Raw genomic sequence first — 124,893 nt, forward strand, 5'->3', positions numbered from 1 at the left:
GTTCTTAGTCATTCCTTACTTTACACTCCCTTAAAACTCAATGGGTAAAATCCTGGCCCGGAATGGGAGTTTTGCCATTGACTTTAATGATGCCAGGGTTACACTCAACAAAAGTTCTGCCAGATAGTATGAGTTAGTAGGTGCTCAGATTCGATAGTGATGAGGGTTATATAAGTAGCTTTGGCGAGGTCATTCCTCTCTCTGCATCTCTTCATTGGCTCTCCCTTCTCTATTGTATTAGACTTAAGCTACTTGTTTTCATTTTCAAGGCCCTTCATGATCCATCCCCACCGGACCTATCATCTCACTCACCATGTAAAGGATGACTTTTGTTTCTGATCAGCCTTTGACAAAAGCTTCCATCACCACGTTAAATTTCTAAACAAACATCTTCATGCTTTCTCCTATGCTGCCCCCCATGTTTGGGAGGAGCTCCCTGCAAACACAGTCACTAACTCATTATCCTCCTTCAAAACATTCCTCAACATTAGTCTAGTCTGTGATGTTTATCAAAAGCTTGACAGCAGTTAGGCTACCTGTGCAGAGATCACTGCCGATCATGCTGACCAATATTGTCCCCTTATTTCCCTGTTCCCCTCTGTCAGTCTGTCTCAATTCACTGGTTGTCTCCTGTCTTATAGCTAGACTGGAAGCTCTCTGGGGCAGGGACCATCTTTTTGTTCTGTGTTTGCACAGCACCTAGCGGAATGGCATCCTGTTGCACAAGTAGGGTTCCTTGGCGTTGTGGGAACACAAATAAATACAGTATTTCAGGACTTGCCCTGTAAATAATAGCCAAGGGAAATACCAGTGACAAGATAGAAACAGGTGAGGTTTGTGATGTTTCAGACAAGATGTGAAATGAGAATGAGCGCAGAGGGGCAGAGAGACGAACAGAGGCTTGGGGTTAGGAGCAGCAGAGGAGAAGTTTCTGGCGCCAGCAGGTCCAGACTGTCAGCAGTAAGAGGAAGGAGGCCAGTGCTGGATGTGGTGAATGTGCAGAGAAAGGAATAAAGAGAAAGCAAACATGGTATCAATCGGCTACATTCCCCTTGGAACAAAAGGGGGAAATGTCTTAATTGAGGAATAGATCTTTTCCTCTGTGCAGGTCCCATCAGGAAATAGGCATTATCCCCACTCATCAATAAGACAATATAACCCAATATAGAGGTCTGCAGATTTGGCTCCTTCATTGCACCCTTATTACTCACTGGAGTAACTCTACCAGAAAACAATGCATTTAATGACTCTCTGCATTGCTCTGCTATAGGTGTGAAACCAGTTGCTAAGTGTCAACAACTGAGTTTTGCATATTTATTTACACAGCCAAAAAACACTCTGCTGTGTTAAGTCAACATTCCTGCTATGTTTGTTCTTTAAAATAACAAGTAATAAGGTCTCTGTGCATAACCAAATCTTTCCAGTATTTTTTTAAGAGATGAAATCACAGAGCCACATCATTGCAAGATTAGTGCCAGCCATCTGTTTATCAGAATTTGGGCTCTGATTAACTTCAGAGCATTAGATTTTTAGAGCAATCTATCTATCTATCTATCTATCTATCTATCTATAAAGCGACTTACAATTTAAACAATCAAGTCACAAGCCTAGAGGGAAGAACAACATTGTCTCAAAATGACGAACCTAATTCACCACTGTTTCTCCAGTTTTATACTGATGTAACTCCTTTGATGTAAATGGAGTTACACATGAATAAACCTGGAATAGGGAAATGGTGAACTGGACCCTATAATGGTTCTTCAGTGCCTTTCACCTTCTGTAGTCATGTATACCAGTGCATGGTGAGTGTAAAAGGTCAGAAAGAGAGCGTTGCACTCACTTGGCACAGGAGCAAGGCAATAAAAAAAAATCAGGTCTATAGTTTCCACAGCATTTAAAATAAACATTTTCCACTAACTCTGGTTGCTAGTGTGATTATTTACCATAACTCACTTCAATTAAATTGCTAGCTTAGGGGAGCTGTAATGAAAGCCAGTAAAAAGATAAAAACAAATACCAGTATAAATTAAGTGTTATTTGGAATATCATAACTATAAACATAAAATTTAGACCTGCGCACTGCCTGTCTCCTAAATCGTATCAAAATATTTAATTAAAAATAGTTTTACTACTTTTTATTCATATTAGCCAGTCCAGCTATGGGAGATCTCTATGGTTTGATCTCTAAACTAACTACATTTGATATCAAATTTATTGGGAAACAATAAGTTTTTGGAATGTAACTTCTCATTAAAAGGAGAAGTAATTCAATTTATATTACTGCACTTATGCTAGAAATGCACAGTAGATGGTGCTAGTACTCAAAGCAGGGTGTGGTAATGGTATTATTTTGCCAGTAAGGGAAATGATAGGGAAGAGGGTTTTTAAATTTTATTTTTTTTAAGGAATATGATCAGTTTGAAAATTTGGATCTGTATCTGGATTCTGAACATCCCAAAATAAAGGGCTGTTCAGATCCAGGGTTCTGATTTGACAAACTTTTGCAGTGGATCCAGTTTTGAATTTCAAAATTCCTCAGCATTCTTTTCTTCCTAATCAGAGAGAGTGAGCCCGGTGAGGAAATCTGTGCCTGCATGTGTTGGGTCTAAACTTTTGGTGAACTTTGGGGAGCCAAAACACACCCAGACTGGCCGTCTCTGCATAATCCTTTCTGAACCCTTTATCGAACAAAGCACTGACCTGCAAACTACTCATGACACCCCCTTTCTCAAGTAGCCATTAGCCTTTATCTCTATGCATTTACTTGTTAAACTTGCTTTTCCTGTAAAATCTTGATTGATTATGCATGACCATTATCTTTTGTTAATCACTTTGTTTACTTCTGTGTATAAATATTGATGCTCACCCCTAATAAAGGCGCCACACTTATTCTAAAGCTTTTGGGATAGTGTGAGCCCGTTGATCAACGCATTGGTGTCTGGTCTCTGACAGAATTGTGTGCCCATACCAACTCCGCACGAACTCGGGTGCTGGAGAGGTGAGTGAGGACTTGCTTTATTACCTAACAATTTGGGGGCTCGTCCGGGATTCCTTCTGGTGCGGTACCTCTGTCCAGTGGTCAGACCACTCATATCTGAATTGGCAAGGCGCCACAGGAGATTTCTCCCAGCCAATTCAATATGGAGGGGTCGTGTATTGGACAGCAGGGTAAACGCCAGTTGGAGGGCTCCTGTCAGACACCATGGGTCAAGGGACTAGCGTGCCTCTTGAGAGTCCGTTGGGGATTGTAAATAAGTTATGGAACGAAGGGAAACTCCCAGTACAGACAGGAATGTCTAGGAAGAAATTGTACACACTATGTGTAAGGAATTGGACTGGGTATACCGCGGTATTGGCCGACCCGGAGATGAGGTGGCCTTCGTATGGCTCTTTCGAACAGGCTGCCTTAAGAGGAGTAAAGAGCCAGATCGAAAAAGACCATCCGGGACAGTTATGTTACTGGTTTTGTTGGGACACAGCAGCAGAGCTGTGGAAATCTTTAAAAATTATGGCAGTCAGGTACTCTCCCGAGAGTGAACCCCCTCCAGGTTATTTCGATGAAGGGTGTAGACCACGGCGTGTTTTGACTCGTCAGCTGGTCCCCTCTGCACCTGCCCCTATTCCTCCGCAGGGGGACTCTCTCCTTGTAGCAGAGGGGAATCTGCAGGATATCAGATTGGAATTTCTGCAGAAGGATGAGGAAGAAATGGAGGGGCAAACCTCGGGAGGAGTAGTTACTAGGCTAATGTCCAAGCAGGTACGGCAGGGTGCATGCCCCCCCCCGAGGATAGCCCAGAGGATGTCTCCGTCAAATCTCTTGCGAGTAATAAATGTATAGTTAGAGAGATGCCTTTACAGGTGCACGATCAACCTTATATGGGCAATGATGGACGGTTACAACATGCTAATATTGTGGAATATAAAGGATGGCTAGAATGGGACTTGAAAGAGTGGGGACAGTTGTCAGGGTCTTTTGGGGAAAATCCCCGAAAGATCATAGAACTTCTAGAAAGATTGTTTTTAAGTTATAATCCTACTTATACGGATGTGGATCAGTTGTTAAGTAGAGTTTTGACCGGAGAGGAACGTAGTAGATTGTGGATGGCAGAAAGGACATGGGGAGATAGCAATGCAGTTAATCTTACTTGGATGGATAGGCGGGATCTGGCCGCTGGCTGGAATCCCCTAGACTGGACTCAGCCAAGGCTGACTCAGCTGCGAGCAGATCGAGAGCGATTGTTAGAGAGACTCAAGGAAATGGCTCGCCGCTCGCCTAATCAGGCTAAGTTCATGCAGATTCGGCAGGAATCTGATGAGCCGCCCAGAAAGTTCTGGTCGAGGCTATTGGAGGGGGCCCGAATGTTCACTCAGATGGATCCTGAGAGAGAAGCAGACCACCCTACTCTTATTTCATTTTTTGTGAATCAGTCGGTGCCCCCTGTAAGGGATTACTTCTTAAAGTTTCGCCCTGGTTGGGGAGGTGAGTCAGTCACTTCAGTGTTGGAGGTAGCTGATTTTGCCTGGGAGAAAGAAAGGGAAAGTAGTAAAAAGAAAGAGAAAAAGGAAGAATATAAGCTGATGGCTTTAGCTTTTCACGGCGGTGTTCGAGGCAAAGGCCGTGGCCGTGGCAGGGGATTCCAGGGTGCTCGGGGAAGAGGGTCCTGGCGACCCCAGCCATCAGGAAATTGTTTTCAGTGCGGACAGCCTGGTCACTTTAAACGTGAATGCCCCTGGGGACGCCCAGAGGGTCTGGTTGCATCCGCAGATGCTTACACAAGTGAGGAATACACCCCTGCACCACCAGCTCAGCCCATTCCCCAGGCCTGGATCAACTACGGGAAACAGCAGCAGCCGCAGCAAGCTCAGCCTCCTCAATGACGGTACCCCGGGGGCGAAGGCAAACAATGTGATGGTCTTATTTCCTTAATGTCTTTAGCCGGCTCCTTTCTCACTTTCTCCCCTCCCAGCAAAGAGCCTCGTTTAACCCTTTCAGTCCAGGGACTGCCTGTCTCTTTCCTCATTGATACTGGGGCTACTTTCTCTCTTTTAAATCATGCCCCCTCTCCCTGGCTATCCTCTGAGGTTAAAACTGCGACTGGAGTGGAGGGCAACCCACAGTCTCTGGAACTCACTTTGCCTTTGAATGTTGTTTATGCTGATAAATGTTTTCCTCACCGTTTTCTTTTTTCCCCAGCTTGTCCGATCCCTTTGATGGGCCGGGATTTACTCTGTAAGCTTGAGGCTACTTTAACCTGCACTCCTGAAGGGGTAGGATTATTGATGACAGTGTTAGGAGATTCGGCCCCTACTCAGGGTAATTGGGAAACACCCCCCTCTCTCTCCCCTGACCTCACTGACTTGCCTTCAACCCTCTGGGGAATTTCTGACACTGATGTTGGCCTGCTCCTTTCGGCAGAACCCGTAAGGATTCAGGTGAAGCCTTCCTTAACCCCCCCGTCAGTCCCTCAATACCCCCTGTCGCTGGAAGCCCGGGAGGGCATCCGCCCCATTATCGAGGGATTCATTGCACAAAAGCTAGTCCGCCCTCAGCGCACTCCCTGTAACACCCCTATACTGCCTGTCAAAAAGCCTCCTAAAAAGGACGGAGACCCTGTTCGTTGGCGCTTTGTACAGGATCTACGAGTTGTTAATCAGTATGTGGTCCCTCTTCATGCAGTAGTTCCTGACCCAGCTACTATCATCAGCCAAATCCCCTGGGATGCTGAGTGGTTCACTGTTATTGACTTAAAATCAGCTTTTTTCAGCATTCCTGTGCACCCAGACTCTCAGTATCTCTTTGGTTTCACCTGGGAGGGACAAAGTTATGTCTGGCAACGACTTCCTCAAGGCTACAGAGACAGCCCCACGATTTTCAGCCAGTGCCTCCGCCACGACTTGGAAGGTTTCACCAGTCCGCAGGGATCCACATTGGTCCTATACGTAGATGACATCCTATTAGGTAATCGCGAAGAAGCTGCCCTCCGCATCAATGGTAAGGCACTTTTATTATACCTACACACCAGAGGCCACAAGGTAGACCCTAAAAAGATTCAGTGGGTCTCACAGAAGGTCCGATATCTGGGCTTCCTGTTAACCCCAGAGGGAAGACAGATGGACCCAGCCCGCATAAAGACTATTCAAAACTGCCCTCTACCGAACACCAAGAAACAACTTCGAGGTTTCTTAGGATTAATTGGCTTCTGTCGCCCCTGGTTGCCATCCTGCGGGGAGTTAAGCAAACCGCTCCACCGACTCACTGCTAACCTTGCTCCTGACCCTTTGCAGTGGTCCCCGGACACTATTGAAGCCTTTCAGTTACTCAAGGACAGTGTGGCCTCCTCCATGTCTCTCCGCCTCCCCAATTACAGCAAACCCTTTCACCTTTTTGTCCACGAGAGGGGTGGAATTGCTAGTGGTGTCCTTACCCAGCTGAGCGGGCCCCACCATTTCCCGCTTGCTTTTTACTCTCAGCAAATCGACCCTGTCGCTCAGGGAACCCCATTCTGCACCCGGACTCTGGCAGCAGCTGCCCTGCTGATCACAAAGGCAAAGAGCCTAACCCTGGGTCATTTTACCACGGTTTGGACCTCTCATGCCTTGTCAGCCCTTCTGCGTAGGGACACAACCCAAGTCTTTTCGGCCCATCATCAGCAACAGCTAGAGGCCGAACTCTTAGAAGACACTAACCTAATTTTTGAAAGGTGTGGACCCCTTAATCCAGCTACCTTGCTTCCTGACCTGCCAGTCCTCCAGGATCAGCACGACTGTGTGGAAGTAGTTTCCAGCATCTTACAGATAAGGGACAACCTGTTTGACGTGCCACTGGACAATCCCGATTGCATCCTCTTCTCGGACGGAAGCTCCTTCTATGTTGATGGCAAGCGTTTCACAGGTTATGCTGTCACCTCTGAATGGGACATTCAAGAGGCCGCCTCACTGCCAGGCAACTGGGGAGCCCAAGCCGCTGAACTCTATGCCCTGGCCCGAGCTTGCCAGTTGGCCGCTGGTAAGACCGTTACCATTTTTACTGATAGCAAATATGCTTTTGGAGTTGTGCATTGTCATATCCACCTCTGGAAGTTTCGAGGTTTCCAGACAGCTGCCGGTAAACCCATTCAGCACCTCCCCCTCATCCACAAGCTTTTGGACGCCCTCCAAAAACCCTCTGTCCTGGCTGTAGTTCACTGCCGGGCCCATACTAAAGATAGTAGCCCCGTTACCCGTGGGAATGCCCTGGCTGACGCCTCCGCCAAGAAGGCTGCCACCTTACCTTTAGCCATGCCCACATTGGCTATTGCAACCTCCTCCTTTACTCCACCGCACCCCGTACCAGTACCCACTGCTGAACTACAATCGTGGGAGAGCCTCGGGGCCACTCTGGTCAAAGGGACCTGGCTTATGCCAGATGGCCGAGCCTGCCTCCCTCACTCCACATACCCCGTGGCAGTTCGCTGGCACCATGATAAAGGGGGTCACTACGGCACGCACGCCCTCGTGGACACTATCGCTCGCTTTTGGTATGCTCCAGGCATTCAACCCTATTGCCTATCAATAGTGAAAGCATGCAGCACATGTCAGCGTAATGGACCTGCTCCGCCTCTTAACAAAATTAAGGGTGGAAGACCTCCGCCTGCTGCTCCATTTCAACATCTTCAAATTGACTTTGCAGATATGCCAAAGGCTTTTGGGAAAAAGCACCTCCTTGTTTTGGTTTGCCCTCTGACTTCCTGGGTCGAAGCTTTTCCTACTGCTAATTGTACTGCTGCCACAGTGGCGAAGATTCTCCTTAGAGACATTGTACCCCGTTTTGGCATCCCTCTTGTGCTCGACTCAGATCGTGGACCTCACTTTACTGGTCATGTCCTTGGCCGTTTAGAACAAGGACTGGGCATTTCACACTCCTTTCATACACCCTACCACCCCCAGTCTAGCGGGAAAGTTGAGCGTATGAATAGGGAACTTAAGTTTACATTGGCTAAATACTGTCAGGAAACAGGATTAAAGTGGCCTCAGGTACTTCCCTTGGTCCTGTTTCACCTTCGTACTCGCCCAACCCGCGCATTGGGATTATCCCCCTTTGAACTGCTCTATGGACACCCCCCTTTCAAAGGCGGGGCGCTACCACGTGCTGATGTTTCACTATTGGGAGGGGATCATATGACCGCGTGTCAGTTTCTCTCCCTACAGGCTCGCCTCCGTACCCTTTGGAAAGCCTCGCAGTTTTCCCAGACCGTGCCGCTGGAGGAACAAATCCACCCGTTCCAACCAGGGGACTTCGTCTGGGCCAAAAAGTTCGTTCGTGACGACACCCTCCAGCCAAGGTTTACTGGACCCCACCAGGTTCTTTTGACAACCCAGACTGCAGTGTTCCTGGAAGGACGCAAATCTTGGATCTACCACTCCCACGTCAAGCCAGCCGTAGTGGACCACAGTGACGGACCAGCAGCTCTTGTCACCACTGAGGACACTGCCTTCGACCAGTGGACCAGCTTACCTCTCTCAGACATTAGACTTAAATTGACTCGAAAAAAATGAGAGGACCCTTTATTCTGACAACTGTATGTTTTTTTTATGCTTTTTTAGTTTATTTTCTGCTTATGAAGATAATGCTTTTATTAGATATTCCCACGAGGTTAAAACTCGTATTTTAGGAAATAGAAGTGATTGCTGGGTATGTACTCCATTTCCAGTAAATGCAGCACAGGGACTCCCCTTCACACCCATTCCCCTAACCACTGCTAATATGACTTGGATGCCACCAACTAGAATAAAAAATCCAGTCCAACCCAATCTTACATGGGACAAAACAGGAGTGCCAATTAACAAATATCTCAGGGTAACCAATCAAACAGGATCACTGTGTTTTGTTAAAGAAAAAGGGTCAACTTTTGTGGGAACAAGTAAATGCAACATATATTTTAATGGCACCGCCTTTAGTAAAAATCTTGGCTTCAAGCCTTGCGCATCCCACTTATCCCATATGTGGATCCCTCACCCCGATCCAACCTTTTCAACTTTTTCATGGAGGGGCAGGTTTTCAGAGTCAGTTTTTAAAAAGCCCTGCTCAGATCTCGAGGGTGTCCAACTAATTGTTAAAGGATACACAATTGCCTTCTACAACTGCTCAAGCAGTACTACACTGCCCTTTGAGGACAACACTACCAAATTGTGCCTCTGCAGTTCACACAACGACCCCTCTGCGTTACCAGGGGAACAGTGGTACAACGGGTGGTGGGTTACCTCCTACTTTGAGAAATGGAATACCCAAAACGCATTATATGGAACATACTGGGCGTGCGGGCCCAAGGCTTATTATTTTCTCTCCCCTGATTGGGCAGGGTCATGTTATTTGGCATGGCTAGCACCGCCTTCTCGCATCTCCCTCACTCCCCCTCATTTTCCCCACGTTCGTAACATCCGTGAAACTGACAGAGATATTAATCTCCGTGATGGTTTGTCCTGGCAGCGGTGGGCTGGTCACACTAGCTTAAAGGGTGCTATCATCCGTCTACAGGGACTATTAGAATCTTTGACCAATGAAACTGCAACCCTATTTGAAAATCAGGCCGGGGAAATGTCCCAGCTGCGCCAGTTAGCTTTGCAAAACAGAATGGCTTTAGATATGATGTTAGCAGCCCAGGGAGGAACTTGCGCCCTCATAAATGAAGAATGCTGTGTTTTTGTAAATGACACCTACTCTGACACTTTTCAACGTACCAAACACCTAAGGGAAATGGCTAAAAACTACTCCTCTGGCCAGCCACCTTATGATTGGTGGGGAGCCTTATGGAATTGGCTGCCCGGACTTGGGTGGGTTAAAAACCTCTTGGTGGGTGTTGTTGGGGCCATAGTAGTCCTTATAATACTGTGTTGCTGTATTCAGTGTGTCCCCTCCCTCATAAACTCATGTAAGTCAGTTTATTCTTTTCCCACTTCAGCTAAAAGCCTTACTCTCTTCGAACTGGCCCAGGCTGAAATTGCCAAGCGGCCCTTGAGATCTTGAAATAGGGTGTAGCTTTTTGATTAATAGTTATCTCAAAGCTACAAATGGAGGAATGTTGGGTCTAAACTTTTGGTGAACTTTGGGGAGCCAAAACACACCCAGACTGGCCGTCTCTGCATAATCCTTTCTGAACCCTTTATCGAACAAAGCACTGACCTGCAAACTACTCATGACACCCCCTTTCTCAAGTAGCCATTAGCCTTTATCTCTATGCATTTACTTGTTAAACTTGCTTTTCCTGTAAAATCTTGATTGATTATGCATGACCATTATCTTTTGTTAATCACTTTGTTTACTTCTGTGTATAAATATTGATGCTCACCCCTAATAAAGGCGCCACACTTATTCTAAAGCTTTTGGGATAGTGTGAGCCCGTTGATCAACGCATTGGTGTCTGGTCTCTGACAGAATTGTGTGCCCATACCAACTCCGCACGAACTCGGGTGCTGGAGAGGTGAGTGAGGACTTGCTTTATTACCTAACAATTGCTTTCTTTCTTTCTTTCTTTCTTTCTTTCTTCATATTTTTACAGTAAAGAGTGACATTTTATAGACTGGAGTCTGCTCATAATTTTCACTAATGTTTTTCCCAACCATATCAATGAATATCAGTTAGAAGAGGAGGAAATTTAATCAAGCAAAACAACTGAGTAAATCTATGATCTGTAAGTTTTATGGACCATTCAGTGTCCATGGGAGTTGGTGGAAATGTTATAAATGACATTACTGCACATTGGATTGTCACCTATATGATTGTCCCAGAAGCCATGCACATGAGAAAATGGAGGAACTCCAAAGTTGTTTGGATCATGAGGATGGTGAATGTTTTCTATCATCCCTCTGAAGGATATCATAGCTTTATGAACCAGCCTGACAATTGTGTCCTTTTTCTAGTATTAAAGCATTTAGGATATATATGGTTTTTCATATTGATTTTCTTTAATTGGATTTAATTGCTTCCATCTTTTGTATTTTAAAGTTTAAAACACTGTATGCAGGTTTGGTTCTATATCAAGATGAAGTGCTGAGATCCCCACTCTTCTGTTCCTCACACTCTCTCCCTTAACGAGCACTCAAATGCCAGCTCCAAGAAGCGGGAGATAGGATGGCAATAGGAGCCGGGAACACTTCTGCTCCTCTTGGAACAGTCTGATAGCACCTTCTAAACTCTAGTACCATGTTGTAGTGTAGCCCAGTGGCCTAGTTTGTCCACAGGGGATTCTTAAATATTCACTGCTTTGCATTATATTCTGCTGTTATGATGTTCAGTAGTAATGCGTATAGGCCTGTATCCTGTAAGACATTAGCTTCAGCAAGTTAGCATCAGGCTTAAGGCCTGTGAACTCTGAACAGATAAACTTAGAACACACAAATGACCAACAGAAACCCCAAGTATCGGGGAACTGAAAATAGAGTGTTTAAGGGGGAATTCTGGCCACAGGAACATGATCCAACCACAAGAGTGCTGTGGCAACGTATTGATGTATATAACAGGTACATTAGCTGCATCCGCAGATACCTAACCACAAAAAGGCCATGGTAATGAATTGATGTATATGATAATAAGTTGGGATAATTGATATCCTTACCTATAGTAAGACGCTCCAACATTAGTAAGATGAGGAATAAGGAAAAGGGGAAATATTCCTACTGAATGTGCATCAAACATAGTGGTGTCAGCATAACATAAAAGTTTCATCCCAGCCTAGGGGCAGTCGGAGGAGATATAATCCTTGAAGTGTGCCAAAATGATGGCCACCAGTGATGAGGAGGAATGTGATGGTGATGAGGAAGATGATGGCGGCTAACATTTCAGGTTGTTCTGTGAGGGATTGTTATGGTCTGAGTTCCTATAGTCTGAGTGTTGCAACAGTGCACATCAGGGTTCCCAACTATATAATAATTTGTATTGTACTGGGCCTGATCTCAGGAAAAGAAGCTGACAACCCTCAAAGTAATAACTGGGGATTCTTAAATCTATCTATTGATCTGTCTATCTATTTAAATAGATAGATATAGATATATTGTGACAAAGTTCCTCCTTTATCTTGGTGGGTCCTGCGCTTATTGGCGGATTTGCACACCTCAGTGATCTTCCCCTCTGGTGGAACCCACAGTCTGGGTCAACTCCTCCTGTGTCTGATCAGGAGTTGTGAGGTTTTGGGGGAACCCGGACCCGCCCTCTACTCCAGGTTCCAGCCCAGGGCCCTGTGTATTGCAGCTGTCTATAGTGCCTCCTGTAACAGCTGCATGACAGCTACAACTCCCTGGGCTACTTCCCCATGGCCTCCTCCAAACACCTTCTTTATCCTCACCACAGGACCTTCCTCCTGGTGTCTGATAATGCTTGATTGTCTGATAATTCCTCAATCCTCCAGTAGCATACCCTCTCAGGGCTCGTCCAGACTGGGGGGGGGGGAATCGATCTTAGATACGCAACTTCAGCTACGTGAATAACGTAGCTGAAGTCGAATATCTAAGATCGGATTAATCACCCGTCCAGACGGTGCGGGATCGATGTCCGCAGCTCTCCGTGTCGATTCCAGAACTCCGTTCGGGTTGATGGAGTTCCAGAATCGATATAAGCGCGCTCGGGGATTGATATATCATGTCTAGATTAGACGCGATATATCGATCCCCGAGCAATCGATTTTAACCCGCCGATATGGCGGGTAATCTGGACGTACCCTCAGTCTCAGCTCCTTGCGCCTCTTGCTCCCAGCTCCTCATACATGCTTCCTCTCCTCTGGTTCCTCCCCGTCTGACTGGAGTGAGCTCCTTTTTAAACCCAGGTGCCCTGATTAGCCTGCCTTGATTGGCTGCAGGTGTTCTAATCAATGTAGCTATCTCCACTGCCTTCTAGAAAGATCTTATTTGGCCCCAGGTGCCTTGATTAACCTGGAGCAACTGCCATTTGGTTACATGGTACTAGGGATTTGTTTAGCCTGGGGCTAACATACCTGTTCCTCAGTACTTTACTGTAGCCATCTGGCCTTGCCCCATCACATATCCCCCCCCACCCCCGCTCAACACCATAGGGTTGGGCAACTTGGGACACCAGGCAGTGTGCTCTTGAAAGACCATCAGCGTTGCCATGGTGGTATCCAGCCCTGTGCCATATGTGGAACTGGAATGGTTGGAGGGATAAGAACCACCTGGTGACTCTTGCATTCTTTTCCTTATTTCTCTGCATCCACTGGAGGGGTGCATGGTCCGTCACAAGAGTAAATCACCAGCCTAAGAGGTAATAACGCAGTGTCTCCATGGCCCTTTTGACAGCAAGGCATTCTGTCTCAACTACTGCATACTTCTGTTCTCTTGGGAGCAGCTTTCTGCTTAGGTAGAGGATCAGGTGTTCTTCTCCAATCATTTGTGACAGAACCGCCTCCAACCCCACCTCATAAGCATCTTTCTGTAAAATAAATTCCTTGGTAAAGTCCAGGGCTATGAGTATGGAGTCATTACAGAGGCTGTCCAAAGGTCTAAAAATGCCCCCTCTGCTGCGTTGGTCCACTTCACCATGTCTGGACCTCAGGCCTTCACCAAGTCTGTTAGAGGACTTGCCCTACTGGCGAAGTGGGGAATAAAACGTCTGTAGTAGCCTACAACGCCTAGGAATGCATGGACCTGCTTCTTTCGGGTAGACTGGGGCCAGTTTTGAATCGCCTCTAGCTTATTAGTTTGGGGCTTCACTATATCCCTTCCTACAATATATCCCAGGTACCTAGCCTCTGCTAGTCCTTTGGCACATTTAGGAGGATTAGCGGTGAGGTCAGCCTGCCTTAAGGTGCTTAGTACTGCCTCAACTTTCTCCAAGTGGGTTCCCCAGTCTGGCGTATGGATGATGACATCATCTAGGTATGCAGCTGCATAACTAGTATGGGGGTGCAGCAGCTTATCCATGAGGAGCTGGAATGTGGCTGGGGCCCCATGTAACCCAAAAGGGAGGACAGTGTACTGGAATAGCCCGTCTGGGGTGGAGAACGCTGTCTTTTTTTTAGTTTGTTTGGTCAAGGGAATCTGCCAATACCCTTTTGTCAGATCCAGTGTAGTCAAGAATCAGGCACTACCCAGTTGTTCAACCAGTTCATCGATGCATGGTATGGGGTATGCATCAAATTGGGATACTTCATTCAGTCGGCGAAAGTCATTACAGAATCTCGTGGTACCATCAGGTTTGGGCACTGGAACGAATGGACTGCACCACTGTGTCATAACATTTCTTCCCAGATCTGGACCTTAGCGTCCAAAATATGGGTGTTAGCATGAAAACCTCCAAGCTTAGTTACCAGCTTGGACCTGGTACTTGCTGCCACCAGCTAGGAATTATACAGTGCCTAGCTCACTGTGGTCTCCCCAAAACCTTCCCTGGAGGACCCCCAGACTCAGATGCCTTGAGTCTTACAACAAAGAGAAATAACCCCCTCCCCTTGTTTCCTTGTTACTTCCTCCCAGGCTCCCCTCCCTGGACGACCCTAGGAGATTCCCTGCTTCCAGTCCTGGAAACACAAGTACCAACAGATCTAATCTCTCTTCCCCCTCACCCAGAGGGTATGCAAAGTCAGGCTCAGTAAATCTAACACAAAGAGATTTTCCCCCTGACTTCTTCCTCCCACCAATTCCCTGGTGAGCTGCAGACTCAATTCCCTGGAGTCCCCACTAAAGAAAAACTCCAACAGGTCTTAAAAAGAAAGCTTTATATAAAAAGAAAGAAAAAGGACATTAAAAATAGTCTCTGTTAAGGTGACAATATACAGGATCAATTGCTTAAAAGAAAAAATGAATAAACAGCCTTATCCAAAAAGAATACAATTTAAAACATTCCATCAACTACACACATGTAAATAAAAAAGAAAACAATATAAACCTATTGTCTTACTATCCTTGTACTTACAACTTGGAAACAGAAGATTAGAAAGCCAGGAGATAGAAAGATCACTCTCAGAGACGAGAAAAGGAACAGACCAAGAACAAAGGACTCACACCCAAAACTTCCCTCCACCCAGATTTGAAAAAGTCTTGTTTCCTGATTGGTCCTCTGGTCAGGTGTTTGGTTCCCTGTGTTAACCCTTTACAGGTAAAAGAACATTAACCCTTAGCTATCTGTTTATGACACACTGACTGTAGGATTCTTCAATAATGCCTAATTCTAACATTTTCTTTACTTTGGCATTGATTTCTTCTCTTTTGGGTGCTGGGATTCGGTAGGGTCTCAGTGTTAGCTTGGCTCCGGGGATCGTGCGGATATGGTGATAGGTCTCAGTCGTCCGCCCTGGGTTTGTAGAGAACACATCTCGATTGCGATTAGTTATGTCGGCTGCCTTGAGTTTATGGATTGACGTCAAGTCGGGTGATATCTTCACTTGCTCATGTAAGTTATCCTCCTGGGGAAGGGTCTCCTGGGTGACTAAGCATGCCTCTTGATCATGCCAAGGTTTTAGAAGATTGATGTGGTAAATTTGCTCCGGTTTCCTGCGGCTTGACTGCCGCACCTTATAGTTTACCTCTCCCATGGCTTCAATCACTTCATAGGGTCCCTGCCACTGGGCCAACAGCTTGCTTTCTGCTGTGGGCACCAGGACCATTACTCGATCCCCTGGCTGGAACTGTTGAAGCTTTGCTTGGTGGTTATAATGGGTCCGTTGGGTCTCCCGTGCTTTCTCCAAGTGTTCCCGTACAATGGGTGTAACTCGGGCTATCCGATCCCACATCTGTAGTACATGCTCAACTATGTTCTTTCCGGGATTTGGCTCCTCTTCCCAGGCTTCTCTGGCTATATCCAATATGACTTGGGAGTGGTGCCCATATAGTAGTTCGAATGGAGAGAAACCTGTGGAGGCTTGTGGAACTTCCCGGATGGTGAACATGAGGTAAGGCAATAGGGTATCCCAGTCTTTCCCATCCCAGCTCACCACTTTCCTGATCATGGCCTTGAGGGTCCTATTGAAACTTTCTACAAGACCGTCTGTTTGTGGGTGGTATACAGAGGTCCATAGGGCTTGTACATGGAGCAATGAACAAAGATCTTTCATCAACTTGGATACGAAAGGTGTCCCTTGATGAGTCAGTATCTCCTTGGGTAGCCCAACCTGGGAAAAGATCTGCAGTAGCTCCTTAGCTATTGTCTTGGAAGCTGTATTGCATAGGAGGATGGCTTCCAGGTATCGGGTTGCATAGTCTAATACAACCAGCACATGTTGGTGGCCCCGAGCTGTCTTCTCTAGGGGCCCAATCAGATCCATGGCTATGCTTTCAAATGGTACCTCTATTATTGGAAGAGGTATCAAAGGGGCCCGTAAGTGTGGGCGAGGGCTATGTACCTGACACTCTGGACAAGAGGTGCAGTATCGCCTGACATCTTCATGTACTCCTGGCCAGAAGAACCTCCGCAGGATCCTGGCCTGGGTTTGCTCTGCCCCTAAGTGTCCTCCAAACAGGTGACTGTGGGCGAGGCTCAATATGGCTTTTTGATGTTTTCGTGGCACCAGAAGTTGATGTATCTCCTGCTTCTGCATTTACACCACATGGTACAGGAGATCTTTCTTCACTATAAAGTAGGTCCTGGACCCCGGGCCTTCCCCTCCACTGGTATCCCATCTATCTCAGCCACCTTTTTCCTGACATTATCATATCTAGGGTCCTCTGCTTGGTCCCGTCCGAAAGTCTCTCTCCCAGGACTAACCTGTCTGAGCTCCCAGGGGCCGGCTTCTGCTTCCTCCAAAGGCTCGTCGCCATCATGGCTGGGGCCAGCCTCCGGCTCACCTTCTGTGTTGGTAGTTTCTCTGATGGCTGTTCGTGTCCATCTGCCCACTAGCGTGGTCTTCTGGCCCTGTGTCAGGATCCGGGTTCCTAAAGCCTTCGCCGCCTTCCTTTCTTTTTTTGTCTTCCGGGCCTTTGGGGGGGGGTGGGAACAGATTCTGAGAAAACTCAGAAAACATTGGAGGTTGACATTCCCCCAGTAATGAGTCACTGCCAATGGGGCCCCACCTCCCTCCAGCCTCTCCGGGGGGAGTAACTTATCAAACCCTGGATAGTCCTTCTCAATAACTACAGGATATGGGAGTTTAGGAACTACGCCCACTGTCACCTTAATGGGGTTCCCCTGAACCTCTATCTCCACTGGGATGGGGGGATAATGGCTCATGGCCTCATGCACACACGTCACTGCTACGCGTTTGGCTTGCAGCAGCTGGCTACGTTTTACCAGCTTACTCGATATAAGGGTGATAGCACTCCCCGAGTCCACAAGTGCTGTAGTCTCTGCTCCATTTATCTTCACCGGCCTGGTGTAGTTATGCGGGGCTAATGCGACTCCCGCAAGGTGGATAAGGGCGCATGAGACCTCCCAATCCCCCAAGTTGCATTGCATAGGCTCCTCGGAGCTGGGACACTGTGCTGCTATGTGTCCCCACTCCGCACATGCATAACATCTATAATTGTTTCTAATTATTCTCCTATCATGTGGGCTAGGGGGTTTAGTCCCAGGGTTCCCCCCACTCAGGCCAATCCCTTCCTTCTGGAGTCTCTGCTGGTTTTCAGCCCCCCTCTTCCTCCACCTAGAACTCCTCAGGGGTTTGGCTGTCCCACCTTCCAGGGCTGGGGTTGGGTATTTGCTACGAAAGGGGCTTTCCTTGGGTAGTTGGGTCAATTCCCTGGCTGTCATGTGTCTTTCTACCAGCGCGATCATCTCGTCATAGGTGGACGGATCGTTCTGGCCTACCCATTTGCGGAGATCTGGTGGCAGTGCCCTCATGTACCGGTCGATGACCAGAACCTCTAGTATCTCTTCCGGACTCCGGGACTCTGTTTGCAAACACTTTCGTGGGAGATGGATGAGGTCATACAATTGGGACCGCGGGGTTTTGTCTTCCTGGTACTCCACTCATGATACCGCTGGGCCCGCACTCCGGTTGTTACTCCAGATCTGGCCAGGATCTCTTCTTTCAGCTGGGAGTAGTCTGCTGCAATCTCTTCAGGCAGATCATGGTAGGCCTTCTGGGCCTCCCCACACAGGAATGGGGCAAGGATGCCAGACCACTGATCTCGAGGCCAGGCCTCCCGTAGGGTTGTCCTCTCAAAGGCCAGAAGGTATGCCTCTACATCATCCTCCCGTGTCATTTTCTGCAGCCAATGGCTAGCCCGTATGAGCCGCGTCCCATCATGGCCATGGTTCAGCTCTGTAAGGGTCTTTACCTAGTTTACCAGTTCCCGCAACATAGCTTGGTCTTGAGCAGCTTGGTCCATCAGAAGGCGATTAGTCTCTTGCTGCAGCCACACTGCTTCTTGCTGGGCGGCTGCCTGGACATGGGTAGCCTCCTGCTGGGCCACCATGGCTTGTATCAGTGCCCGCACTACGTCATCCATTTTGCCCCAGGCCCCCTGAATCCTCTGGGCGGCCCTGCTTTTGTCCACTGATTAATCCTGCTTCCATCCTGCTGCTGCTATTGGGACAAGAAATCTACTGCATTCAACTCATGACTCTGCAAAGATTAACTTGAGTGTTTCTCTAACAGCTTTTTCACTACAGTTGCAGGTCTACTAGTCCAGATTTGAATGCAATATTTAATTCGATTTCAACCCATCCATTCAGTGAGGGACTGTCACCTTCATGCACCACTGCCAAAATAACTAGATCAAAGTGGAGAAGAAGAATATACCTGCACTGTATCTCCAGAGCTGGGCAGAGAAAGGGAATCCTCTTTCACAAAGTATTGCAAAAATTGTGAAATTTGGTTTGTTGTAGAATGAAAACCCAAAATTCTGCATGAAAGGGAACGGAGTCCAGATCCAGAGCAGATCCTGAATGCTATGGGAGCCTAGGCTGTGAGAAGACAGGACATTGAAGTTTAGGCTCCATTGTTCCCAGAGCTTCTAGTATTCTGGCACCTTGGTAAACTGCCCCGCAAGCCTTGGAGGAGCCCTGGCAGAGCCAGGGAGCTTTGGAGCCACAGCTCCCAGGCTTCCAGCTCCCTCCCAACTCACCTGGTGGCCTGAAGGGGATCCAAGAGACTATAAGCATCAGCAGAGTCATGAACCTCGGAGCTTGGGAGCCACAGTTTCCACTTCCCATCAGCCCATCAGGAAAGCTTCGGAGTAGCTTGAATGCCAAAGCCCCAGGGCTTCAGGCTCTCAGCTCCCTGTCAGTCCACCAGACAAGCTGCTGAGGAACCAGATAGGCAAACTGGTGAGAAACCAGTTAGGTTTCAGATGGAATCCTGCCTGTGTTCCATCACAGCTTTGTCAAATTGGAACCGTGTCCACGAAACATTTTGCTTTAAATGAATCAGTATTTTAAAAAAGAAAGAAAGAAACAAACAAACATTCAGTTGGAGCATCTCCAACCACCTGTAGTCTTAATTAAGTAAACAAAGGTGAATGTGATTGAGGCTAATTGGAAGAGTTTAATCCACTTGCATCCTGATCCTGCACAACTTTGCCTTCTCTCTCTATCTGCTGCAACGGTTTGATAAAAGCACTTCTAATGTTCCAGCTCCTTTTTAACTGTTTGTACCTTGCAGAGGAGCCTGGTTCCCACTTCCTGTTCCTGTTACCACACCTTGCTCCCGCTTCCTCACCCTAACACCAGCTACTGACTCCAGTGTGTGGCTTGTGACTCTGGCTTTGACCCATGACCACGACCCTGATCTGGGCTCCAACCACTAGGTCAGATTGCCAATGCTATGGGCTCTGACAGATTGTGAGTGGCTGCTCTTCTGTCTGGAGGGTTCCCTCATGACAGGTACCAGTCCTCCTCAATGTTAGGTCACTGAGTCTGTTAGGAATGTTAAGCCACACACCAGCCAAAACATAATGCAGTGTGATGAACAGCGGGAGAGCCCTGCAGCTTTTGAGATATAGGATGCTATCTGCAGGTTTACTATTATGACTATGGGTTGATGCTGCTCTATTCCTTATAAGGCTGTTTGACATTTCCCCCAATTTACTACTGCTGTAGATAAAGCTTGTATTTAGAAAAAATAGGATGTAGACTTTCCGAAGGAAAAGTGATGATGCTTGATGTCTAAGTTGAAAAGTTCATTTGCCAAGTACAGGGTGGACATAGTACATGAAGGAACAGCTAAAAACAATGAGAATAGCTTTCTGTCAACATCCCATTCTGGCTTACTTCAATTCCCACAGGAGCAAGTCTTTAGAACCTGTCAAATCCCACAGTGCCTTACAGCACAGGAACTGAAGCAAGAGTGGAAATACCACAAATTCTCATGTGATGAGTAGAGCTCCCCATTTTAACCTTTCCCTCCTATACCCCACTAACATGAGAGCAAATAAACAACAGATTAAAGCACAACTTTTCCCATGGTGCTCCTGAGGCAGCAAGCTCCTCTATTCCAATTCAGGGAGCATGTTCCAGCAGGCTGACCTTTGAGCAGCATTTAAGCAGGCATTGACAAACTATGGTCAGGACTTACAGATGGAAAACACTTGTATGCAAGAGCCCTCAGAGGGCAAATAAGCCTGATGGGCCCACTTACTCATGGGATGGACGAGTCAAATAAAAAATATGCCTGGAAAGGGAGCTGTGTTCAGCACAACTGTTTCCAAAGAGTTACTGGAAAACACCCGGATGTTCAGTACACATGTATGTGCAATGTAGTCATGCTATGTAGTCAGAGGGAGAATTCCATGTCTTAACAAGTTAGGAACTGGGTGAGAACTTGCTGCATAAAGAGTCTGTTCTTCTTTGCCTTTTTTTCTCTGGAGGAGTTGTTGAGATGATGACTGTAATCCCCACCCAAGGGACTGCATGTGCTTCACGGACAATGAGCTGCCCTGGGTGTCCTGTGCTGTAGGGATCTTTACTACTACCCCGTGTAGAACCACTGCCAGTGGGGGTTGTCTACTTCATGTCCTGCTTCATGGACTTTTGGAGTCAGATGCTGAGCTCCACTGCAGCTGCTTTGTGCATAATAGTTGTCAGATGGATCTGGTCTGCTGAACATTACATCTGACTAGGAGAATCCTTAGGTACCATTCAGTCGACTGAATGATTTCTATGCCACCCTCCTTCCCGGATCCCAGTGCAGGGAAAGAGTGTGGCTTCAGGAAAAGTCGAAATGTCCCTACCTCCTGGTGATACCCCACTGTCATTACAGTCCCTTGAGGAAATGGGCAGACAGCTGTAAGCATGGGTAATCTTACACCAGGGAGCAGTCTAGGTCTTGGCCATTCCCAAGATTTGTGGGCTGAAAGTGTGACTAAAGCAGGCTTCACATGCTCGCTGCTCATCTTGCACCAAGCCAGAGCAAAGTATCTAGGCCGCAACGTAGAGCCCTTGTTTGCTCAGTCCAGCTATTCTGAACAGACAACACAGAGTTCCACATTAGGTACTACCAGAAAAGCAGTAGATCAATTGACATACTGATCAATGCCTGTGTGATCCTGAACTATTCATAGCTATAAGCTGGATAGGCCCCATCCACACAGCTGTTGCATACAGGGGCAGTAGTAAAGCCTGTCACTGTTTGGTGACTATGAGAATAGGAATATAATGGTACTGATACCATAGTAATACCTATAACCCTTATGGTGCAGCATCCTGCTAGCTGTCCATAGATCTTGCTGACACTTTCCATAGAAAGTCAAGTATTTTCCTGCAAAGGACTCTGGGAGAAATGGAGGATTATGTCCTCTCTCCTTCCTCCATACTCAACGGAGGAACTTTATAAGAGCTAAGTATTTCCTCTTGAATGGGACTGTTGCCCTCAAATGTTCTTTCTCCAGCATCAGAAAGGGAAAGAAAAAAAAGTTCTCTTTTCTCTCCTGAATGGAATTAGTGCAGCTCTGAGGCCCCTTAGACCCACAGGGAAAAGGAAAGGAGTTCCTGTCCACATGTGCAGGAAGCTTCATCCACAGATTAACAAAAATAGATGGGAAAAAAGCTCTTAATCCTCCTCACATTCTCTCTCCAAGAAATTTCAAATAAACTTGCCCCTCACAATTGGTGAAAATAGTGAATAGGTTCAAACATGAAGTGACATCTAGGAATCTGTCAAACCCTGGATTAGTTTAGAAACCAAAGTGACTTCTTTAAAATATCTCAGTGAGTGAAGTGTTACTAAAAATTGTCTGATGGAGAGCACTGGAAGCTAAAGCCACAGAACTGAAATAAGCCCATGTGATGCTCACCAATATGCTTCCTCCCTCAGCTGCAGGAATTGCATTTATGGATGAGACCATTGTTGTTTCCATGCCCATCTAGTATATGTCCTTCCATTCAGGGTGCCAAATAGTCCACTTGTGGCAGCGGTTTTGAGACATAGACACATCTCTAATAGAACTTGGACTGGCACAGCCAATTGATTTCACGGAGGGCACCAAACAAACAGCCATGAGCTGGTAACAAATTTGTGTCACTATCAATTTGGGTGGTAGTAGAATAGTTTCATCTTTCTCTCCTTCTGCATTAAATTCAGGCTCCTCAGCCACATATTCAAGACCTCACACAACTTTCCCCTACTACACATTTGTGGTTCCATTTCATGTTACCTTTCTTCTCACCTGCCATGCTGGTTCTCTTCTAACTGTGCCTTGTGCTACATTCTCCCACTCTCAACTGTGCCTCCTTATACTCCCACCTGTACTTGCCAAGCCTCTTTAAATCCAACAAAGCCCCAGCAATAAGAGCACTGCCCCCTTTCACATCGGACCTGGGCTAGTCCCTCAGGACAGGTTATAGCAGTCTGAAGGCTGCTCTAATCTGTGCCAATAGCCAATGGTGTCAAGTCTATTCCTCTGAGCTTTTGTGGAGGGTTGGAGGTGCAATATGTGTGTGGGCAGGTAAGTGATGCACTGACTGTAGAGCATAATGGCTATTTACAAAACTATATACATTAGTTGTAAATATGGCTAAAATCCCATCTCCAATCCTCTCAACCCAACTCAAAAGTTTTCTTACTGGGATCTTTGTGATGGTCTTTTTCTTGTCCTTTCATTTTTATTTCTAATTCTTTTGGTACTTTCATTTTAGAAATTGGTGATATCCTACAACATTGGGCAGTCACTGATACATGATTGTTTTGTGCCTCCATCAATGAGATCTCCTGCAGTAGGTTAATTCATTAAAATAGTTATGTTTGCTATGGAAATAATGACCAACATAAGAATTTCCAAAGACGGTCACAACTGGTCCATATAGTTCAGATCCTGTCTTGGAGAGTGGCCAGTTCTAGATACGTCAGAAGAAAGTGCAAGACTCTCTATATCGAACAATTGTGGAATAGCCTATCCATGGGGGAAACATTTTCCTAATTCCTGGCAGCTAGCAGCTATTTTATAATGTGGCAAGATACCTTCTTGATCTCATCAGCCTCAGCTGTTTTTAGCCTTAGTGAAAGGGGCTTGGGTAAAACAGTCCTTCTAGGATCACAGGGGCAGTCTGTTCCTTCTCCAGTCTTTTCAGCTTAGCCGTGTTTTGTCTTTCGTGAGTAAAAAACCTCACTTCTTCAGGTGCATAGAGTGAAAATCACAGATGTAAGCATTATATGTGTCATTATATAATGCCTGTCAATTCTGGGGATATTCCCACTTGGCTGGGCTGGTTGCTTTCGGGGGGTGGCAACCCTAGAGTGACCACATGAGCTTCTCTGTCTTGCCAAGGTTTCAACAGGTTTATTTGATTGATCTGTTCTAGCTTCTGGCGACCAGGCTGTCGGACCTTATAGTTGACCTCTCCAATGGCTTCTATTATCTCATATGGCCCCTGCCACCTGGCCAGGAGCTTGCTCTCTGCTGTGAGTACGAGCACCATTACCCGATCTCCCACCTGGAATTTTCAGATCATCGCTTGGCGATTGTAGTATGTCTGTTGGGCCCCTTGTGCCCTCTCCATGTGTTCCCACACTATGGGGGTAAGGTACGCTATCCTGTCTTTCATCTGCAACACATGCTCAATGATGTTTTTTTCCTGGGTTCGGCTGTTCTTCTCAACCGTCTTTGGCAATGTCCAGTATGCCATGGGAGTGGCGACCATATAACAGCTCAAATAGGGAAAACCCAATTGAAGTCTGAGGAACCTCCCTTATGGCAAATATTAGGTACGGCAGCAGGGCGTACCAGTTCTTCCTGTCCCGGCTCACCACCTTTCGTATCACGTTCTTTAATGTTCTATTAAAGTGTTTGATGAAGCTATTGGTCTGCTGATGATAGACTGACGCCCTTATGGTCTGTATATGGAGCATTGCACATAAATCTTTCATTAATTTAGACACAAAGGGGATTCCTTGATCCATCAGGATCTCTTTGAGTATCTCCACTCTAGAAAAAAAATGGATTAATTCCTTAGTTATAGTCTTGGACATAGTGTTCTGTAGGGATACGGCCTTGGGGTATTGGATGGGATAATCTAGCACAACCAGTATGTGCTGATGGCCCTGGTCTGATTTCTCCAGTGGCCCTACTAGGTCCATAGCTATTTGCTCGAATGGGACTTCAATAATCGGCAGAGGTACCAAAAGGACCCTTAAGTGTGGTTGGGGGCCATGTAATTGGCATTCAGGACAGGAGGCACAATATTGTTGCACTGCCGCATAAATTCTGGGCCAAAAAACTTCTGCAGAATTTGATCGAGGGTTTTATCTACCCCTAGATGCCCCCCGAACAGATGGCCGTGGGCTAGATCTATCATGCCCCTTTGATGCTTCTGCAGTACCAAGAGCTGTTCCACAACTTGCTCTTGGACCCGGACTACTCTGTATAGCAGATCCCTCTTTATCATATAATATAGCCCTGGGCCCTTGGCTCTCCCTTCCACAGGGACCCCATTCACCTCAACTACTTCTTTGCCAATATTGTTATATAGCAGATCATTGGCCTGATCCTGCCCAAAATTCTCCAGTGAAGGTCCAATTTGCCCAAACTCAGGGGGATCTATTTCAGGCTCCCTCTCGGGGAGAGTCCCTGGGGAACTGGGTCCAGCTGTGGGTTCATCGACTGCCTGCATTGTCCCCTTATCAGTTGGGTCAACTCTTTCCCCTACTAGTGTAGACTTCTGGTTCTGGGCCAAGATTCTCCTTCCCCTCCTTTTATCTGCCCTCCTTTCTCACTGAGTCTTCCTGAGCTTCCCAGAGGAGAGAACAAATCCTGGGCAAATTCATGGAAGATTAGGTGGTGGAGGTGATAGCTATCAGGGTCATCCCATTGCTCTGGGGGTAATTACCTTTCTCTGACTCCTCTCCGGGGAGTAGACTGCCAAAACCTGGGAAGTCTCGTCCTATGAGGACTGGATAGGGGAGATTTGGGACTACTCCCACCATCATCTTAGTGAGGTTTCCCAGGACTTCTACTTTTACTGGGATGGTCAGGTAGTAATTGACATCCCCATGTACATAGGATATTCCTGTGCACTTGGCCTGAGATTGTTGGTCTTGCCCAACCAGCTTTCCTGAGACTAGAGTCACTGAGTCCACGAACATGGTGGTCTCTATACCATTCATTTTAAATGGTCTAGTATACCTATGAGGGACCATTGCAACCTCTACTAGATTTATTAGGTTGCATTGTCCTCCTATATCTCCCAGGTCGCATTGCATGGGTTCTTCTAGGTTTGGGCACTGGGCAACTATATGCCCTATTTCCCCACATGCCTAACATCTGTACTGTGCTTGGGGCAGCCCCCTATTTCTTGGGCTCTTAGGCCTTACCCCCAGAGTCTTTCTCCCCCAGTCTCCAAGTCTCTCTGTGATCTCCAGTTGCTCTTCAGCCTCCTTCCTCCCCTCCATAGTTCTGCCTGGGGCTACGGCAACCCAGGCCTTTGGCACAGAGACTTGCCCCCTATTCTGGCGCCTTCCTTCCCCAGTGGTCTGAGAAGGTCCTTGGGCTGCTAGGTGTCTCCCTCTACGAGGGCAACTAGCTCATCATAGGAGTAGGAATCATTTTGACTGACCTATCCTCGTATGTCCGGTTGTAGCTCTCTCATGTGCCTGTCCAAAACTATGATTTCCATAGGTTTCTCTAGGCTGTTGGTCTTGGGGTGCAGCCACTTCTGGGCTAGGTGGGTCAAACAACTAGGACCGCGGGACTTTGTTGTCCCGGTATTTCCACTCATGGAATCACTGGACCCTTATGGCTATCGTCACGCCAGACCTTGTCAGGATCTCCACTTTCAGCTGGGGATAATCTGTAACTGCTTCTGTTGTTATGTCAGAATATGCCTTCTGGGCCTCCCCACACAGAAAAGGAGCAAGGATAGTTGCCCACTGGCCTTGGTGCCAGGCCTCCCACAGGGTCGTTCTCTTGAACGTGAGGAGATATGCCTATACTTCATTGTCCATCGTCATCTTCTGTAAGTAGTTGCTTGCCCGCAGCGGCTGGGTCCCATGGGGGCCGTGCGTTAGGGTGGTCAGGACCTTTAGCTGGTTCACAACCTCATGCAGGGTGGCTTGATCCTGGGCCACTTGGCTCATCAGTAATTGATTTGTCTCCTGCTGTATTCACACTGACTCCTGCTGGGTAACCATCTGAAACCTGGTGGCCTCTTGCTGGGCCACAGTGGCCTGCACCAATGCCTTCACTACCTCCTCCACTTTTTTTCTCCTTCTTCTTCTTGTTGGAGGTGATCTACCCTGCCCCGAGATGGTTTGCCACAAAGTCTTGCTCACACATCCCACCTCTGACACCATGTGTGGCAAGGTACCTTCTCAGTCCCACCAGCCACAGCTCTTTTTAGCCTTGGTGAGGCGGGCTTTGGTAAAACAGTCCTTCTAGGATGCACAGGGGCAGTCCATTCCCTCTCAGCCAGTCTTTTGGGCTTCTTTTTCTTCCCTTATGGGAGGGAATGCAGCCTCCCCTCCTGGTGAGGCTCACTGTCTTGCTGCTCCTAGCCTACATTTAACATAACTGGTTATTACACGATTGCAAGGACTATAACTTTGAGTCAAATGCCTGCTTATTCTGTAGACGCTAAGGGGCTGACTCTCCTCTCATTTATGATGGCTTTGTGTCAGTGTAATTCCATTTGATTTCATGTCTGTCTGGCCCTTTAAACTGTGCTCATCACCTGTAGTTGCCTGAGCATCTATTTTGCACCGTGAGTTCATCTCCAATTAAACAGCGAGGCTGCAAGCTCTTCAGAGCAGAGACCAAGTGTTCTTGTTTGTCCTGTAAACACCTTGTATGCCCTTGAGTGCTGTAAAAATAAGGAACATTACCCATTGCTGAAGTGGGGGTTGCAAGTTGCTCTTAGTGCTCCTTAATCCTGGGGCTAGTATGCGGTGGCCTAATCCCTCAGGACAGGTTATAACCATCTTTGCCCATAGCCAGTGTCCTCAAAGAGTTGTTATAGCTGCCAGGAATCACCGGGGAGGTGAGGGGAAAGGGCGCCCCAGGCCATGACTGCCTTTTCCCTGGTTACATTCTATGTGCTAGCAAGAGGGAGAGTAGTTCCTTAAATGCTGCTACATCTCTAAGTCACCCAAGGATCACCGTCTGCAGACAAGATCTGCTGGACACCAGATCTACTGGGCTAAGGACCACTTTGTGCTAGTGGCTCAGAGAAGGAGCATTTAAGTTGAAAAGCCTAGTCATGTCTCTAAGGATTTGTTACTCATAGGCCATATCTAGACTAGGCAAGAGGTTGTGTTCAAAATGGGCTAACTAAACCCAACCTAAACTTTACTTTTCCTAGTGCAGATATAAAATAACACTTTAGCTTGATTTTAGCAGGTTGTATTATAGCATATATTAAACAGATTTTTTTTAAAGTAATGTAATAGGGAAAGGGAAAGAGCTTGTATTCTAGAGGAAACGACGTTTCCCTTTCAGAGTTACATTAAGTTTTTGGTTAATAGAAAAAGCCCCCTCTTTTTGATTAATATTGTCTGTTTATTGTAAAGGCCTATGGGAAACACCGGAGTAAAAGCTCTTGGCCAGAAAACATGATTTTCAGATGAAAATGGGAACCAAAACATAAGCAAAACAAAAACCACTGTCTCCTCCTGCTAACGCAGTGATATGAGTTAAATGCATGCAACTACCACATGTTGTCTTGTCTGTGGGTCATGCTGCCAGTGGAAATGGGTTGAATTGTAAAATTAACTAGTACCACAGATGTATGTGGCCCCACTTTTTTGAGTCTTTATTTTTCCCAGATGTGAAACACAGAATTTGTTTAACTTGCAGTAAAGAACCAGGATACCAGGAAATAAAGAACTAAGTTTCAATTACACTATACATTAAAAAACCCTCATACTGCATTCAGGAATGTGTTTAACTTGCAAACTCCTCTTTACTAGTAATATACCAAGTTTACTTTCTACATATACTGTGGCCTCATATTTTTTCAGTGGCTTTTTTTCTGCTTTGTTAATGACCTTCTGATATTGCCCAGAGCACAGCCACGTTCATGGCTATGAAAATGTATAGCAATGTCTGCCTTGTGTCAGTGTGGAAAACCACTCATGGTCTAACCTCACCTGGAAAAGTGGCAGATATCGGAGATAATACTCTGGGAGATGGGAAGACCAGTGGCAACCCCAGCATGGCTCAGTGAGCTTCATATGAGTGAATAGTCAAAGCACTTCCACATTTGGGTCTCAATAAGCATCCTAAAGACTGGGACAGATGTGCTCGTACTAGAAGGACATACAGCATTTAGACTGTGTTTACACTGCAAAGAAAAACCCAGGGCATCAAGTCTCAGAGCCCAGGTCGACTGATTTGGAGTTGCACGGTCAGGCTGCAGGGCTAAAAATTGCAGTGAAGTTGTTCTACCATGGGCTGGCACCCAGACTCTGAGACCTTCCTCCCTTGACAGGTTTTAGAACCTGGGCTCCAGTCCAAGCTGGAATGTCTACACTGCTATTTGTAGCCCTGCAGCTCGAGCATGAGTCGATTGATCTGGGTATTAAGACTCAGCGCCATGGGTCTTTTATTGAAGGATTACACACACCCTATGACTTTTCCCCTGCATGTTAAATATTTCTCAGATGACAGTGTTAGCAGTTCCCAAAGTGCATTTAATTAAGGCTGTCAAGAAACATTAAATGCGCACAAGACTGCCACTTGGGAAATACACACTTCCAGGAGAAACAAGGTGCCAGATGAGTTCAGTGAAGAACAGACCGCCACAATAAAGCTAAGGCATGTGGATTCGAACAGTTAATATATGAATAACTAAAGTGACATATTAAGGTTATTACAAGAAATTAATTTGATGCTGCAAAATTATTGCAATATATCTGCCTAGCACAATAATGTGATCATTGCTATATAAATCCTGGTATGTTATTACTCATATTAGTGTGTGTTCTGTTTTTTAAACATTAAAAAAAAAACAGGAGAGATAAGGGGAATGAAGGTTACTATGTATTAAAAATTGTTCTGTCTGTACTCATGGTAATCACATAAAGACAAGGCGCTCGAAGCATTAGAAAAGAATTAGCATACACAGCTTGTATCATTATCATATTAAAAGTTAACATGTCATGTTGAGCACTCAAAATTAGAGGCCTCCTTATAGAATTCAATAACGAAGGCCAAATCCCTTAGAAATCCTAGGATTTTCCTTTTGCACGGCATGGTTTCTCTCCCTCACGCACAAACTCGTCTGTGGAATGGTATGCCACTATACCACTGCACATATTTAGCCCGTCCACCAAAATAGTCCTTTTGACTACTCCCAAAGCTCCTAACAACAGTTTCTCTCTGCTTCCTGAAATTCCAGTGAAATGGTGCACCACAGTGCCTGGCAGTGGATGCCAGATCACAGCAAAGCCACTTAGGTACTTTACAGAAAATTACAAGGATTTCAGAGCCTTTTTTCCCCCGGCAGGGGACTTATCCTGCAACCTTTAATCATGTGGGTAATCCATTGTCTTTATTTGGACTTCAGGGCTGGAGCCTATGAGTGGCAAGGGTGCTGAGGAGAAGAATTGTAACAACAGTAGGACATGAAATTCATTCAGAATAATTCATGATGGTTTGTCTAGTTACTGCAGTGGATTTGCAGTCAATATATTTTTTTGTATTATGAAAAAAACAAAAAGTCTATAGCAACTGTGATTCACATTAGTGCTGAACTGAACTTTCCTCCATAAATGCGTTTTCCTCAGGGTTTATGGGAATGGGACTTGTTTGTTCTCAGCGATTTCCCTTCAGCCATTAATATGAGGCAATTGTTTGGCCATTCTGTGTTTGTTTCCTTCTTAATGGAGTGCGTGTAATCAAAGAATTGGAACGCTGACAAGGCAGTGATATAAAAGGCAGGTGACAAACAGTGATCTCTGCTTATTGTATGGCAACTTGCTTATTTTACTGCTCCTTGTCCTCCTTTCTGCCCCTTCTCCCAGTTGTTCGATTCATTAACACTTTGCATCTTGTCATAATCTGAACTGTGAGCTCTCTGGGCCAGGAACTTTTTACGGCATGTCTGTTCAGCATAATAAAGCACTGATCCTTCACTGGTGTCTCTAGGTGCTACTCTACTACAAATAAATAAAACCTAGTAATTAATGGCAGAATCTCTAGCAATGCACAGAACTTTAAAATGTCAGTAGCCACTCTCACAGTTCCTTAAAGTGATGGCAGTATCTACTGAGCAAATCATGTGCATATGTAATAACTATTACACTTAGAATTTTATCTTAAAGAGAGTTTATAAAAATTAATTAATGACAATACCACTGAGGTAGACAGGTAAGTGTTTGTATTCTCATTTTACAGATGAGGAGTGGGTTATCCATTCCCTCACACTAATTTTACACCAGTGACTTTACTGGAGTTACTCCAGAATAGACAATAAAGCCCAAGCACTCTGACAGGCCAGGATTAGACATTGGGGTTCCTGACTCTCATTCCTCATCTCAGACCACTAGGCCACATTCCTGTCCTTATCTATCTGTGAGCCAGACTCTCCAAACTGGCCAAATATCTCTTGGCACAAGTCTTGACAGGAGGAAAGAAGCCACAGCTCCTCATGGCATCTCCAAGATTCCTAGTCCTGAAGAGGGCTCAATGGAAGAAAGAATACAGTCCTAGGCTCCATTTCCCCTTCTAGGGCTGCAGTGGAAGGATGTGTTTCTCTCAACTCCATTGCCCTAACCTTGACCTGCTCACATATCCTCCAGCCCACTCATTCCTCAGTCACCTGGGATAGCATACAGACCAACACATTGACCTGCTGGGTCATAATGGTTCACATTCAAAACCTCCTAACTGATCAACATCATAGAAAACCGGCAGAGACCTCTGGTCAAACAAAGATTCCTGAACCATCCTCAAGCTCATCCCAGCTCCCTGAGATTTGAGTCTGATGTTAGCTTTCACAGGACTCATAATAATTATCAATAATTATGTCTTTGCTAGACATTAGAAATACCATATACTCCAGTTTATAAGTCTGGGCAAGGCAAAACTCCATTATAATCAGTAAGACCTGAGTAAGGATTAGGGAAACTCAGATCCTTAATGCAATATATAAAGAGTGCACCTTGAGTTTGTGCAGAAGTTGTACAATGCATATATCACCTTTGGTTCTTTTACATATTGCCTCTCTTCATACATTCTTTTACTCCAACTTTCTGAGTCTTCAAAAAGAAAATAAACATGTGCTCCAGATTTAAAATGATTTCATGCCAGTGGTGATTCTGTTGCTGGGGAATCAGGACACAACCCACTCAGAAAAAAGACGAATCAAAAATAAATTTGTCCCCAGTTGTGTGTGTGCTACAATCACCTGCTAATTTAACCAGAACGCATTCTTATAATCTAGACAAAAGCAGTGCAAGTACAGGCTGCTGCTGTGTAGCATACATTCCACCAGAGGTCTGCAAAGCTATAGCTGAAAGAATTCAGGAAAAGTGCTCTCACAGCCTGAACAGCACAACCAGTCTCAGCACCATAGATGGCCCTTAATTATGGCCTGTTGCCAAGAGGAACTTAGCACGTGGAACTCCCAGTGGGTGAAAATCACCCCTGTGCATATGACAAGCACAAGAGTTATTCACCATGTAAGCACTTGTGCAGGCCCCATATGCAGCAGTGAATTTCATCCTTTAAGAACATCCACTGTTACATAAGATTAGATTTTTTTAAAAAGGCAAGGAATATATGCAATCATACTTCAAGGAGTAACCTATCCAATAGCATATGAGAGTCCGGAATAAAATTCCCTTGTGGGCAGGTCATTCCATCATTCTTTATTATGAAGTTTCTTGTATCTTCTTCTGGAGCATCTTCTATTGGTTTTTGGGGTGATAGGATGCTGGAGTAGATGGACTGATCCAGTATAGCACTTCCTAATCCTAGGACACCAGTGGGCGTTTCAGATGCTCAAGATCAAGCCTTTAATGAGGCTCTGTATGTTGCAAGGGCAAGTTGCTGTGTCTCAGTTAATGTGCTTGCAGCTGGAAGATTAAAGAGCAAATTAAACATGTTTGATCTAAAATCACAGTATCAATTAAACTTAGTGGGGCATGCTGAAATGCTGAAAAGGCATCTGGGGTAGGGAGAGGGAGAAGGGGGGCTCTCTTAATATGAAGCCTGCAGGAGAATTAATAAAATAAACTTCTTTAAAATTTGCAACAAAATTAAAATTAAACTGAAAATATATATATAAAAAAAGTCTACAAAGCAAATTTGCTGTCATGGTGAAACTTTAAGGCTGTTGGTGTGGACTTTTGAATACATTAAGTGTATTAGTCAGTACATATATGTTAGGTGCAGTTTACACAACATTAATAGGTATTATGTGCATGGTATTAACATAATATACATTCTATATGTTGGTTGGGAAGTTATATTAATTGAATGTTTTATGCTTTCTTCACAACTCTGTTTTGTCCATGTGAAGCATCCTTCAACACTTTGGAAAATAGGAACCTTGTTAAAGCAAAGATGCATAAATACTTTGTACCAGGTACAGTTGGTGGGTACTTTCAAGTGGAATTTAGTATTCAAAATAAGATATGTGAAAGTGTAGGGATGTACCTTCAGATCAGTAGCTGAAATGCTAGTATCCAAAATAAAGATAAGGAAGGTCCAGAACAAGAAGTTAAGGAACTGGTACAAGCTAGTGGGTTGGATTTTAATAAAGTGTAAAAAGTTTTGTAGCTTGTAAAATCATCCTATAAATATTACTAGCTGAAGTCTTTGAAACACACCTTCAGTGTAAGAGAAACAAGCTGTGAAAATTTCTTCCTGGATGGAGGGTACATGTTATCTCCTTTTTATATTGTACTATTTTGTCTTTAGACAAACAGTGTAGCCAAGTTCAAATATTTGGTCTCTTCTTTTAAGAACAAACGGTGTGTGTACTCAAGCCATTGGCTGCACTTTGAGTCAATAAGTGTACATAGTTGGGAGCCCTAGTGGACCTCTCTGTTCTCTGTTGGAGAAGCTATACCCTGTAGTAGTTGCAGTGTACCTATGTAGCCAGGTCTGTATTTGTGCATAGTTAATAAACAACTGGACTCCAGCTGTGCCTGTGTGATTATCCCCATATTTGTAATGTCGTGTAAAGAGGAAGGACACAATGATATATAATATGGTTGGGTTAAACCCAGTGTATGAAACAATGAACTGAAACCAAAGCAGGGCCTTCAGGAGCTGCGCCTGGACCACTTTGTTACAGTTACAGAACTGGGGTGCTGATTCTGACTTTTACACTAGTTTTAGATGGGTGTTACTCCACTGAGTCCAATGGAGTTATTTCACTGGTGTACGTGAGAGTAGAATTTCTGTCCACGTACTTAAAAGCAGGTGGAATGAAGTCTTCGTAGTACTCTGAAGAATAACAGCGAGGTGCCAGTGTATTTTATAGGAAAAGAGTACAGGCCCCTTAAAATAGTTTGTGAGACGTCTAGTGAGGCTTACTATGCTCTATGTTACAGAGCCACCAGAAACTGGTCAGAGTAGCAGTAGGTATGTAGCTACACTTGACATCTCTGTGTATATATAATAAACATATTTATTTGGGACCACACTGTGCCCATGTGGTTTCTTCATATTGTTAGTGGTTTTTAAAGAACAAAAGACAACAACTGGCTATGCACCAAAATAAATCTTTAATCTACTTACAATGTATATGGAGAAGGAGAGAGGGTGTGATCCCTGGTGATGATTTAGCACCAGAACATAAGCAAATCGTTCACTGTGGTAAGTGTTCTCATTATCACATGTCCTCCCAGATGCTATTTCAAAGGATGCAGCTGGTCTGATTTCCCTGCTTCTCCTGCAACGATGTCTCAGCAAAACTCTACCAGTTTGCCACAGTGCAGTTCTTTCACTTAGTTAGCCCATGGTCATTTCACACTTCTGTGCCTTCTTATAGACATGCACAAAAAAGTGAATATACATTGAGCTGCAGGAAGACTCAAAATTGGAGGGGATGAAAAAAATGGAATTTTGAAATAAAAACCTGGGACAAATTATTTGCAAAAATGCCCGTTTTTCAACCTGGGCTGTAGCTGTGGGGGTGGCAGAGTTGCAGTGCTCTAGGAAGCACAGAGAAGGAGGGGAGCCCTTGCTAAGGATAGCTTGTACCCTGGCAGTATTGCAGAAAAGAAGGCCCATTTAAAGGGCTACAACAGGCACACACAAGACTTTTTAACGCTTAATTAGAAGAGTTACATTTTGAGAGTGCAGTTTTTAAAGTTTCACCTTAAAAAGGTCCCATTTCAGTACAAATGCCACTCTTTTGTAGTCCTGAAATCATTCATTTCCAAAACCTCTGACTCAGCATTAAATCTGAGCTCAGCAATTATAGCTCAGAATCAACTCTGCCCTTTCTGATGTAAACAGTACTTGAAAGCCACGTTCTTTTACTGACAACAGCAAGCTCAAGGGCAAATCTCTGTGCCCTTGGACAGTTTTTGCTAATTACTGATACAGCAATACAAGGAAAATATTATTATGCATGTAGAACTATCCTGAGAACGATCCTGTAGCCATGCATACTAGCCACATATTTTGGGAATAATAATAACATTCAACCAAAAAATACCTTTTAATAGTATTTCATCTATTCTGTACCTACTGCTTAGTAGAGCTGATGATGCCCTGGAAGAAATAATTGCCAGAATGGGATGTTTAGAGTAGGTTGAAAATTTTCCTAGACAACATTTTCCATTTTCATTGGAAAATGTTGATTCAACAGACATGAAACATACTGTGATAGAGCAGAGAAACCCCACACCAGCAGAGAAAGGTGAGCCTGTGGGTCCAGCTGGCCCTGCCCCGCGATACCTGCAGCCAGGACTGGAGGAAGAAGAAAAAGAGAAAACCTGGACAGTTCAAGGCTGACAGGCAAAGGATCAGGATGCAGCTCTGCCTCTCTGCATGAGGCTTCTTTCTCCCTTAGCGGTTGTTCTAGCTTGCAAGTTGGCAAGACTGTATAAAGTGATATGATGCCTGAGGCTGGTGAATTATTAAATCTGACAAATAGACAAGTGAAAACTCCAACAAATCTACCATGTGAATATTTTAAAGCCGTGGAAGGCCCAAGTAAGGCTGTTTATAGGCCTCTACCCACCAGAACCCAAATTAGGCAGCAGGCCACTGGAATGTCAAAGATAGGGATGGTCAAAGTCGGGATCAGCCTCACTCCAGACCAAAGGGTCCAGGCCCAACAGTTGATCACTGCCTTCTCCACAGTATTCTCTATCCAACTTGGGTGAACCCATTTAATTGCCCATGATATCCAGACTGAACCTGGACTTAAAGTGAGAGACTCCTTTTCTAGAAATTGAGGGAAACTGTGAAACAAGAGCTCCAATAAGTGCTAGCTCTGGGAGCAATCCAAGAGTCATTTAGTGATTGGAGAAGCCTAGTGCTGGTCCCTAAGTCTGTTGGTATCACCTGTTTTTGCATAGATTTCTGGAAATCTATATCAAAAACTGTATCACAATTTAACATATACCATATGCCACATATTGACGAACTACCTGACCAACGAAGTAAGGCAGAGTACATCACCACCCTGGATCTGACAAACGATGTAATGGCAGATCCCCTTCACATCTGAATCCTCGGGGGGGACGAGGGGGACTGCCTTTTGGTCTATTTCAGTTCTAGACAGTGATGTTTGGGAGGCAGAATTACTGTGTTTCTGACCAGGAAAGACTGTTGAGGAGACTGAGGAATACCTAGTAGTGAGTGGATTTTATGTTTACTTTAAGGACATTGTGGAGCCAATTGTGGAGCCCTTCTGCTTCCTAACCCCCCTCCCAAATGGGCAAAGGTTATAGAGGTGCCCAGTGAACACAAGGGATAGAGATTTCCCCTCTCTTTCCCAGACAGACCAGTGCCCCAGCAGGATGATGGAATGGTCCACAAGGGAGTGCTACTCCAGGCAAGCCACTACCTGTGCTGATTCCATAGAATCTTTTGATGGACACAGGCAGGTAGCTGATTCCCTCCCACCCAACTGGTGGGCAAATGAACTGATCAGCTCCCTCGCTGTCCAGAAAGATTGCCAGTTGGCTGGATCCTTGCTTAGATTTCTGATTGTTTGTTCTGATTTGGAATGAAAAAAAAATCTGAAATGTGATATTTTCCACAGAACGGAAATTCTAAATTCTGCACAGCTCTAGTATTGTTCAACAAATTTTGCTGTTCTTCTCCAAATAAATTCAATGATCCATAGTACTTCTTTTATATACATTTCTCCAAATAATGTATTTGTCAAACAACTTGCGAAATTCCATGAATCATGTATTGTGAACAATATTATACAAATTTTACATTTCAGTATGTTCTCAGTCTGCATAATGAATATATTTCATGCACTTTATATGACCGACTTTTACATATATATATTTGAATGTCAATCAATCACCCAGAGTCTTACAATACAAATTAAGTCCCTGAGTCTGTAAGGAATGAGAACATGTGTAACTCTGTGCACATGAATAAGCCCAATATTTCAATGTGTCTGCTCATGCAAAATTTCCAAGTGCTTAAGTATTTGCAGGATCAATATAAATATTTGTGAGCAAATAATAAGTATCCAACAAAAATAACCAGAAACATTCTGAGACCACCTGAATCCTTCCCAGCTTCATTATTCTCAGGAAGACTGGTTAAATATTGGAAAAATTATTTGAAATTCTCTTAGCTAGATTATGCTGTCTGACCTAAATTAGGTGAATCCTAGGGAAGGTTAGGGTGTCCTCTGTATATTTCAAAGTGTGTTCTTTAAATATATATTTATTTAAGAAAAACATGATTAGAACAGCCACAATGAAAATAAAAGATGGGCTTCTTGTCTGATTTCCTGCATAAGACAAGATGCAAAATTACAGCCACTTACTGTATTGAGCCATCTTGTATTAAGCCCAGTAACCAGTGTTTGACTAAAGCATGTCTCCAAACACAGCTTATTGGACTAGATCTGTATCCAGGCTTCTCCAAAGTTCAGTAGCATTTGGAGCCAGGGCTTTATTTATGCCCAACTCCGGTGTAGAGTGCTGTGCACTAGCCAAGGTTGAGTCCCAAGGTAGAGATGACATGCAACTAAAAAGTGCAAACTATATCTTATCTGACATGTAAGTAAGAATCTAATACATGTGTTGCTTGATTTCAAAAGCAGAAGTTTATAGTATATACATGTTAATACATTTATAGCAAATCACAATACAGTTTTGGTTTGAAGCTCTGCTTTTGGGCTGACCAATTAACACCTCATTGTCCAGTATTATATTTTTAAATAGGCCTATTGTTTGTTCTCTCCCTAGGTGATCTATCAGGATTGGACAGACCTACAGGGAAATTCTCCAGGGGCACTTAAGGCCTGTAGTACTCCTGAGACCTGGCAAAGCAGTGGCAAATGAAGTATAGATCAATTTTTCTGTGGATCCAAGTCCTTGCTGTACAGGGTCCTAAAGTTGAAGAGAGTTTAGCTCCTCAGATCTACCAGAGGGTCCCACTGCTGGAGAAGGAGGTGGAGAAGGTAAGGATTTAAGTGGGGTGGGAGCTTGCACTGTTTCCTCATATTTGATTTCTGCTCACTACCAAGTTATACATTTTGAGGAATGGTCTGAGAATACCCCATAATGACATCCTACATTCAAACACAAGAGGCAGGAGGGTAGTGTATTTGTCAGGCCAACCCCTGATGCAACTGCACCCATAAAAGAATCACAATATGAAGCAGTAGCGATGGTCTGTTTAAGCCTCATGCATTTCCAAGTACCTCATGCTTGGATGAAAGCTGCATTCTGCCCACCTACAGTGTGAGTCAACTCTTGTAATTATTGTCAGCGAATGTAAATAAAGGCAATCAGTTTGCTACAGGGGATGCTGTCAGCCATGAATACATACCCATTGCTCAGGTTTCTGCACTGGCAGTCTGCCTGCTCCTGGTGCAATTCAAGGGGCCAGTTGCTCTCTCCAAAGCTGTGAATGGTGTGGTGCCCAGCTATGTGAGATACTACCTCGAACCATATACCTTGTCACTGCAGTTAAGATCAGTCTGGGAGCATTTGCTAGCAGAACTTAAGCTTAAACACTCCAGTCCAAATTTAAAAAATGATTGGGGGTGCGACGGGGTCTATCACTCCTTCTCTGGCTCCTGCTGGAGGCAACAGTGCCGACACCTCCCTGATCAAGGAAAATCCATTCTCACCAGGCTACCAACATGACTTTGGTGCTCCTGAGGCCTAGAAGGAGACACTGGCCAACTGGGAGCCCGCAGGCCAGTTAGGAAGGCTTCCCTGCTGCTTCTCAGGGGCAGTGTGGGGTAAGGAGGAGGGTTTCCTCATCGCTAGCCCCAAACCGTAGAGCCAGGTCAGAACTTGCCCTTGTGGTGTTTTTGTTGGCTTAAAGGCAGACAGCCACATGCTGCGTTTTGTTATTCTTAGTTAACTGGTCAGAGACCTATGCTGAGCTTTTGGCACTGACTGCTCTGCGTCAAGCAGGCAGCCTCAACCTGTGGGCTAATGCAGGAAGTGCTGCAACACCACACTTGGCTCTGCAGGAGGTGCTATGGAACAGCCCTACCTGTGACAGGGAGTGTAAGTAGGTGTAATCTACACACTACTGTATCCTATGCTTTCTTAAGCCCTCCTGTTGGTTACTTTATTCTACACCTTTTTTACGTTCCCTACTGGTTCCTTTATTTACTACAATTTTACCTTTCTACCCTTTCAATGTACAAATTGCAGCATGTTATGCCCACTTTCCAACATGTCACTCTCAGCACATGTAACTATGAATTTGGCTGATACAACTGGGCTCTGCCTGGCAGTATGGCTTCCTCTGCTGAGGGCCTTGCTTTTAGAATTTGCTTTCCTTAGAAGGCCATCAAGGCACGGTACAGGCACATGCATATTTTGATTAGCTTTTCAATAAATGGTTTTTATGCCTCTCATTTTTATGCTTGAACTTGTGTTCCTGCAGCTAAGCTGATTTAGGTGCTATGCTTATTAGTAATGAACCATCCTAAATATGTTTTGAAAAAAGAAAAGGTCTTTCTAAACATTTTTGCATTTTCCTTTAATTAAAAGTTATTTTTAAAGTTTGAAATTGCAGCTCCAGCTATCTGCATTCTCTTCCAAAGGTGCCTGGCTGCTGCTGCTGCCGCCCTTCCGGGGACAGGGGAGCATCTGGTAGATCCCATCCAGCAAAGATGAAATCCATTCCCCCTGCATGGAAGCTGAGAATTCAGGCTCTGTGCAGGTGGAATGCAGAGTGTTTCAGGTGACAAAATCCAGACCCACAGCTAGAGTGAGGGGCTGCCTGTGCCCCTTGATCGCTACTGTTCATTTCTATGGGCTGGAATAGGATTTGCTATTCCCCTCTGTGCCTGGAGTACGAGGCCACTGAATCCATATAAATGTGAATGTGCAGTCCCTTCTCAGGCCTGAACCTATTGTGGCTTTCCATGCCGAACTACGCAGACCCAGAGACCCTTTTGTAATGCACAAGGGCTGAGCAGGCAGCCTTGTTGACTGCTCTGCTATGGCCTCCCATCTGCTGTGAGGCCTCAGTGGTGTTAAGGGAGACCCTTGTGTTGTTCCTCCTAACCAGGGTGCATTTCATTCTTAGTGACAACTCGGTGCATATTCTGGTCAGTGCTTTGTTGCTCCTCCTTGCCACATTCCTCCTTATTTCTCCTTGTTCCTTCTTTCCCCTTTGTACTACCACTTGCTGCTTTCTTTGCTATTCCCCCTTCTAGTTTTTGGGTAAACTGGCCAGTTCTCCCAAGCACTGCTCATGTGATCCTATTAGCATGGGATCTACAGAACTAATACTATAAACCTGTAAGAGGAATAGTTTCTGGCCTATCAAGGTTGTGGTCATGACTGCCCTATAAACCTTATCTCTACTTATCATGCTCTTGATCAACTGCAGGGATCAGCTGAGACACCCAAGGTGGCAGTTCCTAGATCTTTATATCTAGTAGTTGGTGGGTCCTTCATTCTGGAACTCACTTCTCCCTCAGGGCCAAGTTTGCTGACACTCGACAAAATGCATGTGTTTACTCCTATTGTCTGTGGAGGGATTGTGTTAAGCAGGAAGAGAATTCTTTTCTTCTTTGAGATGGGCTTAACAAACATTGTCAATATATGGTGGCTGAGATCATCACTGGGCTGTGTTTTTAAAATCTGCATTTCAGTGCACCCAGAAATAGGACGTATACAATGGACTAAAACACTCCAAAATCTCCAACAACAAAATATAGAGCTGGTCAAAAAATGGGACATAATTTTCATAAAACTTCTTGTTAAAAACTTGTTTTTTTGTTGAAATTTAAAACTTCTGGACCCTGTTACTTCCCCTTTTGTGCAGATGGGAGAAGTCTTGGCTCCACTTCCCACTGTTTACCAGCCATGAATCTGCATCAGTGCATCAGAAGAAATACCCATGCTAAAAATCACACCTTCATGTCCTGTGTATACATATCATCAAGGGTAAGTCATTTGTCAAGGCCAAGCAGCAGGTCTGTGGCCAACTCAATGGCTGAAGCCAGATTTCCCAACTCCTTGACTTGTGCCTTAAGTTTGTTCCTACTCCTATTCAAGTCAATGGAAAAATTCCTACTGATGTTGATAAATTGATTCAATTAAACTGTATCTATTAAATAGTAATCAATAATTAGATAAATTCATGGAGGACAGGTCCATCAATGGTTATTAGCCAACATGGTCAAGAATGCAACCGCATCTTCTGGGTATCCCTAAACGTCTGATTACCAGAAGCTGGGAGTGGATGAAAGGGGATGGATCACTTGATAATTATTCGTTCTCTTCATTCCCTCTAAAGAATCTGTCACTGGCCACTGTTGGAAGATCAGATACTGGGCTAGATGGACCATTGGCTTGACCCAGTATGGTCATTCTTATGTTAATGGTGTACAATCAAGCTCTTAGTCACTAGACCATGGTTCTTCAGAAAGGCACACACAGATTTGGAGACATGCACAAATTCCCTCCACCAAAATATTGCTTGATTGATTATTTATATTGAAAGTGTGCTGGCCAGACTCTCACATAATCATTGAATTAGAGACAGGTCTGACCCAGAATGCTGACTCAAAGCTTCCCAAACATCAGCACATTTCCAGTGTAGATCTGATCTTTAGAAACGGGCATTGTTTATGCAACAGGCTGAAACAAATCCTGGATCCAAATACCCTCAACGTTTTGATCTGGATCTGCATGGTACACCTCCATTTTATGATAACCTGTCCTTTTTAAACAAATAGAACACATCATTGGTGTATATGGCAAACACTGCACAAGGCTTAATAATATGATTATATGATTTTTGACTACAAAGGAGTCAGTGGGGATGCTATCACTTTGGATACCATTGAAGATTACATGCCTGTTATCTTGTATATGTGAAAAATATGATCATCCACCATTATGTAAGTATCCAGTTAAGGAGGGTACTTCCTTCACAGGGGCTGACTTCTCCCAACACACATAACTACAACTGCTGCCCTTTTAGCAGTCGCTACTTCTTGCCACTAACAATACCATTGGTTATAAAGAATGGGAAAAGAAACTCCACTAACTCTAAAAACTACACCCACAAATAGAAGAAAAGGAACTGATACAACAGGAATGCAACTAAAGCAGAACTCATGAGCTGCCGTCACCTCTGTCCTAACTATACTCTCCGTCTTTGTCTGTTTCTTAATCCTGGTCTAAGTTATACTGTAAGCCAGTGGTCTCCACGCTTTTTTGATCGCACACCCCTATCAGTAAAAAAATTTTGTGCATGAACCCCTGTCGCGCCGAAGGATTCTCTTGTGAACCCCATTTTGGAGACCACTGGTGTAAGCAACTCAGAGCGGGGGCTGCTCCTTTTCCAAGCACTGACAGTCCATTGCTGAAGCAGTAAATACTACTACTAACCTCACTCTAGTTCTGTCAGCTAGTTTATGCATTGTGGCACTATGCTGAGGGTTAACTGGTTGCTGACCTTAATCTGGACACATATTTCTGCTATATTTTAAACTCACAATCTGTTAGTATTTGAGATGATGTATCCAAATTCCCTCATGTTGTTTAAGGCTTTTCCTTCTGTCTCTGGGAATACTTTCACATCTGCGGACAGTTCATAGTTTTGTTTTTTTTTCCTGCCATGACCCAAATTTTCCAATTTACAATGGCTCTCTAAGGGCTATGCTCAGAGTTTGCCTGTCGTGACCACTAATTCCCCATAATGCTGTACCTGCAATCTGCCTCTCATATCTATGGACTTCTCTTGGTGATACCACAAGGTTAAGAACATAAGAACATAACATAAGAACGGCCATACTGGGTCAAACCAGTGGTCCATCTATCCCAGTATTCTGTCTTCCAATAGTGGACAATATCAGGTGCCCCAGAGGGAATGAACAGAACAGGTAATCATCAAGTGATCCATCCCCTGCTACCCATTCCTAGGTTCTGGTGAACAGAGGCTAGGGGCATCATCCCTGCCCATCTTGGCTAATAACCATTGATGGACTTATCCTACATGAACTTATCTAGTTCTATTTTGGACCCGGTTATAGTCTTTGTCAGTTTGGACACACCTGTGTCCTAGAAAGCAGAAGATAACAAGCACACACAAAAGGGGAAAGACAAGAATAGCAAAGATAGAAAATGAAGTCCCTGGTGTTGACTTTCATTTGCAGCCTCACTGTTGGAAAAACACAAGCACAGGATATTGTCTTATCAGCCCACATCAAGACCTGGAAAAGTTGTTCCAAGGCTGTTTGGGCTATTGCTCTTAGCTGCCTCTCTGGTCACAGGCTCATAGCAGAATTGCAAAATATAGCCTTGGCTCTCTAAGCCAGACACTTATTAGACAGAAGTCAAAAAGAAGGGGATAGGAAAGAATAGAAATAAGGTGGAGGAAGAAAAAGGACACACTGGGAGTGGGAGAGAGGATGTGATAGGGTCTCACATACCAGGTGGTGTTCAGGATTCAGCCGAAGCTAGTGGAGGTGGTGACATCATCTGGATACCTCCCTTTGGCCTGTAGTTTGGTCAGAACCTCTCTCAGGATCAGGATGACAAAGGCACAATTGTGTCATGCTGAATCCCAGGGTCCCAGGTGGTGGTAGGGGGAGCAGCCATGAGGGTGAAGCTTGCTTCTTCTGCTTTACACTTAACCCTTTACATAGTCAAAACAAGGGAAAGACGGGGGGTAGAGAAAGTTGAAAGCAGGGAGGGGAATAGTTCTTGGAGGCAGAGAAGGAGCTAATAGAGAAGGTGGAAAAATAAGTTATTTGGGGAAAAAGAGGAGAAGATCTTGCGGTAGAGAAGGGCAAATTGTTTGGTACAGTGAAGCTGGAAAACAGGGAAGCTATTGGGGGCATATATTTACAATCTTGGCAACAATGGAATGTACAAACCCTTCATTAAAGTGGCCTATGTGAGCTTGTTCTCCAAACCTAGGAATCTAGATAAATGTGTCACTGGTTGGACGCATCTTAAGTTTCAGCAAAGTTGACTACCAGACTCACTGTGAAGCCTTCCATTTAGTTAGTTGAAATATGTCTAATCCTATCTCCAGGTGCTTTTTCATAAGAATAATCACCCCAATACAAATAAATAATTACATACTGGACTGACAATAACATTGACCCATGAAGCCAACCCTACCAAACTGTATGTTGCTACACTCTCCTTCAGCCAAACCCTTCCCCAAGCATCCAGGAAATAAAGTGAATTTTGCTACATAGCCATGATGTTAACAAGCCTGGTTTCTGTTAGATGACAGCTACGAACATGTAAGTTGAGTTCCTCTCCCTATTCATCAGATGTGAGCTCAACACCTTGACCAACCCTCCCTTTCTTCTCCCTCTCTCTTGCTTTCTCATTTTATCACCATGGTATCCGCATGCTGCCTGCTCACCCCATATGCTGTTACTAGCAGTTTAGGGAGTCTTCTTTGGCTCTTACCTAGTTTTGCATTGTTGTGGGTTCTCATTTCAATCATCACTAGTGTTTCCTCCTCCTCTGAGTTATCAGGATGGAGTCTCTGTGCTTCAAAGTCAGTTGTGGGCTGTCATCAGCCACCTTCCTTGGTTGCACAACAGCAAGACTTAAACTTCAAAGACCGTGACTTCCTGTCCTTTGCTTAATGCTGAAATCTGGCAGAGGGTGACCTATGCCAGGCTGTATTTCTCTGCTACTCCTGCATAAAAGGTAACACTCAGTAGTTATCAGTTCACTTCGTTGTCCACTTATGGAATTGTTTCAGAAGCACTCTCAGTTAACAATGTCTGTGTAATCAGTGAACTTTTATTCACACTGTTTGCATTGCATTAATGCCTAGCGGCCCCTGCTGAGATCACAGTCCCATTACACTAGGCATTGTACAAATGGGTGAAAGCCAATCCCTGCCCCACAAAACTACCAGTCATACAACATAGACAAAGGGTGGGAGAAAGAAAGTATTACTTTCCCTAGTTTATAGACAGGAAACAGACACAATTGTCTAGATACTATGTTCCAATTCCTGAAGTCCTGGCTCGGCTTTTATGATGTCCTTTCTCAAAGAAACTCCCACTGAGTAAGGATTGACTTTGCCCTACAATGTCCTTGTGGACTCTTGTGAAGAGGATTCCGTTGTTCATTATTAAACATTGTTATATTGCAGTAGAGCCTGGACCAGGGGCACCACTTAGGTCAGGCAAGGGGGGAACTGTCCTCCTTCCCCCTCAGACTTCCTGTGTGCCCTGTCTTCCAATCCTGTCCCCTGTCAATGAGAGAGAGAAACTAAGCTGCACATCCTCCTTTTATGGATCCCAGAGACTATAAATGTTGGCTGCCTGCTTAGACGGCAAACGACACGCCCATTTGGGGAGCAGCACTGAGACACAGCACAGGGTCATACTGCAGGGCTGGAGAGAATCAGGAAGGAAGCCTGATAAGGCTTTTCCTGGACAAGTTTGTATGTACCGTGCACGGCTCTCTGGAGAGCCCAGATCTCCAAAGGAAACTTTTTAAAATAAAACCTGTATGGAACCTATGGATACCCAGAGGGCTCTGAGATCCACTGCTTGGATTCACCAGTGAAGTGCCTGTAGCTGGGTGAGAGGACATGTTCTTTCCCTGCTCTCACCCACTTTCTTTCCCTCCTCATCTCCCAGTGTGCAGCCCTCCCTGCTATCCTTCATGCTGTGTTTCTCACTGTTCCCCTAACCCCACTGTTGTGCACCTGCCATCCTTCCTGCAATGTGTCCCACTGTTCACCCTCGGTGTTATTTCCCTCTGCGCTCAGCCACAACCTGCTTGGAGCAGTTTGCCCCACTCATGCTGGGGTTCCACTCCTCACATTCACTTTTTCGTCTCTCCTCAACTTGCTGGGACTGTTTCCCTTCTCTGTTCTCCCTTCCTGCCTGGAATACCTCCTCTTCACTCCTCCAAACTCTGGAGCTAGTCTCCTTTGTCATCCCTCATTTTCTCTCTCTCACACCCTTCCTATGCTAGGGAAGAAGGAGGGAAAAGAAAACATCCTGTGCAGGTGACTGAGTGGAGGCAAAAGGTACGAGCCACCTTTCTCCAAAGGAGATTGGATTTCAGAACTGTAAAAGGCTTCTTGCTTTTGATTTATAATAAAAAAGGGCTTGTGGTTTAAGTTTTCAAACTAGATTTTCTATGGTGAGGCACCTAAATCCATTTTAGACATCTCGATAAGGGCTTGACTTTCAGGGAGCATTCATAACTTTCATTGTAGGCCGTAGGAACTTCAGATGTTCAGCACCTCTGAAAATAACCTCACTTGCTTTGTTGCTGGAGTATAAACCCTGGTATCCAACTTAAGGCAACCTAATGTGAAATTGTTGGCCTTACTTTAAGAAACAAAATTAAAAAAACAGCAGTTTTCTTTTGCACTCCCAGTTCCTCTAATTCAAAGGGACTCATAGCTATGACTTTGCAGAACCCAAATCAGCAACCTCAGCATTTGTTTTCTTGCTCCATCTAGGACAATGAATTCCAGAGCTGAGTAGCACAACAGTAAGAACTCTCTGCCTCTACATGTTCAGAGTGAAGGCCTGTTAACAAAAGCATCCCTGATGATCTTAAATGTTATGACTGAGAATAAGAAAAAAAGGAGGAAAGCGGTCTTTCAGCTAGTTATTAGAGCATGAGACAGAGAACAAAAGAACCAATGAACTCCAGGGTTCTATTTTATAATTTCATCAGTTGCATTATTACTAAGTTCTTGCCTTGTTTCTTTAATAGGGTAAGCAATAGGGAACAGCTCTCCCATATAGTAGACTGGGGGAAGAACTGAGTTGGTGATAGGCTGAAAGGACGAGAAGAGAGGAAGGAAAGGATCCCAAGTGAGAGCTGTGGTCAGCACAGGAGCTATACTGTTAGTTGAATTCATCTGTTAGAGATTATAACTTGGTGACGATCCAGGTTCTTGAGATGCTATTGGAAAGAGGAGAAATGGCAACACTAGAATCCAGTAACAAAAGTCTGAGCTCTTTAAGATAAGCATGATTTGTTAAATGTTTATTTAGTGCAAAGTATCAGAAAACTGAGCTTTATGGCAACTTGGATTGCTCCCGCTCTCCATGAAGAAACAAGCCCCTGAAAGCTTTGTCTGTGTGGTGGTTTTTATTAAAAGTGTAAACAAAAATGGCAGAAAATCTAAACAGAAACCAAAAGCCCTATTTGCTACCAACCCTCCCTGCCCCCTCTTCACTCTTCGCTGGAGTGCCAGCAGTACCTGCAGGACAGATATGCATACATGGCTTCATCATCATGGATGCAAATCTATTCTTCCCAGACAGCCATGGACAGTTGAATAATCAAGTAAATGTAAATTGTATCCATGCGTAGAAACATGCTGAACTTAAAATTTAGTAAACACCTTCAGCAATCAATTATTAGCAATTAAGGTTTGCTTTTCTCATGCAGCAGCACAGACTACCTAGCTTGGATCATTTTTCAGCTAGTGTGCTTAGAAGTTTCTCTTCCTTTTTTTTAAAGCTATTCTCAGTTGGATTAACCAAGTTATACTGTTTGTCAGAAAAGTAGCAAAACTAAATATATCCACTTTGATGGGTAAATGTATGGAAGTAGTTGATATGATAATAATGAGAGGTATTGATGTTCTATGTCTACAGAAAACATGCTGGGCAGGGAATGCAGCAAAGGAGTTGGGCTTAGACTGGAACCTCTTCTACATGGATGACAAAATGGGGGCACGATGGAGTCGGAGAGGAGAGCTGACAGTGTTTGAAGTTATTAGAGTAAGTGACAGACTGATGGCTGTATGAGTCCAAGTTAATGAGTGTATCATGTTTGTGATTCACTGTATGCACGTCAACAGCAAAGGAGAGTTTCCTTCATGACTTGAAGACACTAGTGGACACAACAGCCCTTGAGGAGGTGCTGTTGGTGCTGGGTGACTTAACTGCACACAAAAGCAAAAACACAAGGGTGTGTGAAATAGGTTTAGGCTCTATGAATTAGGAAGGGAAAGTGCTTCTAGACCTGTTTATTGCCAACCAAAAGATGACAGCCAATACCTGGTCCAAAAAGAGAGAAAGTCATTTGGCTATGCACATTAGTGGTAGAAAACCAATTTGACATGACATTGGTAATACAATCTCAGTGGTGTCAAATTATGGATTGAAAAATGATACCTAGAGAGATGGTAGCACTGTAACACAAAGGCCTTGCAGCAAATATTGCTGCAGTGTTGGGCAAAGAGGTAACTCAGCTGAAAAGAAACAAGATCAAAGTACAGAAAGTTAGAGGGCAGTCTAGCAAAGATGTTTTTGCAATCAGTACCGGATAGGTGTCTGGAAACAGATTTGGCATGAGCTGAAGGGAAGTGGAAACTCCTCAAAAGAACACGGATTGCAGTGGTGGAAGAGGTTTGTGGATGATGTATATGGGAAAAAAACAAACGAACAAGAGGAGCGGAGGTGGTCTGGTGGAATATAAATAGTGATCCAAACAAAGGAGATTCTGTGTAAAGAAAAAAGAAATGAATCCATAGAATGGAAATGAAAAGGAATACAAAGAAACCAAGTGAGCTGCCAAGCAGGCAGTGAGGAAGGGCAAAGGGAGTGCCCTAGGTGATTTATACACCCAAGCCTGCAAATGACTCAAATCTGGCTGGCAAAAAGATCTGTAGCATTGCAAAAATAAGAACCAAAGAGAAAGGGGATGGTATTGTAACATTATTTGTAAATGATGATAAGGGCAGGTGGCTAGTAATGCCCAAACAAGTGAAGTATCAGAGGGGTGGCCGTGTTAGTCTGGATCTGTAAAATCAGCAAAGAGTCCTGTGACACCTTATAGACTAACAGACGTATTAATCTATAAGGTGCCACAGGACTCTTTGCTGCTCAAACAAGTGAAGGAGAGGTGGGAAAATATTTTGAGAGTTTCTCAAATGAAGCAAAAGTGGAGTTGCCAACATGTGATCCTAATGTGGTGCCGGAGCCTGACAGAGGAGGTGAGAAATGCAATCCAGGAAATGAAGAATGGTAAGGCAGCAGGACCTATAAAATTATGTTGGACCTGGTGAAAGCCTTGGGTGACAGAGACATAAAATGGGCGAGCAGAGTGGTTAAAGCTTATGGCAAGATAAGAATTCCTAAAGACTGATGCAAGTCTATCGTGGGCCCAGTTCATAAAAAGGGAAGTATCCAGGAATGTGGAAACTATTGAGGGATAAAGTGATTGTCACATACCCGGATGCAGGCCTTGGGCCAAAAAGTTTGCCCACCCCTGGATTAGAAGAATTGCCCACCCCTGGACAAGAACAATTCAACTTTAGGAAAGAACTAGGAACCACAGGTGCTACTTTTGTAATTTGGCAAGGGATGCAGAAATGACTAGACCACCAACTGGATAGCTTCTGGGCTTTTATAGACCTAGGAGAGGCATACAATAAAATGGACAGAAGGATGCTCACACCAGAGCTGAGGAAATATGGAGTGCCCGAGGATTTAATAACTATGATGAATGCCTTATATTGATCACCTAAAACAGTGATCTGAACATGTTTTGAGATGACAGGTTCCTTTTGAAGTGAAAGTTACACCGCACCATAGGTTGGCCCTCAGTATGCTGCTGTTTATCACATTGATGGTCTAGGTCAGCAGGAAGATCCCGATGGGAAAAGATGATAAACTGTTTGTGACTGAATGCACCCCTGTATTCACACAGGACACATTATTGTAATAATCTTCATACAAAATATGTCTTGTGTGGTATCATCTCAGAACTAATAACCTACTGGTCATTAATATCATGGTGAAATGCATATAGCACCGTTGTTTGTAAAGTTATGAAATCCACCTCCTTTCCAGGACGCTAAAGGCACATGTTTCAAATCACATAGCCCCAGCTAGGTAGAACTGATCAAGCAAGCCTATCTTAAGCAAGCTGAGGTGTTTTTATCTCAATTTGCATAAAAGCTGTAAATGGGAGTCCTCAGACAGGAAGAGGGGAAGAAAAAAGACAAAGAAAATCTGCACTTGAGCATATGCAGGTGAAAAAACAACAGATTAACACCTCTTCTCCACCAGACTCCATATCTCCTTGATCTCAGCTGAAAATAACTATCTAGGGGTCATTCTCAAGAAAATAGCATTTCAAAAGGTGACTGAACTATGAAAGTGAGAGGCAAAAACACCCCAAGTGATCTCTCCCTGTCTATCTCTCTCTCTTCACTTAAAAAGACAAAAGAAACAGTTGTTGGATTGTACTGAAAATGTACTGAAAAACTGGTGAGAATTTTACCTTCAACCAAGTCTAGTTTGTTAAATTTAGTACTAGGCAGTATTTTATATTTATTTTTTCTTGTAACCATTTCTGACTTTAATGCCTTAATACTTGTAATCACTTAAAATCATCTTTTTTGTTAAATAAACTTGTTTTATTCTTTAATCAAAACAAATCTAGTGTTGTGAGCTGTGTGGGTAACTCCATTTAAGGTGGCAGGTTATTGTATATTGTTCCCTTACAGGAATAACAGACCTAAAATATCTGAGTTGTCCAGGAGAGGGCTGGACATTACAGAACAGACATTTTGAGGGGAAAATCCAGGACTGGGAGTGTGTTGGGAGTCACCTTGCAAGTAATAACCAAGGCTTGCGGAAGCCAGATTGTGGCTGGTGTTTGCTGACAGGCTGCTGGGATCAAAGCTGCTGGGCCAGGGCTGTAGCTATACACAGACACTCAAGGTGTGACATGCATGTTGTTTGGCAGCTTGTGAGCAGCCCAGCTGGAAGCTACAGCAACAAAGCAGTGTAGGGCATCCAAAGTTGCAGAGCAGGGATGACACAGCCCCTCACTGGTCTGGATTGCACCCTGGAATGTCATACTGCTATATGCAGACAAAATAGCACTATGGGCATCCTCAAAAGAAAACCTAGAGGAAATAGCAAACCAGTGGTAGGACCAGCTAAACTGGCCTGGGATGAATATGAGCAAGACTAAGACTGAGGCCATGTGAGGTGAGGTGCCACAAGGACATTGGACATAAGGTTTAATGGAGTGAAACTAAGCCAGATTGACCAGTACAAGTGCCTTGATGGCCGGTCATCAAAGAGGGTGAGCTTGAACCTGAGATACAGTCCAGGTTGGAGAGTGCAGGGAGAAGGTGGAACAATATCTCAGGGGTTGTGTTATGCCACTGAGACTGAAAGCCCAACTGTATAGAACAATGGTGTGTCCTGCAATACTGTGTGGTGCAGAAGTACAGATGATAAAGAGACAAGTGATTCAACACCCACCTTTGAGGTGTCTTTGCACCATAAAAGAAAGTACATGAAGACACATATGTCAAAATGAAAGTATTAGGGTGGAAGTCAAAGTCTGCGATGTGGCTGACCAACTTCACTGGTTCAGACGCATGCAGAAGATGAATAAAGACAGGATAGCGGGAGAGGGTGGCAGGAGAGCGTCTCTGAGGAAAGCCAAAGAAGTAATGGAAGGATTGCATCAAAGATGATAGTAAGCAGGTGGACCTTAGTGGTCCCTCAGACAGGCAAAGATGGTGGATGCTTGCACTATGACCTTACCCCAGTTGATGGGATAAGGGGAAGAAGAAGAAATTGATTACACTCCTCTTTCAGGTACTTGTTGTGCCTTAGGCTGGGATTGCAAATGCTGGAATCCTCTAATCGCTGATGGTGCCTAAGTGAGAAGATACCATGGATGAGGGATGAAAAAGTGGAAAATTCCTACTTCCATTTGACCTCATCTTGGCTATCAGGCATGTCTGCTTTGGTAGTCAAATGCTTGCTTCTCAGATGATGACTCATGTCCCCATGTCAAAGAAATCTGATACCATATCAAGAAACTTTGAGTAGAGCCACACTACAGTTCTCTGAACAGGACACTTTCCTCTCAGATGAGATTGTTTATTTGACTTTAAAAACAACAAGGAGTCTGGTAGCACCTTAAAGTCTATTTGGGCATAAGCTTTTGTGGGTAAAAAACCCCCCTTCTTCAGATGCATGGAGTGAAAATTGCAGATACAGGCATAAATATATATTGGCACATGAAGAGAAGGGAGTTACCTTACAAGTGGAGAACCAGTGCTGAAAGCCACTTCAGTCAGGGTGGATATGGTCCACTCCCAATAATTGATGAGGAGGTGTCAATACCAAGAGAGGGAAAATTGCTTTTGTAGTGAGACAGCCACTCCCAGTCCCTATTCAAGCCCAAATTAATGGTGTTAAGTTTGCAAATGAATTGTAACTTGCAGTTTCTCTTTGAAGTCTGCTTTTGAAGTTTTTTTGTTGAAGAATGGATACTTTAAAATCTGTTATTGAATGTCCAGGGAGACTGAAGTGTTCTCCTGCTGGCTTTTGTATGTTACCATTCCTGATGTTTGATTTGTGTCCACTTATCCTTTTACGTAGAAATCGTCCGGTTTGGTCAATGTACATGGCAGAGGGGCATTGCTGGCACATGATGGCATATATCACATTAGTAGATGTGCAAGTGAATGAGCCCCTGACGGTGTGGCTGGTGTGGTTGCGTCCTATGATTGTGTCGCTAGATTAGATATGGAGACAGAGAAGGCAACAGGGTTTGTTACAGGGATTGGTTCCTGGGTTAGTGTTTCTGTGCTGTGGTGTGTAGTTGCTGGTGAGTATCTGTTTCAGGCTGGGGGGCTGCCTCCCAAGACCTGTGAGAATGAGGGACTGTTTTCTAGCAGGGTGAATTTGATTTAAATCAATTTGATTTAATTCATGATTTAAATTACTAGTCAGGAAGACTCAATTTAATCATGGATTTCTACATAAAAGTGCATTCTTGTTGGTTGTTATAACCTTAATGCATATTCTTCACAACTCAGATTCATTTTTAGAATGTACACACTATATATTTTTAAAGTGATTTATTTTGAAAACTTTTCAGATTCGTTTTACAGCTATATCAGAAAATGAATAATTGTTTGGTTATTTATTTCATTTATCAAAGGTGATTGAAGCAGATATTTATGAAATCACTGGGAGGTGAACTCTCTCCAATTCAACAGGTTAATCATTAATATTTGGAGGATTTTCTTGTCATGCTGTATTTCAAGGAGAACATCACCAGACAGACATTTAAATTGTTTTATTTAAGTAAAACAACAACATTATGTATTCTGGATTTTTTTCTTCAACAGCAAACATATAATATTGTAACAATATTTAACAAGCATATGAATTTTTGAATTTAGTTAAACATTCAAGTTTTTTAAAATCAGGTTTGTTTTTGTTAAAATTGTATTTCACTAAAATAGTTAAATGAAATATTAAAAAAAAAACAAAAATGAAATGGCCTATGTCAGCCAGGTCAACGTGAGAAACTTAAAATATTGGCTTCTGCACAGGGCCAGCTCCAGGCACCAGCATTCCAAGCTGGTGCTTGGGGCAGCAATCCACAAGGGGCAGCAGTCCCTGTTCTTTTGTCCCCAAGCAGCACGCCGAATTGCCACCGCGGGTCGGGGGGGGCGCAGTCTGTGTGCCCTTGGGGCGGCAGGTGCGTTTCTGCAGCGGCGGCAATTTGGCGGCAGCTTCTATGTTTAGCTGTCCTGGGTGGCTTCAGCTAAATATAGAAGTTGCTGCCGAATTGCTGCCGCGGCAGAAACACGCCTGCCGCCCTAAGGGCACAGGGACTGCCCTCCCCCCATCCGCGGTGGCAATTTGGCGCGCTGCTTGGGGCGGCGAAAACTGTAGAGCTGGCCCTTCTTCTGCAGCTAACTCAGTCATCTTCACCTTTATTTTCCTGTTTGCTCATAATCTGGAAAAGAAAAACAAGCTTTCCTGCTTTTTCAGGTCCCAAACGATTTCTCAGTTTGGAATGACTTAGTCCAAAGAAAGAAAATATTCTTTCTACATGGCGGAAGAAGCTACTGCTATTAAAAGTGAGATGATCACTTCAACAGTCTCTGAATCCAAGTGCTTAAGTGACTTCCACCAGTTCACTGGTGTGACTTTCTTTAAAACATCATCAGCAAACATATAGTTCTTGAATGGTTCACCCTTAGCTCTGAAGTTTATTATCGTTGGCATTATGGAGGGATGATTGCTGGATGTCCATGTCATACCAACTTCTCCTCTTCAGCAGTTAAGGTTTCACCCTGTTACTGAGTATTGAGAATATTTGCAAGAAAATGAGCTGGAGATAGTGCTTGTCCTATTCGTTTTTTTAATGCTTGTAATTTAACTCTGTCGTTTTTCTTAAGAGCTCACTCAGTTCCTTTCAACAGCATCAGCAATAAAACAGCTATTTCCCTGCAGTTTGTTCAAGACTACAGAAATAGGCTTCAAGGTACTCAGCATGTGTTCAACATTTCTCTTAAGCCCAATGTTGAGAACTTTGGCTGTGACAGTGCCATCTATTTTTTCACCATTTTGTTCACAAATTGTCATCAGATTAGGCCAGTTCTTGATATAATGTTCAAAACAGTCCACTACTGAGTTCCATCACGTGTCTTGTGGGAGAGTTTAGCCTAACCCAGAGACTCTCAACACTTCCGTCTCCTATGTCCATCTCCACCTCAGTCCAAGTGTGTACATTTTTAATATATAAGGCAACACCTCCTCCCTTTTTCCCCTGTCTATCCTTCCTGAGCAAACTATACCCATCCACACCAACATTCCAGTCGTGTGTATTATCCCACCAAGTTTCAGTAATGCCAACAATGTCATAGTTGTATTTATTTATTAGCACTTCCAGTTCTTCCTGCTTATTACCCATACTTCTTGCATCTAAGATACTGGTTTGATCTTGCCTCCCAGGCTTGCCCTGACCCTCCTTCCTCACTGCCATTATAGCCCGTGCTCCCTCCTGTTTCCAACCCATCTCCCAGGTCTTGTTCCCCACTTACCTGTGGGGTTTGCTCACCTGTCCCCGTCGAACCTAGTTTAAAGCCCTCCTTACTAGGTTAGCCTCATGAGGCAGTAGTGGCAACACAGATTATTATAGAAATGCTTCTATTAACTTTATTTTTTAATTGGTTTACTGTAGGTTTGGCAAATGACATGTGTTACAATGTCTAAATTTTGGGCCACATTTGATCTGATGCCGTTAATATCTCTTTCTTCCTTCTCCTTTCTTAATTTTGTTTGTCATTTTTAGTGTCTGTTTGGACTTGTGTCTTTACTTTTCTTCTGATTTTTCTCTGTCCCTTCACTGCTTCAGAGCTTTCCCTTTGCTTACTCCCCGATCCACTGATGATATTCAGATAGTGTTTTTTTATCAGGCTGATTCCTTAACATTTTCCTTTGCCCTTTCACACACTGTTTTGGAATTCAATCCTAAAGCATGCCTCCCAATTTTTCCCAATTAATATTCTTTGTACATGCTCAGAACAAGATGGTTAAAACATGATGACAGAAGCCAAATAACCTTGGCCCACTTTCTTGGCGTTCTTCTGAGGATGGCTTGTGCAACTGCAAAAAATAGCCCAGTATCTTTAATACTCCTTGCTCTGCAGAATCTGCCCAGCTGCTATTTTCTCCCACAACAATGGCCAGTTACATTAAAGAATCCTAGAGCAGTTAGTATCAGAATTGGACACCAGCTCCAAAGGTCAGATTCAGTTCTGGGTCTAGGCCTTCCCAAAATTCAAGGAGTTTTCTTGTGACACACCGCTCAGTGTCTGTATGATCTACAGAGGATGCGAGTCTGGTACAATTGCAAGCTAGGGGATGTAGTTTATACTCTTGAACCTGGAGTTTGTGGGTGAATTCATATTTTGAACTCAGGATTTAATTAGGATAGTCTACTTATTCCATAAAAGGGAAATTCATCCCTTTCCAGAGAGACAGCATAAGAACTGTGAACCAAATCAACGCTTAACTTGGATTTAAGTGTCCAGAGGACACTTTTTACAATAAATAAAAAGTGTGCAATCTTGGTGTCTACCAGGTTGCCTTTATAGATGTTTCTTACCCTTTTGTGAGCACTGAGCAATACTTGGGAATATGAATATAACGGATACCTGTTATTTGGGGAAAATGCAATAACCACACCTACCTACAAATAAAAATGAGCCAAATCATACAGTTTAAGGCCCAACTATTATTTGCAAACTAATCCCCACTCACCTAAAACCTCATTCATTAATCCATAGAGACTCAGTGATGACCAGATGACTAAAGCAAAGCCAAGGGCCTGCTCCAACCTGTGGCTCTCCAGTCCAACTTCACTGTCTGCTCCTCCTGCTTAGCTCCTGCCCAGTGCAGTCCCTCAAAGTCAGCTCTGCTGTCTCCAGTCTGATGACGCAAAAGTCCAAGACAGACCCACAAGGTCAGCTGTACACAGGGTTCTGTATTTCTAGGTAGTAAACCCAGGGCAAAACAGAGGACCTGCTCCCTCAGACAGAGCCCCTCAGACTCCTTTACCCAGCCAGTGACTACTATCTGTCAGCTCAAGGTGAGCTACAGAATATATTTTCCACAATTTATATGCCCTTTCACTAATACCAATATGTTAAGAAACTATTATCATTCATCATATCAGATCCTAAACTCCAAATAACAACTCAACACTACTGGAAACTGTGGTTTAACAAAATTTTGAGTTAAGTGAATTAATCTTGATAGCAGCAAGACCTTCCCCTTTCTCCAATAGGGTGCAGCAAAGTTCTATCCCTCTTAGCCAAATAACCTCAGTTATTAAACTGTTTTCAGTTTTAACATATCAACTTTTGGTTGCTTTTTGGAATTCACACAGTTTGCATTCTGCAAACAGATTAGTCAATTTCACTTTTGTTGGTCAGTGTCTAGTCATTTTTGGCCAACATTTTTAAAAACCACTGGTAATTCCGAGTGTCTCATTTTTTATGTGTGCCCAGTAAAGTTACCCTAATGGGACAGTTTTTCAAAGGTGGGTGTTCAGCATTTTTCTGAAAATCAGGCCCTTTTAAGGTGTTAAGTTGGGCCACCAAAAATTAAGGCACCCAGAACCACTAGCCACTTCTGAACATCTATACTTTTTGGTTTGTATACATCTCTGTGTAATGCTGCCGTGTTTGGGTTGTGAAACTCAGCAGGGAGACATTCATTTCGGGCGTATTAGGGTTGCAGGCTCAAAACTCTGAACAATGGGTCTCACTGTGACTTGGAAAAATTGAGTGAAAGAACAAGACTCCCTGAGACTGCTTCTCCTCTTCCTGCTGCTGGTATAACTAATTAACTTGACAGGAGTCATTCTTCATGTGTACTGTTATGAGAAAAAGGAAAATCAGATCTGTAGAGGAGCAGACTCACCCCCACGGCACCTCCTGCTGGTGACTTCTGGGAATTAGCTCACATTCCAGCTCGGAGCACCCTCTGCAGACCGGTGATCCGTCTTTTGGCTACTGGCCCCGTGTCCCTCCCTGGACCCCGGTGCCCCTTTTACGTGGGGTTCTGCCCCTTGGCAGCAACCCCTTCCTCTTTCTTAGGGGTTTCCCCTCCCTGGGAACCCCCCACCCCATTTTGCCTCAGTGTCTTGGCAACTGCCCAGTCATTGGCTAGCCCCACGCCCTAGGGCAGACTGCAGTATTAGCCTCTCATCATTGGCAAAGGGGGTTTGGACCTTTGGACCTGCTGCCTTGGCCTACCCCTGGGTTGCACCCTACAACCCCAGTACCTCCTGGCCTAATTCTAGGCTGCAGCCTGGGGCTTTCCAGGCAGGAGTTCCCCAGCTCCACTGCCTTTCCCCAGCCCTGCTTTATTCAAGATACCTTGTCAGTTCTACACAACCAGGCCCTTCTCCCTCTACAGGGAGAGGAAGACTGTCTGGGCTCCTGGCTTCTCTGCCCTTATATAAGGGCCTGTTGCTCAGTTTGGGGCGTGGCCCCAGCTGCTGCCACTTCCCCAATCAGCCCAGCCTAAAAGGCTGCTTTCTCCAGCGCCAGCCCTTCTCCAGGGCTGTTTTAACCCTTTCAGGGCAGGAGCAGGGATCCACCCTGCTACAAGGTCCTATGCTCTTTTCCCCACGCATCTTGCTGTGTACTCTCATACTGATCATTTTTGATTAATAAAATAGTGACAAACATAGAATTCCTCCTTCAGCTCAAGTGGTACCCAGTGATGATTGTGGTACTCGTAAGGATAAGACCAGGAACTCATTACAAAATGAGTCTTGAAATTTCTTGAACCCTTGTGCCCCTAAGAAGCTCAAGGATGGGCTTTGCCTAACTAGAAGAACATGTGAAATCTGCAATAAAAATCTGTGATAATGTCTATTAGTATTAAGCTGATATGGAGCACTAACTCCCATAGAAGTCAATGGGATTTGGGAATACTCACAAGATGCTTTCAATAGATGTCAGGGTAGAGCTTGTAGGGTGAAATTCAACCTGTGCAGAATAGCAGTACAATGCCTATGTCCCACTTTAGCCTCATTTTGGAGGCTGCTCAAAAGAGACTTAACATGCGCCAGAAACTGGTCTCACTACTTCACTGTACGTTGTACACCTTTCTCTTACTCTATGACCAATGCTGGTGAGCCCAATAATTATGTAAATGTTTCCTTAGTACAGATGTGATGGAATGACATACATTTTATCTTATAAAAGTGGCAAAGAGTTCCGTGGCACCTTATAGACTAACAAATGTATTGGAGCACGAGCTTTCGTGGGTGAATACCCACTTCGTCCTAGGTATTTGGACAAAGTGGGTATTCACCCACAAAAGCGCATGCTCCAATACGTTTGTTAGTCTGTAAGGTGCCACAGAACTCTTTGCCGCTTTTACAGATCCAGACTAACACGGATACCCCTCTGATACATTTTATCTTATGTTGTTCTCTGCACCTAAGGGTACGTCTACACTTGTCATAACTCTCCTACTCAGATCTGAACCTTAGAGTTCAGAACATGAGAAGTTAGCATGAAACCTCCAAACTTAATTACCAGCTTGGATCTGATATCGCTGCCACCAGCCAGAAATTTTAGTGTCTAGCTCACTCTGGTCTCCCCAAAACCTTCCCTGGGGGACCCCAAGACTCAGATGCCCTGAGTCTTACTACAAAGGGAAATAACCCACTTCCCTTCCCCCTTACCTCCTCCCAGATTCTCCCGCCCTGGGCACTCTAGGATATTCCCTGCTTCCAGTCCTTGAAACACAAGTACCGAGAGATCAAATCTCTCTCTCCCCTCACTCAGAGGATATGCAAAGTCAGGCTTAGTAAATCTAACACAAAGAGATTTTTCCCCCTGACTTCTTCCTCCCACCAATCCCCTGGTGAGCTGCAGACTCAATTCCCTGGAGTCCCCACTAAAGAAAAACTCCAACAGATCTTAAAAAGAAAGCTTTATATAAAAAAGAAAGAAAAAGACATTAAAATTAGTCTCTGTATTAAGGTGACAATATACAGGGTCAATTGCTTAAAGGAAAAAAATGAATAAACAGCCTTATCCAAAAAGAATACAATTTAAAACATTCCAGCAACTACACACATGTAAATACAAAAAAACAATATAAACCTATTGTCTTACTATCCTTGTACTTACAACTTGGAAACAGAAGATTAGAAAGCCAGGAGATAGAGAGATCCCTCTCAGAGCTGAGAGGGCCACTGAACCAAAAACAAAGAACAAAGAACACACACCCAAAACTTCCCTCCCTTGACATTTGAAAAATCTTGTTTTCTGATTGGTCCTCTGGTCAGGTGTTTGGTTTCCTTGTTAACCCTTTATAGGTAAAAGAACATTAACCCTTAACTATCTGTTTAAGACAACACTATCTGCCGGATTGGCGGGCAGCGATTGATCCAGTGGGGATCGATTTATCGTGTCTAGTCTAGATGCGAAAAATCGCCCCCAAGTGCTCTCCTGCCAACTCCTGTACTCTAGCGCTGTGAGAGATGCAGGCAGAGTTGATAGGGGAGTGGCAGCAGTCGACTCCATGGTATTCACGTAGCTGAAATTGTCTAACTTAGATTGTTCCTTCCCCCCGGTGTAGACCAGGGCTAATTCTCAATAGAATTTAGTCACTGAATATTTGTCAATATAATGTAGCTAATCCTTTCTGAACATTTCTCAACACCACCTGGTCTTTCTAGTGTACTTTTTCCTTTCTTAATCCTTCAGATTACCAGGCATTTGCTCTAGGGTCATTGTATCATTCAGAATATTTTATTGTTAAGAAAATCTTGGGCACATTTTAATGCTACCTGCCTGTAGCTGTAAAATATGATAAGGACCAGATTTTGACAGGTATTTAGGCACCTAAAGATGCAGACAGGCACCTAGTGGGATTTTCAAAAGTGTCTCCCATTGACCATCCACCTTTGCACACACTGTTCTCTCCCATACTCCACCCTCATGAGACACCTAAACAAAACACCAACATAAGGTATCATTCACAGCAGATTGTGCTGCTCTTTGTACGATCATTCCTTTTCTTTCTTGTATTCTGTGCAAGCAGTGACAGGAGTATCTTATCATCTCTCTTCTTTCTTGGGTGTTTTGATCATCATCATTAAAATCTTTAACAATACCTGTATTGATATTTTAATCATCCTCCTTAAGTTTTAGACTTAATATCATATTATTTACACCTTTTAGAGCTATTGGTCCAAACTGTTTAGATTGGTTTATGCCTAGTTCACAATTTGATTATGTGACAGGGTCAGGCAAGATGGTTTCAGGAGAGTGGTGGAAGGTAGATACATTAACCCCTTTTCCCTGGGTAAAATAACAGGGACTATTCCAGAACAATCAGGAACCTGCTAGAACCAATTAAGGCAAGAAGGCTAATTAAGACACCTGGAGCCAATTAGGAAGCTACTAGAACCTATTAGGGCAGGTAGGCTAATCAGGGCACCGGGTTAAAAGAAAGATCTCCCTTCAGTTAGGGAGAGGCACATAAGGCACTGGGAGTGAGAGGACATGCTGCTGGAGGACTGAGGAATACGAATGTCATCAGGTATCAGGAAGAAGGTCCTGTGGTGAGGACAAAGAAGGTGCTGGGGGGAGGTCATGGGAAAGTAGCCCAAGGACTTGTAGTTGTCACACAACTGTTATAGGAGACATTGTAAACAGCTGTGATCCACAGGGCCCTGGGCTGGAACCCAGAGTAGAGGGCTGGCCTGGATTCCCCCCATTGCCTCCAATTCCCTATTTGACACCAGAGGAGTTGACCTGGACTGTGAGTCATATCAGAGGGGAAGGTCTCTGATCTGTCCCTGACCCACTCTGTGGGACAACAGAGACTGCAGAGATTGTTCTCCTCCCTTTCCCTCAGGCTAGCCAGCGATGAGGTTAGCTGAGTGAATGGCAGGTTTGAGTCAGTGGCAAAAGTTGCCAAACTGAGGGCTGCCGTGAACCTCTGAGGCAAGTAAATGCACCGGAAAGTGCAGGACCCACCAAAGCAGGGGAGGAGCTTTGTCAAAATAGCTACTTTCACAAGTAGGAGGGCTAGAAACTTTTTTTTTAAATGAAGGCTTAGATTCTGGAGCATAAGATGGTACCCTCCAACAATATTACTGGCTCATTGAACTACTACCACTTAGCCCATTCAAACCCAGACTGGTAGCTTAGGAAAGAACATGAATCGACAGCATTCCCAGGCAACAACCACCTCTGTGACAACTGAAACACTTGGCAAGTCAGCAAAGAATCCTGTGGCACCTTATAGACTAACAGACGTTTTGGAGCATGAGCTTTCGTGGGTGAATACCCACTTCTTCAGATGCTTGGCAAGTCATGAGGTCAGAGACCAACACTCCACAGAGTGTGCTACCCAAGGAGAACCTGACTGACAGGACATTCCTGATGGGCCTTGATATACTATTTAAGCCAGGGAAGGAAGTTTTTCTATGCACTAGGTGGAATCTCATCTAGCTGCTGCTATAGATCCTACTTCCTTGCACTGCTTCTGAACTCTGTTTCCTGACCCTGGCTCTACCTCCTTGCTTCAATACGTGGTATCTGACCCAGCTTCGTCTCCCGTTTCTGATTCCTGGTTCGTGATCCTGGATCAACTCCTGACTTCTGACTCTGGCTCTAGTCACTAGGTAAGCCATCCACAACCAAGCCCTGACAGGAATCAGTCAGGTCAGTACTTCTCAACTCAAAAAATATATAGTGGAAAAACTGATAGCAGTATAAAACACTCGTGCATAAAACAAAAATCCAAACCTTTATTCCCATGTCCCACAGTGCCTGTAAAGCTACTTAAACAAAATTCTGAACAAGATTCCACCAATGCTAAATCAAGGATAATTGAAGCTAACTTGCACTGAAGTTTTCTAATGACTTTTCCTAATGATTCTTTTCTATGAATCAGTTAAGAGCACAAAAATAAATGCAAAGAAAAAAAACAAAAAAACCTTTGAACAGCAGATTTGAATGAGATCATTTAGTGTCTTCTAACTTGCTTCATACCATCTCAGGGTGAAATTCTCCCCAATGCAAAGGCCCAGGTCCCATATAAATCCTTACTGCAGATGTTAAGCCAGGGCTAGGTGAGACAATGGTGCCAAACCTGTCACTGCTGCGTTCTACCACTATCAATGTCCTGTTTGCTGATCATACTCCAGTGCCTCATGGTGTGGAGTACAAGCTGTTTTTTGCTGATGGAGAGTTCTGTGCTGATAATTGAAGTGCCCTGGAGACACTGGATTTCTCTCCCTACAGAACGGTCCTTCTGGGGCTCTTCAGAGATTAACTCTCTGTTTAATAAGTGTCTCTTCACCAGCTCCTTCTACAAAACAGAGAACTCTGGACACACTAACCTATCCCTTTCTCATTCTCTGACTTGGTATAGGAGTTTTGGGCAAGCCATATAATAGTTTTTGAGTCTTACAGCTGTGGAATCCAACCAAATACCTTCTCAAATGACATTGCATAGGGTCTGCACACTGGAGGGTGGAATTGTCCCCTGTGCAGAAGACTATCACATGGCCAATGCATAACTATAGTCCCACAAAAGAGATCAAAATAGTATCTAAATGGTGCAGAGGTCTGGTAGTGGCTTTTTTCACCCTGAGAAGGGCCGGGTTAAGTAGAAATACCATAGTCATCACTTATCTAGCTGTTTACATTTGCCAAGTGCTATGCAATCATAAATTAATTCTCTCACCACACCTGGAAAAGTAGGTAAATATTAATACCTTTATTTTACAGGGAGAGAAATGAGACCGAGAGGATAAGGACTTGCCCATGACTCACTAGTCATGACTAAATGTACAAAAGCTTGTGTGGGCACAAATCGCTGTGTGTGTATTTCAGGATGTAAAAGATGGAGGGAGAAGTTTCTAAAGGGGGTGGCTGTGCATGCTCAGGGTGTTTGTGCAATGGAAGATGAAAATGATACAAATGGCTGGCTCATGAGCATGGCCATAGGAGACTTCCAATGACTTTGGAACAGGCACTGTGTGTATGACTATCCATGCGTGTCTGCATATTTGCTTATTTGCTTGTTTGAATTGTCCTTCATTCTTCTCTTCTCGAGACTAAACAAACTCAATTTTTTCAATCGTCCCTCATACGGTCATGTTTTCTAGACCTTTAATCGTTTTTGTTGCTCTCTTCTGGACTTTCTCCAATGTGCCCACATCTTTCCTAAAATGTGCCTCCCAGAACAGGACACAATATTGATAAGGCCTCTGCTGGAGTAGAGCGGAAGAATGACTTCTTTTGTCTTGCTTACAACACTCCTGATCATACATCCCAGATGATGCAACATTTTGCAACAGCGTTACTCTATTGACTCATATTTAGCTTGTGATCCACTGCAAGCCCCACATCCCTTTCTGTGTTACTCCTTTCAGGGCAGTCATTTCCCATTTTGTATGTGTGCAATTGATTGTTTCTTCCTAAGTGGAGTACTTTAAATTTGTCCTTATTGAATGGCATGCAATGCCTCTCTGTGAGGTGAAGGGCTGAGTTGACAATCTGAACCTTCAATTCCAGATATTTCAAACCTGATGCTCAGGCAGAGCTGACACTTCTCCTGTGGGAGAAAGCAGATAGTCTGAAACTTTGTGTTAGCATGTGGCAGCTGAAGGGAACTAAAGTGAAAGAAAGAAAAACTGGCATATGGCTGGCTGGCAACATCAGACTGGAATGCACAGTATAAGAAGCTGTTCCCAGAAGCTGTGGGGAACTGGTTTTTGCATAGTTATTGCCCTGTGCTATGTGAGCTTGCTGTTGTCGCTGCCCAAGGCGGCTTTGGATTGTCCTGCTGCAGCTTTTCCAATATCCTCTTGAAAGCCTAAGTGCCTATTTGTACAGAAAGGAGAGGCGTGTGTTGGGTGCATGGGCGTAATTACAGGGAGTGATGCATGCAGCACCACAAGCAGGACATACCTCCTTCATGTCTGGAATGGGCTGTTTATAATTCTGTGATCTCCTCCCTATACACTTTTATAATTTTTAAATGCTAAACTTAAAAGAAAACCTTGTTATTTTTTCTATTGAAAACACGGGGGAGCGGGAGTGGGGGGGATGCTTCCAGCTGTGCCAAGGGCAGAGGGGACAGAAGTGTCTTGGTCATTCCAAAATCTGCAAAACACCCCTGTGTGTCTATCTTCGCCTCATTGCTATTCCCACATCTGGTGCAGCTTGAGCTACTTCACTCTACCCCCCTTGCCCAATTCCATAAACCACTAGAGTCTGCCCTCTCCTGGCAGATGGGCAAGTGAGTGACCAGGAAGTGACTGACTCTCTGCCTTTCCTGTTCAGACTTCCTTGTCTGGTCAGATCTGTCTCACAGTCTTTCCTGTGAGGCTGACTGCAAGGTGCTGAACTACCCTCGGACAGAAAAAAAAATAGTGGATATGGGAGCACCAGCAGCCTCTCTTCTTCTTAGGGGGTTAGGGAGGGAAGACCAGGGTTGAGGAGGGAGATTAGAAATGGGAAAAAGTTAGACAGCCTGATTTGAGAGACAGGGAGAAGGAGTAGGGAAGGGAGTTAAGGCTGGGTGAAGAAAGAAGGAAGATGTGGAGATATATTTGGGGGAAGGGCAGTGACTGGGAGAGGGAGCAGAGTGAATGAGGGGAGGGCTGTGAGGCTGTGGATCTGGTGGAAGTAGAGGATAGGCTACAGGATATGGTGGTGAGGGAGGGGAACAGCAGGAAGGGGAGACACTGGATGAAGGAGTGACTAGGAAGATTTCAGGGTGGGAGGGGGAGCTGGGGGGACCGGAGGCTGGGAATCTGGAGGACTCTGTCGGGTGGGAAGAGAGTGAGCTGGAGGGCTTCGGGGAATGAAGAGGAGAAGCATGGCAGGAAGCTGCTGGGAGGCCAGCTGAGGCTTAGGCAGGGAGCTGGCCAACTGGATCCCAAGGACGCCAGACAATGAGCTACAGCTTCAAAGTAAGTAGAGCTGGTTGGAGAATTTCAACACTAGTGAAAATCTCTAGGCAAATGGAAATCAAATTTTATGAATATGTTTTGTCTCTTTCCTTGCCCCTATCTTCTGACTAGCTCTAAGAGTCAGTGATGAGGGGAAAAGCTCATTGGAAGTGGGATGGGGAGCTCATCATGCTCCTGGGGAAGTAGAAGTTTCTTGGTATAGCTGGGAAGCAGTTTTATTCCCCCATTCTCTCCCTGTCTTGGGGCTATGATTATCTCTCTGAACAAGTTTTATCCTAATGCCAAAAGGCTTGGAGCTTAGGAGCTGCTCAGTCTGCTCACCATCACGGTCCCAGGGGAGTGGAGTGAGGCAGGGGCCCTAGACCTGGAGTGCCAGTCTGAGACTGGCCGAATGCTGGAGAAGCTCAGTGCCTGTAGTAGAGAGGCCTAGCCAGTGAGTTGGGCCCGGAGAGATAGAATAGATAGCACTGATATGTTGGCCTGCATTTTCTTCTTCTAGCCAATAAGGTCCCAATCCAAAGCCCGCTGAAGACTTCCATTAGCCTGAGTGGGTTTTGGATCAGCCCCTAAGTGTAATCTTCCTCTAGGTCCACATGCATGAGTCCATATTCTCCTAGCGGACCCCTGGCCTGTCACTGTGTTTTATACATAGCTATAAGAATTCCTGTGATGCTGTAGAGATTTAATAATGATACCTCTCTCCCTAACTCCAGTGGGTGCTGTGAGGATTAGTTAGGATGAGTTTCTGTTTGCAAAGAGCTTTGGAGAGGAAGCACCACAGAAGTGCTAAGTATCATTACCAATGTTTCTTTCTCAATTAAACCTGTTCTCCTGGATTGTCCAATATATGCCTGATACATTGCTTCTGAGCTCAGCTATTGTACTAGGGAAAGAGATCAGATGCAGGGGCTGGTATGGAAAGGGTTTCTCTAGGCTGGTGCTTTATGTGAAGTGGTAGCGGGAAAATGGGTTAACTTAGGCCACAAGGGTTCTTATGTTTCCATCTCTCATGAGACAGCTTCGTCACCAGAGGGTTTAAAAGTTCTCTGCAACTTGCTTTTCTTTCTTTGTGGCTGATGGAAGATCAACTGACTCTTAGAGGACTAGCCAGCCTGGGTTGCTGTGGGGTTGCTACAGTAACCAGATTTCTCTGTGAATAAGGAGCTAACTTTGCAGGCTCTTTTGCAACAATCCCTTTGTGCTGACCAGGGTATTGAGAGCAGCTGTCTCACCATACAGGTATGTCTGTACCTTGATATGTTAAGTACAGTTTCAGAGCCTGCCACTTGTCAGTGTGTCAGTTCCTTTGGGAATAGCTGTCAATGGACTGTGTTGCCAGAAAATGCACTTCTATATTTAATAGCATCTTCAGCAAAAGTTATTCACCTCATGTTTCTTGTCTGTTTAGCTCTCTCTGAGTTGCACATTTGCTAAGGCTAAGTTTAGGAAATAATAAAACACATTTGTATGCAGTGCTGCTTTAATGAGTTACATGTTAATGATTAATATTTTTCTATATGTTATAAGTTATATATGTGTATATGTATAGAATGTGTATATAATACACTATATATACACCCCAGCATACATAAATTATTTTGCTGCATATCATAAGTGTGTGTGCATGTATACTGTAGTTAGGACTGCCAACAGTCCCATATTAAAAGGAGTGTCTCTTATTTAAATAGAAAATTGCCTGTCCCATACTAAATCAGTGTGGGACACCTTTACCCCCTGTTTCAACAAGAGGGGGCCAGTACTCACTGGTGCATCTTTCCACCCCCCTCCTAACCCTGGCCCATGAGTGTGGTCCCATCTGCTTTCCCTGTGCAGCACTGAAGGGCCAGGGTCAGGAGGGGAATGGAAAGATACACCTGCGAGTACTGTTCCCCCGCTGGACAGGGCCCTCTGCAGTGCTTGAGTGAAGCCCTGTCTGCTTTCACTGTGCAGGCTCTGTCTGGCAGGACAAGTGGACAAGGCTCTGTGCCCTGGGCTGTGCTGAAGGGCCAGGGGGTGTAGCCTCCCTGCTCACAGATTCTCTGCCAACATCCCCAGCAGAGGAGCATAAATTCTGGTTGGTAGAAGCTGCAGCAATGGGGAGCAAGAAGGGTAGGGAGTCTAGTCCTGGCAGAAGAGACCACCTGCACAAAGCCCTGTCCTCTTCCCCTGCCACACAGACCTCCTCCTGACTTTGTCGTGCAAAGATTTCTTCATCTCTGTACAACAAGATCGGGAGTTGCTGAGTGCTGCAAAAGCAGCAAGAAATACCTCTGGCGAATGTAGATGAGTGCTAATTAAGTACTAAGCGGAGGTGCTAAAAAAAAACAGTGATGGCAACCCTAAGTGTAGTTTATACTATAGCTACACCTATATGTATTCATATTTGGGTGTATACTACATATAGTATATGTATGTGGGTGTATACTACATATAGTATGTGTATGTGCAAAAATTAATTATGATCTACTGCCAAATAGTATAAATACTGAGTTGTACATTACATACATTATTATATTTTAGTTTATTAGTACACCTCTACCTCGATATAACACTGTCCTCAAGAGCCAAAAAATCTTACTGCATTATAGATGAAACCACATCATATCGAACTTGCTTTGATCTACCGGAGTGTGCAGCATGCCCCCCCCTGGAGCACTGCTTTACCGTGTTATATTCGAATTCATGTTATATTGGGTCATTTTATATCGGGGTAGAGGTGTATATTTGATAAAGATGCTCATGTAAACAATTAGTGGGTTTTTTTTGATGTACAGGTCCTAGATTCGACCTAGAGAACACACCCAAAAGTGTCATTAGAGTTAGCACAATAGGTACCTTAAACTGTGGACTGATAGCTAGATAATAGTTTTCTTCTTTTGTCTCCTTAATTCATTGAGATTGCTAAGAGAGCACACTATCGGAAAAACATCAAATTCATAATAACTTGGGATGTTTTCATTATCTCATTCTTTTTAACAACCCAGTATTAATTAAGAGAGTGATTTTTATGCCTGTAAAAATCTTATAACAGCAGTGAATTGTAGTTAACAATGTAAATTAACTATCTCCAGTTATTTTGTTACATTGTTTAACCATGACTTACAGCACCCTTTAATTATTGTTAGTGCTAGGAAAATAGTCAGTGGTGTAGGTTTTTCTCTATTCTATTATTACTTTTTGGAACAATTCAAGGCATAATTCATAGTTATGATACATAAATATGTCAATGGTTTGATGTAAGGAGATAGGGACTGTTCCTCAGTTTATGTAAATCAGTATAATTCCATTGACCATAAGAAAGCTACTCTGATTTATACCAGCTAAGTATCTGGCCCATATCTTTCACAAAAATCATAGAAATCAGAGTTATTACACACCTATTAGATCAGCTGCTCCATCCCTTTACAATGCAAGGTTGTCCCTGACAGTATATTTCCTTGAGGTCTGTCCTGCATAGTTTGACATGTCTCTTTATCTACCATACTTCTTCACATATTGTTCTTAACCTGTTCTATGCCCTTTGGGATGACTTCTGCTGCCAAGACAGTGTTTCACAGGGCAAGGGTTATTTTATTTATTCTAGCCTTCTTTTTTCTTGTGACTTGAGTTCTTGTACCTTGTTTTGTTTGCAAAAGCAAAGCATCTTTGCAAGGGGAAAACAAAACAAACATGAAACTTTCCTTTTTCATTTTTCAATGTATGCGTGAGGAAGAAGATTGCAAGGTGGAGATGGGAAAAATCCTCCTTTGCATAATAAAAGGCATTAAGTTGTAGAGCACTGTCTCCTCTTCGAAGCCCAAGTCACCGTGTACTTGAAATATCCATGGGAAGAGGGCATGGAAGGGGGGGAAACTCCATAGCAGTCCTGTCACAGACTTTTTTTGGAGTCATATGGGTAGCATTTCAGAGCGATCAGATCCCAGGAGATCTACAGGAGGCCTGGAACCCCACGCTAGCCCTGGAGAACCTCTGGCTTCTCACAGGCTTTCTAACAGTGTGGTTTCACTGGAGCCATATTGCCCTGACTTCCTTCCAGCTGCTGCCTTCTCTGGGATTCCTTGCAAATGAACTTAGCATGGAGGGGCCTTGGTCTATATTAACTCTCCCTGTGACTTTCTATAAGGCTTATACCCAATTGATGTGCATGGCTATCCTGTCTGTCACCACTTCTCTACTCACTACCTCACTTTCAAATATTTCTTTTTTCTGGGCTGGGGGCTATGTAGCTTATACAGACCACTATTTGCTTCTTATATTTTTATGAGCCAGCAAAGGCAGACTGGACTTCCCTCTCCTCACGAATAGTACAAATTAGAAGCTATGCTAGTGAGTATGGTGGCTTGCCAGAGGATAGTTCCCTGGGGAGAGGGAGGGAACCCAGCCATTAATTTTCTGCAGAGGAGTTAGCGATGGGCGGTTGCAGAACCTGTGACTTCCCACAGGCTTGCAATGTGGCTGGGGAGCGTGACTGGGGAGATGGCTGAAGGACACATGGAGAGATGCAGCAATAGAAATAATTAATAATAATAGTGTGTGCAAAAGGGAACGTTGCCTTGGCAGCATCATTTATCTCAATTCTCTCAACCCTGCAAAATGCCTCCAGTTGGATTTGGCTCTATACTTGGATGGGCTGATGGAAGGGTATTTGGTGCACCCATCCAGGATGTGAAACTGAGCAGCATGCTGGGAGTCAACAGCTGGTGACGACCCACTGAAAACAAGTCTTATACAGGAACTGTATTGGAAGGTGCTTTCAAAGGACCCCAGTCAGATATTCTCTCTCTCTCTCTCTCTCATTTGAAGAGTGCCCAGCTCTAGCTCTCTGCCCTTTTAACCCCCTATCCAGGAAAAGAAAATCATTAGCAAATACAGAGCACAAAATGGTGTCCCTTTTCATATCTCTCAACCTTAAAACCTGCTACTATGCAACAGAAACAGCTGGGATACATGGAAAGTGCTCAAAATGTGAAACAATTGGGTTTTGTTGCATGTTGTGCTCTAGTTGACAGATTATGATGATCTTGAACTACGATGCTTGTTAAAGAAAGTTTGTGATACTACTTTGCTTAGGTTGCGGTGCACAAGAAAGAGGCTGCAGTGGGAAAGAAAGCACCCAACTTGTTGAACTCTGACACAAAACTGTCCATAGAAATAATAGTCTGTTTCCTGTTCCTATTAGTTCAATATAATAAGGGGAAAGGATGCAGATAAGGATAAGTAAAGAACACATCAGCGCTCTTCTGACTAATTTGAACTCAAATCAGCGGAGCCGGATGCTGTTCACCCAATGGTACTGAAGGAATTTGCTGAAGAAATCTTGGAGTCACTGGCAATAATATTTACGATATTTAAAAAGTGCCGGGGGGGGGGGAGGGGAGCAGCCAGGGAACTGTAGACCAGTCAGCCTGACTTCGCTACTAGAGCAGTGTATAAAACTTGAAATACTTGGAGGGTGAAGGGGTGATGGCTAGCAGCAAGCATGGATTTATCAAGAAAAAATCATGCCAAAACACTTGGTTTCCTTCTTTGACTGGGTAACTGGTTTGGTAGGCATGAGGTGGATGTAATATACCTGGACTTCAGCACAGTTTTTGACACAGTCTCACATGACATTCTGATACGTAAGCTGGAGAAATGTGGGTTCGACAGAACTAACATTAAGTGAAATACATAATTAGTTAAACAACTGCAAACAATGAGTGTTCCAAATTAATGGAATGATGTCAGAATGGAGACAGGGTTCCACAGGAATCTGTTCTGGAACCAGTGTATAACATTTTTATGAATGTCCTGGATGTAGGACTAGAGAGCATACTGAGCAAGTCTGCAGATGGCACAAAGCTAGTGGGCTTGCCAACACTCTGGAGGGTAGAGCTAAAATTAAGAGTGATCATAATAAATTGGAGAACTGGGCTATAGACAACAAAATTAAATTCAGCAAAGATAAATACAAGGTGCTACACTTAGGGAAGAAAATGCACCAATACAGAATGGGGGAAAACTGGCTTAGCAGCAGCACTGCTGAGAAGGATCTGGGATTTGTGGTAGATCACAATCTTAACATGAGTCAGCAAAATGTGATGCTGTTGCCAAAAAAAAAAAGGAAATGCTATTTTAGGTTGCATTAAGAGAGGCATAGCATGCAAGTCACGGGAGGTGATAGTACCACTCTATTTGGTGCTAGTTAGGTCTCAGCTGAAGTGCTGTGTCAAGTTGGTCACCAATGTATAGAAAGGATGTAGAGAAACTGGAAAGGATTCGGAGGTGAGCGACAAAATGATCAAAGGGGTGGAATGCAAGCCATATGAGCAAAGGCTGAAGGAACTGGGTATGTTTAATATGGAAAAGAAGAGATTAAGAGGGTTTATGATAGCGGTCTTCAGCTACTGGAAAGGCTGCCATAAAAAAGATGGAGAAAAGTTGTTCTCTTTTGCCACAGAGTGCAGGACAAGAAGCAATGGGTTCAAATTACAGCATAGCAGATTTAGATTGAATCTCAGGAAAGAAAACTTCCTAACCGTAAGAACAGCAGAACAACAGAACAGACTGCCTAGGGAGGTTGTGGAAGCGCTTTCACTGAAGGTTTTCAAGAGGAGGCTGGATAGCCATGTGTCTTGTATGGTTTAGACACAACAAATCCTGCATCTTGGCAGGGGATTAGACTAGACCTTCTTGCCCTATGGTTCTATTATTCTAACTCCACCTGTGACAGTACCTCATGTGATTACATTTTAGTTATAACTTGTCTGGCCTTATGATAGCCCAGTGCCTGCAATGAAAACACAGTGTTTGTATAATAAAACAATGACATCCTAAGAAAGTTTTTTTAAAATAATGAGTATGGAATTTGATATTATTACTCAACTCAATCCTTTTAATCTGGCAAATGGGACAAGAAGCAGAACAGATGACCCACAAATAAATGAGTTCCCCTTTATCTCCCTGGCCCCTGCCTTACTTGGATCAGAAGTTGACAAAAAATGCAGCTGCTGAGTATTTTATCACCAGATATAGGTAATGGGTTTTAGTCAGACTGTAAAAATAGATCACATACAGCAATACTACATCACTTTCCTTCTAGCAAATGATAATATTCAGGGAGTTGACATATTCAGGGAGGTGACATATATAAACCCTCCCACAAGTTTGGGGGTTGTGTTTTCAGTGTGGGGATTTAGATGCTCATCTCCTGGTAACACTGAAAGTCATAGGCTGAATCCTGGTGTATTTAGCTGAAAATCAACTCACTCTCTTTCAAGGTAAGTAATATGATGGAAATGTAATAATCTCCACCTATACAGTCCTTGGTTTAGTGGGAGAAGAGATCCCCAGGATATTTACTTGTAACTTGGGAGGAGGGGGCGGGAGGTAGAGCAGATTTTGAAAAGTTACACATATTTAAATGACACTGTCAAATTAATCATGCATTAAAACAAGATTTTTTTCTTCCCTCTTGAGGTTGCCAACTTTCCTAATTTTTTTGCAAGTGTTGTGATATTTGGTGATTTTATTAAAGCTCCAGTTCCTTGTCATGTGACTCTGTGGGAATCAGAACTTTGATTATTTTAACTAAGATTGTAGCCCTCAGTTGTGGAGAAAGCTAGAAAACGTGACTTTAATGCATACCAAAGGATCAAAAAAGAGAAGGCAAATGAAAATAACTCCTAATGTAAATGTTTTAAACATTGTGATTTTTAAGACATGATTCATAATTTTTGAATACGTGAGGTTGTCAGAACTGTTTATTATTAACACTGAGATGTTTCAGAATCCATGTAACTTTTCACTATTCATGCTATTTGTTTCCTATTTGTATTTCCCTCTGCTGGGACAATGACCATAAAGCAGTAGTCCCCACTCCTCCTTACCTTGTCTGCACCCCCACCCCCACCAGAGCTAGGAGTGGGACCACGGTTCCAGGAGGGGGGGATGCAGACAGGGGAAAAGTGCCAAGGCTGGGGCCACAGCTGGCGGTGGGGGCAGGAATAGAGCTTTGGCTGGTGCCAGGGGCCCAGTGGGTGCAGGGACTGGGACAGGAGTGGAACTTGGTGGTGCTCCCTCCCCGCCCCCCGTGGGGGGTGGCCTGAGCCCCAGCAACACCTCCGGAATGTTCCTCTGTGGCCTCTGTGGCCCCTGTGGATGTCAGTTTTGCTTTCAGGGACATAGGTCTCCAATGTCTGGGTTGCTAAAAATTGTCAGGCAGTGCTTATTTGTTCTGTGAGAATGTAAAGAACATCCTAGGAAAAGGCTGATACAGTTCTTAGGTTTTTGTAAAGGCTTTTTATTATTATTATTTTGGGCTATACTTGATTAGGCAGTGTTCCTTTAAACATGCATTCATAACACATAAATAGCCTGACTAAATGAAGCCCATGAACAAAGTTTTAAGGACTTTTCTTTGTTTCCCCCGCCCCTGCTATTCAGTGTCTCCCCAGAGGTTTGAAAAGATGTTTTAAGCTTTTCTCATAAAATAAAGGGGATTTCAAAGATCAATTTCATAGACAGCAACAAGTAAAAATACTTAAATTATCTTCATGCCCAGCATTGTAGAAAGGGATTACTGTTGGATAGTGTTGCTAATGCTAAAATTCAGTTTGTTAATGCTAAAATGAAATTGTTTCATGGTGCCATATATAATATTCTGTTTTTCATAATACATATAACATAGGGATGGAGTGGGTGTGCTCTGAACTGGAACTTGTTTTATCAATTGTTATATTTTTATCTCCATATGTTATTTAGCTATAAAATGATGATAGCTAAGAGTTACATACTTATTTCTATCTGCGATTGAATGTTGTCAGTAACCTTGTAGTTATTTGACAGTAATTAGCCATTACTCAAGATTTCTGAATTGCATAACTTGGGATGCGTCTAGACAGTTATTGCATTGTATTTTGTAGAAAAGCGATGAATGCTTTACAATTACAAAAGTAGGGAATTATGACAAAAGTTATTACCAACCAATTGCCAAACCGAGTTTGCTACTTTCATAAGTGCATAGATTTTTAAGGCCAGAAAGTAATTTTAAATCACATAGTCTGACCTCCTGGCCAAAGAATTTCACTAGGACTGGTCAGAAAAACTTAGAAGGAACAATATCCTGTTTGGATATGCAGTTCCATTGAAAGTGAAATACCAGTTGGAAGTTCAGACAATGTTAAAATGTCCTGTTTTAACAGTTTTGGAACACCACATTATAGATTATGCTATAATGCAAATAACTAAAGTCAAACTTGAAACAAGATGATATATATTTTAGAAGTTTCCTTCATAATTTTATAATATTAGGATTTAATTCAGATTGAGAACAAAGCCAAATATCAAAATCTTGACATCCTTTGCAATATGGACTTTTTGTTCTCTGCAGAGCTCTAAATTAACCCAGTTCCCTCTGTTCTGAGGCCAATAGCTTGTGTTTGACTAAATCATATCTTCCAGAAAAGCATCCAATCTTGATTTGAAGAAATCAAGAGATGGCGAATCCTCCACTTCCCTTGGTAGTTTGTTCCAGTGGTTAATCACCCTCGCTGTTAAACTTTGTGCCTTATTACTAACTTGAGTTTAGTTCCCAGCCATCGGCTCTTCTTATGCCTTTCTCTATTAAACTAAAAACCCTTTTAGTAACTTGGTATTTTCTCCCTGTATAGTGTATTTATACACTATTAGCAAGTCAACTCTCACTCTCCTTGTTGACAAACTAAACAAAGCTCCTTAAATCTCTTACTATACATTTTTTTTCCATCTCACAAATCATTACCGTGGCTCTTCTCTGTACCATCACCAACGTGTAAACATCCTTCTGAAAAAGACACCAGAACTGGACACAGTGCTCTCATATCAGTCTTGCTGATGCCATATACAGAGATAAAACTGCCGCCTTACTCCTTGCTACTCTATAGTTCATAAGTTCATATCTAAGAATTGTATTAGGCCTTTATGCCATAGCGTTGCACTGGGAGCTAATGTATGTCCACTCTGGTCCCAAGAATCCTTTTGATAGTCTCTGCTTCCCAGAATATAGCCCCCCATTCTGTGGGTATGGCAAGCATTCTTTGTTCCTAGATGTTTGCTCACATAGGTTTACCTAACCCTAAAAGAAAACAACTGCTTTACAATTAGTATAGCCTAAATAATTCACATCATATTAACAGAAACTGTTAAGAATACAAGATAGTAGAGGATGCAACTTGCAACATGCAGGAAAGAGCAGTTTTGCTCTTAGCCTGAGGTCTCAGGTGAATAAAAGTTGGAAAGTTCTGTGACAGTGGTGAGCTCTGAAACTAGTATAAATTAAGCTCTAACCCACTTTTTTTTCTCCTGTGTTCTACTCTATCTGGCACCAAATGCAGCCTTAGGGCCCAATCCTGCATAGTGGCTCACCACACCTTGTGGCAGGGGTGGCTCTAGGTATTTTGCCGCCCCAAGCACAGCAGGCAGGCTGCCTTCGGCGGCTTGCCTGTGGGAGGTCCCTAGTCCCGCAGATTCAGTGGCCTGCCTGCGGGAGGTCTGCCGAAGCCACGGGACCAGCGGACCCTCTGCAGGCATGCCACCAAAGGCAAGCTGCCTGCTGCCCTCATGGCAACTGGCACAGTGCCCCCCGTGGTTTGCTGCCCCAAGCACTCGCTTGGCGTGCTGATGCCTGGAGCCACCCCTGCCTTGTGGAGCCATATTTTTGTACACATACTTGTCAAGATTGACCAGACCCTAAACTGTGCTAGCACCTGCTAAAAACAAGGATCAGGTCCCATTTGAAAATTGGGGACCTTCCTGTTTCTAGCACTGAATGGTCATGGTTTAATGCATGTAATCAAATCGTAAACCTGCCATGGATTGAAGACTGAATAATGCACATCCTACACTGCATACCAAGGCACTATAATGAAAGGGTTGGAGGTCAGGGAGAGATGAAGGAAACATTTTTCCAGCAGGCAGATTTTCTAAAATGGCAGCTGTCTGAAGCTGCTCAGATGTTTGGAATGTTAAAATTAACACTGGCACAGATGGATTAGTGGGCAAATGCAGAGGAGGTGCATCACAAATTAAATATATCACATGGCTCTGCTCTTTACCTCATTATCACAGCATTTGTGGTATCTAATCTCATCCTATTTGATCTGTGCAGGTATTTAGAACACGCCCTCCCTGGTGGTAAATGAGCACCCATCATATGATATCAGGTAGAACTCCTGCTGACATCTCCAAGGCCATGGCATGCCTATTCAGAGCAGCACATGCACATTTGCTTAACTTCAAGATCATGCTAAATGCCACTGAAGTCAGTGGTCAGATTAAGCATGTGCTTAAATTCTGCCATAAATATGAATGGATGGAAGCATGTGCTTAAGTTCTTCCCTGAATCAGCATCTGAGAGTATTCTTCAAAGGCACCGTAATAACATATGATTTAATTATTATTAATATTATCATATTGTTACCCCTCTTGGTAACATAAACTGATATCATGGCCCCAGTGTTCTAAACACTGTACAAACAGTACATAGTAACAGCCAGCCCCTGCCCTGAACAGCTTACAGTCTAAATAGACAAGACAGACAATGGTTGTGGAGGACAGGACATAATATAAAAGCAGAGTGAACAATGGGATGGTGACATATGTCATGTTAGTTCTATGGTTCAGAAGGCTTTCAGTGGCAGGAAATTAGAGAAACAGAAAGATGTCCCCTGCTCACCCTTCACACAAGAGGGATAAATGAAAGGAGAACAGGTGGGGGAAAAGAGCTGGAAGGGCAGATGGAAGTGAAGAGACTCTGAGAGAAGGAACTGGGGTGAACAATTAATCAGCAGAGTGGAAAGAATGCCCAGAGTAAAAACTGAAGTATATACCCATTTCTCAAGTACTGCCCTGCTCCCCTGTCAGCACGTGCACACGCCTAGGGACTTGGGACACTGCACAAACGCTTACAAATACATTATCGTTAAGAACATTAGATGGTTTTAAAATGCAAGGACATCAGATAAACTATTTCAACAGCCTCGTGCTGCTTATTATGCTCTAACATTACTTTTGCTGGGTTCTCAAGGAATCTTCTGTTTGTGCACCTCCTAAGCCTGATTTGCAGCAAATGCAAATCTGCATTCTTTCAGTAGAGCTATACTTACACCAGTTGAGGACCGGGCCCTCTGTGTTTTAGAAGAATCTATTTTCACTGAAGGTTTGTTTTTAAGTATATCAATGTCCTAACTCTTACTTTTTGCAGGAATCACTGAAATTATTAATTTTTGTAACTCCTAATTCAACAATTCTGACAAATTCTTGTTTTATGCTGGCATTATATCACTGACTTCAGTAGATTTACTCCTGATTTACACCAATGTAAGTCAGGGCCACCCAGAGGATTCAGGGGGCCTGGGGCAAAGCAATTTCGGGGGCCCCTTCCATAAAAAAAAAGCAATACTATATTCTCATGGGGGCCCCTGCGGGGCCCGGCACGAATTGCCCCACTTGCTCCACACCCACGGGTGGCCCTGGGAAAAATAAACCTTCTGTATCTTGGCACAAATCCAGTTTTGACAAAAATTCTTTACAAGCTATCACTGGTTCTCAGCACCAGCTGGTGCTAAAAGGCACTAAAGCTCATTAAAAGGGTTGGACAAATATTTTCTGTCAAAACTTTTTCTGGATTGAAAACTAGGGGGTTTTAAAAAGCAGAAAAACATCACGGACAATGTCTGCTTTCCTTCAAAATTTGTTGTGGTTTTTTAATTGAAAAGCTGAAATTAGTCTGCCAAAACCTGAATATAGTTTGGGGTTTCAGAAGTGTGTGGCCAAATATTTGCTGCTTGTGGATTTAAAGAAACAATAAAAAAAATTCTGCTTAAAAAAAATCCCAAAATTATTGAACCACCTCAGCTTATGACCAGATGCTTGAGTCCATCCAGTCAGAGATTTTTCCAGGTTTCTGATACTCTGCTTGCTTCCTTGACTCATGTCATAAACAGATAGCTAAGGGTTAATGTCTCTTACACCTGGAAAGGAGTAACCTGAAACACCTGACCAGAGGACCAATCAGGAAACAAGACTTTTTCAAATCTGGGTGGAGGGAAGTTTGTGTCTGAGTTCTTTGTTCTAGTGTTCTGCCTGTACTTTCTCGGCTATGAGAGGATTTCTGTCTCCTGCTTTTCTAATCTTCTGTTTCCAAGTTGTAAGTACAAAGATGTTTGTTTTTTTGTATTTACACGTGTGTAGTTGCTGGAGTGCTTTGAATTGTATTCTTTTTGAATAAGGCTGTTTGTTCAATATTTCTTTTAAGCAATTGACCCTGTATTTGTCACCTTAATACAGAGAGATCATTTTTATGTATTTTTCTTTCTTTTTACATAAAGCTTTCACCCTCTGGGTGAAGTGGGAAGTACTTGTGTTTTCCAGGACTGGAAATAGAGAGGGTGGAATCCCTCTGTTTAGATTCACGGAGCTTGCTTCTGTGTATCTCTCCAGGAACCCAGGGAGGGAACACCTGGAAGGGAGAAGGGAAGGGAAATGGTTTATTCCCCTTTGTTGTGAGACTCAAGGAATTTGGGTCTTGGGGTCCCCAGGGAAGAGTTTTGGGGGGACCAGAGTGCCCCAAAACACTCTAATTTTTTTGGGTGGTGGCAGCTTTACCAGGTCCAAGCTGGTAACTAAGCTTGGAGGTTTTCATGCTAACCCCCATATTTTGGATGCTAAGGTCCAAATCTGGGAATAAGTTATGACAACTCATATCTGACTCCATAACTTTGGGTTCATTTAGCTTAGAACATAAGAACAGCCATACTGGGTCAAACCAAAGGTCCATCCAGCCCAGTATTCTGTCTACCAACAATGGCCAATGCCAAGTGCCCCAGAGGGAGTAAACCTAACAGGTAATGATCAAATGATCTCTCTCCTGCCATCCATCTCCACCCTCTGACAAACAGAGTCTAGGGACACCATTCCTTACCTATCCTGGCTAATAGCCATTAATGGACTTAACCTCCATGCATTTATCTGTTTCTTAGAGACTGGCTCCATGGGGTCCCTCACAAACTGGAGACGGTTACTGTGGGTTTGTCTTTAGTATAGCTTATGTACATACTCCACAAACTGAGCATTTGAGCTTGTTCCAAAATGTGGGATGAGCCTATAGTGTGAAAACTGAAATGCTCAAAATAGCACATGCATGAGAATGGACACAAGGTGCTAAAATTAAATTAACCCGGGGTTCTCAAACTGGGGGTCAGGACCTCTCAGGGGGTTATGAGCTCTCATCCTCCACCTCAAACACTGCTTTGCCTCCAGAATTTATAATAGTGTTAAATATCTAAAAAAAGTGTTTTTAATTAATAAGGGGGGTTGCACTCAGAGATTTGCTATGTGAAAGGGGTCACCAGTATAAAAGTTTGAGAACCACTGAATTAACCGCTCTGGAGCCTCATGGAATGCGGGGGGGGGGTCTCCCTTGGTAGGGTTGGGAAGGATATTGCTCTTCTCATGTGATCCCTCTCCTTCTTGCTAATTTTAAATGAAGCTACCCTCCCCTGACATGAATCTCCCTTTGGCACTGAAATTAAATACAGACTATAATTTGGCATTTGAGAAGTGAAAGGGATGGTAGCCCTAATGGAAAAGCTAAGAGCTTGGCTCTTCTGCAAGCCTCAAACTGCTGAATGAGCTTTAGGGCAGGGAAGGCTGTGCCTCCCAAACAGCCTGGCCCTGCCCCCATCCGACCCCCACCCACTTCCTGCCCCCCCGACTGCCCCCCCTCAGAATCCCTGACCCATCCAGCTCCTTCCCCCTCACCATCCCCCAGAGAACCCAACCCTGTCCCTGTCCCCTGATGGCCCCGACCCCTATCCACCCCTCCGCTGAGTCCTGACAGACCCCAGAACACCCACAATCCACCCCCCCGTCTCCTGACTGCCCCCCCAACCTCTGCCCCCTCCCTGTGCCCTGACTGTTCCGGGGACTTCCTGCCCCTTAGCCAGCCCCGACCCCTTACCCCCGGCTCCCCCCTCTCCCGGAGCCTCAGGCCATCCAGCAGCGTCCCTCGACAGTGGCAGCGTGGCTCCGGCGAGGTCCCTGAGCTCCGCCCCGCTCAGAGCCGCGTGATCAGGGGGCGGGGCTGCGAGCGCCAGGAGGAGCTCAGCTCCCTACGCTCAGCCTGAAGCTCAGGCCCCGCCCCCTGATCACGTGGCTCTGAGTGGGGCGGGGCTTAGGGGTTGCGCAGGAACCACGCTGCAGCGGTATCCAGGGATGCTGCTGCATGGGCTGGGGCTCTGGGAGAGGGGTGGAGGCGGGGTCGGGGTCGGGCCAGGTCCGTGATGGGAGTGGGAGCCTCACCAATTCTCCTGGGGGCCCCTGCGGAGCATGGGGTTTGGGGCAAATTGCCCCATTTGCCCCCCCCCCTTCTGGGTGGCCCTGATGTAAGTGAGAGGAGAAATCAAGCCTAAGGAAAAAGGTCCTATGGACACACATCTGCTCTTAGACATACATGCGTTTGCCATTTGCCCTGGTTCAAATAGCCTTATTTATAATGCTGTACGTCCAGAAAATGTTGAAGTCAATTCAGCTACACAGGGAGCAAAGCTGTCAGGTTAAGCAGAGTTAGTGCTAACTCATATCTTCATTAATTTACCTAAGGACAGGGCAGAGTTTGGTTTATTCAAAGTTTATTTTAGATTGTTTTATGCATAGTAGATATTTTCTGCATGAAAAGTGAAGGGTTCAGTCAAGATGTAGCTAATCAGGGCATAAACTTACAGCTTGTTGGAGTCACAGAGATGTGGTATGCACAATTTGCTAGAGGCATTATTATGTACTTTAAAACACTGCGTTTCTTTTTCACTACCTACAACTGGCCACTGACAGAGGCAGGATTCCAGAGCAGATTCCTCAGTGGTCTGATCCAGTGTGGCTAATCCTATGGTCCAAATTCTTTAGTCCCTACTCGGTCCAAACTCTCATTGCAGTTTCAACACTGTGGTAGGAGTTTTGACTGAACAATGATGGAAGAATTTGGTTGGATGAAATGAAAATAAAAATGAAAAAAGAGTTCCCAGTGTTGCAGAGCAGTAGGATTGTCAAGATAACTTCATGCAACAAATAGTTAAAGTTCCAAGGAGTCTAGAAATAACTTTTTTCCTGCCAAGACCTCATAGATAGAGGGGGCTAGTTTTAGTATGTTAAAACTTATCTTCCTATTTGTTTCCCATCATGTACTTTGGACTTTGAACTCTTGATAATGATTTTTCTCTCTCTCCTGTTGTATTAGCAGTTTCTGTTGATAAGATCGGTTGATGCACCGAGATCAGTTATATAAGGACCTGAAGCCTAGAAACAAGCTACCAACGTGCACACTGAAAAAGAAGCAACATGGGCTGTAGCAGAAACTGTGGGCTACTCACGGGGGCTATCATTGGTGGAGTACTGGCGGTGTTTGGAGGTGTCCTCATACCACTTGGAGATTACCTTGTTGACAGGACAATAAGAAAGGTACAAGTTATGGTCTCCTTTAAATCTCATATGATTTGGGGTTATTTTAGGTCTCAGAACTTTGGTTGGGAATATCTTTTTTCAGTGTTGAGAAAATTTGCACAATACTGCAATTAGACCTGAGGGCTTTTCTTTACTGAGGACGTGAATTCAGGCTGATCCAAGCTTTTAGAAAATTGCACATGCCAAAAATAGCTTTTAGTATTTCAACATAAATTAGTTTGTTTTTCTTCTATTCTCCTTCTGTTTCATGTTTAGCATGAGGGGTTAGTGGTAAGAAATAGAATCAGAAATATAGGGCTGGACCTTGAGAGATCATCTTATCCAGACCCCTGCTCTGAGGCAGGACCAAGTATACCTAAACCATCCCTGACAGGTGTTTGTCCAGCCTGTTCTTTAAAACCTCCAGTGATGGGGACTCTACAACTTCCAAGGGAACTTCCAAGCCTATTCCAGATCTTAACTATCCATAGAGTGAGAAACTTTGCTTAATAGCTAACTGAATCTCCCTGGTTGAAAATTAAGCCAATTACTCCATGTCCACTGAAGGTAGGACATAGAGAACAATTGATCACCCTCCTCTTAATACAGCCCTTAACATATCTGAAAACTTTTATCAGGTCTCCCCTCAGTCTTCTTTTCTTAAACTAAACATGGCCATTTTTTTTTAACTTTTCCACATAGGTCAGATTTTCTAAATCTTTTCTTATTTTTGTTGCTCTTCTCTGGACTGTCTCTAGTTTGCCTACATCTTTCTTCAAGTGTGGCACTCAAAAAATGGGCACAGTACACCAGCTGGGGCCTTAGAAGTGCTGAGTAGAGAGGGACAATTACCTCCCATGTTTTACATATGACAGTACTGTTAGTACACCCAAGATTATTCGCCTTTTTCACAACTGTATGATATACAATGTATCACATTGTTTGCCCCAATTCAGCTGGTGATCTGCTATAACCCCATATCCTTCTCAGCACTGCCTTACCAGTTATTCCCCATTTTGTATTTGTGCATTTGATTTTTTCCTAAGTGTAGTACTTTGCTCTTGTCTTTACTGAATTTCATCTAGATTTCAGACCAGTTCTCCAATTTGTCAAATGTAATATTACAGCTGAATTTTCTGATCAAATAATTTGCAATTAAACTGCTCTGTGTATAGCTAACAGAGAATCTGGCAACATATGTTGTAGATAGGACTGTCCAGAGAACAAAAAATTGAGTTTGCAGAAAATAGTAAGCTTTCACCATCTTTCTTTCTGAACCTTTCTCTGGCTTCATGAATATTTAGTTACTGTGGAACAACTTCAACAGGAGAAATTGAGAGAGAGACTCTATATAGCTGAATGGTTAAAATATTTACAAGGGATGTGGGGACCTTGGTTCAAGTCCTTGTGCTCTCCCACATTTGAATCATCGTTGGAAGTGAGTGACATGCACAATTGGTGTAAATCTGCATAGCTCCACTGACTGTAATAGAAATACACCAGTTGGCCCTAATCCCACTGCAGTCAATGGGACTTTATCCCAGTGGCTAAAGTTTAGCATGTGCATAAATCTTTGCAAGATTGAGGATCTGGCCCATGCAGTTTTGGAAGCTAATATTTTTTTTTTACTGTTACTTTATTTCCTTTGTTTGTTAATGTTCAATTGCTTACTAATCTCTGAATCTTTTTTTTCCACTTATGGCAAAAATTCAGCAACAATGTAGCCACTCACTTAGCTTCAGCTAGTAGGAGTATTCTCAGTGATGTTAGGTTCTGATCCTGCAATGAAATGCCTTCTGGTTGACCCCTGTGCCTGCAGAGAGCCCCTTCAAAGTCTACAGGAGTCCAACTGTGTCTGCCTCCTTACATGATAAGGGCTTACATACTAGAAGGGCTGTGTGCAGAACAAGGGAAGTACTGCCCAATAGAGTTGGATGGAGAAACATATTCCATTTTGTGGAGGAGTTTGCTATTTTGAAACTTTGGTTTCATTCCAATTTGAAACAAAATTAAAAATTTCAAAATTTTCCATGGGAGGAGATGAAGCTCTAGGGTCCCTGGCTTTGGGATGGTTTGCATGGTGCACTCTCTTAGAGTCGCAGGCCCTGGAAGATCAACTTCCCCAGCAGCCCACCAAGCAGCTGCCAAGGAGACAGGTGAGTGAGCTGGAAGCCAGGCAGGTTACCACTGGACCCCTTGTTGACTTCCAGAGGAACTTAATCAAAATCAATTGATTAATCGGCAAATTCCAACCAAAAAAACCCTGCTTCACTGGGATTATACAACCAGTTCTAGTACCTAGTTTTGTTCGGATGCAGAGAGAAGCCACACAATAGTTAAAAACACTGGTGTGTCTCACTAGGTATTTAATTACACCTGTCAACATTTTAGGAGAAAGAAATCATGCAACAAACATTTTCACAAACATTTTCTTGAAACTTGGAGGAACATGTAATTACATAAGAACATAAGAATGGCCATACTGGGTCAGACCAGAGATCCATCAAGCCCAGTATCATGTCCCCTGACAGACGCCAATGGCAGGTGCCCCAAAGGGAATGAACAGATAGGTTATCATCAAGTGATCCATCCCCTGTCATCCAATCCCAGCTTCTGGCAGACAGAGGCTAGGAACACCATTCCTGCCCATCCTAGTTAATAGCCATTGATGGACCTATCGTCCAATAATGTATCTAGCTCCTTTTTGAATCCCATTATAGTATTGGCCTTCACAACCCCCTTTAGCAAGGAGTTCCAGAGGTTGACAGTGCATTCCATTAAAAAAATACTTTCCTGTGTTTGTTTTAAACCTGGCCCCTTATTCTTGTGTTATGAGAAGGAGTAAATAACACTTCCTTATTTATTTTCTCTGTACCACTCATGATTTTATAGACCTCTATCATATCCCCCTTTAGTCACCTCTTTTCCAAACTGAAAAGTCCCAGTCTTATTACTCTCTCCTCATATGGAAACCATTCTATACCCGTAATCATTTTTGTTGCCCTTTTCTGAACTTTTTCCAATTCCAATATATATTTTTTGAGATGGGGCGACCACATTTGCATGGAGTATTCAAGGTGTGGGAATACCTTGGATTTATAAAGAGGCAATGTGATATTTTCTGTTTTATTATCTATTCCTTTTTTGATGATTCCCAGCATTCTGTTTGCTTTCTTGACTGCCGCTGCACATTGAGTGGATGATTTCAGAGGTCTGTCCACAATGACTCCAAGATCTCTTGAGTGGTAACAGCTAATTTAGACCCCATCATTTTATATGTATAGTTGGGATTATGTTTTCCAATGTGCATTACTTTGCATTTATCAACATTAAATTTCATCTGCCATTTTGTTGCCCAGTCATCCAGTTTTGTGAGATTCTTTAGTAAGTCTTCACAGTCTGCCTGGGGACTTAACTATCTTGGGTAGTTTGTATCATCTGCAAATTTTGCCACCTCACTGTTTACCCCTTTTTCCAGATCATTTATAAATATGTTAAATAGGACTGGGCCCAGTACGGATACCTGGGTGACACCACTATTTACTTCTCTCCATTCTGAAAACTGACCATTTATTCCTCCCCTTTGTTTCCTACCTTTTAACCAGTTACCAGTCTTTGAGACAACCTTCCCTCTTATCCCTTGACTGCTTACTTTGCTTAAGAGCCTTTGGTGAGGGACCTTGTCAAGGGCTTTCTGAAAATCTAAATATACTATATCCACTAGATCTCCTTTGTCCGCATGCTTGTTGATTCCCTCAAAGAATTCTATTACATTGGTGAGGCATGATTTCCCTTTACAAAAACTATGTTGACTATTTCCCAACAAATTATGTTCATCTATGTGTCTGACATTTTTGTTCTTTATGATAGTTTTAACCAATTTTCCCGGTACTGAAGTGAGGCTTACTGACCTGTAGTTGCCAGGGTCACCTCTGGAGCCCTTTTTAAAAATTGGCATCACATTCGCTATCTTCCAGTCATTTGGTACAGAAGCTGATTTAAATGATAGGTGACGATGACAGTTAGTAGTCCTGCAATTTCACATTTTAGTTCCTTCAGAACTCTTGGGTGAATACCATCAGGTTCTGGAGACTTATTACTGTTTAGTTTATCAATTTGTTCCAAACCCTCTTCTAATGACACCTCAATTTGGGACAGTTCCTCAGATTTGTCACCCAGAAAGAATGGCTCAGGTTTGGGAATCTCCCTCACATCCTCAACAGTGAAGACCAATGCAAAGAATTCATTTAGTTTCTCTGCAATGGCTTTTTCGTCTTTGAGTGCTCCTTTAGCATCTCAATTGTCCAGTGGCCCCACTGGTTGTTTAGCAGGCTTCCTGCTTCTGATGTATTAGAAAAAAATATTGCTATTACTTCTGGAGTCTTTGACTAGCTTTTCTTTAAATTATTTTTTGGTCTTTCTAATTATATTCTTTTCTATGTTTTTCATTAGGATTCATCTTCCACTTTTTAAAGGATGCCTTTTTGCCTCTCAATGCTTCTTTTATGTTCTTGTTTAACCACAGTGGCTCTTTTTTGGTTCTCTTACTATGTTTTTTAATTTGGGGTATACATTTAAGTTGAGCCTCTATTATGGTGTCTTTAAAAAAGTTTCCACTCAGCTTGCAGGGATTTTACTTTTGGTACTGTACCTTTTAATTTCTGTTTCACTAACTTCCACATTTTTGAGTAGTTCCCCTTTCTGAAATTAAATGCTACAGTGTTGGGCTGCTGTGGAGTTTTCCCCACCACAGGGATGTTAAATTTAATTAAATTATGGTCACTATTACCAAATGGTCGAGCTATATTCACCTCTTGGACCTGATCCTGTGCTCCACTTATTAACTATGCATCACTGATATAATCTTGAGAGATACTCAGATTTCTGGACATTAAGTATTTACTTTGGATTAGACCAGAACATTATTTTAATCTCCTTCCGTTTTTTCTACACTTGGAGTATTTCTGTTGCTAACATTATTGTACATTCATTTACTTGATATAGATATATTTTTGAGATTACTTTTGTGACAAACATCTTTGCGAATGTCTACATGAGTTTTGTGGCAATGATGCATATGTATAAATTCTTAACTTGTGATTTCTAAATGAGATCATCTTTCTTTTTTATTTCTTTGTGATTTGTTTCAGATGCTTGAATTTTTCACTATTCAGCTTCTCTGATTAAGAGAGAGCATCACGCTGAATAACATGGGTTAACTGAAAAACTACTCTGTAAAATGGTACTGTAGGGTTCCATTTTCATTGTTGTTCTAAATCTAATATGCACAGTTAAAACTGAAAAGATACAGCTAGTCCTGTACACTCATACTGAGCCTGACTCAAGATGGATTCCTTCTTCCTTGTGCATCATCACTAGTCAAACCAGTCTGGATGAAAATTTCTTCAGGAAAGTTTCTCAGGTTCAGGACAGAACATTCATTAAATAGAGGGAATGCAGAATAACCAAAACTCTGATGGTTTAGAGCACTCAGCTGGGATTTGAGAGAACTGGGGTCAAGCCCCTACTCTTTATGATTCAGAGTAGGAATGTGACCCTGGGTTTTGTACACCTCAGGCATACCCACTGCATTACTGGCTATGTGGGGGTCTCTAGCCAGCTCTGCTGTTTTGGGGTATCTGTGATTTTTTTTTAATGAAAAATGTACGTCTCTGTTTAATTCCAAAATGGAATAAAAACAAATTTTGAAACCAACATTTTTTTCAGAAAATGGAATTGTCACTTTCTGTCCAGCTCTATTGCTGAAAGTGAAAATGCTGTTTTTACAAAGTTGCTTTTGAGTCTAGAATCATAGATCCATATTTCAAAGCTTTCCACACTGGGCTCAGATCCGGTGGGAGGACACTGGCAGTACCACTACCTATCCTAGCTCTGAGTTAATCCCTGTGGCATGTAGAGGTTCATGGTGGCTCTGGGAGATATAATTTGATATACATCCAGGTTCAATTAATTTGGCTTAAACTTTTATTGCTGGGATTAAGGAAGCAATGGTTTAACAAAGCAATTTGCCCTTTCACTTGCTGAGGGTCGAGATCCGACACTTCACAACTATGGTGAATAAAACAGCCACAAATGAACTTCTTATTGACTTATATCCACATCATGCAATCGCCAGGAACCTATACAGTTCACCCCAAAAAAATCCTATTAAAGCAAATGGGACTTTGACATGAATAAAATGGGAAAGTTTTGGCTCCACAAATTAACGCCATTAAACAAGTCTTGCCAAGAACAGCTGAATTATGTCTTGCTGGTCTGTCCTGAGGTACACAGACAAAGCCATGAACAGACGCCTGAATAATGCCAGTGCTTCACGTGTTTCTGCCCTCTGGGCCAAACCCTGCAGCCTTTACTGAAGTCAGTATGAGGTTTGCCTGCAGGATTTAACTCTGTGGCAGTTCTTCCCTTTCACTGAACATATTTATTTCCGTTTCAACTGTTTTTGTTTTTACTCCAATAATTTGAGGATAATAAATCCCAAAACAGATGCACTTAGTAGTTTGACTCTAACTCCACCATTATCTCCTAGATAAGGGCCTGTGGGCAGGTGCTTATCATAGCTTGCTCTAAAACAAAGTCCACACAATATGTGGAATCAAAAAGTCACCATTACTGCAGTTCAGCTTTCTTAACAAAAACATGGCAATAGCAAACTTCAGCCCAGACATTCTACCCAGATTTCACTGCCTCTAGGGGCTCTATCCTGTGGAAATGGCAGACAGCCAGGACACTATAAACAGAGTAAATGCAGGACTGTCTTTATTTCCTGTTTACATGGATTCTTACCTCTTTACTATATGCCCTCTGACCTATGCCTACACTGCAGCTGGGAGAGCCTCCCAGCCTGGGTAGACAGACTCATGCTAGTTCCATTCCAACTAGTGCACTAAAAATAGCTCTGTTGATGCTGTGTCTTGGGCGGCAGCTCAGGCTCTCAAGCTCGCCTGACACCCTGGTTCTGTGCATGGGTCACTAACCCGGGTCTCTGGCAGAGCTACACTGTCCGCACTGCTAGTTTTAGTAGGCTAGCTCGAGTGATGTTAGTGCAAATCTATCTGCCCAGCCTGGGAGGCTCACTCCCAAACACAGTGTAGACCTGCCTCTGGTGGCCACTCTGAATAGTGGTTCTAAACCAGAGATGGGGAACCTTTTTTATATCAGGGGCCATTGGCCTGCAGGAGGATGCAGAAGCTCAGGGCTTTCCCTAGGTCCTGGGATAGGGCCAGAAATGAGGCGTTCAGAGTGCGGGAAGGGTCTCCATGCTGGGACGGGAGTTGAGGTGTGGGTGGTGGTGCAGGGCCTGGGAGGATCTTAGGGTGAGGGGGTACTGACCTGAGGCAAAGGGTCGGGAAACAGGAGGGAGTTTGGAGTGCGGGATCCATCCAGGCAATGCTTACCTCAGGTGGCTCCCGATTGGTGATGCAGTAGGGCTAAGGCAGGGTCCCTGCCTCCCCTGGCTCTGCGCTGCTCCCAGAAGTGGTCATGTTCAGCCCCTAGGTGGAGGGGCCAACTGGCTCTGGGTGGTACACATTGCCCCCGCAGCTCCCATTGGCTGAGGTTTCTGGCCAATGGGAGCTGCAGAGCCGGCGCTGGGGGCAGGGGCAGCGCACAGAGCTTCTCTGATTGCCCCTGATTCTGGGGGTTGCAGAAACATGCTAGTCATTTCCAGGAGCTGCATGGACTTGACTGGACTTTTAATGTTCTGGCAACCCCAGCTTTCCCCTGCAGAGGAGTGAGCCAGTGCTTGCCTCTGCAGCCCCACAGGAGGTGGAAGGGTAGGAGGCACCAAGGCTCAGGGCTTCTGGCTTGCAGCCTGGACAATTGCTGTAGGCTGCATAAAATGAAGCAGCAGGCCGTAGCCCGCCTGCGGGCCATAGGTTCCCCACCCCTGCTCTAAACATTCACAACTAACATCATGTAGCCCCGAGTGTTTAGCCTACACCCTGGATCCTCTCTTTGTATATCACACTCCCATCCAGGGCTGGTGTGGTTTGATTTAGGCAGAGGCCTATTGAGGGAATCTTCACTCAGGCTGCCTCGCTCCAGCCCTGCATTGTCTGGGAGCTGCACTGGTGCTATACTGTGGCCAGGCACCTTCGAAAAGAGCAGCCGCAGCCAAGAGCTTACAGCAACAATGCAGTTCTGGCCCAATCACTCCCCAGAACAGCTCTCAGGAGATCTGTGTCTTCCTGTGCACTCCCACAGACACACCAGCAGTAGCAGCCAGGCAGGGACTAGGATCCAGCGCCGCTCCAAGCCAGCTATAGCAAAGCTGTCAGAGGGGCATTTCCCCTTTTAAAGGTACCTGCTGCTGCCTCATTAGGGCTCCAGTTCAGTTCCCCCTAACATTAGAGATTGCGTGGTGGACAGAATTTCCATTTCATGAAGGATTGTGAGATTTGGGAAGCTGGCTTTGTTCCAGTTAGGTATGAAACCCAAACATTTTGAAATTCTCCACTGAAGAAATTTTGATTTTTAAAAAATAGTTTGGATCGATCAAAATGTTTTACGTTTGCATTTGACTTTTAAATGTTACTTTATAATATAGAATGAAACAAAGTCAGTTCAAAACTGAAAATGAAAATGTCTCATCTAGAAAATGTCGAAACAAGACTTTTTTGATGTCATTGGACCTTTTTCTCCCTCCCTTGTCCCTGACCACACCCAAACCCCCGTCCGGTTTGTTGAAATGACAGGTTTTGCAAAGCATTCTGATTTCAGTAGAACAGCATTTTCTGACAGAAAAAGGTTTCATGGAATTTTTTCTTAGCAGCCCTACCCAACACCTCAAAAGGTGTTTTAAGGAGATGCTTAGGCCAACAAAATCTCTAATTCTGGCCTTCTAACCAACTCACCTTATCTACCTGGGGTAATGATCCACCTGCCTACGTGACTTGGTAGAATCCAATGTTCCTTAACCATCCAACTTCTGATAACAGGGATATCCCTGATAACATGTTGGCATCTTTTAGGCAAATGCTACCAGCCTGCTACAGGCTCATAACAACACAGTACTGAAGTGTTCCACTTTCATCTTGCTGTGCAAGTTTCACATTGCCAAGATGAATTTCCTGCATACTAAGCAATAAACCTATCAGTGATAATGATTACTATAACTCAGCACTTTGACTCTCCGCCTATCTATTATCTATCATAGGCCCGATCCTCCTTTCTTTTATATCAGTGGGAAGGGATCACACTTGATTAACAACAGTGTATTTGGAAGGAGAATTGGGCCCTGCTTGCCTGTTCGGGCTGGTCCAGACTGGGGGGGGGAAATCGATCTTAGATACACAACTTCAGCTACGTGAATAACGTAGCTGAAGTCGAATATCTAAGATCGGATTACTCACCCGTCCAGATGGCACGGGATTGATGTTCGCGGCTCTCCGTGTAGATTCCGGAACTCCGTTGGGGTTGATGGAGTTCCAGAATCGATATAAGCGCGCTCAGGGATCGATATATCGCGTCTAGATTAGACACAATATATCGATCCCCGAGCAATCGATTTTAATCCGGCGGGTAGTCTGGACGTACCCTTGATATCAGTGATACTAACTAAATTCCTTGCTTTGAGCCCTATACGTAATAAGTAGTAATAAAGGGCCTAATCCTGCAGTCGGTAGTCAGGGCCTAACTGATTAAAAACCTTCATTGACTTCGATAGAATTTTTTTCGCATGCAGAGACTGAAAAACCACTGCACAGTTTGGTCCGATAAAGCCTGAGTAAGGACTTTAATCTACATAAGACTCATCATTGTCGTCATCACTTTTAAAGTAGTAAATAATTAAAGCAAACTAGAAAATATAACCTTGAGAATTATTCCTTCTCTGAGAATATATTTGAGTGTATTTTACAGAATACGGAATGCACATTTTCCGTTGCAGAAGGCAGCTGATATACTCAGAAAATGGCCAGGTGTGTGACAAAGCTGAGATAGGCCAATAGTAGCTTTGCTTCAACCTGAGGCGCTCACAACATGGGCAGCTTGAGCTTCCCAGAAGTTGGCATCTTTTGGAGGCCTGTTCAGAGACATTGTCAAACAGCAACTTTCCTTGTTTTAGTTTTTTCATCACCAAACATGTCAATTTGATTGTTGTGAGGCTTCAAAATGAAGCCAATCCCCATTACTTTTGATTCCCTGTATTGTTAATCTGCTAGCTAATGTATGGAAGGTCGGGATAAAAGGGGTAGGTTCAATCCAGGAGTAAGTGAGTGAAGGTCCCATTGATTTTTCACATTTAAGCCGTGGAGAGAATTTAATCCTGTGACAAGTACATTACAGAAGCATTAAATCTTGCATTCAACACACTATAATCAATAAATGTGATATTAGAAATGGTCAGAAACTTTCCATTGAAACATAGTTTTGGGGGGAAATAGCTTGTTGACTAAATGGAAATATTTGCAGAAAATTTGCTGTCAAAAAAATTTGGGTTTTAGTTTTTAAATAAGAATGTTCAAAGTCTGATTTTTTTTAATGCAAACCCAAAATATTTTCCAAGAAAAATGTGGATCAAAACAATATATATATATATATATATATATATATATATATATATATATATATATATATATAATATTTGTATTGAAAGTTTTTGCAAAAAAAAAAATAATCAGTTCCTGGCCTCCCCTATATGAAATTATCTGGGGTCTGAGTTACTACAGAGAATTATTTCCTGGGTGTCTGGCTGGTAGGTCTTGCCCACATGCTCAGGTTCTAACTGATCACCAGATTTGGGGTTGGGAAGGAATTTTCCGCTGGGTCAAATTGGCAGAGACTTGTTTTTTTCTTTTTTGGGGGGCGGGGAGGTTGTTTTTTTTGAGTTTCTCTGCAGCATGGGGTACAGGTCACTTGCACGTTTAAACTAGTGTAAATGGTGGACTGTCTGTAACTTGAAGTCTTTAAATCATGATTTGAGGACTTCAGTAACTCAGCCAGAGGTTATGGGTCTATTACAGGAGTGGGTGGGTGATGTTCTGTGGCCTGCAATGTGCAGGAGGTCAGACTAGATGATCATGATGGTCCCTTCTGAATTTATCTCAGTCTGTGGAGTCTTATCCATTTATCATGGATAGCAATCAAGCACTTGGAAAGCATATTGTGGGTTGCACTTGATTTCCCAATATCCTTATTTGAGCTGACAAATTTTAGAGACAGCAGAAACTATTGAGGCTATAGCCAAAGCATGGAGTCCCTGTCTGACATTTCATTGTAAAGACCGGCCAAGAAAACAAGACAATGCAGCATGTGGTGAGCTGCTCTCCGTGATCTGCAAAGTCCCCAGCCGTGCTCTCTAGCCCCAATTCTGAGAGGGTATGAATGTAAAGGACAATCCCAGCTTTCATTTAAAAAAAGAAGTCTCTAGCCCTTTTCTTGCAAAGGCTTCTTTGAAAATACAAACTGATGTCCAGCCATAGAGATTAACATTTTCTGCTTTGGTAACCCCCCCTTCCCCTCTAGCCACACAGGGCTGGATTTTCAGACCTACTAAAACCTGGCACCATGTGTTCTTGAAGGGAGAACAGACCAGTTAGTGGTTTTGGAATGCAGTGCTTCGGAGGCTCTGACTTCACTGCCAAAAGAGGTGAGGTATTATCATAGGGCAACGAATGCGTGTTAGCTCTCCTGCTGTAAAATGCTAGTGGAGATTAGGCGCCTGTGGTTTTACCATAAGATTAACTAGGCAATGACAACCATAGGCGCACATCTAGTGTTGCTTTCACTGAGCTACATCATGGTAAAAACTACAGGTGCTTTATCTCCACTAGGATTTTACAGCAGGAGAGCTAATGTGCATTCATTATCCTGTGGTCAAAAACATGCCTTTTTTGGCAGTGACGATATAGCCACAGCCTGCCTTTTATGGGACTAGAACCTCTGCCAGCTATCTCTTAGCTGAGGCTGCGGCAAAGTCAGTGTGGTCTCCTGGATAAGGCCTAATAGCATGAGAAGTAGCTTGGCGTTGTGTAGTAAACATGGGGCTGAAAGCAAGGGACTCCTGCATTCCAATCCCAGCTCCTACACAGCCTCTTTACACAAAAATCAGACTATTTTAACTATCCTGTATGAGAGTAGTACAACCTTCCTAGTGGATGTAGTTATACTGGTACAGGCACCATTATATTGGTATAACTGAGGGTACACCAGGGGTTGTACTAGTATAATGATCACAGCCCTCTCTGAAATTGTTATACTAGTACAAGAACTGTGCATAGACCAGGCCTTAGTCAAGTCACTGAACCTTTCTGCCATTGTCTCCCCTTCTGCAAAGTTGGCATGGTACCTACCTCCTGGGAGACGGGGAGGGCCAGTGTGGTGATTCAGCACTAAATGTTTGTAAACCATTGCGCTATCTGTTCCACAAATGAAAAGAATGGCAGGTATATATGGGGTCAGGACTGAATTCCCACAGGTGAATCACCTCCAGTCCGAGAGGATGATGAATACAGGCAACAGCTCGATTTTGAGCAGAGGGAGTTGTACAGCTCTTACATGAACTCCCTTCTCCTGGTCATATGGGGAACTCTCTGTGAACAGCATAACCAGGATTCCGCACTTCCTCCCCTGCCCAAGAATATGAAGACAATTATTAACCTTAAGGCACTCATCCTCTGAGAAACCCTTGGGAACCGGTGTTCTATTGAAATCGCAGGGCCCTCAGGTGCCTATGCATTGGCCTGCCTCTCCTGCAAATGGCCTCATAATGGAAGGTCGCTCTTTCCCCTGGATTAATATACTGCTGTGCCAGCATCCCTGGCCTTCTGGGGCTTGCACAATATTAAAGGCTCCGTTTTCTTTTGGTTGTTTTTTTTTTTCTTTGTGCTGACTCAGACCCTCCGTGCAAGTGTACAATCTGAAAAGTTAGATCTGTTGCTGCTGCGTTTCTGTTCCCTCTCTCACAAATATCTGTGCACATGAATTACTGCAGAGGTTCAAACAGCAGGCCCAGGCTTTTAAACTATCACTAGTGTATTTATGAATCAAAGTATCAGAGTACAAACTGGCTGTATTTACACAAAGCAGTTATTTTAAGCAACATCTTTCTGTAGCTCTCTCTAAGGCAACTTCTAAATGAAGTGGTTCCTAATTGCTGCCATTCTTTCTTTATGCAGTTCTGTTTTGTGCTGGGCAAGCTCAAAATGGCAAAATTGTGATGCAAAGAAAATCTGGAGAATTTTAACCGAAAAGCCCCTTCTTTATTTACAACACTCTGAACTGATGCCAGCATTTTAGTTTTTACTGCTACTGTGGGTGCTGCAAATTAACTAATTAATATTGCGCAGGACTGGTACTCAGTAGAGCTGTGTGAAATATTTTTGACAAATAGTTTATTCGTCAAAAAATGCAGTTTTTGGTTGGCAAAAATAAAAGAGGAGGGAACAAAAATTGAAAAAGTTAAAATATTTCATTTTGGTATTTTCAAAATACAATAAAGTGTTTTGCCTTCTCATTTCTAAACAATGTTTCTTTTTCAAATTTAGCTAGACTAAATTTAAAAAAAGAAAAAGTTAAAAATTACCCCAAACCAAAATGTTTCATTTCAGGCAAATTAAATATTCCATTCAAACTGATTTTTTTTCCACTTTTTGTTTCAGCAAGAAAAAACAAGGGAAAAAAATCAATTTTTGGTTAACCCAAAATAATTTTTTTGTTGCTTATTTTTTGGTTCAGTGGCCAAATTGAAAATTCACTCAGCTCTTTGCTAAGTAGTTTTGCCTTCTCTATATGCAAAATAATTTACTGAATATCTAAAGCTTGATTCCTTCACTGAACAATAGGCACAGGTAAAGATTTTCTTAAACAACATGCTAAGCATAGTTTAGTCATATTTTAAACTTTGTCCAGAATACTCAAAGGATGTGATATTGGAACATAAGCCAACTCCGATTAAAGTGAATGGTAAGGTTCCCATTGACTTCACTGGAAGTTCTATCAGATTCTTGATGACATACATCAGTGGTCAGATTGTATCCTCATGTACATCTGACTCCATAGTCTAGCCAGACAACTGTTTTTAAAGATTCATCAGAAATGACTGCCACAAACTACCCGTTTGCAGACACTTTACTATCACTTGTTGCTAGACTTGGTTTCCTCCCCCCCCCATCTGTTTAACAAAAGGCTAAACTGCCTATCTTAGGTTATGTGTACACTGCCATTAAACTCCCATGGCTGGCCTGTGTCAGCTGACTCATGCTTGCAGGGCTTGGGGTAAGAGGGTGTTTATTTGCAGAGTAGACATTCAAGTATGGACTGGGGCCAGGGCTTTGGGGCCCCAGGAGGGGGAGGGGCCCAGAGCTTGGGCTCCAGTCCAAGCCCCCACATCTACATTGCAATTAAAAAGCCCCTTAGCCTGAGCTACTTAGCCCAAGTCAGCTGACATGGGCCGTCCGTTGGTGTTTAATTGCAGTCTAGACATACCCTTAGGTACCCATAACTACTATTGTATTTGAGTGCCTCACAATCTTACGTTTTACTTCACAATGCCTCTGTGACTTAGTACTGTTCTCCCCATTTTACAGCTGGGGACCAGAAACAGAAAGAGTGGTAAGTGACTTACCCAAGGTCATAAAGAAGTTTGAGGCAGAGTAGGGAGAGTGGGGTTCAATACCCATGTCCTAGGCTACTGCCCTAACATCATTCCTCCCTATCCTGGAGTGCTCAGCGCAACAATTTTGCTGTGGTTAATTTTAATTTTGCTGTTGTGCTTACAGGAGGATGTCATTGAAAATGGTACAATAGCTTATGAAAACTGGGTTGTGCCAGGGAGTCCTGTTTACAGGCAGTTTTGGTTCTATGATGTGCAAAATCCAGAGGAAGTGATGAACAATGGATCACGGCCAATACTCAAACAAATTGGACCTTACACATACAGGTAGGCAAATGCTTTCAAAATATGTTATCTATCGTATTAGGAGTATTGTAAAAGTTACTGAATGCTCTTCTGAATGATACACTGGCCATGAGAAAGAGCTACGGACATAACAGGTATGCCTTAAAATCTGCACATGTAACACCGACAGATCCTCATTTATTTGTCTCCTGGTTTGTGAATCTTTAGGGGGTCCCATTTCCATGCTTTTCTCTGCAATCATCAGGGCTAGAAGCTTTCTTTAAAAAAAAAAAAAGACCACTGAGATTCTCACATCTTCATATGACTCCGGGAGACAATGCTTTAAGAAAAGAATCAATTATGCCTAGACTTACAATAAAATTAAGAAAGTTGGCAACGCTGTTGCATCTGTAGCTAAAATGTTGGCCCTGAAGGTTCACAAGTACTGTTAATGTAGTCTGCAAAACTCAAACCACCGAAATATTTCTTTTACCAAGTTTGTTTACCAAGACCCAGATTCAGCAGCTCATCTCTATTCAGGAAAGCATGTAATTAACGTTAGTAGGGTGACCAGATGTCCCGATTTTATAGGGACAGTTCAGATTTTTGGGGCTTTTTCTTATATAGGCTTCTGTTACCCCCCATCCCCATACTGATTTTTCACACTTGTCCTCTGGTCACCCTAAACTTTAGTTATGTCGTTATGTCCAATTCACTACAGACGACAAGCCTCTTCCACTTCGGTGTCTTCTCACTTTCTAACATAATGGCCTAGGAAAACAAATCATAACAGCTTCTACTGACCTCCCTGAACACATGAGAGAGACTCATCCTTTCAGAGAACCTGAACAATGTATGATATGATGAACTCCAACTAATTCAGATCAAAACTTGAAGAGCTGCGTAATAATAGTTGTTGCCATCCAGATTGTGTGTATGTATGTGTGTGTGGCTGGGGACTATCTAATCATGCATGGAAGAAATTACTGAAGAGGCAAAAATATTTCACAGAAAACAGTATTTTCACATATACTCCTGGAATTCTAAGACTGTATAACAATGCAACTGGGGTGTCTGAGTGCAGTACATGGAGGTATACCCGAGCTAGCTTAAATCTAGTTACCAATAGCAGTGAAGCTGGTACACCATCGGCTTCAGTGAGAGCTGTACAAGCCCACCTGGGACCATGGGTGCTTACTCAGGCTGCTAGTCTACAACAAAGCCTTTGCTGCCATGTCTTCCCTACTATTGGTACCCGAGCTACCAAGATTAAAAACAGCATTGGTATATCTCAGGGGTCAGCAATCTTTCAGAAGTGGTGTGCCGCGTCTTCATTTATTTGCTCTAATTTAAGGTTTTGTGTGCCAGTAATACATGTTAACATTTTAGAAGATCTCATTATATAAGTCTATAATATATAACTAAACTACTATTGTATGTAAAGTAAATAAGATTTTTAAAATGTTTAAGAAGCTTCATTTAAAATTAAATTAAAATGCAGAGCACCCCCTGGACCAGTGGCCAGGACCTGGGCAGTGTGAGTGCCACTGAAAATCAGCTCACATGCCGCCTTCAGCACTCATGCCATAGGTTGCCTACCCGTGATGTATCTACACATGTTGCCATCACACCTCTGACTGTGGTGCAGATGTTTCCAAAAAGGGACATATTTACAATCTTTCCCCTGTCACAGTTAGAGCTGGTTGGAAAATGGTGCAAATTTTTCTTGAGAAAGTTTTGAAATTCCTCAGGAAAACTTTCCAGCAACGTTGCAAACAAGAGAAACCGGCTCTAGTCATTCCCAGTAAGCCATATGGCTCAAAAATCAATGTTAAACTATGCTTGATTTTTTTTTTTTTGTATTTTAAGGATGCGATATTTGCCCAAAGAAAATATCACTCAACATCCTGACTACACCGTGTCTTATATGCTGCCAAATGTTGCTCGTTTCGAGCCTGATATGTCAGTTGGGTCCGAAAATGACACCTTTACATGCATCAATCTCGCTGTTGTTGTAAGTAAAGAAAGGAAATAATAATATCCCAGCTTGGGTATTGAAGGATTAAGGGCAAGAGGAGAGAAGTTATAGCTAATAACAAAACTGCAGAGTGGGCTTCATTGTCCTAAAACACAGGAGGCTTGATTATTTGCACCACTCTGGCAGTGTAAAAGCAGCTTGAAAGTGGGAATATATTACATGTAATTTAAGGCTCCTTTACACTCTTGATGCCATGCTTAGTGTAAATGCAAATCAGGCCCAGGGACCAATTAGTGTTGACAAAACACAAAGCCCTCAGCAAAACCTTTCAGGTGGGATTTATCCACATAGGGCAAGAGAGTTTATTGGCCAGTTTTAATGTGAAATTAAACTGATTATTTTGGAGACTGGAGTTCCCTCTCTATCCAAGATACAGTGCAAGCAGCTCATTGTGGGTTTTACACACTGTTCTGGGAGTCTCCTCAACCCTGCTCTGGAGGGAGAGGCTGAAACAAATCCCAAGCTCATTCTATACTTGGCCTCCCTACTATAATGGCTGACACTGGTGCCAATTAGTGCCAGTGGGGTAGTGTCCCCTGAGCCATCCAGTCCTGTTGAGATCACAGTCTGTTTAAGAAAAAGCACTTTGTCCAAGAAGCCTGGGACCTGATCAGTAGAGGGGTACTATACTTGTTTTTGTCTGCCTGAAAAATGTGTGTATTTTCATATCATTAGAATATTTGGCTTTGACTGATGCTATAAAATGCATATTCTTATTGGCTCTTGACTTTGTTGCTGAATTATCTTAAGACAAATATTTTGCATTATTATGTTGTGTCTCCAGATTTTAAGCAGAACTGCTTTAAACCTGATGCTATGAAATGGCCTCTTATTAAAACAACTACCATTTATTAATTATTATTACAAACACTAGTATGCGTGATGCTGTGCAATACAGAGAGGAAGAATCTGGAGTTGAATGCTAGTCTTGTAGTTAAGGCACTGAACTGGGGCTCTCAAGGTGTGGGTTTAATTTCCTGCTTTTCCACAGACTCTCTCTGTGACCTGTGCTTGATTTCTCTGTGCTTCAGTTCCCCATCTGTACAATGAGAATAACAACACACTGTTTTCCCCACCCTTTGTCTATCTTGTTTATGCAAACTAGGAGGGACTCTCTCGCTATGTTTTTATACAGCACTTAAAAAAAGAGGCCTTCATACTGTTTGGCAGCTTGAGGAGCTACTGTAATCATAATGCTAGTAACAGCATGGTTACATTTTGCATTTGGAAATGTTTGAATTTCAATGCTTATTCACCAAAAGGAGACAATATTTGTGTGTGTGTGACAAATTTGTGTTTTTTTTAAACCATCTCTAATTCTAAATTAAATAAACATAGCTCCTTTCACTCGAGAGCATCCAAGTGCTTTAGCAATGTTAATCAAGGCTAATATTTTCGAACCTGTATGCACAAAGTTAAGCACCTAAATTCATATCAAGGCCCTAATTCCACAAAGTGTATGCTAACTTGAAAGCTCTGCCCAGTCCTGGACCGTCTGTGCACCCGTCCCACCTGCTTTCTTGCAGTGTGGGATCGGTGACCCTAACAGCTTGCTATGATGCCTCATGTCTTAACTTGCACTCTGGTTAGGCTGCACAGAGGGCTAGGGAAGGCCCTTTCTCCCCTTACTCCATTTCACAGCCTTATTAGTCCCAGCTAAATCTGTCCCCCAGTACATCACTCACTCACTCATGCCCGTCACCCCAATCGGGGTATGGGCCGCCAACAACAGATCTCCAGAGTCCTCTATCCTGGGCCATTCGTTCTAACTGGTTCCCCCAGTACATACATAAATAATAATAATGAATACATCTTCTTTGGCACTGAATGTGTCTGCCAGATCATACTAACTGTTATTATTATTATTATTGCAGGCCGCACCTGCCATGTATCAAAACTCTTTTGTCCAGATATTGCTAAATACATGGATCAAGTCATCTAACTCGCTCATGCTACAAACCAGAAGTGTGAAAGAAATTCTTTGGGGCTACGAAGACCCATTCTTAAAGAAAGTACTATTTCCTGTGGAGCGAAAAATTGGTGTCTTCTACCCTGTAAGTAAAATCTGTGAGGAGAAACATCTATAGTGAACGTTCTGTGGAAAGAGACTTGGGCAACCTGACAGTGGCAGTTTAGGGAGATAGCACCTATGGGTAAGTCTGCACTGCCTTTTAAAACCTGTGGCTGTGAATCTCAGAGCTTGGGACCATAAAATCTAAGCTTGCGGGGTATGTGGTAGGGTGCAAAAATGTGCAAACGTTTGTGCTTGACCTGGAGCTCAGGTTCTGACACCCAGGAGGGAGGCATGGGTTTCAGAGCCCAAGCTGTAGCCAGAGTCACAATGTCTACGGTTCTGTTTTCATCACCATAGTGCAATCCCAATTCAGTAGTCCTTTTCTCTGAGATGTGCTGCTGAGGGGTTTAAAACACAGTGTAGAAATGCCCTAATATGTCCTCCTATTCACAGATATTGGCATTCTCTCATGGGAAGCAAAAAGAGGAAAGAAATGGCCATAATCAATGGAAGTGACTGGAGAGCATCAAACCCGATCCATATGATCCTGATCCTGCAAAAATATCCCCACATGTGGACCCTGTTTCTTTACAGAGTCCCACTGGAGTCACAGGGGCTCTGTGCAAGAATCCACGTGTGTGTGGACTCTGTTTCAGGAATGGAACCTATAATGATGATGGTTTGAAAGTGGGGCTGGAGAGCTTCTCAGTGGCATTCTTGTGCCTGATAAAATCAGCAGAATGTGCTCTCTTCTGTTTGTTACAGCATGGCACAGTCGCGGGTGGGAGGGAAGGGGCAGCAAGGTACAGTGGCATAGGTCTAAAACATCCAAACATTTCAAGGATAAGTGTGTAGGTGGCTGGAGTTGGAGAAAGTGTCCTGTCACTGGAATCCCTTTGGGAATTACTATGTATTTGTCTGCTCCTCTATTATGAGACAACAGAGAGAAAGATAGATACCCAGCCAGCATGTACAGCAGACAGCAAAATTTGTACTAGCTGGCTGGGCTGGCACCCACAGATACGGGAAGAGATCCACCTTCCTAGTCTTTCCTCTAGCACTTAGTTGGTTGGAATCTTTCCCAGCTGCTACTTAGATAAGAAGAAATACTTTATACCGTCTCTCCACACTAGTGCACCTACGCACTGGGGGCAGGATCTGACCCTTCAGGCCCAGATTTTGCAAAGCACTTAATTCAGGTGCTTAAACTAAAGCACGTTAAGTCCCCATGGAACTATTTGTGTATATCAAGTTTAGCACATGCTTAAGTGTTTTCCTGAATCAGGTTCTTAGTTTCTGTTTGCTATTAGCATTAACAAATAGGTGATTCCAATCATCAAAATCTCCATTCCAACCGTAACTCCAAAATGTATGAGGACAAAAACCCACACCTGATGCTTGCACGGTGAGGAAGAGCATGAAGTCCATAGAGGATAAGAACATAAAGGGCAATTATTCATATATGATCTTGCTAAAAGTCCTGGGAGCAGTAAAACTCAACTGTTGTTCCCTGTTCTTGTGTCTTTTGCAGTATAATGGCACATCTGATGGACTGTACAGAGTCTTTAATGGGAAAGATGACATAAGCAAAACTGCAATAATTCAATCCTATAAAAACAAAAGGTACCATAAGTATTTTTTATAAGAGAAATGTGCATATTTTCTATGCGTGACTCTATACAAGACATTATGGCCTGATTCAAAGCCCATTGTAGTCAGTTGAAAGACTCTCATTTAATTCAGTGAATGCTGGATCAGGTCTAGGATCAGCAAAACCATAATCTCTCCTTTTGCTCACCACGGGTCCATTATGGCCTTGAATTTCAGGGAGTTATGGACAGTGTAATCTAATGAGTTGCTGCTGTTTTCCCTTGCAAGTGATTGGATCCCTTTAATCTCTTTCCCTATGCCACTGGTTTCACACGATATGATTGAATACAGTTTGGCCAGATAAAAATACCAAAAGAAATTGCCACTGCTTTCTATTCTTGCACCTTTTTCAATGCATTGAACTAGTGATTACTTTATTGTGGAGCCGTTAAAGTTAGAAAGTCATAGCAACACCATACCAGACAGTGATAACCATCCATTACAATATAAAACAAACCTGGTAAAGGAAATTTGGGGTGGGGGCAGATTAATCTTCTGATCCTTGTGAATTGCCTGGTCTGGAGAAGTCAATTATAACTATTGTGAATTCTGTCCATGTCCATACATCTAAATATTGCTCTAATGCAGTGTCACAGGAGACATTTCTGAGAAGGTACAGGAATTTTGTATCTAACAGCAATCTTTATTATTCCTTTATCCCCAAAACAATATGATCTGTCAGGACTTCTCACAGGGAGTTACAAGAAGAACAACCAGTGGAAGGATTGTTCAGGTTGTGTGGAAATTCAGAGATTTTCAATTCTATTTGCTTTCATAGATATTGTTTATATTTTTCATCTAGAACATTTGTTTTTGGTAGTGAATACTTATGCAGCACATGTTTTAAGTCCATATATTCCATCTCACCTGATCTCTGTTTAAGACAAGTCTCTGTATGCTAACAAATATCCTACCAGTGTTAGGAAACAGAGGGATTCAAATGTAAGTGTAAATAAAATAAGCATATAGATAAAAACACTGTTGAAACTTTGGGACATACACTTCAAAAGACTTCAATTTCATTAAATTGGGATTCTTATTTCCATAAGTGGCCATTGAGCCTTTTGTGCTTTTCTTTTTAACCAGGAAATCTCATCAGATTTCTTCATTATGTTTCCCTATTTGCAAGGATCAAAATGTGCACATTTCATCTTAGATTACATTTATTTCAGATGAAAGGAAACAGCATGCAAAGGAAGAACAAATTCAGAGCCCTTTTCTCCTTACGCTTACATCATGAATAGTTACAGTAAAGTCAGTGGAGCTATAATGGTGTAACTGAGGAGTTTCGGGCCCAAAACCTCTATGAGAAGACCAAGTGAAGTGATTCTGAAAATCAAAACAACAGCTCCCTGCATCAAGGAGGGGACTTCTCTGTATTGAAAGCATCCTTGTTCAGTTACATAAGCCCTGCTTCGGCAGTGAGTGATTGCAGATACACAGCAGGGCTATGTAGCTAATTGGGTAATGAAATAGATTACATTAAACAATACATGGTATGTGGCATGACCAGGAACTGTTTTTGTTTTTCATTAAAGCACTCTTTCCATCTGGGCTGGCCAGTGTGACATGGTCAATGGAACAGGTGAGCCTACTCTCTCTCTTCCTCTGTTCATAAGAGAATTTCAGTTTTAGTGAAAGCACCATGGGCCACAGAAAAGATTCCAGCCGTCTTTTCCCATTTAATTGTGTGCACAGTGTAATGCAGCAGAGATTTCTTTTTGTGTAATATCTGAATACAATCTGGGTCCTAAAATGCTACAAAGAGTTAAGTAATGTGCTCATGGAAAAATTATACTAGAGAAAGTATTGTACTGCAGATGCTGCAATCTGGTGAGCCTGGGCTTGTGGAAGCCATAGAGAAGGTTGTTGCAATAGTAAAAGTGTTAAAGGCATGGACGGTAGCTGCAAATGGGAGTCTGAGCAAAGACTGGTGACAGATGATACAGTGTTACATTGGAGGATATGTGTAATGTTTCTCTCTTTGAAGCACTTAGATGAAGGAAGTTCAGATGAAGCTACAAATTCATTTGGTCAAAACAAGTAGCAAGGGTGAACACGGAGGTGTCAAAATGCATGTACAGTTGTGTTACCATTGTCATTGTAAAAGCAATAGCTAAGATTAAAGATAGACCAAGATGACCAAAAGGTAGAAGATAGATAGGAAGGAGCAGAGGGCCAAGAAATTAATCCCGTGGGACTCCACGCTCGCAATAATATAAGCGGACACAACAAACTTTGAACAGTTTATCTTGCATGTGGTGTGTACCTGCAGTTCTCTTCCCAATAGGTCTTAAGCCAGAGAGTGTGAAAATAAGCAGGTTTATTTGTACTGTACAGTGCTAGCTAGTATAGAGCATTCTCTTTACAGTAAAGCACACATAAGTGATTCAGATATGATAACACCTTACTAGTGCTTAAGTTTCTTATGAAGGCTGAGTCAGGAAGGATTGATTTTTTATTGCAGTCTGTGCTAGTGATTATTTGTTAAGCAGTATTCTTAGCTCCTGGAACTTTTTTTCATCTCTTTCGTCATTGACTTGAACCTTTCTCCCATTCTCTGCCTTTATTTTGATCTTCCTTCCTTGCCATGGTGAAACCAGGCTTGCAGACTGTAGACTATATGCATTCTCTGGTAAATGGATTCAATGGCTCTGATGAGGTATAAACAGGGCCGGCTTCAGGCACCAGCCCAGCAAGCAGGTGCTTGGGGCGGCCAACAGAGAGGAGTGGCACATCCGGCTCTTCGGCGGCAATTCGGCAGTGAGTCCCTCAGTCCCTCTCAGAGTGAAGGACTTGTCACCGAAGACTGAAGCGGCAGCAGTAGAACTGCAGATCATGATGGCTTTTTTTTTTCTTCTTCGTGGGGTGGCAAAAACCCTGGAGCCGACCCTGGGTATAAACTGAAGTATAAACTCAGGTATTGTATCTGAGAGGATATGGATGGAGAATGAAGGAAAGTGTTTTGTAGCCAGAAATGGAGCTGAACCTATTGTGCCTGTTCTAATTCTTTTTCTTTGTCTCTCTTATGGTTGTTAATCTGTCCTCATCCTAGAATGAAATGTAACTGTGGTAACAGGTTTAAAGAGGAAGGCTTGCTTGCATTAAACTGTCAAAGGACTCTATTTTTGTCTTTTAAATTCCCAGTGCCCTAGCAAAAGAACAGAAGATTTTTAATAGTAAAAATTAGCAGCTCCAGAGATGACTACTAGTCACTGCGTAATCCAACTCAGTTTTTATTGGATATTCAGTTGGTTGTCACAACAAGCACTGGGTTCAACTAGGCCAACTGCAAATCAGAGTTCTGTATGGCAAGAATTCCTCCTTCTCTTGTGGAGCTGTTTTCTCTTACTAGATAAAATGAAGTGTTTAGATAACTAAATTTAACACCATAGGCAACATTCGCATCCAAGGATTTGAAAGTGAGTCAGGTTTTGCCAGCCATTTCCTAGGCTGTTAGGATTTAGGAATAGCACACAGACATGTGGTTGGATGGAATCTAGGCTTGTATGAGAAAAGTCTCTGCTGCTAACAGAGGTTGAGTGATGGTCTGTAAGAGAGTTTCCTTGCTCCTGTCATCTAGGCTGAGAATGCAAAGATACCAGAGAAGCATTTATAACTCTGTGATGGGTGATGTGTAAAACCTAGATAGAAGCTGTTACAGGAGCCAGAGAATGAACTGGTTAGAGGTTTGTTGGGGGAGGAGCCATCTTCAGTGGGATGGTGGAAGTGATATTAAGTCAATATGTAGTTAGAAACACAAGTTCGAAAGCCTAAGGATATGATGTTTGTAAGCGCCAAGCATCCATAATTCCAGTTGAGTCAACAGGATGTTCATCTCTGAAAATCAGTTCTCAAACCTAGCCACATAAATCCTGGAGCACAATCTACAAGGCAGCAGGGAGTCACAATCAATACTTTTGTGTGCCCCGTATCTTCTATGGCACATACCCTCATATTTATTAAAGATATTGCCTGCTCGCCACAGACTTTATATGCCAAATTTAAGATTAAAGGACTTATTAGGAACTTCAGAGGGGGTTCCAAAATCAGGCTTATAATAGAAAACAAGACTTGGCCAATGCCTTGTGTAAATCTTTGTGTGCACAAGCACTAGATTTGTCTTTCTTTGTCAGAAACGTATAGAAAAGACCACAGCTAAATGTGGCATTATCAGTGATCTATGTCATAAAAGTGGAATTACATTCAAGCTCTTGTTTTATTTCATCCATAGATGGTGCATCATTTCCTCCTTTTGTAAAGAAGGACCGGATCCTGCGCTTCTTTTCCTCCGATATTTGCAGGTAGGACAAATGGAGAGATCCATATTGTGCACATATTCCTATGTGTGCTCACCAAAAATCATGTTCTTTGAAAAACTATTTAAGACAGGTGCTGAAACTGCTCTGCTTGGTCTTGAATCATTGAAGCAACTCAATAAACAAACCTTTGGTTTTAACCGTGTGAATCTGCTGTGTTCATGATTGGCTACTTAAAGTCTTATTCTGCCACCCTTAGTTGTACTGAGTAGTGAGTAGTTGCAATGCCTCTGAGTCTCTGATCCTTTGCACTGGTATAATTCAGGATCATAGAACTACAGTGGTAGATGTGAGAGGAGACTCAGGCCCATTGAGTTCAAAGAGACTATTCAAACAAGTAGTACAAAGTATTAGGGTTGCAAAACTTGGCCTATAGGATGTATTTACATGACAAGCAGCAGCCATGGTGGTGAGTCTCAGAGTCTGGGTCTACAGACTTGGGCTTGCGATACAGTGCTAAAAATAGCAGTGTAGATACTTAGGCTCAGGCTGGAGCTCAGGCTCAGAAACCCACCACCCTCAGTGTCAGAGCCCAAGCTCCAGCTCAAAAGGTCTACACAGCTATTTTTAGCACCACAGCATGAGTCCTATGAGCCTGTCTACAGACCCAAGCTCTGAGACTCACTGCCACAGGTTGCTGCTTGCTGCGTAGTCATAGCCTAAGGGCATGTCTTTATTACCGGCTGGATCGGCAGGCAGCAATCAATCCAGCAGGGATTGATTTATCGCGTCTAGTCTAGACACGATAAATTGACTCCCAAGCGCTCTCCCATCGACTTCTGTACTCCAGCTCGGCCAGAGGTGCAGGCAGAGTCGATGGGGGAGCGGCAGCAGTCAACTCATCACGATGAAGACACCACGGTAAGTCGATCTATGTATGTTGACTTCAGCTAAGTTATTCACATAGCTGAAGTTGCGTAACTTAGATCGATCCCCCCCGCCAGTGTAGACCAGGGCTAATAATATAATTCACCCATGTGCATAGGGCTAGCACAAGGTATTCAAGTATTATTTTGAGGGCTTATGGGGAGCTTAACTGATGCACAGGCCATCTGTACAGGTGTGTATTTCACCATTCATAGCCAAATACATCAAACTGCTTTCTCTCAGAATATGACATATATTACCCCAAATAAATAAATGATTAATAAAAAATTAATAAATCTCCTTGCATCTTTTCTTTTCAGTCTGTCTTTTCTGCTGCTGCATACAATGTCCCTGAATGCTCCAGGGGGGTAGTTATAAACACTGCTCAATAGATTTAAAGGAAATGGAAGTTTAATTCTCCCAGGTGACACATTTGCAGGCTCAACTTTGATTTTCAGTGCCGGGAATGAGCTTTTTCTTCTTTAAAATGCATCATTTATTTTAAAGGTTGCATTAAAAAGGATTAAGGTTTATAAATCAAATTCTCACCATGGAGCAACTTGGACCCCAAAACTGAAATCTACCAATCACAGCAAAGGACTTTTCATGTACCTGGCGAAGAAGACAGAAACTGTTTCTTCATTCAGGCTGTTGGATGCAAATAAAAATATAAATATATGGAGATAGACCTATCTCCTAGAACTGGAAGGGACCTTGAAAGGTTATTAAGTCCAGCCCCCTGCCTTCACTAGCAGGACCAAGTACTGTCCCTAACAATGTTCCCCCCCCCAATCCCTAAATGGCCCCCTCAAAGATTAAATTCACAACCCTGGGTTTAGCAGGCCAATGTTCAAACCACTGAGCTATTCCTCTCTCCAGACCTTGTCTGCATCTTTGTTCTCAGATCAAATAATCATAGTTGCTTCTTTCTAGTAGTACCATAAAGGGTCTCCCGAAATTCTGACCTAGTCTCAGAAGTCAGGGAAGGCAATGGTTGACTTAATATAGGACACGGCAACATTCAAAACACTGCTTTCTTCTAATGGCTTGTCTACACTAGAATGTTTTGCTGCTTTAACTACACCAGTAACATCTTCCCTCACCCCCAAGTATGGATGCAGCTATATCAGTATAAAAGGGTTTATACCAGTATATCTTATTTCAGTTTGCCAAGTGAAGTAAGTTATACAAGTATAAGGCACCTTTATATTGGTAGATCTACGTCTACCCTAGGGCTTATACTGGTATCACTGTATTATTAAAAAAAAATCACACCTCTGATGTAGTAATACCATTAAAACTTTTCTAGTATATAGCCAGACAGAAACCACTCTGGAAGACTTAAAACATTCCATCACCAGAAGCACTGTAGATCTGTGCCTGGGAAGGAGTTGTTTATACATTTACTCTTAACTGTATACTTTTGTCTATGTTTCTGTATTTTATATAATAGAATCATAGAACCATGGGGTTAGAAGAGACTGCAAAGGTCATCTAGTCTAACCACCTGCCAAGAGGCAGGATATGTTGTATTCTAAGCCATCCAAGACAGCTGGCTATCCAGCCTCTTTTTGAAAACCTCCAGTGAATTTCCCTCAGCAGTTTGTTCCATTGTCTTATTGTTCTTCCACTTAGGAAGTTTTTCTTGAGATTTGTAAAGTCACTGCTGCCTGTGTCTCTTTTCTGGAAATGTCATGTACTCTTGTTCATTGTCTGGGCAGTTCCACAAACTGCTAATCCAGGGAGAAGGGAGCCTGGAATCATCCGAGCAGCTGCCAAGAGCACTTTATCATTTAAAAAACGAGAAAGATAGGACGTCTCTATAATGCGTCAGACCTGAATGTGTATTAGCAACCAAAGCACCTATAAATACCATATAAACTAGAGACAAATGAAACATTTCTCTTTTATATTCAGATCTATCTATGGCATATTTGACAGTGAGCAGATCGTGAAGGAAATCCCCCTGTATCGTTTTACAGTTCCTCATGGAGCATTTGCATCTCCTCTTGAAACTCCAGAAAATAAATGCTTCTGCACAGAAACTGTTCTGTCAAAGAATTGTACAGCATCTGGAGCCCTGGACATTAGCGCCTGCAAAGAAGGTAGAGTAGTAAAATGTCACTAATCCAAACAAGCCATTTGGCCTGGGAGAAAGGGTGGTTTTGTGGTTAAGATTACTAGACTATGATTCAAGAGACTTGGATTCTGTTTCTGACTCTGCCACAGATTTCCTGTGTGACCCTAGGCAAATAATTTAATCTCTCTGAAACATTGATTCCTTAAACAGAGATTAATACTTCTTTACCTTCATGAGATGTTGTGAAGATAAATTTATTAATGCTTCAGAGATGCTCAGAGACTGTGGTGATGGAGTTATATATCTAGCTTTGATGGTACAAATGCAAGAAATAAAAATATGAGAGATGAATAAAGAAGAGAAAGAGTGATGGAAATTTTAATACCATTAACACATTCTGAGCTAAATTATCCCTTGTCTCTGTGTGGGGAAAAATAAAAGGAGCTTCATCCACTGTATAAAAGCTTTGGATAGTCACAGATGTGACTATCTCATATATATGATGATGTAACTATATGTGCATATATAGGATGAACGCAGCAGGCATTTAACTTAATGTAGTTCCACTGGAGTAAACTTACAGCTGGGAGTTTGGCCCATATGCTGTAATTTTAATAGCAATTAATTTTACTCATGCAAATTCTCTACATACTAATAGGATTGTAGACCCCATAGAATCTCTCTCTGCTTTAGGTTTAGTAAATCATCATAATGAATGTGTATATTTATGTGCACATCATAGATATTTATTTATATATAAACAAATAAAATGTCCTCAGGTGAGGTAGTTCAATAAGAGAAACCAGACTAAGACTTGACTTTCCAATTTTGCTTGTCGTTTTATAACAGGAAAACCAGTGTATATTACACTTCCCCATTTTCTGTATGCAAGTGAAGATGTGACCGAGAATATTGAAGGATTGAGTGCAAATAAGGATGAACACGAGACCTTTTTAGACGTAGAGCCTGTAAGCCAACATTTATAGTATTTGTTTCTTGTTGACCATGCACAGTATTGCTTTGCAGTGTAGTTATAATACTAATTCATTTCAAATATGATCGGAGAAGCCCATATTTTGGTGTTTGGGTTTTGCAGAACCCCATGAAATATTATTCTGACCTCCAAAGTTTGGTAGCTCACATACAAGTGATAATTTTGACTCATCCCTATAGTTGACAGATTGGAGTCAGTTTGGGTCGGCAAAATCTCAGTCAGGTTTTGGTTTTTACAAAATTATGCAGAGAGTCCAGTTTCTACAGATCATCAACATTCGGGGAGAATTGGTTCAAAGAGTCTGTTTTTGCACGCTCTCATTGAAAAAAGGATACTTGAAGACACTATAGGAATAAATTAAATTAAACAGATCATGCTTTTTAAATACTTGCTACTTGACATTCTAAATTGCCAAATTGTCTTTTTTCCAGCACAAAATACAAACATTTCTTCACAATACTGTTCAACTTCTCAATCTATATGAAACCAACTTAATTGTAAATTATAAACACATATGTAGAGCAGCCTAGGATCAGATGACCTCTTTTAGGCAAACATATGCCATATGAAACAACACATAGTATGACAGTTTGGCAACCACAATCTTTGCTATGAATTATTGTGTCAAATACGATCATTGTCTTGTTCTGTGATCACTGTTCTATGTATGTATAATGTTCAGTGATGAAAGTGGCATCCATGTGGTCTTATAGTTATATGTCATACATTTGAGAATTTCATCCAGGGTGGGTGAAAAATCGGTTGGGGCCACATTTTCAACTGATGTAAATCAGTTTAACCCCATTGAAGTCAATGAGATTATTCTACTTTACACCAGCTAAAGATCTGGCCCAAGATTGTGTTTAAGCCAAAGTTCCTCTCTAAATTATCCCCTACAGAGCTCATCTATTTTTGCAGTGTTTTAAACATGTTTTGATTTTGTTGGTTTCATTAAGTAAAAAGTCTCATCTAAATTACAGTCACAGTTTAATTAAGTTGACCAAGTAATTGCAGTACAGCCTGTTCTGCCTTCCAAGTGAATGACTGTAACAATGAAGCCACCCGTTTATCTGATTCCAGAGTGTATTTGATTGTCTCACTTTCCAACTGTGATAAATTCCTAAATAAACATTGTTGTTGAACATCTAATTTTAATCAGCTTCAATTTTCCCTCCACTTTGGTCCTAGTCCCACAAAGCATGTGCTTAACTTTAAGCATGTGGAGCAGTCCCATTAAATTATTTCAATCCAGCTGTTTACATGCTTCAAATTAAACACTTTTTATACTGGATTGAAGCCTGGCTGAATCATTCAAAAAACGAGTTAAAGTGGGGAAAAACTGAACAAGTGATACCGAAATGTTTAACCTTTAAGAGGAAGATTAAAATTAATCTATGTGTCTGAGAAAGTAGTTGTGAGTCTCAGTCATCTTGCTAAGGTACAGATGTCCACAAAAACGATCTCTGCAATTGGTATTAATTAGAGGTGGTCAAACAATGGAAATTCTTCCCCATGGAAAATCTGAGACTTGAAATGTTGGTTTGTTCTGAATCAGGCTTGAAAGTTGAAATTTGGGAATTTTTCATGGAACAAAATATCTAGAAATATTTGGTTTTGATCTTATAAATTATAGCATAATGTAACATAACAAATATTAAAGTGCTGAAGTCTAAATGAAATATTTAGACTAGAGCTGGTTGGGAATTTTTTACAAAATGTTTTTTTGGTTGGGACTGAAACTTTTCATAGCAATGTATCCATTTCTCAGATTCAGAATGGGATTTGTGGGGAGCAAGTGTGAGACTAGACTAGTCAAATGCATAGTGGTCAGTATATTCCCCTAGGATGAGGGAGACCCAGCTTTAAGTTCTTTATCCAAATCAGGGATGTGAACTTGGGTCTCCCACACCCCATGTAAGTGCCTTGACCACAGGTCTATGGGCTATCCTGGAAGCAAAGCGTGAGAGAGTCTCTCTCTCTCTCTCTCTCTCCCTCTCTCTCTTGTTTGTTTTTGGCAACAAAATTTGAATGGTCTCATTTTTGTTTTGATGCAGAATGAGGGAAATTTAGAAAACTTTGATTTTCATGAAATGGAATTCTTGTTTTCTGGCCAGCCCTAGTTTTCACCTTATGGGAGTGAAACTTTTTTTTTAATTGAAACAAAACATTTCAGTTATTTCCTGCCAAAAATTTTGATGAAATCAATGTATTCCTGCAAAGTATTTTGAATTAATCAAATCAGCATTTTCTGGTGGAAAATGGCTCTAATATTAATTTGTAACCTTGCTAGTCGTCTCAATAAAGACACAAGAACAGAGTGGGCATGAAGAATGAAATGGCCCTTTGACCCCTCAAAGTAATCTCAATGGTAAACAAGTTCATGAACAGTGTTAATTCAGATTTTTCTGATGTATCTATTCCAAAACTTAAGCTTGTACTGGCCACCATCACAAGTATTACATTCATTGTGGTGCTTTATTTGTTTTGCTTAATTTTGTGTTTTCTCCTTTTCTACCTTTCTGGCTTTAGACCACTGGGTTTACATTACGATTTGCCAAAAAGCTGCAAATAAACTTACTGGTGAAGCCTGCACCAAAGATTGAGTAAGTGTTTTCTCTGTCTTTTGTTTCTAAAACACAGGTACAATATTTTGTTTGTTAGCCCTTTTGCAAGTAGGGTGACTGGCTCTACAAAAAAGCTTGGTAGAGTCTCAATAAATAAAACCTAAATATTAAATATACATTTCCTAATGACCACATTATGATAGTGTGTCTCAGTTCTGCAGTATGGCAGCTATGTGTTTATATTCCTAAACGAGCCCATTGAAGATTCCCAGCATTGGGAAATCCTTGGATAAAGGGCTGAAGTTGTTCCTATACAGCTCACGTCTCAGCAGTTGGCACAGGATACATGGCGAGGGTATCCTTAGACCCTAGGGATCTCTGAGTGCTAGACCATCCCTTGGGAATTGGTGGGGGTAAGGGGAGACATGGAATAGTTGAGGACCTGGGCCCACAATATTGCTATTAATGAAAGCAGCAGTTAATACGTAATCTCAGTGGTCCCTGAGACTAAAGAAGAGGATTTACTTGGTGATTTCCCCTCCCTCCCTGGCTCTGAACTTAATCATTGATCAAGCCCAAAGTGAATACGATTTACTTTTATAATTATCATTTAATTATGTTACTGGAGACTTAGGGGTCTGTCCTGCAGGATGATACATACTTTGGCCCTGATCCTGCAAAAGCACTTAAACATGTATGTGCAAAACTTTCAGCATGTGAATAGTCCCAATTATTTCAGTGAGTTTACTCAGGTACTTAAAGTTAATCACATGCTTAAGTGTTTTGCTGGATTAAGGCCAGAGTGCTCTGCAACTTGCAAGATGAAGTCCTTAATCCTTTTCCTACACTTCAGTATTTGCTATCACCCAAAAGGAGCTTTTTGAAATAAACTATGAGAACACTTTCTACCAAGCTTGTAAGTCCATTGCAATCAGAAATAAATGCAAATAGAAAAGGTGTGAAATTTTGTAAATAAAATCTTACATATTTTCCAATTTGTGAAATTTCTAAATGCCAGAAATGTCAACCTGCTTTGTAGCTCATAAAAAGGCCAAATATTTGTGAATGTCATGAAATGTTCCATTTTTAATTGAAACAATTTGCTGATATTTAATTTTTTTTTAAATGTCCTTCAGCTCCAACATTTGCAAGTAAAAGTCAAATTTCAGATTTCTTGGGAATGCCTGGCATGCACTTAGGGGCCTGATCCAATGCCCACTGAGGTCAATGGAAAAACTCTCATTGGCTACAGTGGGCATTGTATCAAGACTTAGAGTCATTTTATGAAACTACAAACAATAAATGGGGTGAGAAGCAAAAGCAGAATTATATAGTATATGGAGATTGTGAATAATATGACTAGTGCCAATGAAAAGATAACCGATACCGTACTGTGAGACTGTTGATGCAGCACATTACACAGGAGACACACAGTGTGTTTTCTTCATTGTTTTATTTAACTTAATTTAAAACAAAAGTCATTCTGACTGAAAACTGTACGGAAAAAATATATGCATGCACTAGTCTTGGAATGATCCCATTATTGTGCATGCATATATAAAAATATTTGGGCAAGGTGAGAAATGGCTTTCCCATCAGAGAAAAATGTTTGATGCTTCAAAATCTTTTCTTATCTCGAAATATGATGAAAAACTGAAATCTCAAACATTTTTGCAAAACAAAAATCCAAAACATTTTTTCATTTGGGACAACCAAAATGGTTTGCTTCAGTAATTTTGAAAAAATTCATTTCAGTGTCAACCTTTTTTCCTTTTTCTTTACCTTTATTTTAAACTGAGTAAAATTTAGAAATAAGAAGTTATTTGAAATCTCAAAATGGAAACTTTCTGGTTCCATATTGTCAAAATAGGATGTTTTGATAATCTTAGTACTTTTTTTTACCAATTTTTTGAGTCAGCTGTTTTGTTGAATTTGTCGCTGTTTAACAAATAGTTTCACTTTTAACAAATATGTATTTTTTGACAGAAATGATTTGTTGAAAAGTTCCCAATCAGAGCTAATAAATACACACACACACACACACACACACACACACACACACACACACACACACACACACACACACACACACACTTAATATTTTGAAAGAGATTATTGGCTCCATTCATGGTCCCTATTTTAAGTATAAAGTATATTTTTCAAGCTAATAGACTTTCAAAATGGAAGAAACCTTTTAAATCTATCTACTATATGTACACATGCACAGTATTATTATTTATATGTGGTAGCACCTACAGACCTCAATCAGAGATCAAAACCTTATTGCATTCTAGGTACTGTACATGCATTTAATTTAGAATACAAAGAGCCATCTCCAACTCCACAAGAGATTGTAATCTAACTATATGATGAAAGGCAACAGACAGATTTGAAAAACAGGTTTGTGAAGGGCAAGGTAGAAGAGAAACAATTGTGTAATAAACATATAGATGATCATACATACATTTTCTCTCTCTCTTTCTCTCTCATACCCAGAGTACTAGATGGAGGATGGTATGCATAATGTCTGTAGTCATAGGTGCTTACTCCATGGGGGCTGGAGCGCACATGGAAAAAAAATAATGGGAGTTCAGCATCCACTAGCCGTAACTGTTTAGCGGCTTGTGGGGAGGATTGGGGGAGGGCAGAGATCAGCAAATGGCAGGTGGGCGGGGCCTCAGGGAGGGGGAGGAATGGAAAAGGAGGGGGCGGAGTGAAGGTAGAGTCTTGGGGGAAGAGTTGGAGTGGGGACGGGCCTTGGGGCGGAGGGGGGGCAAAGCACCCCAAGGAGAAAAATAAAAGTTGATGCCTATGGCTGTAGTTACCTATATTCTTTCTTCAGAGGAATGTGTTAGTTTGAATTTACTGGAGGTTTGCCACCTGAACACATACAAATTGTACTTCCTGTCAATTTCAGCAAAGAGGTAGAGTAGAGGGGGCTCTGAGAAATTGCTTGATGGAAATTGTGAATGTGAAATGTGCAGATAATGTGTTGTGATTGTTTCAATTTTTTATTTCAATATTTGTTGCAGGGCTTTATCAAAACTTACAAAATCCTATATCTTTCCTGTTCTTTGGCTGAATGAGGTTAGTATGTTTTCAGTCTATTAAATCATTCTAATTATTTCATCTTTATTAGAAATAATCTAGGAGATTTACTGAAAAATATTCCAGAGCCAAAATTTTCAGTCTTGTTGGCCTGAAATTAGACTCCTACGGCTAGAGCCACGAAAGCAGTTAGACACCTAATGTCCACCTTAGGTGCCTAAATCCAACAGGAGGGGTCACTGAGATCCTCAAAACCCTCACTTAGCTGCTGCCTAGCACTGTAAGCACCTAAAGTCCCTAGCAGCCTAAGCTTCTTCCAGTGAGCATGAGCACAGCTGCCTCAGTCTAGGGCCTCATGTTCTTACCTCGTACCTGAGCTTCAGCAGGTTCCTCAGACTAGGTGTTAACCAACCTGTCTCGCCAGTGGGACCTAATCCAGCAGGCATTCTGAGCACAAGCTTCCAGCTACACAAAACAGCTGGAGGAGGTTATGGTTAAGGCACTCGCCTGAGATGGGGAGACCCTTCTCCCCAAATCCTTTCTGCACATCAGGCAGAGAGAAGACCTGAACCCAAGTCTCCCACATCCTTGATGAGCACTCTGATCCCTGGGCTAAAACTTGTTTGCAAGCCAAAAGTTAGGCTGATGCACTTTATTCCAGTAGAGGGTACACAGCTGAGAATCCTAGTTGGTGACAGGCTCCTCCCTCTCACTTAGACTTAGGTGCCTAAGACCCTTAGGGGGAGGGGCTTAAGAGCCACTCCTCTCCTTGGTATTTCCCATTGGCTAGCTCTGGCAGCTTCCTGCTCAGCAAGCTCACTTTTGCAGATCCCATTTTTAGGTGTGTATCCCTCCGTAGGCACCGTGTAGGGAGTCTGGACACCTAACTCAGGGGGGTGGATTCCACTGGGTGGCAGGGCAACAGTTAGGCACTGCAATGCTGAACATTGCAAGGTCCAAGTCCCTTTGTGGATATAGCCATTAGATCCATCTACATGATAACATTGTATGCAATCGCATGGTCTATAACATGTATATGTTCCATGAGAAAGGACTTGCATACTTCAACTGTAAATGCTCTTGCACTGTTTCAGACGGCGGTTATTGATGATGAGAAAGCAGCAATGTTCAGATCAAAAGTGATCTCTTCAATCAAGCTGCTGCACTTGCTGCAGGTGGTGCTGATCATAGCTGGTTGTGTGATGTTCCTAGCATTTGCAATCTCATATTGCATATGCAAATCAAATAAATTAAGTGAGTAGATCTCTGGCGCTCTCTATGGGAGCTTCACTAGAGTAATGACTTCAGTCTAGGGCTGCCAATTTTGGTTGGATGGAGGTTTCATCAGATGGCATAATCTTTAATGAAAGGTTAATCTTTAAGTCCTGCCTGGAGACTCCAGGACAACCCTAGAGGACTGGCAACCATACGGTTCCAGCCCCAAGAATTATTCTAAATTCCAATCAACCTCAACACTTATCCTTTCAGTTTCACTTCTGATTTTTCCTTTTGTAAAAGTCCAGCATTTTTCAGCTGACATTTACAAATTCTGTTCCTAGCCCTATTCAACCAAGGTGCTACTGACAATTTGTGCAAGATAAGACTTTGGGAATTGGATGACTCCAAGAGTGATGTCTTGTTTTCAATGAGTCACTGGGCTTCTGTGACCTGAAAAAACCAAAACCATATGTGTTGTCCAGAGCTATTCCACAGATCAGAATGGCCTCCTTGGCTTTTCCACTGTCCATCTATATGGTAGAATGTCAGGTGAAGCCACATAGTTACAGATCCACATGATCTCCTAGTAGCAAGTCCCTGCTGTGCACCGCAGTGCAGGCCCCCACTCTAAGCAGAATGATCAGGATGCATGGATCTCTTCCACAGGGTTCCCAGTTCTCCCTGATCACCATTTTGCATCCGAACCACACCAGTTTCTCTGGGTCTTGACCCTATGTAGCCACGGAGAATAGGACTGGGCATGGTTCTATAATACACAAAGAGGTACAGCAGAGTAATCCAAATAATGACAGTGGATTTGATTTAAGAGTTTAGATGAGGATTTTTTGGGAGATTTGAAGGAAACGGGGGAGGGTATAACATCAACTCCTATCAATAATATCAGAGTATAAATATCATATGATAGTATAGAACAGTGGGTCCCATAATACAAAACAGGAGTTTTTCAGTTCCTATACTACATCTTTCTCTCAGGTCAAATGGGTTATCCATTTTGTAGGAAGAGTGTGTACCACATGATTAATTAACTTTTGACTTTTTCCATTATAGGTGACAAAGGAGATTACATGTAGGAATAGTTACTTCAAATTTCAAACAAGAGTTTGTAAAATTCAGCGGCCAAACAATCTGGTCTTATGATACCATTTATACATGTAAACACACTATGGAATGAATGTGCCTTTCCTTTCTGTGAAGAACGTACAGAATCCAGCTTCTCAACCAGCATTGCCTGATGTTTCAAAAAGCCCATTTTTACAACCTCATTGAAGAGGCCACAACAATATCATATTCTGAAACCACTATCATGGTACAAACCTCTATTACAAATAGCCTATTAGCAGGTGAATGCTGAAATCCAGTTTGGAATCCAATCCACTTTCTGCCATTTATACAACTTGCTAGTTCGCTTCTCTTGGGACTGTGAGAATAGGAGTAAAAGCCAGTTGCTGATGTTCTGGTTCTAAGTATGTGAGATGGTGACCTCATCAAGCTCATGCAGTGCCCTGGAAGTTATTTTTTCCCCATTCCTTCAAGCAATGGAAGTTGCTGCAGTAGAACTGCTCTCCTGTCTTCAGAGATGTGAATTTTAATGACTATAAAGTTTATTATGTAAAGTGGTTAACCATAATATCTGAATGTCAATAAAGGGTTTCTGAAAAGCTTTATTTTAAACTATGCATATACAGACATGAACAAAATATATGCATGAATGCTAACAGTGGCTGATCCATAGCCACAAACTCTTTCTTTCTAAACCTTTGTGCAGCAGCCCCATCCCTGTCCTTGGTCTGCTGTGCTCTCCCTCACTCTTTTCACCCGAACTGCTGCTGCTTTTTCTGGCACTTCCTTGGCCAATAGCTTGGGCCCTACCAAATTCCTGGCCATGAAAAATGTGCCACGGACCATGAAATCTGGTCTCCCCCGTGAAATCTGGTCTTTTGTGTACTTTCACCCTATACTATACAGATTTCACGGGGGAGACCAGTGTTTCTCAAACTGGGGGTCACAATCCAAAAGGGGGCTGTAGGGTGGGGAGGGGTCACAAGGTTATTGTAGGAAGTTTGCGGTATTGCCATCCTTACTTCTGTGCTGCCTTCAGAGTTGGGTGGCCGGAGGGCAGTGGCTGCTAGCTGCACACCCAGCTCTGAAAGCAGTGCCACCACCAGCAGCAGCGCAGAAGTAAGGGTGGCAACACTACAACCCTCCTGCAATAACCTTGAGACCCCACTGCAACCCCCTTTTGGGTCAGGACCCCTACAGTTTTAACACTGTGAAATTTCAGATTTAAATATCTGAAATCATGAAATTTATTAATTTTTAAATCTTATAACCGAGAAATTGACCAAAATGGACTGTGAATTTGGTAAGGCCCTACCGCTAGCATTTCCCCTGCAAAATAAATTCTACATCTCTTCTGTCAAGTGCTGCTCTACCACTAGCTTATCCTAGGGGATAAGGTGACTCTTGCTTCTTCTCAAATTTCCCCAAAACAGGAGCAGCAGATTCCAGGCCTGCTTCATCTCCACAGGTAGAAGCAGATTCTAGAGAAGACCGGCAGGCCTGCTAACATCACCATGACCCATTGGCTTTGGTAGAGTATCAGGCAGTTCTATTCTCCAGATGTAAAAGAACACAAAGGAAGGAGGTGTCCACAAGCCCATTCCCTTTCAGGCTACGTGTTACAGCTATACATGCACAAGCAGCTGTTTAACAGGAAAATTCAACCTGGGTGCTTATCCTGTAGCCACTGAAGTCAAGGCAGGCTGTTGGATTGACTTCAGTGAATGTGGATCAGGTGTCTGGCAAGCTCCCTACAACTCACTTGGACCTCAACAGGTCAAATCCTGAGAGGCACTGAGCACTTGCAACTCTCATTCTCTCACTGGATTCAATGAGAGCTTTGTGAGTGCTCAGCACTTCTCAGGACTTGGTTGATTTGTCCTCCAAGGTGAACTGCAGAGGAAAAATAAATACTGAGGTCATATTCACTGAAATACAGCCTAAAATGTTTAACAGCATGGCCTGGCATGCTGAAACATTGCTCACAATTGGTGATGGGAAGGAAAAGAAATTGATTGAAATGTTATTCTATGTTTACAGAACATTGTGCTTGAATTAAAACATTTAGCTCCCACTGAAGTCAGTGAGAACAGACCAGGTACATTGAAAGGTACAATCTGACCCTTTGTACGATGACCTTTGTAACAGGTGTGCAATAACCTGTCAATTTTAACTTCACTTTAGCATTTGTCCAAAACTGTAGTAAGAGCTGTATACACACAATGCTATTCTTCTTTCCTTTGAGTTTAGCATATATTGATATATAATATATTGAACGCTTGGAGATCTTTTTTTGTCAGCAACCCAGAGTCAGAGCCATGTGACTAGCTAAAAACAAGCCTGCTAATGAAATACCAAGAAAAGCACACAATGTGCACTGGTAACTACAATGAACATTATAACCACAAGGAATTAGAGCTGGTGGAATTATTAACTTCTAATGGTGAGTCAGATCCTCAGATGGTGTAAACCGAAGTAGGTCCATTGAAGTCGAGGCAAACTGCTTTACAGCCAAGGAGGCTCTGTCCCAGTGATTCTTGAACAATTTAGCTCTGTTCCTCTTTGCTAAACTTTTGCATCCTGCTCCTGAGTTCTGGTAACATATTGCTGTGTGTAAGTTCTTCCTGAATAGGTTTTGTAAGCAGACTGCAGCCCATGTGTTTCTCATAAGCTGTTTACGCTGAGTCTGTTCTCCACTACTTTGTACTTTGTGTGCTCATTTAACTCTGGGCGAAATGATTGGAAAGAGGCTGCCCTGCCAGATCTTGAGCTATGGCCAGGGAGCGTTTCCAGAAGCTCAGGATGGGGAAGCAGGGAACAAAGGTGCCTTTAAGCTACTTTCATATCTCCTGATCCTGGAGCAGTCTGTGTATTGGTCGGGTCTTAGGCACAAAGTTAACTTGCACTAGACTAGTTGCTAACAACCCTAAGGAGCTGTTCTGAGAGCAAAGTATTGCTGAGGTCCAGGGACTCCATTATCATACTTCCTTTCCCCCCACTTTGAATGCTACACTACTTTCTTTGAGTTATTCATTGTGACGGAATGGCCTTATGGACAGTTGGATGTAACTTACAACAGTCCTAAAGAGACTGGCCAAGCACCAGGACCGGATCCTGGTGGCATAAAGGTTGCTTTAAGCCAATAAGATACTTTTACCCCTTCTCCTCTTGAGCTGAACCAAGCACAGCTGTACCATAGCTCATGCCATGACCTCAAGTCCCACAGAACTAGTCTTTTTGTGCCAGTCTAAGGGTGAAATTCCAGCCCCTTTGAAGTCATTGGCAAAACTCCCGTTGACTTCAATAGGCTAAGGACTTCACCCTAAAATTCAGCTTGATGTCTATTGCCAGCACATCAAATTTTCTTGGTGTAGTGTCTGTTGCAGAAGTGGTCCAGAATGCCATCCCATGGTTTTAAAACCTTAGAGTTCAATCCTACATAGACATAAGTAGCTTTAGTCCCATTGGTCTCAATGCAAGATTTAGCTGTTAGGCGATATTCACCATCTAGCCTGCACTTGGAGTATGATCAGCAGTTATTTTGCTCAGGGCACTGTTTACAGAGATTCTAAATTGATGTACTGAAAACAATAAGTTAATTATATATGTTGTACTTACCAATAAGCTCTCCATTTCTCTGTGTTAAGCCAAATACTGAAGGTGCATTTATGACAAATGTTTCCAAGCCTTACAAGTGGAAAATAAAGCTCACCATGTAATGAACACCCTTGTTCTGAAATTCATGCCTGGAATTATAAATTAATACAGAAAGGAGATATGGTTGAGGCTCATTTCAAGATGGATGGAATTTATCTAGTGTGTACAAGTCACAGTGTCTTAGAAGTGCATTTCACTCTCATATGACTACAGTACTTACCATCCCATAAATACTGGTTGCCTTCAGTTTCTATAATATACATTATAGCATGGGTGGAGTGTAAGATGCATCACCTCAGAAGCAGCCCCAGGAGCCATTGTATCTCAAAGACACCCCTTCCTGCGTCCCTCTGGACCTGCAGCAGTAATAATTTGTAGCTAGCCTATACAGCAACAAATTACAACATCCCTCTTCTGGCTCATCTGCACAGACTGGCTCTGTGGAGTGGAGCCTTGGATTCACCCATTCCACCGTGTTTCTTGCTCACCTGCTCTAACTCCTTAATTACGCCTGGCTTGGGTCTCCCAGACATTCTTATTCGCAGGTGAGTCATCTGAGTCACTGTCTAGCTCATGATTGCAAACTACATTTATTCTTTCAAATCCTTCCTTAAAGCTTTTGCAAACAGCCCTACCGATGTCAGTTCACCTAAATTAGATGTGCTGTTACACCCCACTAAAAACAAAAGGCAAGCTCTTAGACATCCAGGGCAAATTTGAATGATTTTGTCTGGCCATTTAGACTGGAGTGGGGAGAGGGACTGTACTTTGTACATGGCTGAGAACACTGTTAGCATTTAATAATCAATAATAGTACAGGTATTTTTGTATTGCTCTGATGGAGTAACCAAGAGACACATAAACACTTTACCCATTTAACCTAATTCAAGCCACATTTCTGATTAGGTATAACATTTGTTCTCTTCTCTCATGTAATCTAAATGAGCACCAGACTTCTCTGCTACTTCTGCATACAATTTTCAGTAGCCGGGGATATAACGGGTGCAGCTTTCCTCTAGACCTACAAAGAAAAAATCATCAAGCTGCTATAAGATTGTAGCCATCCTAATCACCACTCAATTGAGAAAGGACTGGAAAACTTTGAACTATGCGCCACCCAATGGACACACATTTGTCCACAAATATTTAAGACTGAAGTTTTAGTGAGGAAAGGGGAGTGAGGTAATATCCTTTAGGGGATCAACTTCTGTTGGTGAGAGAGACAAGCTTTTGTACTCAGAGTTCTTCTTCAGGGCTGGGAAACAGAAGTTGGTTCCATAAAAGATATTACCTCATCCACCTTTTCTCTCTGATATCCTGGGCCCAACACAGCTACAACAACACTGCATATGGTATAAGAGTGAAGCTGGCCAGCTGAAAATAACTCAGGATACACACGCAGGCTATATCCACAAAGGGCTTAGGCTAAACATTACATGCCGACGGTTAGGCATGCTGCCACCCAGCGAAATCCCCAGCCCTCAGTTAGCCACTCTCACTCCCTGTATAATGCAGAGGGAGAGCTAGGAGCCTAAAAAGGGATTCCCAGAATTCAGCATACTGTACAGGGAGCTGCCTATGCTAGCCAATAGGAAATGCCTAGGAGAGGGAAGTGGCCTAAACTGTTTATCTCTGTTTGGGATCTACAGTTAGGGGCTTAGCTTCACTTGGGATTCACAGGCATGAACACTCACCTGGAGTTAGGTATCTAAGCTAGATCAGGCCTTTGGCACTGAAAATGGCAGTGCCTTTGCACCCAATAGCCCAGCGGTTAGGGCATTCATCCCAGATGGAGGTGACCTGCATTGAAATCCCTTCTCTGAGTGGGTCAAAGCAGGGAATTGAAGGCAAGACTCCTAGCTGATTGCGTTAACCAGTGGGCTAGAGGAGGGTAGTTTTTATGTTGAAATGGCTCCACTTTGTATGAAATGCTTAAATAGTCACTGGACCAAGAAGAAAAGTCAGGCTGACCCTATAGCCTAGTGGGAGGGCCCTCATCTGGTTGCTAGGAGACCTGAGTTCATGTCCCTGATCTGAATGAAGTAGAGAATGGATTTAAACCTGGGTCTCTAACATCCTGAGGGAGTATTTTAAGTGTTTAGCTATGAGGGGACACCCTCCTCCCTTTTTTTGGTGCATGGGATGGGCATGCTCTGAGCACACCTACTGGCTCCGGCTCTGCTGGGGAGACACCTAGTTTGAGTATCTTGCAACCACAACATGTAAGTTGCTTTGAGAATCTGGCCCCTACTGACTTTAGGTGCCTACAGACTAAGTGATGGTGCCTATGTGTTGGAATTAGGCCCTTAGTGGGACAGTTAGATGTCTAAATACCCATTGTGAATTTACCCCATTGTGTATTAACCTGTTCTTACCTAGGGTTTGCTCAGTACCCTTTTTAAACAGAAGATCTAAGAATGTTTGGTGCTTCTCCTCTATCACTTCCCCATGGGTCTGTAGAAAGAACAACAAATGGAATGTATAAAGCCAATGTGATTGAGTCTGCTGTTTGGATACTGTTTTATATGAATCCAGCAATATTCTCTTTGCTTTAAACAGAGTTGGAGCTCTATCTATGTCTGTGTAATCTACCCTGAAATGTGTTACCAATCCTTGCACTGGCACTAGAACTGAAATCCTTTCTTTACAGAATGGTTAGTCACCACTACAACTTATGTTCTTATCTGATGACCTTTAGCTCCTTCCCTATCTCTACTGATCCCTAATGAATTACCAGGTGCCTTTCCCTTCACATACTAGCTGAGCCCCTCCACAAACACGTCTTGTCACCTTCACCAGTGTAAATCAGGAGTAAAAGTATTGAAGTCTATGAAGTTTCACAAGTGTAAAAACTGGGTAA

General features: G+C 43.0%; 1 protein-coding gene across 3 annotated transcripts; it reads left to right on the plus strand.

Annotated features, from left to right (window-relative positions):
• The first annotated feature begins 37,835 nt into the window (after positions 1-37,835).
• Positions 37,836-119,213, plus strand: CD36 (CD36 molecule). 3 transcript variants are annotated; one of them, XM_030554304.1, is made up of 14 exons: positions 37,836-37,903; positions 47,540-47,665; positions 96,386-96,546; positions 98,374-98,518; positions 100,417-100,596; positions 102,088-102,179; positions 103,745-103,791; positions 106,441-106,510; positions 109,310-109,497; positions 110,322-110,440; positions 112,996-113,069; positions 116,063-116,117; positions 117,173-117,332; positions 118,365-119,213. In XM_030554304.1, the coding sequence occupies exons 2-14, from the start codon at positions 47,600-47,602 to the stop codon at positions 118,385-118,387; spliced, it is 1,380 nt and encodes a 459-aa protein (XP_030410164.1). In that variant the 5' UTR covers positions 37,836-37,903; positions 47,540-47,599; the 3' UTR covers positions 118,388-119,213. The 3 variants fall into 3 exon arrangements, with proteins under 3 accessions (XP_030410164.1, XP_030410153.1, XP_030410158.1); XM_030554293.1 differs by lacking the exon at positions 37,836-37,903 and adding an exon at positions 81,442-81,662 and having other exon boundaries at positions 47,606-47,665; XM_030554298.1 differs by lacking the exon at positions 37,836-37,903 and adding an exon at positions 81,445-81,662 and having other exon boundaries at positions 47,618-47,665.
• Positions 119,214-124,893: the final 5,680 nt, after the last annotated feature.

The sequence above is a fragment of the Gopherus evgoodei genome, chromosome 1 (genome assembly GCF_007399415.2).
Source record: "Gopherus evgoodei ecotype Sinaloan lineage chromosome 1, rGopEvg1_v1.p, whole genome shotgun sequence".
Taxonomy (NCBI): domain Eukaryota; kingdom Metazoa; phylum Chordata; order Testudines; family Testudinidae; genus Gopherus; species Gopherus evgoodei.

Coding starts and splice junctions, on each gene's coding strand:
- CD36 (XM_030554293.1), top strand. CDS start 81,543: ATGGGCTGTAGCAGAAACTGTGGGCTACTCACGGGGGCTATCATTGGT. Junction 116,118..117,172: donor CTGTTCTTTGGCTGAATGAG/GTTAGTATGTTT, acceptor GCACTGTTTCAG/ACGGCGGTTATTGATGATGA. Junction 117,333..118,364: donor ATGCAAATCAAATAAATTAA/GTGAGTAGATCT, acceptor TTTCCATTATAG/GTGACAAAGGAGATTACATG.